Genomic DNA, 128,274 nt, shown 5'->3' with positions numbered 1-128,274 from the left:
AAACCAGAGTCACGCTTGACTCATCCTGCAGCCATACGTCAAAAAAAATATAGTCTGAATCATAGTTTGCACAGCCATTTTTAATTTTCCCAACCAAAACCATCCCATTTGTTTAAAACTGTGGCAAGATAATAAACAGTGCCTATCGTTTTTCCTATCGGTCTCAAATTTTGTTACCAAAGAGCGGAGTGCACTGGCGCTCCTGATGATGCCGGCTGACTGTGGTTTGGTCTAAATGATCTACCACGAGTGTGCGCGACCAGCAGCGCAGTTTGGCCAGCGTGCAACCTTTTACTGCTCCTCTGGGATCATGCTTAAATTTTCATATGGAACAGGAAGGAGAGTTAATGTTACACCATAAGAGCCGCGTGGCCAAAGCCGCTGCAAATTTAAACCAGGTGAGACGCACCAAAGCCAGTGCAGCTACTAGCGCTCTGACTCGCTCTACTGTGACTCTGTCACACGGAGACTTTTATAAAACCACTGGGTCTGCGATTTCAACACATCATTACACCAGGGCAGTTCCTAAACATAACGGGGACTGATCTGATCAATTATGGTGGATGTATGGAAGGAGAGTTGCTGTCTGTAATAATAAATAAATAATTTATAATTAAAAAGAAAAAATGAAAATCAGTGCAATAGATAGACTGTTGTCAATAAGCATTATATAGTCAAACAAATGAAACAATCATATGACTGAATGAACAAAAAAATTTATAATTTGTTTAAATATTACACTGAAAAAAGACTTTGAAACAATTTTCACTGTACACTTTACATATAATTGCAAAGAAACAGTAAACGTAAAATTGTTGAAGTAGACAGACTGAAGGGGTATTTTCTCGTACAATGTACTCCAGTAATCTTTTTTTTTTTTTTTTTTTTTTACTGCTTCAGAAAATTATTGAATGCATAGTCTACATTATATTCAACATATTTAATATTTAAACATTTTGATTTTGTGAACTCTTTAAATGCATTTCATGGACATGGGGCTAGAACGAAAGCTGGCAAGAAGCACTGTGTAGTATAGGTATATTGTTGTTTAACCAGAGGCTTTTAAAACTTGATGATTTACATGAGTTTTTGTTGTTGAAGAAACAAGAATATTGGACTTTAAGGTGAGAGAAGACAAGACAATGTGACACTGAAAACACTTAACATTCTTCACTCGTCGCTGGCCAAGATACAAAATACCCATCATTACTGCTGGTCACATGACTGTGGGAGATTAAATGGAGCAGTAATGACATTATCTTGCTCACTATCTGCCTCTGCCCTTGTGAATGAGCACTATAAATAGATCACTTAATCCATTTTCCCCGGTCCAGGACAAGACGAATCCTTACTGCCTTTAGGCTCTGTAGAAGCCAAGATCTTTCTGTTCTTTCGCCTTTTTTTCTCTGGTGTCTCTGCTGCCAGAAAATGACTTGTCAGGTGATCTTATTACACCTTTGGTTTCATCTGAAACTTCTGATGCAATTATTTTAGGTACCCTGGTTGTTTTCTCACTGATAACATAGTGGCGTTTTGGAAAATGGGGTTGTGTTCTAATTTTGTTTTGGTGACTTCATCTGTTGGAAATGTTGTTTTTTGTTTTATTTTATTTTTTTATTTTTCGTAATACATTCCAATAACTAAATGCATTCAATCATGTTTACATTATTTCAATCCCTAAATATAATCAAATAAGTTGCTTCAGCCCAGTAAGTGTTCATCTTAAAATACTACTAACAATGATAAAAGTTTTTCTTGCGTTTACTTTATTTGGAGGTTGGGGTCACGTGATCAGAGTGATGCGAGAAGACCGACATAATGATGACAAATCCAAGAAGCAGCTTTTGTTAATAAAACTTTTATTTCTTTGTTTAATATAAGTGAGTGTCTTTATTGTTGCTGGGTTTTCAATAAGAAAAAATAACAATTAACCACAGACTAAGCATTTGTTTTAAATAAGGGAAAAGACCTTATTTGGGTTACAACACAAGGTATATCAATCTTATTCATTTTATGCAAATTTGCCATTGTACTATTTTATTGTATAGCCTATGTTTTTTTTTTTTTTTTTTTTTTTTTTTTACAACGCGGGTACATCAGTCTTATTCGTTCTTTTCATAAAACTTTTATGTTTAATATAAGCGAGTCAGCGACTTGTAATTGTGGCATTGCTGATGTGTGTTTTTTCATTGAGTAATACTGAATCAACCTTAAGCATTAATTTTGTTTTTAAGAACAGGAAATACCTAACGTCAAAGATAAAAATACAAATGTGAGAATGCAAGATTTGTTGCTGCACTCTTTCTCTGCTGTCTCTTATGTCTGTAGAAATGGTCGTTAATTCTTAATTTGGGTACGGCACAGACATATTACAGGTAATAATATAATAAAAAAATCACGTCAGTTTAATAAATTGAGACGACTTTCAGAGTCAATTTGATTCAACTTAAAAGCATAGTTCACCCAAAAATGAAAATTCTGTCATTAATTACTCACCTTCATGTCATTCCAAACCCGTAAGACCTCTGTTCATCTTTAAAACACAAATCAAGATATGTTTGTTGGAATCTGAGAGCTCTCTGACCCTCCCATAGACACCAAGGGTGCTTACACGATCAATGCACAGAAACATAGCAAGGAGATCAGAAAAATAATCCACTAGAATACTTGTGCGCAAAAGAATAAAAATAACAAACATAAACAGCGTATACTGTTGTGTCAGTTGCGCCAAGCAGATACGTTGAATTGTTGACGAATTGCTGAATAAAGTTTTTTTCTTTTTTTTTCTTTTGTGGACAAAAGTATTCTCGTAACTTTGTCAAATTATGGTTGAACCCCTGATGTCACATGGATTATTTTACCGATCTCCTTGCTACATTTCTGTGCGTTGATCATGTAAGGATCCTTGCTGTCTATGGAGGTTCAGAGAGCTCACGGGATGCATCAAAAATATCTTAAATTGTTCTCTGAAGATGAACAGAGGTCTTACGGGTTTGGAACGACATGATGGTGAGAAATTAATGATAGAATTTGTCATGTTGTTGCTTCTAGTTGGCTTAGGCTACTTTTTTCAATGAATTTTAATAAAAATATAAAGTAATAAAATTAATTTATTCTTTGTTACAGTACAAATTATTCATTAATTTATTTTTAACACTGCACCCCATTTTTTCCATGGGCTACACACCAGGAGGTGCTGCAGTACCCTCTGCACCCCTACTTCCCCGGTAATGGACACATGTACAAATGACCTGAAGGTGGACGCTTTTACAACTACACTAAAAGGTCTTTTGCTTGCTGTAAAAGTAAAGACTATCAGTCAGAAGACAGAAGCATGCAGTGGATTGTGAACAACAGTTTTTTCAGTAAAGTTTTAACTGAGCAGCCTCATAACACTGAAGGGATTCACTTGGAAGCCTGAGTGATATTACCCATGAATCATTTGCTCCTGACGGAAATTATGTTAATCTAAACAGGACTACAGTCTAGTCTGTGTCTCTCCATCCAACACAGTCTGATAACAATCAACTGAAGGGCTGCTAATTGTGTTATAAAGCACAACCGAGACTTCAGAGAGATGATTTCATCTGTCAAGCACAAGAGGTAGATGTCAAGAGGTCTACGTTTCTGACTGAACTTCAGACAGTGTGAAGTAAACCGTCATGTGCTATTTAGCATTACCTTGGCAAATCCAGTGTGTTTGCAGTCCACAGTCCACGTTAACATTTAATGTAATTCAATTTATACTGTCCTAGCTCAATTCACATTTAGTTCCCCCTCTTTTATAGTTTTGTTCCTTTTAGATTCAGTGTTTTACAGTATAAAACAATGTACAGTCGTACAAAAAGTTACACCCTGAGTTTGTCTTTCTAATCTTTTATCAGAATTTAACTTCGTCTTCTTCTGAAACAACTTTCTTTTTTAATTGACATTGCCAAGACCTCTTAGTTTCAACCAGTTCCCTCCAACCACCATTAAATGGCAAAGGCTGCAACAGGTTTAGGCTGCTGCCACTTTAAGACTGAATGCACAGATCTAATACATTGACAAGCATTTTCCCTGCTGTTCATGTTGTTCACGTAAGACATAACTGAGTGTGTCTTTTGCCACTCAGTACATTTTAAAACACTTTTTTAGTATTGAGCACATCCGGCAGGGGACTGTATACTTATGATCGTCATTATACACGATTTAAATGATTTGGACTATGCTGGATGTCACTGACCCTCAGTTCTGGAAATGGGCCAGTCACCTGAGCTGTAAATGACATCATGACAGAGCTGATTGGCTGATGGCTACACAAGAACTCCCACAGTCACAAAGCTTCTCGTGAGGAAGATTTTAGACAGGAGAGACTTTCCCCCAAAATGAAAATGTTCTCACTAATTTTTACATCCACACAATAAAACTCAGTGGAGTCCTATATATATATTTTTGGACCCCATTGACTTTCACTGAATGGACAGAACTGCCGTCTGATGGCCGCTGGTAAAAACATCCAGCGGGCATCTCATTAAGAATCTGTCACTGGAATGAAATCTGTCAGTAGCAGCAGTGGTGGTGCCAACCGCAGCGTCAGTGAGTGAAATCTGATAGTGTGTAATGATTGAACCATCAACAAAAACACATTCATTTTCCCTCCTGTACTCGCCAGACTTCTGGATCCATGGTGCATTGCTCATGAAGACCTTGGTACTAAAGGAATTTGACGAGACCGATCTGGAATGAATATTATTTCCCGAAAATTTTAAAGCATAGAAAGGAACCAGTCAAAACAATAAATTAAGCCCAAGTCTTCAACCAAGACCAAGGTTAAACTCTAAAAAGGAAACCTCAAAAATATTTTACTTCGGACTGAACGACATTTTGCATTGAATTACACCCTGGATGGTTGTTATCTAACCTTGCAGTCTGCGACTGTAATAATATTTCCATTTAAGGCCTGCCTGAATGTATACTATGGAAGACTATGGGGACAAGGAAAAACCCTGAACTTTAAATTATTAACCAATGAAGCAATCTTAACTCTTCAACATGGACTGAACTTTGTCATCATCTCACCTGACACATAAACATAAACATCAGAGTCGCTTTCATGGATTATTCATTAGATTCTATTATTAAACCTCCCAAATGTTGGATACTCTGGAGTTATGATGAAGCTCCTCATGTCTGAGACCGTTCAAGAGGCCACGTTTGGGCGGCGTGCAAGACTGCCGGGGAGGAAACGGGCTGGTCTGCTTCTTATTTTCATACCTTTCTGAAAAACATGTCTGTGTGCTGCCTCAGAGGAGATGTTTGAAGCACAGTCACATTAATCCACATCTTGAACGCTGACATTTTCTTCATAGCTTTGCCAAAGAAAGAAATGGTGTTGTTTGGCGGGACGGTGTCACCAACATTGGATTCTCACACAAACTCAGCAGACAATTATTTTGACAGTGAGAGCTTCTGTAGAAGTTAGTTCAAAGAGATAGTTCACCTAAAAATCTAAAGTTAGTTACCCTCATGTCATTCCAAATCTGCATGGGTTTCTTTCTTTTTTTTCTCTTTGTGTTCTGATTATTTTGACCTGGAGAGGATTTTCTTTTTTCTTTTTCCAAAAATGCTAGCTAATATTATCGCATTGGACAAAGCTTACTGCCTTTGGGCAACAACTTCCCACAATTTATTTGATAATTCATGTACTTTTCTGGGATTTTCCCTCACCCCTTAACCATGGTTTTTCTGCAAATAAAACCGAAAAACATGGTAACTATAGTTAAACCATAGTACCACTAATTAGCCGTTGTTTTGATACACTATTTATAGTTTAACCATGGTATTTATAGTAAAACTGTGGTTATACAAATGGTAATCAATGCACAACAACAACAAAAACCAGTGGTTACTTCACTTTAACTATAATAAAACCATGGTAATTTTTCATAAGGGACCTTGTTAAGCTTGTGGTGAACTTGTGGGCTATAAAAATTGCTTATAAATTTCCTGTTAATGCTATGTTTTTGGATTCAAGCTTTTCTTTTATCAGTTTCAAATTAACACAGGTTGCATATTTATTTTTGGAACTGATTGATTGTAGGTCTCATTGACCTGAGATTATTATGCACCTCAGTTTTTGAGTGTTTTGCCAAAATTGTCTACAAATAATGTCTTTTGTTTGTTAATTAATGAAATCATTCATTCATTCGTTCATTTATTCATGTGCATAAGCTCTGATCAATAAACAACCAGTAAACCTAAAAAAAGAAATACAAAATTGAAAGAAAGAAAGCCGAGTAGAAGATTGAGTCCAAGATTTGGTGATAATATAGCATAATGAGAGATTTACAAGCAAGTTTTAAAAGGCTGGTCATTTTTGACTAGGACCACCAAATGTGCTAAAGGATTTAAGCAAGGTTTAAATGGGATTCAATCAGTGTTTTTTGGACCATATTGACTTTGATTACCTGGACAGAATCAGCTGAAACATTGTTCATTTCTTGTTTTGTGTTCCACAGAGGAAAGTAAGATATACATTGACAATATCTTGACATTGATGCTCTGATGCCCAGATTACCCAAAATAAACATCTGCACCCTCACTGGTGCTTGTATAAGTACTGGACTCTAGATGTCTCCATAAGCCATCTTTCCCTTGTGCGCTAGGGTCAATCATTAAAAACAAGTATACCTCTTACTGTAGCCTTTTTGTTTTTTGTTTCTCCATACTGCAGTTTGGTAGGAATGGAATATTGTTTGCTTATTCAGAGCTAACTACCTTTGTGTAATGCTGTGCATGAGCTGTTTTTCAGCTGTTCTCTTGCTGTGTTATTGTCATCAGGTTGAGATGAGGTCAACACGAATGTTTCACTAGGATACCATGGACACATAGCTCAAAACGACTGTGTCTGGATCGGAGGCTACTGAAAGGTGTGCATCCTTTATTGGAATCAAAATTCAGTAAAATATCTTCTCTCGCATCATGTTACTTAAATGTCATTGTTTTCCTTTTTAATAGATTTTTATAGAGAGCATAACATTGAATTTAAGAACAAAAGTACTGTATTTTTCCAGTACTTCGGTCCTAATCAAACTAACCAGCTCTGAGATGAATCGCGTCACATTTATTTTGAAGAAGTATTATGAATGTGACTGTATACTAAAGCATTGTATCATTTGACATATTGATTTTTTTATTTTAGATTTAGTAATTTTACATGTTTTTGAAATGTATTTTTATTTCTATTTAGCTTTAATTGATTTCAATTAATTAAATTAATTTATTTCAGTGTTATTTTAAATAATTTTAGTACTCCTTTAGTGATTTTTTTCTGATTGGTGTCAAGGCTAAATTTAAGTTTACAAATTAAAGTTTTAATTTTATTTCAATTTAATTTCAATTAATTTATTTATTTTAGCTCTTGCATTTGTATTTATAACAACATTGATCCCATATACGGGAGCATTGCAAATCACAAACTGTTTCAGATGTCAGTAAAGCATAAAAAGCATTATTTTAGAAGTTTATTGCAAAATATTCTCTATACGTTATATGGGAGTGGGCAGTCAAAACTAAGGTTACACATTTCCAGGGTAAACATGTTATGAAGTGATTCTGTGATTTGTGGACGTCTCTTCAGGATAAAGAGTGCCTGGAATTGGTCTATTTAGTATAATTTAACATAATTTTTAGCTAGTAAATTTGAAATCACACTGACAGAAATGGACTAGGATTTGACTTCTGAAATCGTGTGAGGGTCTCTGTCAGAGGGTTTCAAGCCCCTTTCTGAACCGTCTGCCTCTGTGGTTCTTTAAGGCAGATTAGCCCCAGCTGTGTGTAACCTGGATGACCTGTGTGCAGTGGACCGAGCCCTGGGTCAAAGGATAAAAAAAGGCTGATGACCAGGAAACAAGTGGCTGCTTATCTGCTATTGGCTTTCAAGGAAACACCATAATTTGTACACTTCCAGCTCCTCTCCACACATTTTTGTTCACGTTCACTCAGGCACATCCAGCCCCCTGCAGTGCTTTTCAGCTGTCCTCTCCGGTCCATTATCATTGTTTACCCTAAAGATGGGTGCCATCACTCAACAGCACTTTAGTTCCTCAGCAACTTTTATTAGTAAAGGAAAATCAATTAGTTTTGTAGTTGTTTTGCAAACTAATACACTATATTGATAATGTGGTCAAAATGTGTGGCCGAAGTTCAGGTTAGAGTTCTTTTGTTCAGACTTTATTGACTTTTCACAGTATATTTAGCAATTGACTAATCTTACAGTTTGCTGTAAGCTGTTAGTGTTTGATTCATTAAAAAAGAACTAAATAACTGGGTGTTTGCAGTGTGGGTTTGTTCCAACATTTTTTAGTGGCATCTTTTAGTTCCTGTGTTATTTTTTTTAAAACAGAACAGGCTCTGAATAAGATATTTTTAGTAGATTATGATGATTCTCTACCAGAGTTAGCCGACTTTGTTGCTAGAGACCTGAATAATAGAGTGCTTACTCTGGTTCCCTCAACAAAAATAGAGATTTATAGAGAAGTAGAGCGACAAAACTTAGATATTTAAGATAATATTAACAAATTATGAATTTTAAATCCTAAATACAGTCAGCAAAAGTAAAAAAAAAAAAAAAAAAGTTAGGATGTAAACGAAGTACATCACGGTAGTAAGACTTCAGTATCACCAGCATTAAGCTTTTGAGAAAATTCAAAAAAAAAAAAAAAAAACAAAAAACAAAAAACCAATTTAAAAAAACAAAACAAAAACAAAAAACAGATTTTCACAGGAAACTCTATCGCCCCCTTGAGTACTGGAGTGTGTTACTGTCACAGTAATACAATAAGGACAAAGAGATTGTGCAGCAGCAAAACACTGGCCATCTGCATTTGTGTTCTTTCATGCATGTGTTTCTGGCTGTAGGGTTGGAGTTAGGAAATGAGTGGCAAATGCTTCTTTTCATTGCTCTAGGATTGAAAATAAAGAGTGTAGGAATGTCACATGTGAGAATTTTTCCAAAGGAGGTTTACTTCTAGCCACAAAAGCGATATGGAGGTGAGATCGACAGGGTAATGGAAGAGCAGACAGTATCAATACAGATGAGTTGACCAGAATCCGTATCTGCCAACATGCTTTAGCTCCCATAATGCCAGATCTGTTTTACTTTTTCCTCTCTACTGAACCCTGAAATCAACCTAACAGTAAGACATACAGAATAGTATAGGGTAGTCTAAATGTTTCTCAGAAAACCCTAGTCTGCTTTTCGAGAGTCAGAATAATAGTGCAAAGGCATTTAGAGGGTGCAGGACAGCAGGTCCTCTTCATTTCATACCGTCCCCGTCTATTCCATTAGCAACATGTGCTTAGAGTGGAAGACATTACACTCCCTCAGCCTCTCCTTTCTTTTTTACCGCTGTCTTTTAGCCTAAGTGATTGGTTATTGATTTGCAGTAAAGTTAATCTACTTACCTGCACTCTTCTCAAAGTCAGTAAAACATTAAAAATGAGACATCAAGGTGACCTTGGACTTGGACTTGTACACTGCTTGCAGTGCATTTTTGATCTGGCCATACTAAAGGAATAGCTGTGTCATCATCTCATCCTCATGCCACAAATGAACACAAAATGTTACCAAATGTTACCAATCAAATTAAATTAGTGTTGACAATATTAATTTTTGCACTGCAAGTGTAGTATTTAAGTATATTTACACAGGCTGATTAATGCAGCTCAGAGGTGGCATGAATGCATTTACATTGTATTTACACCTTATGTTTCAATATAACATTCTGAATATAGAAATAATTCAGGAACAATGCAAGTGACTGCCTTCATGAATGCGCATTGAATCATTCACTCAACTGATTTTCAGATTCATTTAACAAGAAAACACCAATGCTCACCAATGTTCAGAGACATGTGCTTCTGCTCTGGCTTTGTTTGAAACTATTTTTGTTGCCAAAACAGCAAAAACCAGAACAATATTGACTATATTTGTCTAAAATGTTTTTTTAATGGTTGTGTAAAATCAGAATCATATTTGCAATCAAGCTTTTTTTTTTTTTGATATTGCTTAACTATATCATATGTGATGAATATAAAACAAGGACTCGTACATATTTTGAACTGAGGGTCATTTATGTCCATTTTAGATGTATTTTTGCCAAAAGGCTCCATTAGTTTCAGACCCTTTAATCCATCCATATTTGCACCATTTAAAGCGGCATATTTAGTATAAGATCTCTGGCTCATTCAAACCAAGGATGATAAAAAGATAACTTTAACGACAACTATAGTATCATTCATGATAATTTTCTGTTTCTGATAAGCACGCTGCATTTACCACTTTAAATGCTTGAGATCTTAGTCTGGTGTGTTCTGATCAGCAGTCAATGTATTTATCATTTATCAGTTGGAAAAGTTATTCTGAAAGTGATTCTAATGATTGTGTTCCACTGTTTCAATACTGGAATAACTGTGGTGTGGACTTCCTTTGTCCTTGGTGTGAATGGGCCTTTTTCATGAATAATTATTCACGTTATATCTCATACAGACTAAATTTATGGGGCATTTTGTTCTTTTCAGAGCTTAACATTAACAATGAATTCTCTTTTTTGTGTTTAAGATAAAAACAGCATACTAGTTTGAAACAACATGAAGGAATAAATGATGACTGAATTTTCATTTTTAGGTGAGCTATCCTTTTACCACAATGCTGAGATTTTTTTCCCACATGTGAAATAGTTTCCCAGTGTATTTTGAGAAAGCTCTACCCACTTACTCTTCCTAAAGGTAAGAGCATGCTCTGTTAATGTGAAGCAAGACTGATGCTGTCCAGCTTGTCGGCCCAGTAGCCATTTGGCTTTGATCTTCTCTAAAGTACTGCAATATGGAAGTCAGCTGTGGGAAAGAAGCTGGGATCCGAACCCGGGAGAGCCTCTGGAAGGAGCTCAGCAGATAGCAGTGGATGATGACATGACCCTCCAACCTCAGGGCAACATTCCTCCGTGTCATTCCTCCAGTATGAGTGCAGTGTCTCCAGCAACACCATCTGGGCTGTTGGCGGAAGCTTGTTTGTTCAAACCAAATTCTGTTGGAACACTTGAGATGCTCGCAGTGGGGCTGGGAAAAGCGGGTGACGATTCTTGATCTTGGCGAAGAGCTGTTTTTCATTTGACCGTTATTTCTCACACCTCATCATATCAGCTTCTTGTGCATCTGATTCATTAACAGCCGAAGCCTTGTAGATCATGAAGCTGTGGTCTGGGATTTTCCTGCTGCATATCTGCTCCTGTATCTTTACAGAAGGAGACTATGGGAGCACGGGGCTTTTCAGTTGCCACAGATCAAAACCAGCCATGTGTGATTTATCTAGAAAGCAGTTGCTCAAGTAGAGCCAAAATTCTTTGAAGCACATCATGAATTCTCTAAAAGGTTCCCAGACATGTTCCTGTGTGCCATTTAGTACTTACAAGTGCACGTGACCCCATGTGGATCTGGATTAGTGGAAGTTACAGAGCTGTTTGAAGAGATTTATCTTTCTTGATTGGCATCACCTGAATACAGTACCAGCATGATGCACATGGCGTCAGTCGAGCTGAAGTAAAATAAGACAAGAGAATATAAGGGGATAGTTCACCTAAAAATTCAGTCATTTACTCACACACAAGACTTTTAACTATTTTTGTCCATACAAAGAACAGGTCCATAACTAAATAGTTGTACCCAATTGACTTTCATTGATGGTACTGACAAAAGGACAGTTTTTAAAATGTCTTCTTTTGTGTTCTGCAAATGAAAATGATAGAATTCAAAATAACTCCACGCTAAGAAAACTACTAACAACTGATGAGTAAATGATGACACCGTTTCAATTTTGGGTGAGCTACCTTGCAGTCATGCATTTTATGTCCCCGCTATGAAAACTACTAACATCTGTTATCAGTCTCTATAATTAACTGTCTATTTAAAGAAGAATGCTCTTTGAGTTGGTACATTCTGGTTCTCATCCCTTTCACACCTTTTTATCAAAACCACCTCTGATGTGCTAATGAGTTCCCACCCCGGTGAAGCCCCCTTGTCTTGGAAAGCACTTGTGCTGATATTTTCCCTCTGCCTTTAATGGGTTACAAAGCCTGATCAGTATCAGAATCAAAGAATTTAAGTGTATATCCTTGTTCCAAAACCCATGGAGCTGCCTTAGCTACTCCCTATATAGAAATGCATCAAAAATAGATATGTAGATAGGAGCACAATGGAAATGAACAGAAGCCATAATCCATCATATTAGTTTATAAAATTGACTTAATGGAACTAGTAACCATTTACTTCTTCCATATGGTGAAATACATCCAAGTGAAATGGATTAGAAAACAGTGTAGGGTAGGACTTGGTTTTATCCATCAATGCAGATTAGAAGGAGGCAACTCCTCCAGTGCAGGTTTACAGTCGATTATAAGAAAGGGGCGGGGTTTATGCAGACTAAATGATTGGTGAGATTCTGCATACATCACCATAATAACTTTAAAGATTGTGACACACCACGCCGACAGCTGGACAATGTCAGGCCATTGAGTGTCTGTCAGACCAGTGTGTTCCACACCTTTGACATTAGTTTTGGTTGATGAATACAGATTGCCACTACAGTTCTACCACCTGCAGTTATTTTCTCTCATATAGGTGCAGAACATACATGCTAGCTGGCTGAAGTGTGTTCAAATGCAACATATTTGCTTTTTTATTTTGATGGTAGAGTTGAATAACAAAAGGCAGCTAAGTGGGAGTGAGAGTTGGGGCAGGATCAGGAAAGGTCCACGAGCCGGGATTTGAACTTGGGACACCCGTAGTGCAACAGCACTATATGTCGCCGTATATAAAAAATCCAGACATAGGTGATGCGTGGCGACAAAATAACCTGTTTTCGTCACTCATAGTTCTTTGATGTTGGCTTGGTGTATCATAACTTAAACCTCACTTTTAACTGAACAAGTGTTCAGGAATGCAAGCGAAATGAAACTTCATAAATGACACTGCCAGCGACTCTGGGTGTCAAGTTATTTCAACAGAATTAACATGTTGCTAAGTTAACAACACGTACACAAAAATTTGCAGCACACACAAATATTGTGTAAAATAATCAATTTATACTAAGGTGACCATACGTGCCACTTCCCCGGGACAGGTTCTGCAGTACTTTGATGTCATACAACGATCGATTGGTGCAGTCAGCACCAATCACCAACACCTGGTTACATTAGGCAATTTAGAAATCCTGGTCAGAATGTGTCTCTGGGAGTGGCACGTCTGGTCACCTTAATTTATAATAAAATTGAACTATTTTATCAATACCTTTTGGTTTTGAACAACACATACAGTATAAAACCAGTATGTCTGCCATCTTGTTTTTTCCACTATAATCCAATTGCAATGCATTCTGGGATTTCCTTATGTTAGGTAAAAGAAGGTATCTTAGTATTTACTTTTGGACCAGCCGAGAACACAACTTAAATGCTGTTTATTTAGGGAGCTCACTAGGTTTTGGAACAGAGCTATTGTTATTTGTCATTGTTATAGTCTTCCGCACATGAGCCATTGTCTCGAAAGCTTGTTTATTCTGCCTAATCTGTTATAAACCCAATGTGCAAATATTTTAAGTGTGAGACAGACGGATGGTTTTGTGTTTGAGCTCGAAACTGTCATGCTTAGCATGTTAGGGAAGAAGACCACATCACCGGCTAGTCTACATTAGGGTAAGACCACATAGGGACAGCATTAAACCAGACCCCCTGAGGTCAGGAACTTTCAGGCAAAATGCTCAGCCACATACTCCCAAGTAAACAAAGCCTTTGTTCCTCTCTGAGAACCTTTAAAGATAAACATCTGTTTTGGGTAAGTACAAAATGCAAGTGCAATCTTGCCATCAGCATGTCTTTGATCACCATTGCCTTATGCACATCCCCCTTACGCTAACAATGAGAACACTCGGCTCTTGGGGGCGCAAAACCAAATGCCATTCACAACATGTTCCCATCGACAGAAATGTGTTGATGTTCATTCATGCAGTTGTAACATAATGGCTTTAAACTAGCCATTTTTTGGCTTCCATGCATACATAGGGCTGCCTTGTTATGCTATATCATTATTTCGTTTGACATCTCAGTCTGTCTCTTTAGTTTACAAAGAGATAAAGAATGGAATTGTTTCTTGGCAAGTGTCTCCGCTGTCTTGCTTCGTCTTTGTTGTGGCTATGCTGAGAGTCGACATGTAAACAGCAGAATTGTAGCTGACAGTTGCAGCCAGCTGCTAAGACCTTCTTAATCTTCTCTCGGTCTCCGTTTCAATCGCTCTCTGTCTTTTTCCAAGTAAACGAGACAGAAGCCCAAGCAGTCTTTCAGGTATTCAAAAGCAGTTGCTTTAGATAAAACAGAGCAACTAGTACCTGTAGTCTGTAATTCATTAGCATTAGCATCACGCCAAATAGGGCATATGTGTTCAAATAGAACAACTGGAGGTTTTTTGAAAAGTAAAAATTAATTCATTTTGGCCATAGACCTTAATCAGAGTAGCAAATTTTGACAGGAATGGAAACAAGGCTGTGAGGACAAGAGGAATAATTTGCATTATTGCAAATTATTAATAAAGAATTATTTTACCTGTTATGTGGCTACCCACAAAATAAGTAAATACACTGACACGAAATGTTATCAGTTATTTTATAATAATATCTTAAAGCTTCAACCTGAACAAAACAAGATGAAGACTGCAAGAATACTGCAGTAATATAAATACTGAAGTCCTCTGAGGTTATTTTCACTGCGGTTGTTAAAGGATTAGTTCACTTTCAGAATAAAAATTTAAAATGTGATCAAAGATGCCCATGTCTTTCTTTCTTCATTTCGAAAAGAAATTAAGGTTTTAGAGGAAAACATTCCAGAATCTTTCTCCAAATACTGGACTTCAGTGGTGGCCAGTGGGTTGCAAGTCCAAATTGCAGTTTCAGTGCAGCTTCAAATGGCTCTTCACGATATCAGCCAAGGAATAAGGGTCTTATCTAGCAAAGGTTCTGCCATTTTCTAAAACAATTATATACTCTTTAACTACAAATGCTTGTCTTGCACTAACTCAACCTCATGCATTACGTAATCACACACATGTGATATAGGTCAGAAGAAACGACCCAGTGTTTATAAAGCGAGCGTGAAAAGAAAGTCAAAAACCCAAATTCAAACTGTCGGACAATTTTGAAGTTGGAGGAAAAATTAGATGTTCTTCATCCTACCCTACTTTTTTGAACTGAAGTACACAGATGATGAACTAACAAAGCATGACTTTTTCAACGTGATTACGCAATGCGTGAAGACACTCATGTGCGTCACAGAACTAGTGCAAGATGAGCATTTGAGGTTGAAATGTGTATACATTTTAATTATTTTTTAGAAAATGACCAATTGCTTCGCTAGATAAGATCCTTATTCCTCGGCTAGGATCGTGTAGAGCCCTTTGAAGCTGCACTGAAACTTGCATTAAAATTGGACCTTTAACCCATTGGCCACCATAGAAGTCCATTATATATAAAATATATTATATATAAAATTTTATTATATATAAAAATCCTGGAATGTTTTACTCAATTTACTCAACTGAAGAAAGAAAAAAAGACATAAACATCTTAGATGACATGGGGGTAAGTACATTACAAGGACATTTTTATTCTGGAAGTGAACTAATCTTTTAAATGAGATGCAAAACGTTAGCAATTACAATTGTACTGTATGAAACAAATGAAATGTCTATGAAATGATAGAAGAGACATGAAAGTAGCAGCAGTTTCAGTTACAGAGGCGATAGGTCTGACGTACAGCGCTACCATGGACAATAGTGAATATTATATAATATTTGTTTCTAGAGTGTCCTGTTTGATGGGCAAATTCCCAGTGAGGACTACACTACCCATAATACCAATCAGAGAAATTGTTGGGAGCAGAAACCGCACCAAATTGTTCAGCAGCAAAAGCCTAATTGATCTTTCACAATGACCTGCCCCCCATAGTTTATGTTGCTACGTCCAACAAGCCATGCCTCTCTCACACCACACATCATGTTCTCACGCAATGAAAATCCTTACGGAGCAACGAGGAAGCTGACAATGCGCCCACAGACAAGACAGAGCAGGTTACTTTTGGTATGAAACAAAGTCTCAGCATTTTTCAATAAATTCAAACAATAAATAGCATTTTGTGGCTCCTTAAAGGGGTCATATGATGCGATTTCAAGTTTTCCTTTCTCTTTGGAGAGTTACAAGCTGTTTGTGAATAGATAAGATCCCTAAAGTTGCAAAGACTAAAGTCTCAAAACCCAAAGAGATATTCTTTACAAAAGTTAAGACTGGTCCACACCCTCCTAAAATGCCTTGTTTAAACACACCCCCACATCTACATCACGATGTGGGAAGATTTGCATAACGCCACCCAAAATGTTCACGCAAAAGAAAGAAGGCATAACTTTATTGTTGCTGCCACTGCAGCCGCCATGTTGTGAAGACGCTGTGTGTTTCGTTGCGATAGTGAAAATACTGTTTGGCCTTCCAAAAGAGGACACAACTAGAAATCAGTGGTTAAGTTCCGGAACTGTTCAACCCAAATATTCAGATGTGTCCAGTACATTTTATGCAGGACTGTTTCCTGATCCTGGGAGAGCAGACTACAAGAAAGATGAAAGAAAGCAAGTCTTTTGGGTTTAGAATTAAACAACCCGTTGTTCTCAGGCAGTAAACTTATTTATATATATTTATATATTTATTAAATTATATATTTATTTATATATATATATAATTTAGATATGTATAACTTATATATATATATATATATTATATATATATATAAAAATATATATATATATATATATATATATATATATATATAGGCCACAGAATATATTTATTTATATATATATATAATTTAGATATACATCTCCCATTTGTGGTAGGCCACAGAAAAGAACATCTAAGCAAACACAACCCCTTTAAAGTCATTTTATTCAGGATCCATTACATATTGTTGGATTCACCAAGGGTACAAGCCAAAGGACTGAGAATGTTAAAGTTACTATGGGAATATTTTTGTCCTTACCCTTTGACACCATTTACTGTTATTTATTATTATTTTTTTTGTGAGCACTGGCCCTCGAGAAACAGTGCAGTAATATCATATCAACAAACACACACTCAAACGCACCGAGTCACACAAAAGCATTCTGACGTAGTTTTAAGAGCACTCTAGTAGCAAATAAGACACATTCAAACTCACATTTTACCAAGACTAAAACAAGATTGTGAAGGGTGTTATTCCACTGCATCAATTTCACTAGGCTAGATTTCAGTTTGCATGCAGTGAAACATACATAAGACAAGTGACACATGGCAATAAATTAGCATATAATTTACAAAAAAAAAAAAAAAAAGAAATAAGTGTACCAACATTAATAATACTGAATATAAAATGTAAGCAACTATTCACAAAAAAAAAAAATAAAAAATGCAAAACTCTCTTCTATAGGTACAGGTTAAACGATGTGACATTCAAAGACACAAGTTCACAGCGATCAGTACCAGTTTCATTGAGTGTCTTTTTTTTGAGTGTCTTTTTTTATTGAGAGTCCATGTCCCAAAGCCAGTAAACTTGTACTTCAAGCCTTAGGATTTTACAGGATGCTCAGCATGTTGGGCCTACAATTCCACTGTTCAATGTTCACTGTTGAATAATCCCAGTATAAACATTTTATAATACATAATCGATTAATATTGTATTTGTGGCTACAAAAAAGTAGCAGCAGCAAAAGTAGAATGGTTGTATGATTAAAAAACATAAAAATGTCCCATAACTTCTCAATTTTAATAATCTATTGTGTCCTGTAATGAAGGTAAGATCTAAAATTGATGCTCTATCACTTGACGTTCCCTTGGCTAAGAGAGAGCAGGGTTAAGTCACTCAGTCATGGAGTTGATGGAAAGTTTACAAACATAAACCAATGTGAAGTAAAAGGGCAGAAAGAAAGACGGACAAAAGCTTTGTTCCAAAACCTAGCAAGCTGCTTTTCTTTGTGTGGCTTAGTCAGCTGCTTTCCATGTCAAGAAACATGACTTAGGCAAGTATGCTAACATGCGGTCCTGTTGAACATACTTAACATGTGTCAATGCTAAGAATGTGACGTGGTCCAACATGTTTGTGTAGAGTATATTTCAGGCCTAAAGCAGCATCGTAATGGGATTTCAAACACTATGTAGGCAACAACCCCACATGCCACACAAATAGCATTTGTTATGTGCGCAGTAAACATGATGCACAATTGATTTCAGTAGCTAAGCTAATGACACAAAAGTCCAACAAGCATAAAAATGCATAGCAAATATTTTTCACTTTGTCCGACACTGAGCAATGCATTCTGGGATTGCCTTTACAAAATAAATGTGATTCCGTTTTTAAATGTGTTAAAAAAAAGGGTCTCATAAAAAGGAACAGCCTACTTTTTGGAATGACCGTTGCACCAGAAAGACCTATGATGCCTTAAAAAGATGGTCTAGGTAGGGAGCTCACTAGGATTTGGAACAGAGCTAAAGTATTCTTGGTTTTCTGTCAGACCGCATACCCAGAATGCATCAAGGTCTTATAGCACCATGGGGCCAGAAGAGCTGCCCACTCAAAAGATGAACGGAAGAAGGGCAGTGGAACAAACAGTCCTCCACTGAGGAAAGAAAAGCACCATTGAGTGTGGAGGGTTTAAGAGTGTGGGCTGGAAGCACTGTGATCTCAGGGAAGGAGGAAGAGGGGGTGTTTTGGAGGTAGTCGATGGCAGACCGGATCTGCGGGGTCTGGCAGGTTACCCAGGCACTGGCCCTTCACTTAACTTTACTAATGCATCAGCATCACAGACCTGGAGATCTCCAAGCAAGTCATCCCCATGCTGATGGATTGTCTGTGTATTCTGCTGATAATGTGGCGGAGTGTGGCTGCAGCACGCATTTTGTGTGAAAATTATTGCGTCTGGAACATGCCGGTCCCCGGAACAGACGCATAGATGTCAGAACCCTAGAATTTAAAGCAGAATATGGATCCATAAAGCAGAATCACGTCAGAATCTCAATTAATGTCTCTCTGGAGTCCACAATAATTCTAGAGACACAATAGTAGAAACGTCCCTTTGGAACTGATCTGATTTTCAGGCCTTGTTCGAGTGTCAGACAATGGTGCAATTCTTTGGCCTGTGGTCATGTGATTCAGCTCAGTAAAACAGGTGGCTAACTCAACGGAACATCTGGACACTGAAGCTCTAATTGAGATTTCTTCTGCACAAATTCTGCACCAAAGCACCCAATCACACTACCCTGTTTGTCTTTGGCCATTGGGTTCCTATCTGACTTTCAAAAGTTATTGTCAAAACAACTTTAGTTTAGAAGTTTAAAAGTTCCTCAAATGGTAGAGCCTGGCTCAAACCATGCCAAGGTCAAGGGTTGTAAACTATGAATGCAATGGAAGTTGCTCTGGTAAAAAGCATTTGCCAAGTGATTAAATGTACATAGAAGTTCCAAGTTACGGATTTAAATTAAACCACATGCATATCTAGTACGATCTCAATCTAACCGCAAAAAGAAACAGGTCAGGCAGAACAACATTGCCTTACCATCTAGGGGTGTCCAATCCTGCTCCAGGAGGGCCACTGTCCTACACTGGCTGTGATGAGAGAATTTGCAAGAGTCTGGAATTCAGTAAACGAACGCACGCACACTCAACAAAGCTGATGAGTTTCAGCGATGACTCATCTGAACGCCTCTGATTAGCCACTGCATTCCTAAGCTCAACAGAATCGTGTGGGCTTGGTTATAATGCACAAAAACTGTAAAAATGCCTAAAATGCAATACGATGCAACACAGTGTTGCCAAGTCTGCGATTTTCCCGTGGAATTGGGCTACTTTAACTCTGTTGCCGCGGTTTGTTTTTCATGTCCGCAGGTTGAAGCGACCCCAATAACGGGATATTTAGACCCTGGAATGCGAATATTACTAGATGATCCCCACCGAAAAACGTGTATTTTACCCCAGGAATGTGATTTTTACCATGAAGGGAACCCCCCTCGAAACGTGATTGGGCTAGTTTTGAGTAGCAGTTGGGCATTTTTTGTTGCAAAAACCTGTCAACCCCGGTGCAACATGAGCAGATCTTAATCTAATGCCACAATCAACACTTTCTATTAATTTTCACATTGTTAGCAACAGACGCAATATATTTAATTTGTTAGTGCAGGAGCATTTTTGTCCAATTTAGTGGCATTTTTGCCATAAGACTAAGGGCTAAACCTTCCCAAGCCTTACACACGCTCAGCCTATGCCTTACAGGAGTAGGACTGGACACACCTGATCTGTACTTTTAATCAAAAACCAAAAGTCAATTCAATCTATACCAACCCTGCTCATGGAAGGCTACCATCCTGCAGAGTTTAGTTAAAATAACAGGCAGATGTGTTGGAGCAGCTTGGAACTGAAGTCTGCAGTTCTCCAGGAGCAGGATTTGGTTACCCCTGATCTATACTACTTTGTTTTTAGGAGTGAAAAATATCATTTGGATTGTTATTTTTCCCTTAAGCCTAATGCATGTTGTAGTCACCAAGTTTCAGTACTATAGATGTTTGGAAAAGTTGCTATCAGACTGCTGTATTGGATGCCGGATCACATGAATGACAGTGTCTGCACTCCGGTTGTTGGTTACGGTACTATGTCACACCATAAACAGTCTCTGACACTCATGTTGCCTCAAATCGCCAACTCCTATTCAAAACAAATGACTTCCAATCAATCTGATGCTGCCAGTGTGAGCAATCATTGTCGGTTTGAATGCTCCTGAATGCAGTGTTGCCAACAGAACCATGTTAGGAGTGTGTTTGCAGGTCCCAGGGTTACTACAATGTCCCAAACTCCCTTATGTGGGTGCTTTGGAGTAAACCTCTGCCGTGCTACTTCTGTGAGTGTTGTGTCCAGCACTTTGGATTCTAACAACAGAAAGACATTGATAATAATAATAACCAATAGCAATTATTATTATTATTATTATAAAAATAACAACAATAATGATCATTTTATACATTCCCACTTCACAGAAGTGAAAATAAAACAGGTGTCAGCGCAGTGCTGAGCAGTGGTTTGGATTCCACAGGGCTAAAAGCAGTTGTGTGTGTGTTGATTAGGGAGAGACAGGCTTCCTTCTTCTGTGCCCAGCGTTGACTTTTCTCTCTGCCAGTTTTCTCTTGCTTTCCTCGTTGCAGCATCTGTCTCTGCTTCTCTCCACGGGGTCAGTGTCCTTGGCACGTCTTGCAGCACATCTGTCTGAAGTACGCACGGCTGCAGAACTTGAACTTCAGCACCAATGGGCAATATGCCACCTTATTTACGTCTTTGCACTCTAGGGGAAGAGAAAAAAGGTGGAATGAGAAAGGATACGTGAAGGAGTGAGTAAGTGGTTGATACTGGGGAACCACAAAGGGGAAACGTGAAAGCTTGTTAAAGAGATAGTTCACCCTGAAATGAAAAGTCTGCCATCAGTTATTCACCCTCATTTGACTTTTTTTGTTGCTCTAGTGGAACAAAAGATTAATTTGCATTGGGACTGTCAAGCTCTGAAATCAGAATAAAGGTATCATCAAGAAAAATGAGTCAGATGAGTTTAGAATGACATGAAGGCAAGTAAATCATGACAGTCTTTTAGTTTTGGTTGAACTATCCAATTATATGATAGGCAAGTCTGTGTGGAACAGTGACTCAGGACTTTGATCAGAACCCAGAGACTGCTGGATCTACAACTGGCCCCAGCTCTCTCTCTTAAATCTCTCATGAGCTCTTCATTGGAATAAACACCAGCTACTTTGAAACCGAACAATCTTAAAGTAATTAAACTAGTCTTTTAAAGTTTCTATATTGACTACATTGAAGAATGTTTTACTCATATCCCTCATCGTTGTTAATGAAAAGCATGTTTGGAGGACCATCTTTTGGGTTCTTAGAATGTGAGTCATATTTCAGATGTCTGTGTGAATCTAGGTAGTAATCAGTGCATGGGTGAGCGGCTCAAATTTTCATATGCTAGTGAAAGGAAGCAGTAATGGAAAGATTTAAAATATGTCAACTTCACTGTATGGATGATAGCGGCCCATATAAATCTCACTGTCCTGTCATGCTTGTAATGACACTGAATGTTGGTACAGTGTCAGGTGGATGTTTTACAACCTGGCCTGTGCTAATGTTTATTTCCTGTCTGTCCCAACCTTGTTACATGTTGTCCTAATCAGATGCAACATGACAAATTTCTACTAATAATTTTTGTTGTTTAAGAGTCTATCCCTATTTCAGTATCGTCTTCTTGTTAATCCAGTTATTAGCCTTTCCAGTAATCCTTTTGTAGCAGAGGTAGCTACAAATATTAAATAGCACAAATAAGTAGTAGTAGTGTAGTAAATTGCAGTCATGCTAAGCTAGAAGGATAATTAGAATGATAAATATGCTAATCCTTACAGAAGTTAACCACGGTTTTACTACAAATAAAACTAAAAAAACATGGTTAATGTAGTTACCCTGTTGAAAAACAGCATATGCTGCTTAGGTATGCTTTGAAGCATGGCTGCTGGTTTGAACTGGTTTAAGCTGGTTCTTAGCTGGTCATGAGCTGGTCCTAAACAACTAGCTCCTGCTCATGACCAGCTAAGGACCAACCAAAACAAGCAGAAGCATGCTTCAAAACATGCCTAACCAGCATATGCTGGATTTTACAATAGGGTAGATCATGGTAACCACAAATTAGCCATGGTTTTGCTACACTAAAAATAGTTTAACCATGATAATTGTAGTAAAACAATCAAATTTCGAGAGGGAAGGTAGCAGGCTAGCTGGAGAGCTTTTGGAGAGTACACCAGAATGTAGTCAACGTGCGCTGTCTACTGAACGTAAACTTGAAAATTCACGTCAGACATGCAGAACATGCAGGATTTGTATTTAAACTGTATTTTTGCAGCTTAATATTCACAGACACTAGTATATATCACGTTTTAATTTAAGTGTACTGACCTACTTTTGGTTCATACAAAATTTGGCAAATTCCGTGACATTCCACGTTTTACCATTTTTATGACTCGATTCCGTGATTCCGTCCATGTTTTCCGCATCGCAATAATCATAGGGCCCTTCATTTGAGTGAATATGATGGACAGTTGAAAAGGTTATTCTGTGGGATTTCTAAACAGGCACTGAATAGAGTACCAATTAAAAGTTGTTTTCGGGTCCAAGGGGGATTCTGTAGGACAGGGACAGAATCTTGCGTGACCCTGCAGCACTGAAAAGCTAATAGACTTCCTTTGTGTCAAAGCCAAAACTCTTGAGTTCTCCTTCAAAAGAGGCCATGACTCGGGGCCTGGACACAAGCCTCTTATGGTAATTACAGCATCTAAGCGTAAAAAGAGAACGACCTGATTCACGGCACGGGCAGACGGCCATCTGCATTAGTGTGACAGTGTGCTGATGGTGCTAACTGGCCCTACCTCAATTAATATGTTTTCCTTATTAGACTCTTTAAACTGCCATGGCTGACGACAATGAAAGTAGACATTCTGTCACTGCTGTTGATCAGGATACAACTAATCCTATTAGGGTCCATTAGGAGAGATAATCTAACGCTGCTTCCCCAGTGAAGGAATCTGAATAGGGATCCATCTCGCGAGGGTCATGGAACTTTTATTGAATCCAGGATCCAGGCCTAAATAGTGTCTCGATTCCAAACTGAGGTAGTTAATAACAGGCAAGAACAGAACAATATAATCCTTTGTTAATTCAAAATTGAACGCAGAGGCCACAAACTTTGTAAATGTCAACACTGTGATCAAAGCCAGATGCAGCTCATACGAAATGCTCATAAATCATGGGATTAGCGGAAGGGTGATTGACTTACCGTCGCCACCGGAGATGGGTGTAGCGTCACATTTGCTTTCACACTGCTGCATGGTGTTTGGCCGTAGTGACTCTGGACATTCGGTGGAGGGCTGTCCCGTATATGACAGACACTGAACCGTCCGCATCTGCTGCCCTAGTCCACACTGAGCAGAGCACTGCAAAAACACATGGCGAGCCTTTAGTACAGCCTCTTATACAGTACATATGTCATAACTGGGGATGCAGAGATATTACAACAGATACTGATATTAACATTCTACATCTCTTCCTAATTCTATTAATAAATTATATTAATAAATAAAATCAGTTGTTTGCCACAATGAGCCAATTAAGTTGGACTTCACCTTGTCTACTTTGCAACCTATTCTAGCCAAGAACCATTGACTTTAACAGGAAGAGATTACCAACAACAGTTGGTTTGATTTACAGAGTATTTAGGGGCAAGCTAATCTGAAATCAAATTCAATTCTGAAATAAAGTTGAATATTAAGCTGTGCTCCAGGATATCTCTTACTTTCTACCAAGTATCGCAAACAAAACTCTCTCTCTCTTGAACTCTCAATGCCAGAACCGCAGGGAAATTTAGCAACTGGTTATTTCTTATAATCATAAAAACATGTTGACTTCTATAAATGCACTCTGTAGATGATTGCTTCCGCATTTAGTGGCACTCAGTGGTCACCGCAGCTTCCAGTGCAGTGCAGTGAATGGAAAATGTGAGAAAAAATAAGCGCAAAATTAAATCTTGATGAAGTTAGAAGACAAAGCAATACTGATATGATCTACCTTCACACTTAAAAGTATTTAAAGTTGTAAAACTCATTACTAAAATGTTGCATATACTACAGTTGCTCATACAGTGTGTGTATATACACACACACACACACACAGATACACACACAGACACACACACACATATATATACGATATAATTAGTTGTGAACGACAGTTATTAGAAATATGACAGAAAGAGTTTGCTACTACCAGATGGGTTCTATGGGGGAATTCTGTATCGGAAACTCGTTTGGCGCTGAGATTGTAGTGTGCATAGAGTCCATTGTGTAGAAGCCAAACCAATCAGACTGGTATAAGTGATTTTAGTCTGCACTTGGCATGTTTGTGTACAGTGTGTATCAGTCGGTCTATGGCAAGCTTGTGAATTCTGGCCCAAAATCAATGCTCCAAAACTAAAGAGCGAGAGCTACTTGCGGAATGTCATTGTAATAGTTTAATTGAATCTCTGACTACTGTCAGCTGTTCTACATTAGAGGTCTCGACGTTGCTGGAGGGAGTAAATTGCGTCTGTCTGAAATGAAACTGAGATGTATTCCAGTAGTCTCCTACCATGATGTAGCTCAGTGATTCAATGGAAAAACCAAAGAGTTGCCTAGCAACCCAATACAATACACAAATTTCGCTCATTAGTCACTCTTCTGTAGCGCCTAGTGTGAATGCCACAGAAACGCTGACGTCGCATGCCAAGACAAGGATCTGATGTGGATTTAGTCATAAACACGTGTAAGACCCACAGTGAAGGACCCCTCACGGGACTGGGAGCGCAGACATCTCAGATGAGTTTCCAGCAGCCTTCCCATTTCATCCCCTTCAAATTAAACAGACTTTATTAGAGTGCGAGCCCCTGACAGACGGCATATGTCAGTGAGGGCCTTAAGTGGGATTTGAACCAGTGACCTTTTGGCCCACAGCTCCATTCAACAGCCTCTCCATTATGAGAGTCCCAGATCAATGCAGGAATCATGGGATGGTGAAATTTGTACAACAGTAGTTGTAGCTTCATTCAGGTAGATGGAAAAATCTGGACTTTTGTTAGTTTAATATATTTTTCAGATCATAAATTTATTGTTGATTTTGTAACCTTCATTATCACTTGTAAGTGGTGTAGAATTTTACATGAAGCCAATATTGATGGTTTATATTATGTTATGTTATGTTATGTTATGTTATGTTATGTTATATTATATTATATACAACAGTACCTTCCGGTCCTTGAATCTGATTGGCTGAGAGGAGTGTTATATTCTAGTGATAACAGTGCTCCAACCGATGTTTGCTGATAGTATTTAATCTTTAAAATTTAGTTGTTTAAGATCATCACAATGACTAAAACGTGTCATAAACAGTTGTTTGGGCACATATCATATTTTCTGCAATGAATCCAAAAGCCAACAAATATATATATATATATATATATATATATATATATAGAAATCAATTCCTGAAGGATATTGTTTTTATTGTCGAGGGAACCAAAGAAAAATGCAAAAATACATCACAGAAATCAATTCCTGAAGGATACATTTTTATTATGTAGGATACAGCCCTACATTTTTTTTCTCTATATTGAATACTACCTGTCTATCTTTTGTTTGTGGTATTTTTAAAAAGATTTACTATAAGTCACCACAGTTATTATGATCGTAACATTATTTTAAAAAGAGAAACCACAGGATCTGTCGGAGAGTGATGTGTTTTGTCTTTTTGAAAACATATTCTTGGCATTGACAGAAAACCTTGTCTACTGCAGAGATAAACTTCAAACAATCTGGATGATATTACTACCACTTCCACACTCTTGGGCTGTTATACTCGCTGTCACTCACGGAAACACACGTCACTGGCTTTCCAGAGACACTAGTTTATCATGCGAGTGTAAATTCTGTTGACGTCAACTAAACACATGGTCTTTTTCACGCTGTATTAAAACAGGCTTTACTCAGCCTTTGCATTTTCAGACAAGACAAAACTGTTTCCTTTTGTTTTTTACATTCAAAATTATGCAAAAAACTGCTGGTGGGGTGTAAAAATTCATAAATCGGTGCTCTTTGGACATAGGATTCTTTTGTAAATCCAATGCACTTGAGTAGTGTGAAAAAATTAAAAAGCCAAAATTAAAATGGTTTTTTATTTTTTTCACACTACACGAGTGCCTTAGATTTATAAGTATTTTGTTTCCTTTATTTTTTCTAAATTGTCCTAAAATTTATTTTCCAGTGTGAATTTGATTGCATTTTACAGACAATTTGAAACTGTATTCACAATCAATTTTAAATGAAGCAATATTCATTCAGAGAAAACTTGATTCTAAAAGAGCGCAACAGTCGGGTTCTGGAGGCTCTGCCTCTTTAATCGCTGATGATAAAGTGCCCTTTCAGTCTGATCTCGGTGCCCCTGGACCACGATTTCATCTGAGGGAGATCTTGTATGTGCATGAGTAAATGAATGACTCAATGTTTTTGGTCCAGAGTTTCCCAGAAAAGCTAGACTGTATATAGATAAGACTACTAGCATACAGATGAACTCAAAGTGAACAGAAACAGACCAAAAGCAACCTGGAACCTTTTAAGCTGTCTGCAAGTTCTGGTTCTGTTAAACTCTCCTCATCAGGATGAATAAAACTGTGGATGAGTAAACTTGTATTACCTGTCCCCATTCCCCAGGGATCCAGCGTGGCGGCGGACAGCGACCAAGGCTGCAGCGAATACGGACTGGAGGTTTGTTGTGGTCAGAACAGAGGGCTGGCGGGAAGGTTTTGGTCAGGTCGCTGCTTTTACATAGAACTATGCGGTGCTTGAAGCCAGGGCCACACTTTGGGGTACACTATAAACAAAAACACAACAATATTAAAACAAGAAGATTACCAGGCATTCTAGAGGAAATACAAATACATAAAAACACATCAAGTCACCTCAGACCAGTCCAGCGTCACCCACTGGGGCGGACAGGACTGATTGTTGCAGGACTCTTGTTCTATTGGCCGATGGGTCAGACAGTGGCTGTCCTCCAGGGTTTCTTCCTCGGCGGGTCCGATTTTACGGATACACAAAACAGTGCGTGTTCGGACGCCTCCGTCACAGGTCTTCCCACATTCTGACCAGTCACCGATAAACCACCTGAAACACAAATATACGGGGTCCAAAATGTACTTTTTGATGCAAAAATGGAAATTCTCCATCCATAAATGATTCTTAACAACTACAGAACTGTATTCTGCATTATAAAATATTCCTTTGGTGAAATATGATCAAGATCTTGATTTTTATTTTTATATATTATTTTCAAGGGCTTAACGCAAATAATGTCTCGCCACATGGCAGTCTGGAATTACCGGGAAAACAAACTTCTGGCATAAATGGCCTGAAATGCCATTTTATTTACTTGCCAAAACCATACTTGCACTCTCATTTAGTTTTTGGACCCTGCAAATACACATTGTTAATGTTCAACAGGTTGTGAACTCCACACAATGGCAACAACAATTCCAAATTTGCGTTCAATTTGTCTTCATTTTTGGCTAAATGAGTTCTACACTTTTAGCTGGGCTGTGGAATACAGGCATTTTTATATAAATGTCTGACTTTTTATCATTTGTTACGGCTGAATTAAGTTTCGTGCGGTTTGTTTGCATTCTCTTGGCGATGCTCTGATAAAGCAACGGACGATGTGTCTTTTGAAACACTACAAGTAAAATAAAATTAAAGTTGGACATCAATTTTTAATGAAATAAAATCTGTCATTATCTGCAAGTTCATTAGAGAGAATGACCTCCCTGAAAACAACAGGGTGTTCTCGGATGACCATCATGACCCTTTCTGGGCCAGAGACTGCATTCCTCTGACATCAGGTGGAGATGGAAATAGATTGTAGATGATGTTATTAGCGATGCCCATCTTGGGGTTCAGGTTCACTAAACCCTCCTCTGGCAAGATGGAGGAGCGCAGAGGCCAAAACCATTTAATTCCTCCTTCCAATTTAAGATTTGCAGACACAAGTGAACTTTGCTCAGCTGCTCGCCCCATTGAAAATGAGCGCTAAGTGCGTCTGGCCGCCGCACACACGCATACTCCACACGTTTATGGATATTGTCCCTTGAGGGTTCATAAACTCTGCTAGCCAATACAATTAAACCCAGGTGATCACTCATACTTTTTTTGGACGCCTTTAAGATTTTGGCACCAAAGTCCAAATGAAAATAGGCAACATATGAAGAAATAAATCATGTTGCTTAGTTTTTAAGTTGTCTTCAAAGAGGCTCTTTATGGCCGGGGTGCTATGAAGACAAATTAAACATTACGGGTTGTGGCCCTTTGCGCTTTTTATTGCCGGGCAGCTATGTGCTATTTTGATAAGGCTCATCAAAACAGAATAAAATTTCTGTATTTTTTCATCCTAGGCTGGCAAAGAGAGCAAAACCTTGAGTATAAGCCACATGTTTAGGAAATTAGATATATTTCACCTCACTATTCAAGGAAAATTATATATATATATATATATATATATAAATGATTTTGTATGAAATAAATAAAAAAAAGCTTGTTTTTATAACCATTAAGATTTTTTTCTACACTGTGACATTCATTTCTTGACAGTTAAACCCTATTTCTCAGTAGCATACTGTAACAGAGTCTCGTGATGTGATGCAATACATCTTTTTCATTAAAATCTAAGTCTCGTAACCAGCTGTGACCATGACCAAGAGACAGGAAATTTTGACAGCTATTTGATTTAATTACTTTGGCGTCACGCTGGGTAGCCCTGCTTCTTGTGAAATATAATTTGTTCATAATCACACTACTCATAACTGTACATCAAATATCTTCTGATTGGTTGAAATATTGTCATGTTGTTCAGGATTATTTTCTCTTTCAATGTGGACAGAACTGCAAGGAGCAACGCATGCTTGTTCTACATCAGTAGCAGCACGCTCATGCATTGTGGTACTCTCCATAATGGTGGAGAACAGGGACGTGGAAGAGAATTGTTGAATAAAGTAATTTATTTGTGTTTTCTTTGTGGACAAGACGTATTCTTGTAGCTTTGAAAAATTACAGTTGATCCATTGATGTCGCATGGACTATTTTAACAATGTCCTTACTATGTTTCTGGTTCTGGGAATATTTCTGTTGCATTGCTGTTTATGGAGGGTCAGAAAGCTCTCAGATTTCATCAAAAATATCTTAATTTGTGTTCTGAAGATGAACAAAGGCCTTACAGATTTGGAACGACATGAGGGTGGGTAATTAATTAATGACAGAATTTTCATTTTTGGGTGAACTATCCCTTTAAAGTACAATTTTAAGAAAGTATGATAATAAGTTTTCATTATACTGAATGTAATTGATACTAGTATAATAATAAAAATGGTCAACGTCCAGATTATTTTTCATACATCATTACCGAAATGAGAATGACTGAAAGAGAATGAGAATTGAGAATTTTTTTTTTTCAAATTACAGTAATTTTGAAGAAAATTTACATTTAGAAAATGTGAAAATTGTCAAAAAAATGTCTTATTATTTTTTTATTTTAATCATATTTTCACTTTGTTTTTCAGTAGTGGCAATGGTTATAAATAGTCTGTACTTTAATTATTTAATATAATCATTTTTTGCTTTTTTCCTGATATAAATCACAAATTTTCAGATTAAGATTCAAATTACATCTCAAATTTGCTATACTCACTCCGGAGGACACGGCTCGGTGTTGCAAGGTCGCTGGTTCCCTGGCGGTTTGCCGTCTGGGTCGCAGTAGCTGTTTTGAACCACAGAACTGTCGTCCAGTCTTTTACAAACCACCTCCTGCTTCTGTGAGCCTGCAAAAAGACAATAAAGCATCACTTCATTCATCTGCCTGGCGCTCTCGGCTGGGAGATCTTTTCGACACTTCAGCAGCTCATGCGCAAGGCACTGTGTGGTCGGCATCGATCCTTGAGGTAAAACTACTTCTCTGTCTCTTCTCTAGGGGTCCACTTGCTGACAGAGCACTCTGTGTGGATGGAGGCACGGAGGTGATATTGTTTTTCCCTCAGTATTATATCTAGGTGTGTAAATGCCTCGGTTGAAGTGAGTGTCTTAGTGAATGACTTTTACAGAGAAGCCAATCTTTTCTTTGGCTCTTGGTTGTGAAAAGTGAGCCTTACCACAGTAATGGCAGAATAGTGTGCTACGCTATATACTCAGCGCTAGGAGCCATTGGTGCAGGGGCTCTTTGGGGCCCATAAGGAAAGACATTAGCCTCCAGTTAAGCCGGTTTATGCCAAGCTTGGCTAATGCGCAAGGCCACCTTGTGAGGTGGATCTAATAGCTGCCAATACGGCATTCTTGACTGGGTAACCGAAATAATGAAATACTCCAGTGGGAGTGCGATGACCCCTTTCGAGAAAAGAGATTTGATTCGCTGAACCCAAACTAGGGGGTAAATGTAAAATCTCATGACATCAGTTCATGATGTAAGACCGTTATCAGTGTTGTTGTCCATAACGATCAAAATAATAAGACGGCAACATTGAAATTTAATGGGAGTTTGTAGAAAAGCAGGAATCAAGTCCAAGCATCTGTAGCGGTGTGAATCAAGAATCATATTTAAAAGAATATTGCAGAATTTTTATGGCAGTTCACTCTGTGTTTAAATGCTCCCTGTGTGGCTTGCCAACAGAACAGCCGCGAGTTGTATTAATAACACAAAATTTCACAAATGACATAAGTGTTGCTCTGGGGTATTTCCATATAAACTAAAATGTGTTCAAATGAATTGAGCAACAAATGAGGTCGAGTTCACTGAGCCCGGAGAAAACCCTCCATGGACTAGCCTGCGATGTTTGCATATTTTGGTGAAATATAACAAGTATTTTGAATGTTTTCAATGGCCACACTTTAAAAAAAGCAGAGAGGAAAACTATTTATTGTTGTAAGAAAGCCATTTATTTCGGGGCAGCCTGAACAGTCTGGTCATATTTGAGGTGTGGGCTCACATTTACATGTGGTTACGACATTCAGATGTTGAAATAAGAGGCAGCCTTTCTGTTCACTGCATAACTTGTACATTAGCAGTTCAAATTGATGGACCATATAGTCATATGTCAGATAAAATACACATTTTATCATTCTGTTGGATTTTATTACTAATAAAAAAAGATGACTCGGCTGAAAACACCAGAATGAATTTCCAGTCCAATACAGTTCACAAAAAACACATAGCAAAGCAAAATGGAGCTTTTCTGATTCAAAAAGAACATAAAATTATTAAAGTAGTCCAAACCAAAATTTCAGTTGGTATTCGCTGATAATTATGAAGCAGATCTGTTCAATTCATAATGAATAATCAATTATAATCAATTCAAATTCAAAATGGTTTTGTGAACTGGATAAACTGATTAATTTAAAAGACCAATTATTCAAGAATCAGACTTTGCTGCTTCTCTCATGTACTCTCATTTTTCAAGCTCAAAAGCTCAGTTCTTGTTCACTGTAACTGAATAGAAAATTATTCAAAATGTACACTTTTGTGTTGGACTCCCTGTTGACAGAATTTTTTAGTTTTGGTGAACTATCCCTTTTAGCTAGTTTAGCCTGGCAGGGACACTATCAAGAACATATTTTTGTCTGTCCACTTATTTTTCACATTTTCATCTATTTTTATGTAAATGTTGGTATATCACATAAAAACACTTGATGGAACCCCAGGATGCTTATACATTTAAAAAATGTGCATAAAAAACTTGCGCTCAATTGCGTCTGATCTTTGTTTACCATGTGACTAAACTACAATGGGAACACATTTACTAAATAAAAAAATTGATCTGCATCAAAAAAAAGTCATGTGACTTTGCCTCAACAGATGATGTGATTGGTTAACTGGATAACTAATCAAACACCATCTCAAATGTTAGATCATTAATAATTTTTAAATGCCTGAGCCAAAATCCGCCATCAAAATTATTTAGTATAATCACCTCCTATAACTAGACTGCATTCCCAAACATCAGGCATCCTGATTTATTATGTAGGCCTAGTGAAAAAGAGCCACAGGATGCGGCAACTTTCAATGTTATTATCAATACTTTGCACCTGTTTCCAAGGAAGTGAAAATTTTGTTCTCTTGAACGCATGGGATGGAAACTTTGCACATAAGTTAATTTCACAACTTTGGATGGAAACATGGCTAATGATCAATAGGTACAACAAATTTTCTTAGTAAGGATGAGAATGATTGATTGTCTTACCTCCTGCGCATGTTGCTGAGCACTCAGACCAGGGCAGATGGTGCCAGGAGAAGCCCACTTCATTGTCCCCACTTCCTGTACGCTGGATCGGCACATTGAACTTGTAGTGGATGCCAAAGTTTTGTTCCTGAAGTAGCACCTGAAAGATTAAATTTTTTTTATTTCTGTTGCTAGTATACTGCCTTAATGAAGATTTCATGGTCTGCCTGGTTAAATTTTTTTCTAAATTGTGGCAATTAGCAGACTGACGGACACAAAATTTCAGTATATTACTAGTAGATGGAATTTTAGAGTAGTTCATAGCGGGGCGGTGCACATTCTTTGGTGGCATCAGCCAGTCAGTGTTGTTGTGATGTCATTTCCCTGCCTGACTGGCTAAAAGTTGAACAATTGAATGTGTCCATGAGCAAAGATGGATGCAGGCAATGTATGTCCGAGGCTGGATGCGCCAACCAAGCAACTGTCATTGAGATGAATGAGAATTTCTCCAGGTATTATAGACCTCCATGGGCTTTTGCCCCAAGGATTTTGGCAAAGGAAGTTGGTATTGGATGGGTGACAGAAAGACAAATACTGAGGTCTTAAAAATGCATGAAACAGAGCAATCAAATCATTAAGAAGCGGAGATTTTTTTGGATGAGCCCAACTTCAGTTCAGCTTGAATGAGCAGATACTTAGCATATCACATCAGCTTGTAATTGTGTGTGTGTTATAAATTGGAAAGCCATGTTAACCAGTGTGGGGCACAATGGAATGGCTTGCGGTGCACTGGCCACTTGAATGTTTTCCAGCGGTACTGCGACCAGGCCTGGTATTTCCAGCACTTTTGTCCAGGCGAAAGCCATTGTGGTTGCCGAGACGGGGATTTTCAGAATGAACACACACACGCGTGCTAAAGCATGTGCAAATGAGCACTCTCATTTGGCCAGACAGAGGTTTTTAGTGCAAACATATATAACGGTTAACTCTGAAACCGCTAGCCAGAGTTCATTTGAGGTTTGTACACAGATGTGGACCTTATTTAGAATGAGCCAAGCAATTTCAAACTGCACATTCAGAACACAAGCCTCTACAGTATCACTACTGTGACTTTACTATAAGACAACTTGACTATGTTAGTTTGATAGTCTGACAATAATTCAACGATACCCGAATAGTTGTGTAAAAGCCTACTGCAATATGAAATTGTATTTAACTATACTTAATGACTAAATTTTTGAATAAACTATTTTTATGTTGCAGCTAGAATGTACTGTAAATTGTCCAATTATGTAAAACATTTTAATTTAATTTAATTTAATTTTTTAACATAATTAAAAACTGTCACACACAACATTGCATTCTGTACTTGTAAATGATGTTATGTATTTAAAAAATTTCCATAGCATGTAAAAATTTTACAGAGACACATTAAACTTGTATTAAACATACAAATGTTGTCATGTTAGATGTTTGAATATTGCATATGAAACAACTCATAAAATGTGTTTTATGTAAAACCTTCTTAAACAAATATGATTATGTACAGTACTTAAATGATTTTACATATTTTTAAAACTTTAGCCAAAATGTACAAATTTAAAACTCTAGATTACTAATAACTAATTAAACAACTGCATTATGTGCTTTCAAACAACTTTAACTAAACAAACACTGTCACAAATAATTTCGCTATGTAGATTTAAGTAATAACTGATCAAACCAACAATTTTTAAATACTTATGTTAATTACAAACTTTGTGTTTTAAAACACTAACCATTATGTAAAAAATATATATATTTTACAAAAAAACTTTAAAACTTTAGAAAAAACTAATAATTACAGCAATTAACTTTGCATATTTTAACAACTAATAACTGATTAAATCAAACATTGCTGGATATTTACGTGATGTACTTTCAAACAACTTTTGTGTTGTAACACCAGCCGTAATGTAAAAAATACAATTTTACTAAAACATTAAAACTGTAGATAACTAATAAGTACAAAAACATTGTCAAATAACTGCTAAAGTATATACACTTTCAAAAACTTTACATTTTAACATGTAATAATTGATTAAACAAAAATGTTGCATAATTACGCTATGAACTTTCAAACAACTTTACATGTTTTAAAACACTAGCCATTATATGTTTTATAAAAATTTTAACAAACAAGCAAAATTGTCATACAAATTCAGTAACTGTGCAATAAATGTATTTGTAAAACACTAGCCATGAAATAAAATGTTTTTTTACATAAAAATTTAATGAGGTCACTAATTACTTTTGTTACTTTTACTGAAAGGAAAGTGGAGAAGTGGCAGGGGGGAAAAAAAAACAGGTAGAAGAGAGAAAAGGGAAATACACTACACACTACTACATGCAAACTCAGTTTTCCTACATAAGTGTGCATCCTACATAGTGCTGAGCATGTGAACGACCTGCCAGGCCAAATATCCAACATATACTTCTAAAACACTAGCACTAAAAACACTACTGTATCCTTCAGAGTAAATAAAGTTCGACTCACCATAACCACCAACTTTTCAATGGTGGCCCCTAAAGCTTCCAGCGACTCGGGTTCATCAGTCGGCCTCTTGTAGTGGAAGGCTGTTCCTGCAATGTCAAATTTGCGGGGCCAGTCGATGGTCCAGGCTCCGTTGATGTAATAGTCATCCCCCTCTGATTTCAAAGCTGTGACAAGCGAGAGCTCCAGTTAATAACCCGACACGAGCGAGATGCTGCCAAGCAGAGAGAGTGATGTCATCGCTGTCATTCATCAACATGATGAGCTTCGTCTTACAGAGGAGCTCAGGCTTCCTGATGTCATGGGCAATTTTCACTCTCGCTTTCAGACGCTGTGCAGCTTGTAGATCTAGCTTACCAAGTTCAGGTGAAAGTCTGCTTTCCTTACAAATAACGTAACTGCTCAGTTGTCAAAACAAAGATCTCATCTTAAAGCATAACACACCTCAAAATATTCACTCTTGTCTTGATTCAGATGGGGCTAAATTGTAGAAGAACAACCTAGATGTGTTTTACTCACTCCAGCTCAAAAGAGCACCATTTATTTTTCTTAAACGTACACAAAGTATTTTTCAAACAAAGAAATTAATGGTACTTTTAATAAATCTTTCAAATGGAAACACTAACATTGAAGATTAGGATGTTTTATTACACACTGGGCAGCTCCAAATAGCCAAATATTATCTTGGTACTAATATTTGGCTAAAGTTTTAAAATCGATAACACACTATCATTTGTGAATTAAATAAAAAGAAAATGACGAGCATGAATTCCTTTTTCCCATAGAACAATAAAGAAGACGTTTGGCAGAATGTTTAAACTGATCTTTTCCATGCCTGAAAGTAGTGACTAGCTCTAAATGGGACAAAAAAGCAATATAAAAACAGTATGATTTGTACATGTGTGACTGAAAAGACAAATTTAAGTCAAATTTCAAAATTCACATTTTAAAACATAGTGTGTCAAGGTGTGTCATAACGGTAAGATATCGATGGTACCAAATGGCAATTGGTTCTTGCAAATCTTTTAACTAAAAGTGACATTGCATGTTTTGATATTCACCATACTTGAAAGGGTCCTTCAAAACCTTTTCTTTGAACTGAAATAACTGAAAATAATGAAATTGTATGCCCTCAAACTATCAGTTATATGACACGTTGGGCAAAACCATCCAAAGATAAGAAGACAGTTGTTTCAGTTAGAAATGAAAAGAACTGACTGATGTTAAACATCAAATGAACCAATTCTGCAAGCTTGCTTTCATTATTAGCCAAATATTTGTCAGACATTAAGGATCTCAAGGCCATTTCAAAAGATTCTCACTTTAAACAGGGCCATGTGTTTATATTTGACAAATGTGGCATGCATGTGAACGTCTGAAGGAGACAAAATGTGTTTTACAATTTTCTTAAAAACGTTGCTCACAAGCACTTTGGCGCTAACGTTGGCCACCGCTATGCTAGAACATCAGACAACTTATCTTCCTTTCAAACGGCCTCTTCATCAACATGATAGACAACAAAACCCAACAAGCTGTCATACACACTAGCTATATTTATGTTTGCACTCAAAACAACTTAATTGGACCCGCTTGTTTGATTGTTTTAATTAGTTACATGGCTGAGAACCATGATGGTTTTACTCAGCTTGCGGTTGGGAAAAGACAAAAGGCAAAATCAAGACAATGAACAAATATAAGACATGAGAGCCAGGATGGCTGTCAGATTGATCCAGATTTACACCCACAACAAAGCCTAAAACAAACCATTTCACCACTTTTGTACCCAGTGTGGCTTCATGAACAAAGCTTCCAAGAAGATAAATACAAACACTCACCGATGTAGTTCTTTGACACGGCCACTTCCCTGATTTCAATATGAACCGATCCTTTTGGTATCTGGACAACCTCCATATAACCTACAAAATGCACAGTTTGGTTTAGAAAATGAAGCAAACGTTGAATTTTGCTCGTATAACAGCACAATTTGTAGTTGTCTGTAAATGTACATACATGTACGTTTTGTTTTAGCAGCATGTTTTTAGCATCATGAGTGCCACAAACCACAATGCCAGGTCATGATGGTCGCCTAATCAACTAGTCAGCCCAAGATATGTATTTAGTTGTTATATTTTTTAGTCTCACTTAAATTAGCATGCTGTGCTTCAATTAGCATTAGCAATCTGTGAGAGTAAAGTTCCTAAACTACATCATGCACATTCAGTGTCTTACACTGTTTTTTTAAGTATCTAACCACAAGATTTGAAAACATTTTTTATTTAATTTGTGTAGTTTCCTAATCATAACTCATAAGAAAAACAAACGTTTTGTTTGAAACTTTTTCATGCATTTTTACTTCCGAGAACATCTTCATTTGTAACCCATCTTTAAACCTTAATGACTAATTCTTTTTAGTTGCATCTAGTGTTTCTTGTAAACTATTCAGACAAGGAGAATTTGAACAGAATCCAAGCATGTTCAAAGAAAATCTAACTAACTTAGCAACAGCAAATTCATTACAAGGGAAGAATCTACACCGTACCCTTAACTCCCCCTTAAAGTTTCAGATGATTTACCAGCTATACCTTAAAAGGAGAAAACAGTCCCTTACTACAGAGAGTACTTTTGGATGTGGCCCGACAACGTGTGCAATATTACAGGTTTTATTGATTCTCTCACTGGATGCAATTAATACTCATATATTGTGTTACCACTTCTATTTTGACAACTTGTTTCTTGACCCAAAAACAAAAGCTTTATCATTGGTTGTCTGATGAAAAAAACCCACTGCATTTCCATGAAAAATGTCAAGCTTGGCCAAAGCACCCCGTTGGCCCCCTGACAGGAGCCACTGCCAAAAAGACAATGCGTTCCTCCGCTCGCTTGTGCTGTGCTTTCTTCAAGTGGGATTTCTCTAGTGGAAAGCGATTAAAAACTTGTCGCGTTTGGCAAGCGTGCCGCGCTCTCTGGAATGGGATTCTGAAGGGAGAGATCGGTCGTGGTGCTCCTCTTCTTTCATACAGCTCAGCAGTGGCTTGAGGATTTCGCCACATTTTATTTTACGTTTTTGAACAGCTTCAGAAATGTCAGATACTAACTGTAAGGACAGTTGCTCTAGATATATGCTTGAAGCCCAGTGGTGATGGAACTTCTTAAGACCCCTGATTTTCTTTTGTTCTTCACTTAGGCGTAAAAAGAAGTTTGCAATTAACATAAGCAGCAGTTTACAGTTAGTGAACACCCTGATGCCAAAATATGTAAATGTGTGCAGCCAGTGTTGAGGAAAATGGTTACACTTTATTTTAAGGTCCAATTCTTGCTATTAACAAACTATTACCTACAACTTTTGCCTCAGTAAAATCCTAAATTCCTGCTTATTAATAGTTAGTAACGTAGTTGTTAAATTTAGGTATTGGGTAGGATTAGGGATGCAGAATATGTGCTTTATAAGTACTAATAACCAGCCAATATGTTAATAATAGACAATAAAAAAATAAACAATAAAAAAATTAGAATTGGTCCCTATACTAAAGTGTTACCGGAAAAGTTAGTTTTAAAAGTAATGCATTGCAATATTGAATTACTCCACAAAAAGTAACTAAATGCATTAGTTACTCTTTATAGAAAGTAATGCATTAAGTCACCTGGGCTGGGCTCGCTTATTTGTTTTTAAATAACCCAAAAGTTATATTTTTGGGAACTGTAAAGGTGTAACGGCCAAACGATGTATTTTGCATGCATCACGTTTTAGTGCGGTGTGCCCTTTAAGAGACTGATCACTTCACTTGTAACGTACGCTATGTGGTGATGACGTAGAAGGACTACATGACTGCGTAATGAGAACCACTATGGATGATAAGTACGCTGCCTTCCTCTCGTTATAGTTTCTCTTTACTTTATTTGTAGCGCCAAGAAAGAGTTAATCTCTCATGTATGAGAGGAGCGCGTTGCCGTGTACCAGCCATTAAATGTGTGGAACACCAACTCCGCGTTTTCTATCTCTGTCATTTAATGCATTTAACGAGTTATACAAACCAAAAATGTAAAGGCCATTTCACACCAAAAGTGAAATTAATTCGCTTCAGGCCAAAGGAAGTGGCTCTACACCTAACTCCCAATTTCTTTTACAAAAAATGGGAAGCAAAGTAACTTGCACTACTTATTTGAAAAAGTAACTCAGATGTCTAGTTGTAAATTTAAAAATAATATGTTACTTCACTAGTTACTTGAAAAAAAAGTAATCTGATTACGTAACTTGCATTACTTATGCAAGTCTGTTCTGTGCACTTTGTTGTCAATCACAAAATATACACACAACAAAAAACACAGGGGTGAGAAACAGCAGTTAAGAAAGCACCTGATCTTTGTGATGTGAATGTTTGCACATCACATTTATTTATACAGCACATTATACAATACATTGCTTTAAAGCAGCATGACCATATGTATTTTTTCCCCCAGACATGCCCTGGCCAGGATTTGTAAATGACCTGAAATGTCCAGGGTTTTCAAATGTTTTCATGCTTGCTGAAAAGCAGTCTGACTGATAGCGTGCAGGCATTGTATATAATCAACCAATCATGGCATGCAAGAATGTGGGATCTACAGAGATTTGTCATACCAATGCAAATACATGTACATATAACGTCTGAGGACAGTAGATGAACAATGTCAGAAACAAAGCTAAAAACCTGGCATTCCACGTCAAGGTGGGTCACACCTACCTATAGCATAACTGCTATGGATCAATGGTAGTTCAAACGTGTTAACCAGCTGGAGCAAACTTTTCTGGAAAGTTTGCTTTGGGAAGCTGTTTCCAAGTACAGAAACAAACTCCAAGCGAATTTCGGTTTGGTCTGATTTTGCTCGAATGACATCACACCAATTCATTCTTTGATTTCGCGTGAGGGGGCCTTTAGTAACTCTCCAGTTCATGGTTCAATTTGGCCTATGATCAAACCTTCCAATATTTGTTTTACACTGCACCGGGACAAGACCAAAGGAACCAGATGAGTCCTCTGCACAATCTGATTTTGCTGCAGCCTGAAATTGAACTGCTGGTTTTGTCTGGTCAGAGGAGAACTGGCCCCTGACTGAACCTGGTTTCTCCCAAGGTTTTTTCTCCATTCTGTCACCGATGGAGTTTTGGTTCCTTGCAGCTGTCGCCTCTGGCTTGATTAGTTGGGGACACTTAATATCCAGCGATATCGTCGACTTGATTGCACAGATATTATTTAAACTGAACTGAGCTGGATGATGACATCAATGAATTCAATGATGAACTGCCTTTAACTGAAAATTTAGTTTACTACTGTCATTCTGCATTATTGACACACTATTTTCCTAATTAATACTGCTTAAAAGTGCTATATAAATAAAGGTGACTTGACTTGACTACAGTACTTACCTAGTAGGCTGTCTAACACATTCTCATGGCAATGCGTAATAGCTCATATGAAATGGTGAAATGGTAAAATATTGCATATGTGTTATTGACGATGAGTGTACAATCAGTGACCTCCTGACCTCCTCTGGGCAGCGAATCGTTGAACAGTCCTTCGGTGACCTCACACGTGCTGCCGTCGCCTCCGCACACACGGCATCTGTCCTCCTTGGCATCTGAGCCCAGAATGTTATCACAGCCAACATGCTGGAAAGACACACAGGCAGGGTGTTTCAGTGCAGGGGAACACGGTCGAAGCGTTCTCAGACCATGACTGTCTGATTCAAAGAAAAACATGTCATTCACACACAGCTGTATTGAGTCAGAGTATGACATGAAAAGATGAATGGTTCTGGTTTTGCTTCAGGACCGTGATTTTACACTGGACATCAACACAGTAACAAAATTATTTACAGCACTGTACAAAATTAAATAAAAATGTCCTTTAAATCAAACATTGAAATTTGTTGATATGACAGGCTGATTATGAAAATTGACATTTTTGTAAGTGCATAAACAATAGCAGAAGCATGAGTAACAGTATTTATATTTCTAGTGTTTTGTTTCTAAATGTCAATTGAATTTTGTTGGTTTTATGCTCTCGGCAGCCAATAATTCACCACACAAAACACATTGTGGTCGGCACAAACCATGTTTATCCATGTTGTGTCAAATTTTCTTTCATCTTGCATGGTTTTGTTCATGAGGGCATGTCACGCAACCTGTCCATGTTGGCAAACTTGACAACCTTCAAACAAATCAAACAAAAAACATGTGAAAAAATACCAAAAAACCATACAGCACGACACAACACACAACCTTTGATGTACAAAAATGGCAATATGCACTAAATTAGTACCATACTGGTTTACCGCCGATATTGTGGATATCTATATGTACTGTATTTTAATTATTAGTATCAGTTGATATGGTATAATTACTTGTGCATGCTTTAGTTACCTTCATCCAATGCTTATAAAAAAAAAAAAAAACTGGTAATTTAAATGTCATCTTTAGCAAATATGATTATTTTTGAACTATGCATTTTTGAAATAATTTTTGAAGATTTTTCACATTGCACATTATAATGTTGTGATCCCTTGATTCATTTATTCAAATGATTGATTTAAGTGCTCATGCAGAAATTCTTCAGTGTGTTTTTGTAATTATTTGTTAAATATAGAACCTGTTTCAAAGGACAATAAATCCTACACAATTTTTTCCCATTTATAGACAATTATATGCCCTAGTAAAAATAATATATTTAAAATACATTTATTTTATACTAAGTATAGTCCTATAATATAATATAGTTCTATAGAAATCTATTATCATATTTACTGACAAATCGCTCAAGACTTACTGATATAAAAATGATAGTTAAACTTTATTTGTTGAGTATCAATGAGCACAATAATTTCTTAATATTAAGCCTAAAATGTGTTTAAATGTCACTATGAATAAGGATTTTATGGTCTTTGAATAATATCGGTCTTTAAATGCAAGATATTATAAAGTGTACCTGAAGTATACTTGCAATAGTTCCACTTTAGCACAATCAAATATACTTCAGTGTATCTTTAGTTGGACTTCAGCAATACTTTCACACAATTAAAGTGCATTAAGCACAACATTAATTTTAGTATAGTTTTAGTATAGTTTAATATACTTAAAGTACAAATGCAGGGTATTTTTAATAAGTACATAAATATGTAAATATATGTTGTAGTACACTTAGCATGAAATAAATGTATTTCAAATACATTTTACTATATTTATTTTTCACTAGGGTGGTTAGTTGCATTTTATTATCTGAATTTAACATTGTTTTCTCCCTGCTCAAAAAAAGACAGGTGACCCATTTTTGGGTTCTGACTGACCAGCTGTGAATCACTGGACTAGACATAAGATTGATTACTGTTTTGGATATTCCCTCTGCAACCCCTGTGCATGCCTTTACTTGCATTATTATTAAACGGTAAGAATCTCGTCCAAAACGCAATGAGAGGTTGTTGGGTGCAGCACAGATCGATTCCTTTGAGTTTAAAAGAACATTGTGTGCACTTCATCGCTCCAGATCAGATCAAAGAGGAAACCTTGGGGATCAATTAAAATAGTATCTTAAACCACATAAATCAAGGATGCGGACAACAATGTGTGAGACTAACTGTAGACAAAATCTTTTCTACACAGAGTTCAAAATCCATTTTAACCCTAAAATAAACAAAGCGTAGAACTATTACATCAATTTGGTTTGTTATACAAATGATATTGTAAGTGAATTAAATATTACTCTCCAGCGGCTCATCCGCCTTTTTAACTAACTTGGGAAAACACAATTCGATTCCAAACTGTACTGTCCTGATAAGAGGTTCAGCCCCTTCAACACCAGCCTTTATTTAGGCTTCATTGTTCTGTGTAAGTGATTGGCTACGTTCTGTAGACTGTCCATCTGAGACCGTTAGTGTCTGATAAACAAAGATAATGCAACATTTTAGACCACAAGGGCCACATAAAAACAGAAATCTATGAAATATTGTAGAAACAAGCCACTCTGCACATTTTTACATTACATTTATGGATTTGGCAGATGCTTTTATACCAAATCACTTATCAGTTATTCACTGGGAATCAAACTTATGACATTGTTAGTGCTTATGCTACCAAGAATGCTTGTTTTTAGTTTCTAAAAGCCAAGTAAATAAAGTAAATAAAATGTCATTCGACAACAATGTAGAGCACTACTTCTTGAAATATTTCTCTTGGGAACATGTTCTATTTCACATATTATCTTTTAAGGCACTATAGATGAATACGGTGACATTTTTTGAGAGATATCACCATATTTTCCCAGTTAATCACAGTACATGAAGACAACTGTTTTGTATTACAAAGTTTAAATATTCAAATCAGACATTAACTAATATCTAAAGATGCACTAATTTACATACGTTTCCAGAATACTTGAAAAAGCCAAAATTCTTCTTTCAGTCTGTTGTCGTATTAGAGTTACAATTTTTACAAGGAGATTTTGGATTTCTCTTTTTATCACAAAGAAAATACTGTGAACAGCCAGAAAAAAAGTACATTTTCACCATATTTTCAGGCATAAAATGTTATAAATCAGGCAAAAGAAAAATAAACAAACTCCTTGAAAAACCCTTCAGAATAAAGATACGTTTGGTGCTTGTAAGTGCTGCTGAAGTGGATATTTCTGGCTCAGTGCACGGAAAATACTCACTTTAAGAAAATTACATAAATAATTTTATGATGCAAATACACTGTAATACAATAAATGCCATTTTAGAGAACATTTTAGATGACTTCATTCCACGTTATGGAAGCAAAAAACACAAAATCTCAAAATAGACCTGTGCATGATAAAACAATGTTTTGTGTCCTGCCTTAAATAGTAGCATTCAGTGTATAACGCACAGTATGCAGTACGCTAGAACTTCTGAACTCAACCATAGTGTGTTGAAAACAGTATGCAAAAGGTGGCCTGATAATATAATACTTGTGGCAAAACCATTGCATGCTTTTGTCTCCAATCTCCATTAATTTTTTTTTAGTTGTTAAAAAAATGCTGTGGTACAAAAGGCCAAACCTACCACAAATTTCATTTTTGGGTTTTTAGGTGACGATATACAAGAACTTTAGCTAGATGCTAATGCTAACATGCCAAACAGTATATAACAAGGGACATCAAGATGTAATTTACATTTCAGAACTACTGTAAGTTACCTCACTCGTGTCTTGAGTGAGTTGAATGCATATGGGAATTGAGATGTGGCTTTTAAGAACTATAAAATGGCATGGTAATGTTACTTACTAGGGATGCATCGATCCGATACTCGGGATCGGTATCGGCTCCGATACTGGCATTTTCTGCTGATCGGGTGTCGGTCAGACGAGACCGATCCAAATCCGATATTGTGCGTACACTATTCTGTGTTATTGTTGAGCCCCACGGAAGGCACAAAAACATTAAAAAGCACCAAAACGTTTTCGAGAACATATTTCAAGTGTTCTGAAGCTGTTCCATGTGAGGCAATCAAACTGCGTGTCGTGTTCAGTTACTACAGTCAAAACGATGAAACTCTCTTCAAGAGCGCACAGTAACTGAGGTTTAAAACTGTTCAAATAAAAGGCTCAATAAACTAACACACTGATTTAATACACTACGTATCAATATCTCTTCCTTTTGTACAAGTGATGTCCGGTTCGCGAACGAATCGTTTGATTTAACCGGTTCTTCTAAGTGAACCAGTTCACCAGATCGGACTGAATCGTTTAAACCGGTTCGCGTCTCCAGTAAACATTAATCCACAAATTATTTACTTTTTTAACGTGGCCAACACTCAATCTGAGTCGAAATAAACCAATATCCCGGAGTAATTCACTTACTCAAACAGTAAACTGACTGAACTGCTGTGAAGATGAACACGAGCCGAGCAGCTTGTGTGTTGTACTAACTGTTCTATGTGGACTCGGAGGGCTGCGCAGCCTGTGCACTGTGACTCCGTGTTGTTTCAAGCTCATCATTCTGAGCACGGGATGCGCATAAGCGCTCTGTGCCGCTCTGCATTGGTGCCTTTAGTATTATAATACTTTTCTGCGCAATCAAAGATTATTAATAGTCTTTCTTGTTCTGTCCTATCTATCACACGTTGCTGCCTTTAGTACTGTCCTATACATTTAAAAGAAACGTCTTTTAGGTTTCTATAAAAATGTACATACTTGTCATTAAAATAACTTACAACAAAAAAATCAATATCAAACATTAAAACATAACCAAAACTTATACACATTCACTTTTAAATAAAAATAAAATATTTCACTAGATTTTATAAAATTATTGTGCACCTGTGATTTTTCTAGAATCTAGAGTATCTTTTGCTGCCGAATTATCTACTAACCTAGTTTATAACTTGTTGTTTATATGTAGTAGATTGTGTTTAACACACAAAAGAGTGATGATCATGTCAACACAGAGAGGAAATTCTACATTGATTAAAAAAAAAAAAAGACTGTGCTGTTTTCGGATTGGATCGGTATCGGCAGATACTCAGAATTTTCAGTATCGGATCGGTTCGGTTCGGTTCTGAAAAATGGTATCGTTGCATCCCTAGTATTACTACAGTACATTGTCAGATTTTCTTCAGGCACTGCAGGTGTAGACTCACCTTGCACTCTCCATTGATGCATATGTCCAGCGAGTCGGCCTGGCAGCGCGTGCCGTCGATGACGGCGGGTGAACGTTCGGTGTAGAAGTTGTAGCCCTCAGCCAGACAGTTCAACGCACACGGTTTCACTCCACCTGACAAACACAGCGAGTTTATCGTCAAACAACTGATGTCACTCTCTCAAACACCACTGGGACCTTTTATCAGGTTATTGATGGGCCCCAAGGTCCTCAAGAACTCCTTCACGGCCCTGCATTGTCAAAGAGGCCGCCACAATTTATGTCATACGATAAATTGAAAATCTGTACGCATTAACCGAGTCAATCTCTCGCCACACCAGTGCATTGATAAGTGATTCGCAGACTGCTTTTCTTGCAACTGTCTCGAGCCAGGGCTCTCAGACGGGGCCCACGGTTTTCTTTTATGCCTTTGTTGATATTAACAATCCAGTCAAAGCACTCGAGCACAAGAGAGGCATTACTCATAGTGGAATCTGAACGTTTTGCCTGACATCATTACTGCAAAGACACGGGGAGAGATTAACAGAGCTGCCAACAAAAATCATGGAGACATCCACAAAGGTTATCGCAGACTTTACAAGTGAAGTTCACCTCCAAAATGAGTTTAAAGAGCCAAACAATTGGTAATGATCATGCTTATTACAGGGCAGCGAGATAAGGAGATGATTGAGGCGACTGTGAACTTCCTGTCAGAATGTTTTGGAAATGCCTCTTGCAGTTTTTCTTTGTTTATTGGGTTTGGGCCATTTTGTTGTAAACAAGAAATGCACCCTTCCCTCTGGCTTTCCGACTGCACTTTTTTTGTTAAAGCAGTCTGAAAATGCAACAAAAAAAGGTTAAAATGTTGGGAGGTAGTGGTGGTGTTTGATTATCACTGTTATTAATTAAATTAAATTATATGCCGATGAAGTAAATGAATCACAATAATATTCTGAGAAAAGTTCCCAAGTGAAGATCATCTGTAAACATTACATAGAGCAGATGAAAGCATTGAATCAACAATTTAAAAAAGTCATCCATTTATTGCTTGTTTTTTTTTTTTATTAACTTACTATTACTATTTTTATGAAATGAAATAATAAATATAAAAAGCAAATACTAATAAAAATAAATATTAAATAATAAATATAAAAAGGTAAATATTCATTAATCATGCTGTCATATATATATACACACACATTTGTATAAACATTAAACAATATTACACTCTTGTTTGTGTTAAATTACTAATATAATTTTGTTTTATATTTACTATTTTTAAGTTATTTTTAATAAGTATTAAGTTGCAATAAAAGAATGTTCACAAAAACCAGTGACTTTCTTTCTTTCTTCTTTTTCTTTCTTTCTTTCTTTCTTTCTTTCTTTCTTTCTTTCTTTCTTTCTTTCTTTCTTTCTTTCTTTCTTTCTTTCTTTCTTTCTTTCTTTCTTTCTTTCTTTCTTTCTTTCTTCTTCTTTCTTTTTCTTTCTTTCTGTTTTGGTCCATACAGTGAAGTCAATGGGGTCCAAACCAACATTAGACTCCATTGACTTTTGCTGTATTGCAATCAATCAATCAATCAATCAATCAATCAATCAATCAATCAATCAATCATGCATACATACATACATACATAGATATATAAAGTAAGTAAGTACCAAATAACATCCCAAATAACAACGTTTATGTGCCACAGAAGAAAGTCTTACAGGTTTGGAATGACATGACAGTGAGTAAAGATGACAGAATTGTCATTTTTGGGTGGACTATTGCATTACATTGACAGGCCTAATTGTCACACTTTAATTTGTAGATCTGATCTCTCTAAGAAACCTGTGTACATATACAGTCATACACACACACACTCACACAGACTAGCGATACATGGTGTTCTAGCTGGAATCTGAAGAATTTTCAGCCCATCAAAGAGACGTTCACAGTGTTGGTGTTAGCAGGGTACACAAAGCAAGCCAGTATGTATACTGTGACTGAAGCCCAGACTTTGGGAAGGCTGTGGGAGAGAGCGGCTCCCTCTGTAGCCCATCGCTCTGGGTGCTGGGCTGGGAACCTACCTCCAGTGTAAGGCTTCCAGTTGTAGTACTTCCCACGGAAAGACATGTTGTCAAAATCGGCGCACTGCTTCTCCCTAAAGTCACGTGATCCTGCTGGACAAGCCTGCGATCAAACAATCAAATATTTGGTGGTGAATGAACCGTTGAGGCCTTTCAGATGGTACTCTCATTTATATTAAATTAACTTATAGAGTATATACTGTATAATACTTTCATTTTATCCTACACTGAACAATATTAAATAGTGTCACAGATTCCCAGCCTTCAGATGAAACATTTTGGGTTCCACAAAGAACCTTCCAGTGAACAGTTCTTTTTTCTACTCTAAAGAACCTTTTGTAGAATTTAAAGATTCCAAAGATGTTAAAGGTTCTTCATGGAACCACAGATGCCAATTAGGAGTCTTTATTTTTAAGAGTGTAGGTAATGTAGGGGATGTTTTTTGAGGTGGCCAGTCTTATTTGGGCACTAGAGTCAGACATATTATATTTAATTTTGGCTAAAAACTCTGATGGTCTCATTTCACCACATGATATTTTTCTCCATTGGTTGATATAATACTCCCTGGCAAACTCCAGACATGGTTGCACAAGGTTCATTTTAAGTAATGGTTATTTTTGTACCACAATCCCACACAGGTCGATGTTGTGCAGAGCTCATGATTTGGTTGACCGGTGCACTTCTACTCCATTCTCAGCTACTTAACTCCTTCAAACTTCTCATTGTCTTCTGCGTGACGTCTCTCACAGGTTTTGATCTTCTGAGTTTTAATAAACAATACATCCATAAACCAAATGTGCCCACATATTCATTAAAACACTTGAAAACATAAAACAACTAAACACACTTATTCAATCAAAAAACACTTGATTGCTTACACTTGGATAACAAGTTTTTACATATACATGTAATATTTTATTAAAAAAGTAATATATATATAAATATATATTTATATATAATATATAATAATGTTTTTTTAATATATAATATATATATTTTTTTTTTTTTCAAAGGTTATGTCTGTAAACACTTGTAAAAATATATATCTAAATCTATATTTGGATTTTATTATAAGAAGTTAAAGAAAAAAAGGAAATGGGTAAAAAAAAGTAAAATGTTAATTTAAAAAAGTACTTTTGACGGAATTGACTCATTTGTGAATACAAATGATCACAGCCTTTTGTTATAAAAAAAATCCCTTCTCTGAAAAATTGATGTAAAACATGATGAGCATTGTGTAATGAACTGTCAATGTTATTTAAACATTATTGCCCTAAATCCAATTAAACTTTAATATGCGACTCGACTTGGCCTCTTTCCATGGCAGCATTGTTATTAACCCTAGTCACCATGTAAACTGGCGGATCATGGAGTCAGCAGTGAGCGAAGGGGTGCGGATTAGCTCATTGTTTTGAGAAGTAAAACAAATGATAGCAGACCTTTGCTTGGTACTGAACAATGGCCGTGGCTGGAACCAGAGCCACAGGGGGGCCATATCCTCAATGACTTAATAATTTCAAAGCCACAGCCATAATAAATCCAGACGCTGGAATGCCCCACATAAACACGCCAGAGAGTGGTCCTCAACCCTTGGTTGTCCCCTTCAAAAGCTTCGTTTGGATTCCAGGAGGTCAAAAAACTAATTACGTTATATCTGTGATGGGGTCTTTGTTTAATAAGCACCGAACCAGTGCCGAGCTGCTGTCGAAAGCTTCTAGAATCTGATCGGATGTCACCAATAGTGCATATCCACAACACGTTTGTGTTGGACAACACACGTTCATTTCTAGTGCTTGGGGGTGCTGTTTGTTTTCCAAAGTACACATTCGCTGCTTGTGCTTAACTGTTATTTTTAAGATTTGTGGTAGAAAGGCTGCCTAACAAGCTCAATTTTCACCTTAAAGACCTTATAAAGGTCTTTCCTTTGAAACAGGAAGCCACGTGACACTAAAGACTGGAGTAAATTACATTTTAAAATAAATTTAAAACAATTATTTTAAAGTGCAATAATAGAGCTGAAACAACTAATCGATTTAATCGATTAAAATCGATTATTAAAATAGTTGTCAACTAATTTAGTAATCGATTCGTTGCTAAATAATTTTTATTTGCCGTAAGCGGCTCATTTCGTGCATATTTTAAATCTGCGGTGAACAAAGTGTGGCAAGTAATGAGCCACCGGAGGTTTTACCTCAGCCCAGTACAGCAGGAGAAGCAGCGAATAGCCAATAGCTGGCCTCGTTTTATGCGCCACGTGCTTCCCGCCACAGCGTCTCTCTGCTGCATTCAGCGTGATGGGTGAGGCAGGCGGCGGTGGAGTAAGCTCGAGTAAGAAAAAGAAAAAAGCGGACGATAAAACTAATCGGACGAAGTCATCCAAAGTGTGGGAGCAAAAAGAGAGCAAGCCTACCTGTTAAGCCCTGAACATTTGGACATGTTGACCTTTTTGCACTGCAATGCAAAGTTTTTCTCAAATAATAAGTGAATAGTGTTCTGCATCATTTCCCACAGGTAGTCGAATTCCTGTCAGTTCATGCATAAGCTGTTTTGTTAACATTTTATCGCTTTATTACATTTTTGAATTTTGCACTGTTATAAGGACCACTACATATTTAAATCCGATGAAAATCACAGTGTGCAAAGACTTTTATTTGTGCAGATTCTGCAGTACAATGTTGTTTGCAAATGTTTAGTCGTAAAAGCTGATAACATTGCTTTTTAACAATTAACCTTTAAAGCTTTGTCGTTTACCCAGTTCATAATTCAGTTATCCAGCATAATTATGACTGACTGAGAGAGGTTAATGTTTAAATGTATTTGAAATGCACTTTTTTCTAAGTATTCACTGCTCTTTTCACACAGCAGGTTTTTTGTGTGTCCAATTTTTTTTTTGGACAACCTTCTGATGGATTTTACTTTAAATTTTACTTTAAAATGTGAGTTCCATTCAGGTTTCATGCCATTGGCACTTTATTGGAAGGATTGTTTACAATTTCACAGCATAAGCTATAAAGCTGTTTCCCAGTTATAAGCTGTGTGTTTACAGGAAAAAAATATAAAATGCAATTTACCGCAATTTTAATTCTGTTTTATTCTTATTCTTCGTGATAATATGTTCTGAAAGATTCCTTAATAAGCTTTGTTCGGGGTGTTAAACTACTTTAGGAGCCCTAAGGACTGCCATGGTGAAAACATTATTTGAAATCTCCTTGTGAAATTTGCTAGAGTATCTATGGGTCAGTGTTTTGATTGCAGAAGAGTTCGACAAAGGATAACTAACATAATAAAACACAACTCCAGGTATGTTTTTGATGAGGATATGACAATGCAAAATGGTTAAAATCTCTAAAAAGTCTATGTTGAATGATAAAGACCCTTTGTTAATAATTTACTTGGGGGAAAAAATGAGCAAAACTAAAATATAAGTACATAAACCGATTCATCGATTAATCGTAGAAAAAAACTACCTAAAAATCCAATAACAAAAACATCACAAAGTTTATAAAAAAATAGAAATATATATTGTATAGAAAACAATTATTTTAAAGTGCAATAATATAAACAATACTAGGTGTTTTAAATGTTAAACAATACATCAAAATAATTCTTCTGACAAAGAAAAACTAAGAGCTGTAACTCACGTCAGTGTTACATGATCTGTAGCGCTTCCTCTCTCCGAGGCAGTACTTCCCTCCGCCTGTCGGCCTGAAAAAATAGGAATAAAAAAGGCTCATGAGGTACCATCATGAGAAAGAGGGAATCGAAGTAAAAATGCATCAACACGCCATTCCAGTCAACACCGGCCAGCATCTGTACTGCATTTGCTTTAGCAGAGCAGGGCAAACGGTCCAGTAAGCTCAACCTCAACACGCAAACACATACTTCCAGGTCGTCTGCAGAAGTTTAGTGTTCAAAAGATCAGATCAGGTCATCAGATCACACAAACACAGCCATCTTTTCAGATCTGGGTTGACTTTGCTCTTCTGTTCTGATCTCTGATCAGTTTAAAGCTAATGTGTGTTAAAAAAAGAAAAAACTTATTAAAAAACCCTAACATTTTCCCAACACTGTCTGAACCAATGATGTGAGATTGGGGCGGGGCTTTCTGAAATATATGAACGCTAAATTCTCACCCTTCTGACTTTTTTCTTGCAATTCTGGGATAATAGCTCACAATTCTGTATTTTTTTTTCTTCTAGTAATTCTAAGAAAAAAGTCAGAATGGTGAGACAAACTCATTGCGATGAGATTGCAGATACGAGTTAACGTCACAATTTCTTATCAGAATTGTGTTTTTTCAGAATCTCTCGCAATTCTAGAAAAGTAAAAAAAAAAAAAAAAAGTGCATGTGATTTGCATTTAGTCAATAGCATGCTAAAACAAAATGCTATTACAGGTCCTACTCCTATTACGTTTATGCACTTAAATGCATGCTCTCATGAATTTGTTTTTCTAGAGCATGGCATCACTGCTTGCAGCTATATTTATGTTTGCAATTCTGCTATATGCCAGCAGGAGCACAAAAAGCACATCACCTTTAAATAAACGCAATCCAGACGCTATCATTTAAGAAGCGAAAAATCTCTGCAATGTAGAATCACCAAAAGTACCTTTCAGCTAAAATCAATGTGTAATTTCAGCCTTACATGGAGTTCCATTGTTCAAGAGCAAGATGTCCCTCAGGCCAGTGATTTCCAATTGTATAAACAATAATCCCCATTATTAATAACCGGGCCCCTAATAAGCCCCTCGAGTATCCACGTGGTCTATCAAGGTTGACTTCAGTCCCATAAATGGACATTCAGAAAACTCCTCAAGCCACAAGCAAATATGAAAAGCAGTTTCCATTTGTGTTTGTTTGACAGAGAGCTCCAGATCTCCAGTGTCTGTTCAGGTTGTTATGACCAGCAGGTCAGTGTGCACTGTTTCTCATTGTCTTATAAATACTTGATGTATGCATGGTCCAGGTCTCTCTCAGTGAACGGCTGAGCATTTCTCCGCAGGTTATTTTGACCCAGGAGGGCAGTGTAATGAGGTTTGCCAAGGCTTAGGTGATTCTGGGCGTCTGGCACCGAGAGCGGCTGGTTGTGCTGTTTTCTCAGGGCCCGTTCTTAATGAATGCTTTCCAGGGCAGCTTGGCTTGAAGTGCTTGGGTTTCCTTTCTCTCGGGTAGCCAGGTTTTAAGGGCCGATCATCTTACACAGGTGTTACATATTACACCGGCCACACTCCCGCCACTGTCTACAGCGAGAGCATGAGGATAGACATTTCTGCAGCCACCAGGAATGAAACCTAAACTCCATCTACATCCAAACCTATTTTGAGCTCCTGTGGCTACCTAGGAAATCTTTGGAGAAACTGGCAAGATCAACAAATATCTATTATGTTGGCATGACAAACCTGAGTTTAGGTTTTCATAGTGCACCCAAAAATGACACTTCTGTCATCATTTACTCACCCTCGTGTTGTTCCAAACTTGTATGAGTTTCTCTCTTCTGTTGAACACAAAAGAAGATATTTTGAAGAATGTTGGTAACCAAACAGTTGCTGGTAGCCATTGACTGCCACAGTATGGAACAAAATACCATGGAAATCAAAGGCTACCAGCAACTTCTTTTGTGTTCAATAGATGAAAGTAATTAATACTGTTTTGGAACAACATGAGGGTGAGTAAATGATGACAATTTTCATTTTTGGGTATCTACTGCACAACCATTAAAACATTTTTAATACAGTGCCTGGGATTGCTAAGCCTTTGTGTTTTCTCATCATCTCAACATTTTATATTTTAGTTAAAATATTACAAATATTTTTAATGCAGTGCCATGTTTTTTTTTTCTGCAGTTAAAAGTTTGGAATAATAAGGATTTAAAAATTCACCAAGGCTAATATTTTCAAAAATTATAACAATTTGAAATAATTGTTTTGTATTTGAATATTTTTTTAATTTATTTAAATGTATTTATTTATTTACTCCATTTATTTCTGTGAAGGCATAGCCGAATTTTCTCCTTTTCCTATCAAATTATTGTTGATGCTCAATGATTATTAATTGTTCTTATAGAGTCTATTTTAAAATATATTCAAATAAAAAAACATTTCTTTTAAATTGAAATAATATTTCACTAATATTTTTTTCTGTACTTTTGATCAAATATCCAGCTTTGGTAAGCATAAGAGACTTCTTTCAGAAACAATAAAGATCATAATTATTTCAAACTTTGACTGGTAGTGTACCTAAGCCTGCAACATTTGGGTTGATGCATACTAATTTGCAAGTGAACCCTAACAATGCAAACACATTTGCAAAGGTTTGTGGGTAAAAAAGGTTCATTGTCTACTGTTAATAACTTGATTTAGGAAGCAATTCACACAGAACCACGAGGGTTTCTGTTGGCCAACAGTGAATGCACATGACTAACTTGAAGCCATTACTAAATTTGGAAATATTTCTCACACCTCACAGGAAATTCCAGATTGCACGAAGTCCTATTAAAATGACTGGATTTTGCTCACAAAAAAGTAAACAAACAAAATCGCTGAACACCAGTAAATGCTACTGCACCTAAATAGTATGTCATAACTGAAGTTGTGATATCAGTCCAGTCTTGATTTGTGCATAGAAAGTGTGAGCTGTAGTGAGATGGACTAAATAGGGACCCATTCAGTTTGGTTCTGGCTTACTTTGCCTACTTACGCTGGGCTGTCACAGTGTCGCATGGAAGAGGAGACGCCGCCGCCGCAGGTACGACTGCACTCGCCCCATGAGGTCCAAGGTCCCCAGCTCCCATCTACGCTCTGCGGCCACGTCCCAAACGCCACACATTCACCCTGATAGCACCACTGATACACAGATATCCAGAAAATTATTATAAAATCATCTTATCTGCTGTAGGATTGCATTTGCATTTCTATATTAAAACTGGTACATCATGAATGCTATGGACCTTTTTTATTTTTTTTATTTCCAGTGTTCTCAGTTGGGAAAAATTCTACAGTAGTGAATAAAAAACAAAAACACATATAGCACATTTGCCCTTTTTCCATTTCATTTTTCCAAAAGAGGAAAAAAACACAGAGACTGATTACATTTATTAGAAGAGAGAAGGATGTCAAATAGTATGTAGTGTTCACTAGTTTTCTGTAATTTAATGTCATAGCAATAAAACACAAAGTGGAGATTTATAAATGGACAAAAATAAATGATAAATGATTCCTTGTTACATGTGAAATTGGTTGTTCATCATGTGTTTTTTAAATACAATAGACTTTCTACAGGTAAGTTTTAATGTTTTATAACTGGTTTGTGAGGTGCATTACAAGACATAGTTGATAAATAAAATACTTTTAAAAAGCATTATATATACAGGCGGTAACACTTTATTTAAAGGTGTCCTTGTTACACGCTTCATGTACTTACTAATATAATAACAATTAATAATGCATAACTGCATGCAAGAAACAGTAAAAACAAACCCTAAAAAAAAAAATAACCATAAATAAAGTACAACCAAATAAAAAATATTACTCAGTACTTAAATGTATAATTACACTGTAAAAAAGGACACCTTAAAGTGTAACCATACAAGTTTCAAGTAAAGTGTTACTGAACATTCTCTTGCTCAACCTTACAGTAATCGGTATGTCCACCAAAGTAAAGCGCAGCTCTCATTTGAGAGATGTCTCTAGGCTAAATCTTGTTTTGTGTAAACAGTGTCTTTACCTACTGTCCCTAATCTGAATTCACTCCAGAATAAAAACAGACTCAAGGCTTTGTAATGTCTCAGGACCGCATGGACTCTTCTCAAGGCAAGATCTCATAATCCATCCAGCCCAGGGGACGCGAAGACAGGGATTGGAGACACTGGAAACTGTCGTCACTGTGCAACTGTGTCAGTAGGTTAAGTTCTGGCTCTTTCTCACTCTCTCCATCTGTCTGGAGGGATCTGGATGGTTTGTTCTTGTTCTCAGACTCTGTTTCTTTCTCTCGTCCACAGACAGAGAACTTGGCAAGGGAAAGGCTGTGTCCTCAGCTACCAGTGTCAGAAATCAGGGTAGTGTGCTAAGACACTAGCAGGCAGGTCCAAAATAACCTCTTAAAGAATGTCTTATCTAACAGACGCGCTGCTGTAAAGCCTAGTGAGCGGCCTCCGTAAGCATCATTTTAAGGTAGTATATAATATGCATGCGTTGAAGGCTGTTTAAAAAGTAGGCAGGATGATTATTCTGCTCCCTAATAAAATGTACTTTGTTTTTTAACAACACTCCAAAGGCAGCATCACATACTGCATTGTGACATACTCGGTGAAAGCTTGACAATGAAAGTAAAACTTCATTTTTTTAAGGATTTTTTAATAAATAACAGAAACAAGTGACATAAATAATGTAAAATACATATACATATTAATTAATAATTCATTATATATTGTATAGTTTAGAAATAAGCAAGTGATGTATGGTTACTTTAGAGAAAGGTCAAAAATTGTTTACTTTGTGATAATTATTGCTAAATGATTTGTTGATATATTACTGGATTAATGGATGATTCCATTGCTGATAACTTATAGATACATAATAGCATAAGTGCCTGATATAATGCTGATAAAAACAATTTATAACGTATATAATATAATATAATATACATACAAATGCTTAAATGAACACTTAACGAATACATAAAAATCTTTTTATTCATATTCACTATTTTAATTTTAATTTTAATTTAATTTTCTAAATTCATTTTAAAAAGTAATATAGAAATTGTTATCTTTTACAAGACTTTCAGCAGATTATGGACTTTTAAAATATTCTGAAAAACGTTATTGCATTTTACATTTTTATTAATCTTATAAATAACAATAATAATTAATCATCTGAATAATAATATCTCAACAATCTTATTTAATCTTACATTTTATTTTATAAGTATTTCAAATTCATTAAAATTTCAAATATACATAAATAGTTGATTACCATTTGACAAGAGTGCCAGCAGATTATGGAACTGAAAATGAATTTTTCGTAATTTGTCCAGTGTTGGCCAATGCAGATACAGTAAATTGGCTAGTATATCACTAAAAGTACATTATATATCACTATTACTGTCACTATTATTATAAAACACTGATAAATCAGTGCATTTATTGAGAAAGTAAATAGAGTCCATTTTAATTTCATGTTGTCACATCACATTTAAAGAAAGAGTGGAAGAATGTCTTCAGCGACAGATTAGGAATAATCTCTGCCTTGAAACTGGTGGCTTTCTGGCATTGTGCTTCCTGGAGTTTTCGACAGTCATTCTTTACGACGTGACAAATTCATTATCAGTGGCGTTGGTGATAGCATATTCAGTCGCATGTGTGGTCACCCCGTTTTCTCTTTCCATTCCTCATCTTTCTGGAGCTGGCAGGGCCTCCACTCCATTACACGCTGGGTGAGAAATGGCTGACATTCGTATTCCTTTGATGCGGACCCAGCCAGGGGCAAACATAAGTACGCCACCCGCTAAAAAAAAAACAGTGGCTCAACCTGGGGCTCGCTGCTTGTCCAAGACAACGCACAAGAGCTTGGCAGTAAATAGATCCAGTGAGCGAATGGTAACAAAGACTGACAGCTCCTGGTCCTCGTCCATTCTTCCTCTAGAGCCATCCTACGAACGAGGACAATGGCCACTCTAATCTTTGTTAGTACTGTCTCTCTAACCTGGACTGGCAGAAATGTGAACTGATGACCCAAACGCTGTGTGCATGAGTGAACACTGGGAATAGGCTTTCTTATTCCCATATGGTACAATGAGAGCAGGGACAAACGCCACACCCGGAGCCATTCTCTTCTCTCATCTGTCAGGAGACCGTTTCCCACTACCTGCCATTTCATAACTTTTCACATTGCATAAATCTTTCTGATGTTGGCACGCTGACTTACCCCCTTTTCAATGGTGCTGGTCTGGCACAGGGTTCCTTCTGCTGCGGGGATACTGTTGGTGACACAGCGGTTACTTTTGCTAAGGCACCAGAGCTCTCTACACACTTCCTAGGAAAGAAGGCAAAAGCAAGTTGGTCAGAATAGATTAATTCTCAAGGGACAGAAAAAATAGACACGAGACCAGAATACTGTGGTGGACCGGTTTCCCCACCAGACTTTTTACAAGGCCGCATGAAATTGCTTCATTTCTGCATTGAAACAAGATGTTTGGGCGATGCATACTGAAAGGACCTGTACCTTTTTAATAGAAAATAGGCAATATCTAAACCAATTAATAAAACACAACTCCAATATCTTCACAACACTTGGATTCAAAATAACACAAAAATGTTTGCAATTCTTAATGTATTAACCGGTGAAGTATGGTTGCGGCATCTTTCAGCTACGAGTGAAATGCGAGGCGGTGGTCTGAGGTTTGCAGTTACCCCACGAACAGCGGCCCTTCACTGGCTCAGATTTCGCCGCCACGAGAATTAGCACAATTTCGGTCAAAAGCGATTACAGAGAAGGGTTGATTACACTTAAATTAAAATGCTACTTTTAAATGTAACATTTTTTTGTGTCTAAAATGCTTGTCAAATGAGTTAAAATGTATGTAATATTGTAAACTATGCTGTGCATTCACCCAAATAAATTCAATTTGTCTTGTATTTTTGTACATGTGTTCTTGCTTAATCATAAATGTTCATCTTTTGATTATTGCTGTTGCCTCTAGTAATTCTATGTGGGATTTTTAATTTCCAGACCATTTTAAACCCGCAATATAATAATTTTTAAACAACAGTTTACTTAAATAAAACTACCCAGCATGTTGGGTAAAAACATTTAACCCAAGCAGCTGGGTCAAAATAACCCAGCACGTGTTCTGTCCAATATTTTCCCAGCACTGGGTTGCTAAATAACCCAAGTTGGGTTGTGTTTAACCCAGCAATTTTTAGAGTGTAGCGAAACTTTGGCTAAATTGTGCAAGGTCACGTCTAAACCAAGCAGCTTAATATTGGTAAACACAGTGAATTTTTGGGTTAGACGTTCAACAAACTTGAATCCATGTGAAATCTGTGTATCTCGTGAAATTCCTAATCACATGGAGTCCTATTATGACTGCATTTCACCTGTGTATTTTAGCAGTACAAAGGTAAATCTCACCTTAGCACATACATTTTACCAGATAGTTACCACACCTGTTGCAATATAACCACCATTTTTTTTTTCAAATGAAGCAATAGTCATATGGGATGCATTGTGGGTAAAAGCAAGTAAAAAATCATTTCTGACTGTGTAGTGTGACCACACCTTAAGTATATAAGCTTTATTTAGGGCTGCCCACCTTATAGTCGACAAGAAAATGCTAAAGTTGACCACATTTTTTTTAGTCGCAGAAAAAAAAAATCCACAGGAAGTGGCGAAGTCATGCATTCTGCGACGAAAGATTGTTAACAGCTGCTCTATGTGATAATATACAGTACATCGGCCAGGGCATCCAAACACTCGCCTATCATTCATCGACCACAAATATGGATTATCAGCTGAAACGTAAGTAGTAGCAACTTCACATGGCCGCTCACTCTAACGTTAACCTATAAAATGTGCGCTATTTCAGTGTTTGTGCGGAATGATTAGCAAGTTAACATTTTTTGGTCATACAAATAATAACTATAAGTTAACATTTTTTGGTCATACAAATAGGAGTTATACATATTTGTAAGCTTGAAAACTGTTCTTTTATTTGTGTGCAGTCACAATAACAAAAAAAACTTTTGATTTTGTAAATTAATGAAAGCAAACAGGGCGTGCGTGTGCGTTCTGCCATCTCATAACGGTCTTTGAACTTGATCACGTCAAATAATAAAACGAAACTCCGTGTATACTTGCCTCAGGCATAAAAAATATAGGCCTAACTACAGAAAGCAAAATGTCTTTTAAATGAATTAATTCAGATGGAAAACAACTATTCTCAGGTGATGTGATCTGTATGAAAAATTAATATAGGGGCAGCACTGAGGAGATTGTCAGTTCATCACTGCAGCCGAAAATACAGCACACATGGTTGATCAACAAATTATTAAAATGTTAAGGCAGTATCCTTGCTTTTTCCTGATGCATTCCTAATCATTACTTATGCCAGTGTGCTGTGTGGGAAACTACATAGGCAATTAAACACTCATTACTGTGATTTACGGTTTATTAATATAAACGTGCAATTAGTCTACAAACCGCTTAACAGAAACGACTACTGGTCGACCAGAAAAATCTTTAGTTGAGGGCAGCCCTAGCTTTATTACATGACATTTTGTTGCTAATGTAGATTTGTCTGAGAATCAGTAGGATTTCTGATTCCCTAAAATTTACATCACTTCATAAGGTCAGTATAGAAGTTGAAATTGTCAGTTTACATTTTTTAGAGCTGCCTTATAAGTATTTGACAAATGCACCAAAGAACTAACTTCCATATGCTCTAAAGGAACCATGCTGGGGTTTGAAGTTTGAGCATAGGAAGACATAAGGCTTTCCGCACATTACAAGTGTAGCTTTGTAGAACCCCGCATTAGATTTCCCATTAAAGTGCACCAGCTCCCTTTAAAGCCTGAACTTCACAGGATTTACAGGACAGAGAAGTGCCCCCATGAAAAAGACTTACGATAGGGAGCACCGCCGCTGACCCCAGGTCAGTAAATAAGACTCAGCTGCCCAGCCCATCCAGATTAAATAAAGCGGTAAACTGCCACTCTCAGGTTGCAAAAGCTCCACCTCTGCGGCTGGTTTTAATAAGGTTTCCTGCTGGCCCATTCAAGATGCCCATGCTGAGAAGGTCAGAGGGGTAGGCTTGACCAGCGAGACCCCAGCACTGACGGCTTTAAGATGGGAGTGCAGGTTAAAAATGGGCTGAATTCACTAAGACCAAAGTAATTACTGCTATTGAACAGTTTTAAAATTTTAGTTTTAATGTTATGGGGCACTAAGTGGCTGGAATAAGAAATTCAATATGAAAAAAACATATAAAGGATCTTTAGATTTGTGGCTATCTGTGCTAATTTTTACAAAGTGTTCCATTTCAGTCATAGCTTTGGGCTTCTGATGGAAATATACTCTAAATATATTCAATAACTCTTTCTATGTAACACTTTTGTTTAGTTTTAGTTTCATGTTTTCATTGTGTTTTGGTTATGTCTTTCTTGTTCTGTCATCTGACCTATTTTCTCTGTCTGTTTAATTACTCACCTACTCAACTTTCTGTTCACCTGTCATTTAGTTAATTATTTCATTAGTTCCAGTTTCTTTAATCCTTTGTCTGGTATTGTCGTGTTGTGTTTTACACACTGTTTCTTTTGTGTTTCTTCTCTACTGGATTCACTTTGATTAATCTAATAGATTTCTTTTGAATTATTTTGTCTACCTTTGTCATTCTTTGACCTAAACGTGACTGAATAAGGGACCCACTGATAAAGAGGAAGTTTGCCTCGATTAATTTTGGCCTGATGGGGAACCCCTTTGACCCCAATGGGGCGAAAGTATTTTTTTTCCAAGGAGGAAGGAACCTGGAGGCATATTGTGGAGGAGTTCATTGTTGCCAGCCACCTCGTCATCTGCAGTGACAATTAGCTTACAGATGGATATTGGGTTGGACTGGATGACAAGATCAGCCTGGTGATGCTTCGGGGAAACTCTTGCTGGATGCTGGCCGGGTACATCAACTTCACCTTGTGGGTCGTCAGATCTTGTTTTACTGTGGGTGATGTAGTGGAGGATCCCGCTGCCAGCTTCTAACCCCACTTACCATCCCTCACATCATCCCAGAGCCAGGACCCACTGCCCAAGTCCACAGTGGACAAAGAGCCAGAGCCCACTGCAGAGAGACCCTGCTCATCCCTGCCATGGAGATCTAGACTGAGATGGAGCCAGCAACCACATTCTTCCTGGAGGAGGAGAAACTAAGCTAGTGCTTCCCACCCTGCCCACCCATGAACCTTCTTCCTGTATAAGTGTATCATCATCTCTGATCCCACTGAGCTCAGAGTCTTCATCATTGTTGATCCCACATAGTTCAGAGTCTTCATTGGCAACAGTCACATCCAGTATGGAGTCTTCATTGTTACTGATCTCACTGCTCAGAGTCTTCATCGCCACCAGTCTTGTCCAGCACAGAAAGTTCTTCATCATCACTAGTTCATTCCTGCACAGATGGTTCTTCCTCACTACCAGCTCTGTCCATCACTGAGCTGACTCAATCACCCTGTCTTCCACTCCTGCATGCTCCCCTGAAGTCCCTCTTCCCTTCTTGCTTGCCTCCCACTCCTCAGCTCCACCATGCCCTCCATTCCGCCTTTAGGATTTTGTGGCTCCACCACAGACCAAATAGCCCCTCATACCACCTCTGCCCATAACCAACCATCCACCAACCCACCCCATCTGCTCCCCGGCTCTACCATGTCGCCTCTTCTCCAGGCTCCTTGTCCCGCACCGTCCCCACCTGGTCCCATCTAACCAATCTGGCTCCTCCATCCCTCTGGTTACACCTCGGTCCCCACTTGCTCCATCTTCACCATAATTCTCTGGTGCCCTGGATCCTCCTCGTCCACTCGTCGCTAGGACTATGCCTTGGCCTCCTGGTCCTTCATCGTTGCCTGGGCCTCCTCATTGCACAGTGTCACTTCAGCCAGTCAGGCTCAAGTTTCCACCTTGGCTCCTCCCTCCATTGGATCCACCAGGGATCGCCTCCATCATGGCCATCTCCTGGGCTGCCGTTCTATCATTCTATCATTTAATTATCTTATCTATCATTCTGTCTCTTCGAATTATAAATATTGTTTAGTTTTGCACTTTTGTCAAATAAATTATTATTTAATTATCATTAATTAAATAGTTTTGTGCAGATGAAAGAAAATGTTTATGTTGTGTATATATTTAATTAATCTTATATCTATGTATATGATGTGTTTGAGTAAGTTGATTAATGATACAGTCTTCGAGTGAGTCTTAAGACATCATATGCAAAACATTGACAAACTCAGCAGACCTCTATGCTGAGTTTGTCCATGTTTTGCATATGATGTCACAAATTCACTCATACAAATAACTCATAAGTAAAAATACCTTAATATCTGAAAAGTCCAGCCTCAAAATGATCCAGTCACAGTGAAACTGTTGAGACCACCTTACCATACTAGGTGCTCTCCACTGCCACTAAATATTTTCCTGTATGATGTTCCCATGTTCCATGGTGATAATCTCCTCATACACACTGCTGATTAATTGGTGGTTTAATAAACAGCAGGATGAAGTGTAATGCCTCCCACATCCTCTATAGTCACTAGATCTAAACCACTGATCTGAAGCAGAATAGATTTAGAAATAGATTTCCACTGGCTTTGTCCTAAAGACCCCCAGGCTCAATTTTTCTTGAAGAATGGGGTAAACCCACACCGTTCAGGAAATGTATGACAGCATTCCAGGAAGAATCAAAGGCAAAAGGTGGTCGTACTCCTTATTAGGTCTTTGATGTCAATATATTTTTAGGTTTCAAATTTTTTGTCTACCACCCGGGTGTGTGTTTATCTCTCCGTAACAGTTTTTCCAAACCAAATTCAAACCTCTGGTCCAATGGTGTGGTTATAATTCTCCAAAGGCATGTATTAAACAGATGGTTGGCAGAAAAAAATAAGATTGTCAGAATCCACTAACACTACACGCTGTATTAAACTTGAGCCAAGGGAATGCAAGACATTTTTCTTTACATGACCGTCTTCCATGCTGATCTATACCACAGTTATGAGCTTAAGAGAGAAATTACAGGGTTCTCTTTTTGGCATGCATTCATCCACTGTCGGATATATCTCTCAATGAAACAAAAGAACTCTGTAATCTTGGGTAATTTAATTCTTTTCTGGTGTAGAAAGCAAAGCCGCATATTTGTACTAAGCAGAGCACCATCTCTTATTGATCATTAATTTTCCTGGCTTCATTCAAGCTCTTTTTTTCCTCCCTGTGTCAGTTTATTTGCTTAAGTTTGTTATTCTTTGGGTAAAATCATTATCATTTCCAAAAGTCTGGGGATTCGACAGGAAAAGAAACAAACCTCAAATATGGGTTTTCTCTGAAAGATATGTGGCCCGACTTCAAACATGCTCGATGAAGCTCGTTTCAGGTGCTGATAAAACAACGATCTTTAATTTCGACAACATTTATGGCATCATGTGACCAACTACAAGAGAGTATCGACTTGGCAGCCTCACTTCTAGCCCTCAAAGGAAGTGAAAATAATCTCAGCTGATTGCTATCACCTGTGTTTCTCAAAGCGTCCAAAAGTTCTCCGCAATCAGGGCAAGTGTTACAAAAACTTAAATTCGATATATTCTTTACAAGTCCAAATGAGACACCACAGCACTCACTCATAGCACATTTTTCCCCCCTCACTGCTCTGTACATCAGAGAGCTCTTCTTGTAATGTTGCCTGCTGAACAAATCATGTCCTTTGGCTAGTCTCCTCTGGGTCAGTGGTAAAAATAACTGCTTGACCTCCGGCATCATGTCTCCTCAGAGTTCTTTAAGTAGCGGTCTTGCTCTCTATGTCCAGACCGCCTTCTGAATCAAAATCAGCTTTTGGATTTCAGTACATATACAACAGGTTTTAACGTCACAGTCATCAATAATGTAGCAAATATCTGATCACACTTGATGTGTTCGCGAAGTTTCTGGCATTTTCTTGCAAAGCATGTTTGACTAGGACCAAAATTCATGTTTTCATTGAAGATTTTGTGATTTTTGCTTCATTGCATTGGTTATAACAAGGTAACATCTCAGTAATATTTTTAAAATGGTTTTCCTTAAATAGACTCAAAATGTCAAAATAATATGTTTTTACAACAAAACAAAACCATTCCAAAAACCAGCTTTAAAAAATAACATAATTCGTACATTTGAATGAAGCATTTAAATGACAACCACTGTATTGTTGGCCCATTGTAACCAGCATTGGCAACTTAGTGACTTTGTCGCTCAATTTTGTGACTTTTAAAACCCCTTTTGGAACTTTTTCAAAACATTTACCTAGCAACAACTGTAGTCGCTAGGCGAGATTGTACCAATATATACCAATATAAATGATATACCTATATACCATCGCATCTATAAAACTAGATATGGTTTATCCTAGTTTCCAAGACTCGCTGGTACAGTATATTGCCATCTAGCGACATTTAGTGAGCAGACTTTACCTACTTTCCATTTAAAGTAGTTGGCAACAGTGATTTTAACAACATTTCTGCAATGTCCAACATCTACCATTGTTATGTTTTACATGATCAACTTTCTCATGACTTTTAATCATCCACAGAATAGTTGTGCTTGTTGAGATGGAAGTTAATTTTTGCTTCTTGGTTTGTGTGAGGTTGTTGTTTGAGTCTGACACAGCAGCAGTGGCTCAACCAATAGCATGAGTTTGGGAAACCTGTTAGAAAACAGGTATTATTTTTGCTATACCGTTTGCTAACAATAGTGGCAAAGATTTTACGCAATTAACTTTTAAAGGTTGTAATTTTTACTTTTAATGAGCACTTTATGATACTGCTTTTTAAAAAATTATCATGGTTGAAGCAGAACTGTCCCATTCTCTCACAAAAATGCCAAAAATGTTTGGTGTCTGAGCCAACAAATTTCACTATGTGAGCCATTCCCAGAGCATGATGGTGTCTTGCAGCCTTCTTACCCCATATTTGCACTGACGGGAGGAGGCACCGTACTGGAAACGACACTGCTCATCTGCATCGTACACCTGCCCTGGAGCCACAGTGGGGTACAGGAAGTCTCGTTTCAGAGGCTCATTGTCCAGACATGTTCCCCGACCTGAGCTGTCAAAAAAACAAACCTTCAATGGGATTGGCTTCTCTACAGAGGTTTCACCTGTGTCCAACAAGAGAAAAAAAGTCTTGTGATAAAATCTCACATGAAAGGGAAAGGAAAGGCATATTGTTAATGGGAATTAGCAAGCAAGGTACCTGGAAAATACAGAAGACAAAATGAGGGAAGCGTGAATGACAAACAGTGGCCATAAAACGCAGAGATTTGGACTTATATGGTACTGCGGTGTGCCTATGGAATCCTTTGAAGAGCCAATAAAATGACGAAAGAGACTGAACGAGCAAAAAAATGCAGAAGGTACTGGAGGTCATGCGTCCAGTCAAAGTTGTGTTTAGTCTGTTTAGTCAGCTAGAAATATGAACGCTCCCAAGAAACCCTCAAAAAAGGGCCACAGCTCTGTCTGCAGTGAACAAAGTGAAAAAATAGAGCCAAAGCAGAGGCCAGGCGGTGCATGTTTTGTTGGGCTGTATTTATTCTGGGTTCAGAAGTGGATCTTGTTTTATTCTCGGCGTCCCCTTTACGGATGCTTCCCCCCCTCCCTGGCGTGCGCAAGCGGCTGAGAGACGTGTCCGCCCCACGCCGCTGCTGTCCGCCGGAATAAAACAGCCAATTATTATCCCGCTGGCTTTTCCAGCAGCATGCCGCGGAATACGCTCTCCTTCTCTCTGAGGGAATAGTGGGCTCGCTAACAACATAAACGTTAACATTTCATACTGCTGGAGAGCAGGCGGCTCTATTCTAGGTTCTGTCTGGCATTCGCATGATTGCTGCAACTGAACGCGCAACCTAAAGCATGTTAACCAACCACCCCACCGTGCGCTGCTAAAAGCAACAGTGCCTCTAAAGAGAGTGAGTTTACATTGCATCAGCCAAGACACACTAACCCTCTGACGGTATGCCATTACATTTTCAGACACTTTCTACAAGGGATATGTGTCTAACTCACACATTTATTGGTCTGAAGACGGAAAAATGGGAAGGCGTGACTTTAAAACTTAAATGACAACTATTTGTTTATATACTGTATATTGGAGGCCACTGGAGCTTTAACTCGTTGAAATCACATAGTTCTTAAATTAGAATAATTTGTAGTTTTATAATACTAAATCATTTGTTTTAGCCTTCAAACTAAAATTCCAACATCATTGCATTACAAATTTTAAATATGTATAAATATATTATTTTATATACTATATTTAATATTGTAAAATATTAAACATGTACACATAAAACACTGTCCTGAGAAAAAAATAATGAATAAATGCAAATGTAATATTCACAAGAGTAAACAGTTTGACAATCAGCTCTGGTTTTCCCTAAATGAGCTAAATGTGGTTGATAAAATCTTACATTAATTTAACAAAAGGGTATTCAAAAATATATTTAGATGTCTAAAAAAAAAGCATCCCATGGATCTGGTTTCTGTAGTGCGTTCAAGAGGAAGCATTAGGTGAAACAGGGATCTCTGGCTTCCCACCACAATACTGGAAGTCTAATCTAATTAAAAACTAAACCAAATACATTGGAAAGGAAAGAAACACATAAGCTCTAGCCCGGGGGGTAACCAGTGTTGTATTTGGTTTCATCCATTTAGTTTTCTATTTTTTCCCATCTGTTTTGGTAGAATAATCCCCTCGCCGGGGAGAAAGACGAATCTGAATATGTGCCCTTGTATTGGAATACACAAACAAAGACTGTTTATTTCTTTAGAGAAAGATGGTCTCTTTAAAAATGGACATGTTTATTTGACTTCCTTGGGTAAACTCATTACAGCGAGCAGATATGTCAGCAATGAAAAGAAACTTAGTGACTATTTATAATATTTCAGCACAAAAACAAATATCTAAATAGGAAATTGCAAAAAAAATTACAGCTTGTCCTTAGCAATCGTCTAACCTTGTGTCCTATCAATAATAATTTTTATAGAACAGTTATTTTTTAAATCTAATTAGACAAGCCATGTGCTGGTATTTAGTATAAAACACATAGATGCTTGTATTTCTCAGTTTGACTGTGATTGTGTCAGACTTTCTGTTTCAACGAAAAAAATAAATATATATTGAAACTGACACAATTAATTGTCAATTGGTCAAAAGGCACATTATCTCAAAATTTGCATGCATATCTGCCAATTAATTAGCCTGTATAATGAGTTTGACAGTAATAATGACTGCTGGAAACAGAAACCTACATTTTTCCAAAAGCCACTTTCTTTACTAAAGGTTCCTACTGTACATGTACAAACAAGCACACTAAAATAAGTCCAAATCTACAGCCAAACACCGGTTTCTGGCGAGGAAAGATCCATCCACACATCCAGAATCTAGATGGGGATGTTGCGGTAATAGACTAGCATTATCATAGCAGAGCTGTTTTACTGCCAAAGATTACATCAACCTGAGATTTCAGAGAAAGTCCATTATTGATGAATTGCTAGGCACTAAGCAAATCCAAAAAAGGAAGGTTAGTATTCAGCCTCAATCCGAAATGGTCACAGATGACACGGTGTGATTATACAACAGGGAGTTCATCCCAAACCAACAGAGCAGCGTTTCTTTGTGTTTGTGTGGGAAGTTGGCACACGATGATAAAGCTTCTGATGCCAGCGATGGCTGTGATGTTAATCTTCTTCCATGAGGTCATTCACCAGGAAAACTTTTTGACAGCCATGGCAACCGCTATTATTTTCTTTCGTCTTACGTTAGGCTAACAATTCACAGACTTGCCTATGACTGCCTACTACAGATCAACTTCCACACTCTCTTCTAGCCATGAACAGACTCTTTTTCAAATCCAGCACATTTGTGTGGTTATAAAAAATAAAGCCAATTGTTAAGTGGCATTATGTATCAGTAATAAAATAGAGAGTAAAACCATAAATGCAAACCTCTAACTGCACACTAGCCATTTAATCAAGTTAGTTAAAATTTTACATTTGGCAATTTAGGTTTTAGAAGGGTGCTCACAGACATCCTCTTTCTCAAAGTGCTAAGGGCCTCATTTGGGACAAGGCCAATCTGCCTGGACTGCTGCTACAAACCATTTTTGAGTCATGGTGCACAGGTTTTTATCAATCCATTTGGAAGAAAAGTTACAATGAGTACTTTCGTGGAAAAATTTGCCACTTGATTTGCCAATGTTTTGATAATCTTTGAATCTTTGAAAGATAATGAGAGTGGATTGTTAATGGACAGCTATAATCAAGCTGCAGCAGTTTTTTTTTTTTTTTTTGGGGTAGTTGATTTGCAGTCTTCAGTATTTATCTGTCTGTCTAAAGGTGGGGCCACATTAGTGAAATGTTGGCAAAATTTTGTGTGCAAAAAAGGTCCATTGTCTATTGTCAATAGTGTAGCAATTTAATCCTGACACAGAAGTCATTTTCAAACCAAGCAACTTTCTGTTCATTAATACAATGTACCCACATGACCAATCTGAACTCGATGTGAAATCTGCAATGGAAACTTTTCGTCCTGCTTCAATATTCCCAATTGTATAGATTCCTTAAATAATTGTATATTGCCTGCAAAAATCCGCCAAATAAATCCAAATGTAGTATCATCAAACACCATACACATTAGACAAAAAATATCTACAAAACTTAAAAAAAAAAATCTGTGTCCAGTTGTAGTCTGATTAACTTGCATGCACGTTAGACAAATCTGATCTACATTCCTTATTAAGGGCTTTTAATGTGCCTTTGCAAAAAAAAGTTTTATTCTGACCTAAATCAAACATTTAAAGCTCCTGTAAACTTGCTAACTTAAATAGTAGAATGTGCGATTTCAAAATTTCAGAATTGCCCGACCTTAAATGTTATATAAATGTAATAGTTGTGGTTACACTTAATTTCGACAGTCCACTTTAGACATTCTATTTACTATAAGTAACTTATGTTAACTAAAGCCCAAAGTATATTTCACTTTATATACAACGGTCCATATACTGTGTGCGTGATAAAGATTTCATCACCAGAATAATACGCGCATACTGTACACGCACCACACAATTGGTAAGTGCAGGTCGCACATGCACACTGAATTTGTTTTGCACTAATCAGTTGTTCCACAAGGTGGCAACACTGGCCCGGGCCATTGCTCCGCAGTAGAAAATGAAACTAAAAAGACGGATCAACAACAAGATACTGCAACAACAAACACCTATACTAAAGAGCACTTTTTTTGAGAGGGTTATGAGATAGTCACAACTTTATTTCAAAAGATTGTAAAGATATTTTTATCAGTCATAACTTCTGGAGAAAAATAGAGCAGACACTGGACAAAGATGAAACTTTCTAGAGCACATGTGTCAACTGCTTGCGTTCAAGCATGCTATCAAATGGACACTTTTGACTGAAAGGCTATGCATTCGACTGTAGTCATACTCTAGCGTACCTGTAAAAAATGAAGTATACTTACTTAGACTTCCCACTGAGTTAGAGATAAGGTTATGGTTAGTAGAATAAGTTGACATGGACAAGAAAACTTGTCCAGAGTTTTACATTATCAACCCATACTTAGAATAAGTTGACATGGACAAGAAAACTTGTCCAGAGTTTTACATTATCAACCCATACTCGTTCACTGCAAGCTACATTACACGCGGGGCTTTCATAAAAAGTATATGAATGGTGGCAATAGCGGCGTATTTAAGAAGAATAGTTTAAGCAGCACTACAAACCCAAATAAAAACAGCGGTGCAACCAGTGTTTATCATAGCAAAGACAACATATCATATACATTCTGTGAGTGGGGTATGGGAGACATCTCTAGCTTTAATTCTGATCATGGCTTGTTTTGAAAAACGAAGACAGTTTGATGTTCGTCATAGGAGAAGTCACACTGCAAGACTGTGCGCCAAATCTTCTGACACTGCCAGAATTTCGTCAGAGGTAAAATTTGATCTCAGCGGCCATTAATCGGCTGTCGGTGAACATGTCAAACCAGCGATCAAAGACTACAGATTTTAGCCTAGAATTAAAGGAATCTTTTAGGATTTTCCAAATTTGTCTCAGACGACCGAATCGTAGAGTGTGAGCTGGGCTTTAGACCAGCAAATAAGATGGAATAATGGATTACATTATACTGTATATGATTGCATTAGGGCAAGCATTCTTCAAATGCTCTTTTCACTTACTCCAAAAAGCTGGTGATATAGTCCTTGCTGCAGGCTGACCAGGAGAAGGGGTTGGTGTTGGCTGTGATATGGGCCGCCATCAGCTTGGCTGTCTCGTGACCTTTGGTCCCGCAGGAGTTCCCGATCCCATCGTGGTTCATGCCGAAACTGTGAGACAAGCAGCAGATCGTGAACTTTGATGGATCACGTCAATCACGTCGCCCACACAAGCAAACAAGCTCGGGCAGCTCTGAAAGCTCAGGAGCGGAGGACATCTCCTTCAGCTAAGCTGTAAAGAGAGGCTCTCTCTGGCTCGGTAACAGCTGTGAGAAGGGGACAGATGGGTCAAAGGCCAGAGGCTGTCTGGAGCTCTGAAAGAACGTGAAAGTTGTAATCACCACCCTGATCCAGGCCTGTCAATCAATAATTACACGTTTGAGCAGACCTCAATCAGGCAGTCATCTCTTAATGAACCTGGCCTGTCTTTCCCCCTTCCTCCAAGCTGCTTTCATCTGCTCATCGGTGTACAAGACTGCTGAAGCATTCAGCCACATTCCTTGCCGGCAACTCCACAAATACATCATTTGAGCCGTGCAAATTTTGCTCCCTTATATATCTGTCTGGATGTTGTATGAAAAAATCAGATCACCTTACGGCGAGACCTCTGAGTTTTCGTTGTCGGCCGGGGTCTATCCAAAAGCCGAAGTCAGCCTCTAATGCATATAACACACCCCCCACCACATCACACAATTCCTCTGTGTTTTTTTAAGGCGCACATTTATGACATTTCACTCTACTCTCAATATAAATCAGCGCGGGAGAAACCTTCCCCACAAGAAGCAGGGGCTATTTTTACAACTGCTCCACAACAGAAGCAGACGCAAGACATAATAGAGGAAATTGCCATCTCGCTGAACTTAGCCGAAAAGCTACATAGACCAATAGATCATGGTTATTTTTCTAAGCTTTCGGGATAGGGTTCATTTGTCCAGACTGTCATTTGCATAAAGATGTGTGTGCAGGCAGTTCACGCTTTGCATTTTGGCTGGAGGATTATAAATAGTAATGACCGCAATAAAACCAATCCAGACACAAATACATTATGAGATGTGAAAGCGTCACATGTAGAATACTAAGCAATTTTTCAACCACAAGGGCTTTAATAAAGTCCTGACCATCTCATTACACATTCAGGGGTGAATTCACTGAACAGTTGCATTACTGTTGTGTGCTGTATTTCACTTGCTACCCGCAATCCAGTTTAATTAGATACTAAATGCTCGAAAACAGGTGTCAAATAAGATCAAGAAAAGAAAAGAAAAAAAGAAAAAATTTAGAAAATTTTGGAAAACTGGAAAATTTTCATTAAAAATGTAGTTTAGAACTTGAAAAGTTCTGTAAAAAAGGAATGTCGTTTGTTCCTTCATTTATTTATTCAGTTTTTTTTTGTTTTGAGGAGCTACACCATGTGACAGCCTGAACTAAACTTGTCTTGTTATTAAAATGTTGAATTTTCTGATATTTTAACGATTTGAGTTGGTTGAACCACATAACAGATATAGGTTTTTCGAATTTACAGTTTTGTTAAAATAAGATTTTCTTGAGCAATAATAGCAAAAGAGGGGTTTTCTTCGTTATGTTATCAAAACATTGAGTCATGGTGCTCATACAAGAAAAGTGAGTTCAAATCTGGCTTGCAACATTCTTGTTTCCTTTCTTTCCCAAATATTTTCCCATAAAAGTGGCAGAAAGTGTATAAACTCACTGTAAACAATAAACAATAAACAAAATTTATACTTTCTGACTTCACTGACATCATACCCACCCACCTTTTTTTGGCGGGTGTACTCCCCCATAACCCCCACAAATTTTAAAAATTATGCCTCCTAACTAAAAAAAAACACCACTAATTAACTGCAATTAACATATTACAATCTATATGCATAAGACTGTTCACATTTATTCATTCAGACAGAAACACAAAGACAAATAGAGAGAGAAAATAGACTTACTTGTGTCCAATCTCATGTGCAATAGTGAAGGCTGAACCAAGGCCTATATCTTCATTAATACTACAACTCCTCTCTGGCTCACACATTCCGGCTACGGACGCCAAACCTGACCGCACACACACACACACACAAAAACACACACACACACACACACACACAAGGTCAGGTCAAGGTGTAGAAGTGCTCCACTGAGTCACCATCATAAAATGAGATTCTTCACATTAACCTCGACACCACTGAATTTGAAGCTGTTGAAAAGTTTATGCGAACGTTTTTTTAAATCACCAGGGGGTGGGTCAACACTGAAGGCTAGATGATTAAATAAAAAAACAACTGATGTTGTAGCTGGAAAATGTCTAGACATGGGGGTTAGATTTATAAATTCTACATCTGGTAACAAGGGACCACCTAGTAATTTAAGCCAGAGCTCGGAATTCAAGAAAACACATCACTTTGTGCCCCTAAAATATAGATGTTTTTATTATTCAAGGTTTCATAGTTGCAAAAAGAGTGAAATAAATCATTGTTTTTTTTAATCCTGTTATGTTTGTTTTCTTCCAAATAAGATTTAGTTGACAATTTTTGGGTATTAACATAAAACCCGCATAAGTTGAAATTTACTACTGACAGTGTTTTGGTCCCCAGCCTACAGGGACTTGGCTTTCTGAGAGGTTTGTACTTTTTTAAGCTTTATGTTGCACTGTCATTTTCCTTGCCATAAATAAACAGGCCTGTTATTTAATTGGTATGGAATGAAGGAAACATTAAATCTACTCTCTGTTTTTATGTAGCAACTTTTGAAGCAAGCCACCTCAGTGTGGCAGCACTGACATAGAGCACTTGGATCTCACAAAACTTCCACAAATCTTTCTGTACACTGCCTACATATGCAGCTTGATGACTGGAATATAACATAAGAACTGACTCATTTAGAACAACACATTAATCAACAGCAAACAAAGTCATGTGAACAACACTCAACATTATGCAAAGTACACTGGAGAATCAACTCACAACTGAGGTTTGGCTAGAGGTTGATAACCTAACAACATGTTACCCCAATAAGCATAAAAATACACACAAGAAGCACATTTTCTGGATAAAATTTAAGCTATATAAATATGAGTTATTGAAAATAAAAAAATCATAAGAGCTACCATTTAAAAAAATACTAAAAAACACTTTTCTGGGATTGCCTTTGCATTTTTGTTAAATTAATGATTTGATACATTAAACTTTCTTCTGCGGAAGAAAAAAAATAGGAATTGGTTGCTATTTTCCTTGCAATTACAATAAATGGGGCTTTTAAGCATCAAAAAGGATGCAGAAGGAGCAGAAAAGTATCAGAACAGTAGTCCATACACTGTAAAAGAAACAAATAAATAGAAAATTAACTATTAATTTTATGGACAATTCTGTTAACCATAAAACACAATGTAATGAAGTGCAAAATTCATAATACAGGCTAAACACCTTTAACAAAATCCGAAATCCCTTCATTTTAATACAGTACATTGTGCCCTATTTTACAGGGTTTTTTTTGTTTTACAGTACACTTGTACACTATATTCCATGTTTTCTGAAGCAAAAAGATAGCTAACAAACCAACATTTAACAACTTATGCTTTTAATACTCCTAAAAAAACGATTCATTTCATGTCTTACAAAAATATAAGATGTTTCTTCTTGACAAAATGAAGATGGAGCAAAGATTGAGTCTTCACAGTCTCAAAGCCAGCTGCTTCTGTTAAGGGGAGGGGGTTCCCTTGAAGCTATGAAGTGGGGAAAATGGCTTTTGCAAAATCCAGGTGTCTCTTAGTTCTTTTTTCCCTTCTATCCAGCCTGGGAGAGCAGAACGATTCTCACCAGATTACATCTGTTGATGATTGGTGGGAGCAAAACACAAAACCCTAAAGCTAGATGCATGGAGGACCATCCTAGATCCAGCCTGCTCTAGTCTCTGGTTGGATCAGACACATGGTGGGTAGTTTATCTTTGCAAACTCAAATGCACAAAGGAAACCTCAGCCTTTAATTTAAAGTCCATAATTAAACAATTGAGTCTTGGATAAGTTATCTGTTGTGGTGGGGGTGGGGGGTTTCTGCACAAGAACAAGTAAATTTAAATATTTTGAAGAATGTTTGTATTCGCTGGTATGCCACATTTAATTACAAGACATGTAAGAACCAATGGAGAGTTGGTGTCATCAACATTAAACCTAGTGTAACGTGTCTTCATGCGAGGATGAACATGCACTTGCCGCTTTCCTCATATATGACTCAGCATATATACCATACGTTTTATGGTCTCAGTTCATTATACTCTTATGGTGCTTTTTGTGTCATAAATTTAAAGACTATGTTTTCATTGTATATGGAAAATAGCAGCTTGGTGATTTTTGGTGGATCAATTAATTATTCATTCATAAATATCATTAATTTTGTGGAGTTGCACCATCTGACATTTTAAAAGCTTAACTAACCTTGCCTTAAATAATGAATTATAAAAAGGTAAAACGGTCTGATGTTTTAAGAGTCTGCAGGGAACGATTTTTATGTTATTGTTTTCTGCATATCAGTTGCACCACATGACATTGTTGGTCACACCACACTGTGTTTTTACAAATATTAACAGGCAGGGTTTTTTTTCCCTAAGAAACAAAAATAAAATATCACTTCAGTCTACTTAAGAATTTAATTATTTTAATTCTTTTCTGCATGTTGGTTGCACCACATGACATTGTTGGTCACACCACAATGTGTTTTTCCAAATATTAATAGGCAGTTTTTTTCCCTAAGGAACAACAATAAAAGATTATTTCAGACTACTTAAGAATTTAATTCTTTTAATGAGGCTTTCTCTGCAGGGAGGTCAGGTTTATTATTTTCCAATATTCTTTTGTTATATTATCAACTTTAAAGCAGTAGTTCAGCCTCATAGCATTTCTAATCTGTATTACTGTGGTTTCCATGGATCAAGGGTCAGTGACATGATTATATTTCTTTTGTGCTTGTTTGTTTGTTTGTTCTGTCTATTTTTTAAGAGTCTGCAGGGGATGTTTTTATGTTATTGTTTTCTGCATATCAGTTGCACCACATGACATTGTTGGTCACACCACACTGTGTTTTTACAAATATTAATAGGCAGGGTTTTTTTTTTCCTAAGAAACAACAATAAAATATCACTTCAGTCTACTTAAGAATTTAATTATTTTAATTCTTTTCTGCATGTTGGTTGCACCACATGATATTGTTGGTCACACCACAATGTGTTTTTCCAAATATTAATAGGCAGTTTTTCCCCCCTAAGGAACAACAATAAAAGATTATTTCAGACTACTAAAGAATTTAATTCTTTTAAAGAGGCTTTATCCCTTCTTTTTAATATTAGAACTATCACCTTGACATTTTCGACTTTACGCCTCTCCAGAAATATAAAAATAATTTTAATTCAGAAATTAAAATGCTGCTCATTTTTACAGGGATATATTGATTGCTTTTTGAAAAGAAAAAAAAAACAGACAGAACAAACAGACAAACAAGCACAAAAGAAATATAATCACTGACCCTTGATCCATGGAAACCACAGTAATACAGATTTGAAATGCTATGAGGCTGAACTACTGCTTTAAAGTTGATAATATAACAAAAGAATATTGGAAAGGTATAAACCTGACCTCCCTGTGGGCAAAATAATATTAAAGATATTGCACAAGAATATGGAATACCGAGAGAAGCTTGTGTCTGCTTAGGAACCATCGCTCCAAAAAGCACTTCTGGCCTCTTTATCTTCCTTATCCAGAGGCCCAAACAAGAGCCGACATGCAAATCAAAGGCTAATAAGACACCGACTGGAGACAAGAAGGGTAAAAAAGGAAAGAGATACAGGATGGAAAAGGGCTAGTGGGCCCAGGCTGAGTCGAAAGCTCATTGGTGGGGCTTGTTTTCCTAAGCCAAGGGTCGCGTTGGTATTATCCCCACTCCGCGATTACCCGGTGACCCCCAGAGGGCAACACGCTGACCCGAGATCATGATGGTGCCTCTAGGTGAGTGGGGGGTGTTGAAGGGGAGATGGAGGTGGAGAAAGAGGAGGGGGGCAGCAAGGAAGCAGAGCAGATGCCAGGGCAATTAAAGGGACCCGGGGAATGTGACGAATGCGGTCAATCTGTCAAACCACCCCTGGAGTCACAATATTACTTCTAAGATATACGGTTGAGCCCTGGAGGGGGCTGGTTCAGATAAGACGAGGCTTTGACACTGCCTGCAGACCATTTAAGGGGGGAAAACACCAGTGTTTGCTTTCTCCTCAGTTATCCCGACTACTTTAAACATATTAATTCTTCTTTTATCTGTTGTTCTCTGTTATATATTGTATAGTCTAATTTTCCTCACTAATTTTCTTTTTTGGCTTGCCCAGGGGAGGGGTAAACACCTCCGTCCCGTAGCAGACAGGAGTGGGAATGTTTGGAAATGAAACAAGAGACAGCCCATAGAGGCTTTGAGCCATGTTTGAGCTCAACATGAGCCAAACAGTTCTATAAAGACGGGGCAAAATTATTTGTTTAATGAAGCATGTAGCATTTGCCATTCAGTGGCATACGTTTGAAAGGTTAGTTCACTCTAAAATGAAAATTGTGTCATCATTTACTCACCCTCATGCCGTTCCAGAAGTTCCAGAAATTCGTACATTTTCAGATCCAATTCAATTCAAATTTGATTATGGAAGCTGAAGCATACTTGCCTGATCCACAAGAGCCAATGAGGTTCATTCTTGTGTGTCACACCATCAGTTTACGCTTCCACAAGAACCACTGAGGTTTGTTCTTGTGTGTCAAGCAAGCATGGTTGAGTTTTCTGATCAATAAATATTCCTTAGTAAAAATTGTATATATTTAAAATACATTTATTTCATTCTAGTTAAAATCTACTAACATATTTACTGCCATATTGCTCAAGACTATGCACATTTTTTTTAATATTAAGCATAAAATGTGTTTTAATGTCACTATTTATGAGGATTGAATGATCTTTCCATAATAGCGGTCTTTAAATGCAAATGCAAGTCATTAAGAACAAAATTAGTTGTTCAAATTTATTAGACTTTAAGTATACCAGTTTAGTATACCAAAAGTACAATTGCAGGTTATTTTTTTAAGTACATAAATATGTAAATGCATCTGTAGTATGCATTTTAGTATATTTATTTTTCACTAAGATTTATATGTGACTAAAAGCCTAAATTATATGTTCATCATATAAAGTGATTGTGACTATTTAGCCACTGTATTCATATACATTTACTTTACAACCTCTTTTTGAATATTTTGAAGCATCAACATTTTGGGTGAATAGACTTTCAATGGAGGGACAGAAACTTCTCAGAATTTGATTAATATCTTGATTTGTGTTCTGTGGTTTTGGACCAACATGAGGTTGAATAAATGATGACAGAATTTTCATTTTGGGACTAACCCTTTAAATCAAAATCGATTTTGTTTTAGGATACATTACAGGTACTTACCAAGAGTACCGCAGGGTTTGTTCTTATAGGTGCAGATGTCATACCTAAAAGAGAAAAGAAACCGAAAGTAAGGTCTTTGTATGACAGAAATTCATCAGAACTCCATGCGTTACTTATAAAGAAAGCGTTAATGCCTTTGCAAAACTCGTTCGAATGGGGTTACTAATGTGTTCTGGGTGGCTGCTTAATGTCTAGAGCCACACTTTATTTTGATATTCCACTTTAGACATTCTGCTAACTTCAACTTCACAATTACATGTCAATTAGCAGTCATTAGTATATTTGTAGACTGTCAGCTTAATATCTGCTAACACTTTATTTTGATGGTCCCCCAACAGACATTGTAATGACTGCAAGTAATTTTGCAAGTACATGTGAACTTACTCTACTAATCCTAACCTAACAATCTATTAATGCGATGAGAGTTAGTTGACATGTAGTTGCAAAGTTACTCAGTAGTTAGTAAAATGCCTAAAGTGGACTATTGAAATATATAGTGTAACCAAAAGGATCCAACTATGAAACAGTATGGCTCACGTCCTTCCTTTTATGCAAGTCCACTTATTTTTTCACCTATTTTATCATCGGACATTACCATTAACAAGGTCCACATTTAGATTTGATCTGTTCTTGCTTTCAACATGTTTGAGCTGCAAGAAAGTCACGTCTTGAAGTTGACTAATTATTAGACTGCTACTTTTAGGTCTTTTAAAAAAGTTTAAAACGTCAGACTAATACAATGTAATCAAAATCTATGACACACATTTTATTGACAGCATCCACTATAACTTACTGTCAGTTTGTGCAACCCGCCTCAGTTTTCTTTTTATTTAGTTTTATTGTTGTTTATTTTGTAACCCAAACTCTTTCTTTTTCCCCACTGGGACTTGTCGCTAGTCGGCGGACATTTTTGACAGCAGGCCTATATGAAAGAATGCCAAATATTTTCTTATTCCCCAAACGGGGCATTTAACACCTCCTGAAAAATATCACAAGCAGTTTGGGCTGCTGAGTCTGGCCAAAGGCAGGCAGCCAGGCTTTGTTTGACATTGTCTTCAGCACAGAGAAAAGACACGGTGCCTGATCTGAATCATATTAAACTCTCTCAGAAGCTTTGTGGTTTGCGTCAGGGGCTTGAGGGGAACAGACGTTATGCACGTATTCAGTCAAAACTGGTAGTTGAAAAAAAAAAATTCCTATCGGCCTTCTATTTTGGTGTCGATCTGAAGATATCCATGTGCTCTGTTTACTGTGGCAGCTGAAAAGGGTCAAAAGAGCCAAAAGATCTTTGAATCTGGAAAACCATACTGGAATTTTGCAGCCAAAAAAGAAATAATCAAAACAAGCGTCTCTTTGTGCTCTTTTGCACAGTTTTTATACAAATGTGAAAAAATGTAAACTCATTGTGAGATCGCACTCATGTAAAACATTCTTAGGACAATGTGAGCAGTGCCTGCCCATGCAAGTGAGTTGATATGCTATTAGTAGGGCGTTTTGTGTAGCTGTGCAGTTGCTAGGGCGTTGCTAGATGGTTAGTAAGAATTTTTTTATTTACCATCATAAGTTATTTAACAAGCTATGTGATTTGGGGTATAATGTCCGTAGCACAAATTACCTGTCAAATTTCTAAATAATATTCAAGGTCCAATACCAGTTAAGCTCAATCTACAGCACTTGTGGCATAATGTTGATTACCATGAAAATTATTCATATTATTATGATATTATTATAGATTTGTGAGGCACTGACAAAAGAAGAGAATGGAGCCATCTGGTAAGTGTTAAAATACTCACTGCTTCAAGAGAATAGCCACAATTATTAAAGGGGGCCTATTATGCCATTTTACAAAGTCTTGATTTGGTTTTTGGCGTGTACTAGAATAGGCTTTCATTCTTGTTTGTTCCAAAAACTCATTGTTTTTCACATATTTTACATGATAGCAGCACCTCTCTTACCAGTCTGTCTTAAACACTCTGTTTAGTTCCTTTTTCAGTGAAGCCCCTCCTTTCGGAATATGAAATGTGCTCTGATTGGTTAGCTGGCCCAGTGCGCTGTGATTGGTGAACTGCTTTGAGTGTGTTCCAGAGATGCCACACCCCTTACCATACCCGCAAGCTTCAGCTACTCAGTTATCAATATTAATGATGGTGTCAATTTTGCACAATTAAGACCCTGAGAAGGTTTAGAAACAAGAGGAAAGGTGAAAAAGTGTAATAGGACCCCTTTAAATCTCTTTTTAAAGTTTTCTGTTTACATTTTGTATCTAAATGATATCCAACAACGTTGCCACTGTAATGTAATACCTAAAACCTTAAAGAGATAGTTCACCCAAAAATGAAAATTCATGTTGATCAAAACCTAAATGACTTTCTTTCTTCTGCAGATCACAAAAACATATTAATATATTCAAATATTCAAATAAGTCATTTTGGTTAGCCTCTGCTTTTACTGAATGAATATAAATACCACTGAGACATTTCTCAAATGATCTTTCTTATGTTCCAAAAAGAAAAAAGTTTGAAGGTTTGGAACAACATGAAGGTGAGTAAATAATTCTCAGGTCAGCTATCTCTTAAAAATGATTGTAAAATTGACAAGATAAACTTTACAGCATAAACAATACACAAGTTTTAACAAAAGAATTAATGTAAATAAATGTATATAATAATAAGCTTTACATTTCTGCAGACCCTCCATAAATTTAAACCCCCAATAAATCCTCTGTAAGTGCCTCAATAAAAAATTAAACCTCAAAATTAAAAAAAAAAATAAAAATAAATGGGGGACACTAAAAAAAAAATTTCATTAAGAATCAACATTATGCCACAAATTCTGTTGATCAAGTTTGTACCAAACTGGAATATTTCTTAAATCATTAGTTTAACAGGCTTTGAAAAAAAAACAATAATTAATATTGCCTTAAGCAACCACAACTAATAATAACTACATAACATTGCTTAATCTGTATGTATAACAAAATTACATATTAAACTTTAGAGTAAATTATAATGAAGATCCTATATACATATGTTTGTGTGTGTGTGTGCAACTGACTCACTGTTTCCCTTGATGTCTAATTGATGTATGTACTGTACTGGTAATTCAATAATAATAAAAAGAGAAAGGCATACACGCGGAATGATGAACAAGGTCTGCCTTGAGGACGGGCTTTTAATGTATTAGAAAACCAAGGACAATGCAAATTCAATTTCAGTTCACTCCCTCCTCGTCCCACGACTCCCCAAGCAGAGCAAACCCACCAGCATTAGGCACTGTCTCATGAACTTGTGTCGAGAAGCTGACCTCATTTGGACATCGATTTATTTTGATTTAGTTACTTTAATTTCCCCCAGCTCTCACAATGGATCGTGTTCCAAACAAGCAATATTGCATCCCCCCGTCATGCTCCGGCCAAAAGTCTAGGACTGGAAAAACATTGCTGAAGAGGTCAGGATGGACCGTCCGTCAGGGTGATGTGTCTGCATCACACAGTCTTTATCCCACTAATGTTTCTTTCTCTTGTACCAGCAGAGATACCGCAGCAAATGCCATCACCTGAGAGCTTCTGTCTAAATGTTTACATCTCTGAGCCACCCAATGAGAGGGACAGCTGCTGAAGTGAAAGTAATTTAACAACAGATACATGGATCTATAATAATTTCTACTGTGAGAGTGATGTCCTTTTTCTGTTACACCTCTAAATTTAAAATCACACAACTATATCTATTTAAGTAAACTACAAAAAGTACAAAGATCACAGTTTTACTACATTTCGTAAATGACTGCAATTATTGCAATTTTAGTAAAGTTTATACATTTTATAAATTATTAATATGAACACTTTTGGTCATTTAAGTAAACCACAAAAACTACATTTCACAACATTAACAAAAATTACATTTTTAGAAACTTTGAAAAATACTTATCACAAAGTCCGAGTGATGCTGTACAATGCTACAATTGTGAAAGTTGTCATAGTTTACAAATTTGATTAAAATTGCTGCAACAGTCACAAATTTGACTACAATTTCAAACGCTGAAATAGTTTACAACATTTTTTTTAATTTTCATAGTTACAATAGTTTTTGAAGTTTACTGTAAGCTTTTTGCATTCATTAAAATTTACTTAAAGAGAAACTGAAAACTGAAACTTAGATCATTTTAACAATGTACAGTTACTAAAATTTAAATAGTTGCAAAATTTTCAAAGTTTACTTAAATTGCGATGGTTGTGGTTGTTTCCAGAATTACATTTTAGTTAAATATATTATAGTAAACTTAATAAACTATTGTAAAAATCACATTGTAAACTACAGCAACTTTCACCATTTTAGTAACATTAGGGCTGCACGATTATGACAAAAATCTTAATTGACAATTATTCCCTTGAAATTGTAATTGAGATTATTAATTACGATTATCACAATTTACATTGAATGATTTTTATACCATTGTTTGATGCAACTGCATGCCGTATTTTTATATGAAAATAAACAAGCTGAAAACACTCTAACTGAAAAACTTTAAGTGCTTTTCAATAGTATTAAGCCTCAAATGTCAACTATACATTGGATTGGTTTCTTCTTTAAATTATAAAAATATGAATCGTATTATAGTGTTATACTAAAACTAAAATTAAAACAATGGAAAAACCCTTAAGATATCATGCAGAAAGAAAAAAAAAAACATTTTGCCGCTTTGAATGTTTTGTAATTGTGGCATCCATAATTGTAATTGCGATAAGAAATTCGATGAATTGTGCAGTCCTAAGTAACATTATAAATATTTCAACGTTTGATATTGTAGTAACCACTGTACAGTAAATTGCAACAATAATACATTCAGTAAAATTCATAAGCCATATTTACTTTGCAGCAAACTACTATCAATATGACAATTTTAGCTTACACTTTATGTTAGTGTCCTTTGTACAGTGTAATAACATGTATTGAGTAATAATAATTAACATCATGTAATTACTATAGCGTTAGGGTAAAGATTTGGGTTAGCTGCATTTTAAATTATGCATATGTGCATAACAACTTTTGTAATGAGAATCAAGGACACTGCATAAAAAAAGTGTTACCAATTTAGTAAAAGTCAATGTGTGATGTCAAACAACCATCACAAACCAAAAACAATCAAAAGCACGACTGATTAGCACTGATTTCTATCAAAATAAGCAAATAATCATAATTAGCTAGAAAGCTAATGAGTAAAGACATTAGATTGTATGGTATGCTGGTGAGTTTACTTGAACGGGCTTTCAAGGAAACATCACTCTGATTGTTAAGCTCTCCTTCAGGCTATCATTAGTCATATATGAAATCACCTCACATAAATGTCTCCAAACTAAGCACTGCTAGTATAAATGGTCATAAAATCGCAGCGCTGCAGGGGCACCTTCCTCCTGCAGTACTCAACAAAACACTAATCAGCATATTAGCCTTCATGTAAATAAGGCTTTGTCCATGCTGCACATGAATCAAATATGATTTTCAAATCTAATCTAGTACTGACTGACAACACTGTCATTTTACCACTGATGAAATCTGATCTGTTCTTTAATACAGTGTAGCTGATGTATGTAAAATGACTTTCTCACAATGTGGAAAGAGAGGACAGAAAACTGAAATATTGCCTTTGCTCATGTCTATCATGACATTTCGCTCAGAAGCATGAATATACTATACTCCTTTGTCCTAAATAACTGCCCCAGTGACTCATTCAGTACATAAATAGTGTAAGTAAATGCCACATAAATGTCATAAAAGTAAATGTCACATAGTCGACTGTATGAAGAATGAGTCCAGAGTGATGAGAAATACTTTAGTTAAAATAAATACATTTAATTATTTCTTTCTTTAAAGAAATTCAATATGAACTTTTCAAACTAACTGCAAGTTTGTAAACATGTGGTTTTTCCGTTCACACTCCAAAACCTAAATAAATTTGATTTGGACACGCCAAAAAATCTGCATGTCTCTATATACAGGTTCCACACGCTGCCTTAAGATCTAATGAACACTTCTGGCTATCCAGCGTTTGACTATTGTTCGTTTCTTGAGTAAAGCCTCAAACAATCAGAACGGATCTCTTAAAACATCAGCTGTGGATCCAAAGAATACAATATGAGCTTTGGAGTCATTTATATTTAACTGAAATATGAAATGGCAATTCCTCCAACAAATTTAGCATTACATAAAGGTTTTCCTCTCTTTCTGAAAGGAAAATTTTCTGACTAGAGTTTAAAGCTGCACTTAATTCAGAATGAAATCCATTTATAGCGGCAAACTAGCGGGGGTTTGTTTGCCAGACTCAAAACCAGTCTGCCAGAAATTAGCAGGACAACGGCTAGTTGTTTACCGCCTGGCTTACTTTGGCAGATTTGTGTCTGTTCAGAATAAATAAACTTTCTGTAGACTAGCGTCAGACGCACCGCCCATTTCAGTCAATTCGAAAAGTTGTTTGGGCTCCACATGTTTAGCAAAACACTACGAAGTTAAACAAATTCTATGTGTATAAACAGAAATATCCAATAACCTCTGCTCAAGGAGTGACGTCTACAGTATCGGCTGACGGTGTCAAGGCTCGCACCTGTCCAAACCACACAGCCATGCCTCAGTGAACACCAATTAACAATGACATTAATAACCAGTTTAGTCTCAGTTGTAAACGACCCACCCAATATATGCTTCCAGTACAAACTGTCAAACCTTAAATGCCAAAATGTCAACCAACCCTAAAACAAGCCTTTCTTCTCTAATTCGAGCTAAATTGAGGAAGTTAGTAAAAAATGTTAAATCACAGAGCTGTCTGCAGTTTAGCGGATTGATCGCCCACAAACTAATCACTGAAACAACTACTGTAAGACGTTTTGAGCTCCTGGATAAATTTAATGAATTAAGGCAGGGATTCCAGAAGGGTATGTATTTAACAAACACAGACTGACCCAAAGAAAAAATCAGCTTAGGAAATTAAAAAAATGACCTCAAGTCAATAAAAACTATTTTTAACAAGACACATTTAGTTCGCTGGGTTAGGCAGTCAAAAAATCAAAAATATTAGAGAAACTGTAACAATTTAAGGTGATGTTGGTAGTTTAAACAGAGGCTTTATTTTAAGTCCCGTTCTCACTATTAAATAACTATTAACTACAACTTTTGTCTCAATGAACTCCTAATTTGCTGCTTATTAATGTTACTAAGGTAGTTGTTAAGTTTAGGCATGGGGTAGGATTGGGGATCTAAAATATGGTCATGCAGAATAAGGCATTAATATGCTTTATAAGTACTAATAAAAACCCAGTGTGCTAGTGATATGCATGCTAGTTAATAGTGAGAACTGGTCCTTTAAGTAAAGTTTAGTTGTCGTCAATCATGATTTTGAACAAATGAAGTGTTGGTGACCAAGTGGGATGTGTTCCTGAATCAACATCTTGGCCCTGAAACAACATTCCTTTCAAATAAACCCAATCCTAACCATATCCCCAACCTCGACCACGAAGCACTCCAGAAATCAGATGGAAATAATAGTAACCGACCTTGTGATGAGAACAGCGTTGTCGTGATGGGCGATCCCGTTCTCTGGGATACTGTTTCCATCTCCCTGATGAGAAAGAATGGATTTCTGCCATTTACAGAAGCTGTCTAGAGATTTGTCTGCATGGTGGTTTATCTCCAAGTTGGGCTGCAACATAAAAAAAAAAAACAATGCAACGTATCAATGCAACAAAATCTGATGCACAGCAAGTTGACAAGTCAAAATATGACAAAGGACAATTCTGCGTTTTAAGTGTATATATTTTATTTAATATATGATATATTATTTGGCTGGTATAATGTGAATTGTAGCTCTTATTGCATCCTCTTAGAGCTAGGTGGATCTTTTGGTTGGTTTCCCAGTCTGAGAAGAGTTATATGACTCTTCCAAGAACAAAAAAAACACATTGACAAACGCCCTGGCTCTCTCATTAAAGACATTAATGTAAAATCTTTTACAAAGTTTCCCTCAGGGACAATGTCTAGGCATATCTGTTCGAATAACTTTTATCTTTAAAAGTGGTCAGACGATTCATGATTCCATCTGTCTTTTTCAGGGCAATAAAACAGCAGACTACCGTGAGGTGTGCTTCTAAGCTTCTAAAAATACTCTGAGCTCACGCTCATTTTATGCTAATGCAGATGAAAGACAAGAACGATGAATAGCGTGCATGTGCGTGAGACGAGGGAAAAATATCACACCAGTCTAGTCTTAAGAAGTACTACTGAAATACATTGACCTTTAGCAAAACCAAAATGCAGCTGTACACTATAAACTGTTTATTCTTGAAGAATTACACCATTAAAGGGATAGTTCATCCAAAAATGAAAACTCTTCATTGTTTACTCATCCTCATGCTATTCTAAATGTGTATGACTTTTTGTCTTCTGTGGAACACAATAATGAAGTCTCATTGTTTTTTCAACCTTACAGTAAAAGCTAATGGGGTCCAAAAGACCATGAACATTCTTCAAAATATCTTCTTTTGTGTTTCAAAGAAGAAATAATGTAAACAAATTATCCAAAACAAGCAATGAAACAATTTGGGTCAACGATCGACTTCTGCAACACTCACCTGATCTTCTGTCAGAACAATCAGTCGGGTTACAATAATGTTCACAACGTTTCCAAGACTGGCATCACGGTAAAGTTTGGCAACCTGACCTCCAGAAAAGAAGAAAAGACACAAAGTCAGCCAAATGCTGTTCGAGTTATTCTCACGTAGCCTTGAAAAGGAATAAAATGCATGTCGGAGACAAATACACATGAGAAAAGCAGGACCAAACTTACAATATTCATTACGGACAGGATGTAGTGCTCGATGTCTTTGCGACCGTGGTAGCCAACCATCATTTTGTCCGCCACCACTAGGGTCTCCACAAAGCGTTCAGAGCTGACAGAGCGCCGCTGGCGGTGGCCACCCATCGAGCTGTCGCCATCCGTGGCTGGGTAAGGTGTGTTTGCTTCAGTATTGGTATTGTAGCTGGGTGTCCTGTTTATTATGAGGTCTAGGGAAAACAAAAATGGTTCACATTTTCATCAAAAAGTGATTCAATAGCAGTTCAATTGATAGTAAAATGAGGTTTAGCTGAAGTAGATCTTAACTCAATGTTTATGCCGAAGCTGTTTGCAGAGACTTTCAGCCAAACCTGAACCACTGACCATCATTTCCTAAACTGCTATCTATAGCTGTTTATGTCACAGTGTGGCCAAACGGAGGTTTACCAACCTGAAACACCACAGCTGAACTCCTCGCTCGGCTCTTGCAGAGAAGGAATGGAAGTCTTTTTATAAATAACATGTGGTTGTCCATCGTGGTTGACGTCACTGAAATTTCTGGATATATTTTTTAATGGCTCTATTAAATATTGCTCGTCCTCTGTGGTTATGACACCATGCTTGATAAGAAAAGAGAAAATGATAGGTTACACAAAAAGCACATTGGAAAAACAAGAAAATATGTCCATTGACAAGGTTTGAAATATTCCATTTGCAATGTCAAGGACAAGGTTGTAAATTCATGCATTTTAATGGCTGTATCACATGCTTATCATCTCTACAAATATATTCATGCTGTCAAAAATACATACCAGAATGCTGATAACTATTACTAAGTAATTCATATCATTCAGCATTGCAAGCAAATGCAAAAACACGCCACAATACAAATCAATGAGATAAATCACTCAAAAACCACCAATTACATAAAGAACAACACTGTAATTACTGGGACAGGAACCAAAGCACACAGACCTGCGCCCTTGAACACCCCCAATTTAACATAAATTCAAAAAGAGCCTCAGAAATGTGTTTATAGAAAAAGAAGAGGAAAAAATGCTGGCATGTTCTCCAAGTCTGTAAAACTCCACAATGAGACCAATTAAATCTTTACAAAGAAATAGCCAACGCTGTGCACGCAAAACAAAAGCGCAGTTGATATAAGCCGTATGCTGTGTGATGCACGGCGAAAACTGCTGAGGCATTCAAAGGACTGTTTTTCCATTTTTGGTTTCAATAAAATGACTGAAGCAACGCAGAGATCTCAATTTATGAAGTATGGTGAGCCAGTACCTTTGGCCACAACAATCATAATATAACATTTTAGCATCATTACAACTGTCTCGTTCTTCATTCTGACTAAAGGAGGATTGTGGAGAAAAGCCTGATATTACAGACCTGATAAATCAGAGCTGTTTGAAATTTCTTGTGGACTACAGCTTAAAGCTTTTGTGTTGGTAATCGGGTTGGTTTTATGGCAGAGGTGGAACATTATGTTTGTAAAAGCCTTGCTTTTACTTTCATTTGAGCCCAGCCATTGGGACAGATCAAACTTGATGATATCAGATATCAAACCTTACGAAAAATTAACCATGGTTTTACTATAAATGTGACCCTGGACCACAAAACCAGTCTTAAGTGTACATTTTTCGAAATTGAGATTTTTACATCATCTGAATAAATAAAGCTGAATAAATAAGCATTGATGTATGGTTTGTTAGGATAGGACAATATTTGGCCGAGATACAACTATTTGAAAATCAAAATACTGAGAAAATCGCCTTTATAGTTGAAGCTTAATGAATTATTAGCAATGCATATTACTAATCAAAAATTAAGTTTTGATATATTTATGGTAGGAAATTTACAAAATATCTTCATGGAACATGATCTTTACTTAATATCCTAATGATTTTTGGCATAAAAGAAAAATCGATAATTTTGACCTATTCAAGGTTTTTTTTGTTGTTGTTTTTTTGGCTATTGCGTAAAATATACCCCAGCGACTTAAGACTGGTTTTGTGGTCCAGGGTCACAAATGAAGCCACAAAAACCATGATTACTATAGTTAATCCATGGTAACCACAAATTAACCATGGTTTTTCTAAACTAACCATAGTTTAACCATAGCATTTGAAGTAAAACTATGGTTATACAAATGGTAATCAATACAGCAAAACATAATTTAAAAACACTATGTGTCCTAAATCATGTGAAATGATAAGAGAGATGCCTGATCTGAGGTCTTACAGCAATCTCAAGTAAGCTTTTTTGAAACCATTATTTGTGGCAGAAAAGAATTCACGCTTTACATCCCTTAGTTTGTAAAACCTCAACATTATGTTTACACTTACTGAGTGTTAACATAAGATTTGTGTAAAAATTTTCGACCTTTACTGACAAAAGGAAAAGACCACCACAATAAAATGACAAAGAATTAGAAAATTTCTGAGAAAATTCCATAGTAAGTCCAGTACTGTAAATACAATTTTTGCTTGTTAGTTGATGCTGTTAGGCAAAAAGCCTCCTTCTCCATTGGCAACTTCAATATAGATGTACATTCCGACAAAATATTGATTTCATTATATTATACAAACCTATAAAGCCAAAATGCAGTAACTACACATAGTGAAACATAGAAAACCCCCTTTTTCGTCAATTTCTTGCGAACTGAGTGTTATTTAGTGTTTAGTTTACCCTGAGACGATAACTTATTATTTTCAAAAACTTGCACTTTTAAACCCATTTTCAAAAATTTGCACTAAAACACTGTTGTCATGTAAAATGACCAAAATGCATAAGGTTTTATGGTTTTGGTTGAAAACGTTTTAATGATCATGTTAAACTGCATAATAGTTACTGATAATCACAATTATTTATCCTAAAAAATTCTACCCGCAATTATGTCATTTGAGAAATTTCATCATAATTACTGCATTTCACCTATAAGCACAAATCAACACGTGTAAAATAAAATTAAAATTTCAGATTTTTGACAACTGAATTTTTGAAGTAATTAAAAAGATTTATTATACGAGACGAGAGAGCACAGTGTAAATAACCTTGTTGAACTGATTTATTATATTATCATATAAAATACGTTCTCGACATTCTGAAAACTGGCAAAATTCAAAAGCTTCTCACAAACACTAAAATGATTAAATTCCTAATATTAACCACGTAGGTCATGTGCCAGCCAAACAACTGCCATTGAGATGGTTCTTACAAATGAAGGAACAAGAAATATTTACCGTAGTAATCAACACCATGTCACAAATGCTGCTGAGTGAGCCTAAGTGTATTGAAAATTCTTTAAATCATCATTGCGTCATCTCTTGCAATATCCAACTGAGGAGTCAGGTAAAGATCTCTACAGGCTTGCTGTATACTGAACTCCTGAAACTATAGGTCTGCACGGCGGTTTAGAGGGAAGGTTTTGCGTTTGCACGCAGACACTGTGGCTGCAGGAAATGCCTCAGGACCAGCAGAGCCACTCTAAATTCTCAGATTTATGCGAGGGTGCTGTTGATACCAGGGTGGAATCCAATATCAAGGCCTGTCCTCCCACATGAACACCCCAGTTTAAGGTAATTGCACAGGGCCTGATCTCTTGGGAATTTTCCTCTCAGTCTCTCGTCAAGGTAAAGACACAACATGCACGGCTGCAGTCTAGCTTCCAGTGATGGGGAATGGGGCTGCTACTCTAAAACTGAATCTTGCCAAGATACAAGCTACTCATAGTTTAAAGTACTTAAACTATCAAGCATTTGGAAAAGTAGTTAAATGTAACTACGCTAAAGCTATTTCAAGGGAATAGTTCACAATTTAGTCATGTTGTTCCAAACCTGTATGCCTGTTTCTTCTGGGGTATTTTGAAAAATGTCTCATATATATATATATAATAAAAACATATCACAAACCAATTTTCAACAAAAAAATACACAAAAAAATACTCCAAAACCTCAAAAAAAACAACAAAACAATTAATCAATAAATTCACAAAAAAAATTACACAAGTAAATTTCTGCAGTAAAGTTACAGAAGTCAGTTGTCAAGGAAATTTGCAGGGTCACACTAGTTTATACTAGCCAGAGTCGTGATCTAACATTTCGATAATCGCATTGCATTACAGGAAGCCACGTTTCACAGCAACCGTGTGGAGTGCGGTTTAGTTCAGCAATATCAAAGTCCCCACCAGATGAAATGCTCAGCATGAGATAGGAATCAGCTGGCAAAGGGCTTGCAGGTGCAGGAGGGATTCGAGCCCAATGCGGAGAGACAGCTAAGCTAATATTTTGCTGTCACTCAGCAGTCACTTTAACAGTGAGCAGAAGCAGTCGTGTACACAGAGACAGGGACAGAGATAAGAACTCTGGCAGCAAAACAGACGAGGCGTTTTAAGCTCTCTCTCCCTCTCTTGTGTTAGTCACACATGAGGCATAAGTTTCTTGTAGCTGCCTAAGCTTTATTAATGTGATGTAGACATGCTGACTCATTGGCCTGAAGCTCTGCTGTTAAACTGCTGAGCAAGACATTGATATTGACACTCTTCATGGTTAAAATCCTTTCACCTATCTGAGCTTATGCACAGACAACTATAAGGACGACAACATTTGGTTGAATTTCTCAAAAAGTGTAAACAATTTGGTGTTATCAAAACATTGCTCTGCTTGTTTGAGCTTCCCAGCATAGCAACACTGATTCAACCAATAGCGTGTTTTGAGGACAGGACTATCTGTTTGTCCAACCAATAGAGTGTTCAGGCCACCTGAACTTTTTGAATTCTGTTTGGTGATGGTAGTTGTGCAGAACTTGCACACTTCAGCTATAACTAGTTTTTTGATATGCATTTATTGAGGTATTTTGCTATGTATTGTAAAAAGTGCTCTTAAAATTAGCATGTTAATGCAGACGATTCATTTTTCCAGTTTAACGGCATTAAAAATATTTAATGCATGTAACGCAGGGGCGGAGCAAGGGTTGGCCACCACACTAACAACTGCAGCTTCTGTCTCTTTTTTCTTGACAAGAATTGTGTTTATTTAGACGCAGAATGTCTTTATGACCACATCAAACGGGAGACTTTTCAGACGCGCACTCCACTTCCCCTCAGCATTAGGCACTAGTCAATTGCACCCAGAAATGGTACAGGTGAAGAGGATCTATAGAACAGCATCAATAAAATACTTTCACATGACATAATTCAATAAAATAAAACTCAAAAATCAAATTTTCCTGTCCTGTCCTGTCCTGTTATACTGTGGTCGTAGCGCATGCTCTTCAATTGCATGCACAGATACGGTGGTGCACACTGTAGCCTGTATCATTTCATATTAAAGCGTGAATGAAACTATGAGCATGTGTGTCAGATCCACATCACGTTCACCAGTGGCAGCTCTTAAAGTAATAGCAGCCAAATAACCTAATAACCCAGCTTCTCCGATGTCTGTTAATCAAAGAACAAAAGGAAAAGGAGGAAATCAATAACTTTGGTAGCTTTAAGGATTCATATACATTTAATTTAGAATTTAGTGTTTGATAACTTTATTCAATTTCTATGTATTTCCTACTTGCTGAAGGGCACAGGTAAATATTACATTTATTATAACAGGTTTATGTGATTGTTTTAAGTTAACTTAAATTAGAAGTTGTTATTTTTTAACAACTTGCCTTCTTCACCTATTTCTTTGCCAGGTGAAGCTTAAAAGTTTGATTGCTAAAAGTAATAGCACATCTCCGGAACAATGCACGTGGATTAGAAAATCATCCACAGTACGGACAGCGTATCAGTCACATCAAGAAGGCTAAGTCAGCAAGTATGTGGCCCTTTGAGGAAGTAAACACTTCAGCTGAAGATCTTTAGATATGTGGGCAATAAAATGCAATGCATATTCCACATGTCTTTGGCCAGCATGCTTTCATATCCCTGCCTGAACGTGCAATTTCCAATCTGTTCTTTTAAGCAGAAAACAGTGTGCTTTTTCTTGAGGTATTTTGGAGAAAAACAGCTTGCTACAAATATTACAAATTCCGGACAAATCAGAAGGCTCTTTTAGTACATCTAAAGATAGCAAATGTTACTTACCCTCTCATACACCCAAAAGCATGACGATTTTCAATGTACTCACCAAGCCTTTGCAGTTGCTCAATGCCACTTTTGTAGTGCTATATTGATCCAGTAGGTATCCAACATAGTGGCAGTTATCGACCACTGAATGCTGCCAGTCTAGTCCGTCTTTGCCCCAGTACTCTACCGTGAAATGTTTAGAAACCAGGTTGGGGTTGAGTGTCAGGTTCAGGTGAAAGTGCTTGCCGTAGGCTGAGAGTTTGTAAAAAAGCCTGGTCTCAGTGTGGTCCAGCTCAGCCTGGTCCAGTCCACGTCGCCGCCGTCCAGGCCTGTAATGCTTCACAGTGTAACTCATGAACTGGCCCCTCTCATTCACCCGCACTGGTACTGTTAGCTGATAGTGCTCCAGCGTGGACAGGAATTCCGCTTTGTGTTTTGGGGAATAAAGTGAAGCAGATAACAGTGAGGAAAACAAAGGAGAGGGTAATCATGGGAAACCAAAAATCAGCAATGTAAGTAGCAGGTGTGCTCAGAGGAAAGATCAATTGCTCAGAGACTGCTCTTTCACGGCTTAGAAGAGTTTCAGTTACATTTAATCCTGTAGAAACATTGTTTCCGATGTTTCTCCTAAAAATCCTTTGGAGAAATAAAAATAACACAAATAAATGTGGAGAGGTTAGCTCTCCAATGTCTCTGTTGTTTCTCCTTCACAGCAATACATTTTTTAGTCTCCAATGCTCTCCAATGTCTTTCTCTCCCAGTTGTTTCTCCTTGTTGGCAAACCTGAGTGAAGTTTGAGACATTGTTGAGATCTCTTCCTCAATACTTAGTTGGCAAACCTGAGTGAAGTTTGAGACATTGTTGAGATCTCTTTTGGAATCCGGTGGAAACACACAAGATCATTTTTTTTTCCTCAAGGAGAAAAATCAGAAGCAGAAGACACAATTTTCCTCTCTATTTAGTCTCACTAATGTCTAGGAGAAACAAATGAGATATTAAAGGGATCTTTTGCAATCTTTTTTCTTTAGTAAAGATCTCTTTAATGTCTCAATTGTTTCTCCTAGGCGTTTCAGTAAAGATCTCAAAAACATCTCACACTGTGCTCAAGTCTGCCAGAGAAAAGCCAGAGATCTCAAAATGAACTCAAGCGTTCGTTTCTCATCAATTTTTTCCAAAATCAAATCATCTGAGTTATGCTACCCACATTTATTTTATAGCTCTGTACTCTTGCTGTATGTCAATAATTCTCTCATTTGTTCATCTGTTTATTTCTCCTAAGAAGAAGCATCTGAGATGAGCTTGGCACTTACATGAAACACAACTGAGCAATAAAAAGTTTCCTCTGGGTATAGCTGAAAGTGTCTTAATGACATAACTGTTAGCAGAAATTAATTATGGCTTGCTGCTGGTGAGTTTTCAGAGCTGCTATGACATCAGCTGTTAGCTACAGTCATCACTATATGTTCTTGTCCACATGTTATTAAACCTACCTTGAGAGTTGTATGAAAGGATCTGAGCTTCAGCAGCGGCCAAGACCAGGCTAAATATCCAAGTCAGCGTCTTCCAAAAAATTTCCATAATTTAGGGAAGATCTGACATGGGGTGGGGTAGGGGGGTTGGGGAGGCTACAAGTGGATTAAAGTGATACGATCAATCCAGCTTTGCACCATAACATATCCGTGACTAGCATCCTCGACACATTTGAATCTCAGTCCACGCTTAATCCCAGGTTTAAGGGTCTTCCTAAAGGTGACTGGATCCTGCACCTTTGTCAGCCATGAGCAGGGCAAGAATCCATATGAATTCTCTTCATGTTATTCCAAAGCAGCAGATCTATATTAGGAGCTTGTCCCAAACGATCCATTTGTTCGCCTGGAAATAAATGAAAGTTGGGGGAAAAACTTGTCAGGGGAAAATTGCCAGTTTGTGATCTTAAAATGGATTTTGACTGAACATAGCTCCTTAACTGCAAATACTAAGCATGCTTTGTCAGATTGCAATTCCATAGCTGTAACATCTGGACTTGAACCGGTTTGATCACACACGCACACACATAACGCTGAGCTCATAGGTGTTGAGCGGGATGCCGTAACTTCAGGTTATCATTTTCACACCTGCACTTGACTATTAGCTGCCCTGCCTGTTTCCGACTCAAGGCATGAAACCGTGCTGCAAAAACCTGTTGCAAATAGCTTGACTGGTGGCTGATCAGACTGAAGCTTCACCAGCCAATTACAACTTTTCCAGATTCTTCATGTGTGAATGAAATCAACAAGCATTTATTTCATGAACAAAGCATGAAATCGAGTGTCATTTGCACTCAAATGCTACCGTAGCTCCTCTCAGAACAAACAAAACTTCTCTAAACCATTCTTTTGCAGTTACAACTTTGCATTTGTAGTTTTGCAGCATTACCAGCTGGTCTCTAGATGGTTTTTGGTGGATGTGTGAAGTCAGTTCTCCTCAAGTTCACACAGGTGTCCTATCAGAGTAACACAGGTGCAGAACTTAATCCACTAACATTTGACATCAAAATGTATTTTTGTCTTCATTTTGAACAGTATTTTTAATATATTTGTTATATAAACACACACAACATGGATAGTTAAATGGATAGTTCACACAAAAACAACACTTCTGTCATCGCGTACGAACTCATCTGTGTGCATTTCTCAAAAGAAGAAAACTGGTAACTAACAAAAAATGCATGGACAAAAAAAATAACCAGTGATACATTTCCCAAAACTTCATCTTTTATCTTGCACAGAAGAAAGTTACACAATTTTGAAGCAACATGAGGCTTATCTGTCTGTCAGTCTGCCTATCTATCTATCTATCTATCTATCTATCTGCAAAGCAGGACTGGGTTACAGTACTGTTGCTAGACTCAATGTATAGAGCTCTATGTGACAGTAAAAGCAACTCCAGAAGTAACTCACCGGATGAACATCAAATCAAATGCCCAGAAGAGTCGTCCAGTTCCGACAGATATATCCTATATGTCATGGGTTTCTTACTATCGCAGCAGAAGCTGAAGAGGTAACTGTACAGACGAACATTCATAAGTTTAATAAAAGGCTTCTTCCAGACAGCAGCTCGAGTCTAAAACGTGTCTGACCCAGACAGCTGGCAGCTGCCCAACACTATTACACTGACCGCTGAAATAAAAACACACCAGACCAGCGAGAAGACTACAAATGTGCACCAAGGGACTCTTTTTCTTTTTTTTATTTACTATCTTTCATTAATGTTGTCGTCTGAGATAAAGCCGTCACAAAGGATTACTATTAAAAACAGACTCCGTTATATTGACATGCATTGAAATCTTCTGTGCAAACTCCACTGGGAATGCCCAGACTATCCTTCCTGTCTGAAAGACCGTAAGAAATGATAGTTACCGTCTTCATCTTTTATTGCAGAACACATGCAGACAGTAGAAATCTTCATTTGATTCCCCTTCAGTGCATTCTTCAGCAAATCTCTCGTTTCGCTTCAAGCCATTCTCATGCCAACAAATGTAGTTGTGTCCTTGTACAGGAACCAAAAAAAAAGCTCTCCATGAACTCACTTCATCAGCAATGCAGGGGGGAAGACTCCAAAATATGAAAAAGTTGTTGAATAAGTTTGTGTAATCAGCTCATGTTTAACTGTTTAAGTTTCCAGCGTGTGTGATGGCTTATTGTTTGGTCTCGTGCTCTTTGATTCACCAGAGATGAACAGTAACAGTAACGCGCATCGGTGCGCTTGCAGGACAGCAGCGCTGATCAGAGACTTGCAGCCTTTAATACTGAAGCCGGATTTGAGGCAGCACTCAAACTCAAACACCGCCGGGGAGGTTCGCCATGACGTCATTGCAGATGTGCCTGATCGTGCGCGTGCGTCTGATCGTCAGGTGAAGCAGGTAACAACACAAACCTTCGATAAACGAGTAACACACATCTCTGTGCTTAACATTCAGATTGTCCGAGGCATGTAGCAAGTTAAAGTCCTGTTTAGAGTCAAATGTGATTGAAAATAAATTCAACAACACAATATAAAATAAGAGTTTGTAAATGTCATTATCTATCAAATAAAAATAGAAGAGTGTCGATTAGTTACAGTAAATCATTCAATTTTTTGGCCAACGTTGAATATAAAATAAGAGTTTGTAAAAGCGCAGGTGTCTTTTTATGAAAGTGGTAAACAGTAAATCAACAACAGAATAGAAAATAAGAGTTTGTAAATGTCATTATCTATCAAATAAAAATAGAATGTAGTATAAAAATAAATATCGTCCAGAGTTATGAAAGTGGTATTTCATATGCACGTCGCCCCGCTAGACGTCTGTTCGCTGATTGAGGATTATCGCTTAGTTCGGAGCGACACCCTGAGGTGACTATGTGACAGTGCACTGATTCACTGCGACTGATCAAATACAAAACTAATACAAAACTGAAAAAGAAACCCTCTTTATTTTAAGGTGTCCTTGTTACACGTTCCATGTAGGCTACTTATTAAAATAATACATTATGCATAATTACTTGCAAGTAACCCTAAGCCAAACCCTAACCCTAACCCTAACCATATAGTAGGCTAAGTATATGTAGTTAATTAATATTACTCAGTACTTAAATGTATAAGTACACTCTAACAAGGACACCTTAAAATAAAGTGTATATATATATATATATTCTCATAATCATTCTTTGTATGTTGATAGTTTATATGTTAATAAGTTAAATATCATATCACACAAATAATAATAATGAAGTACTTTGCAAATGCAAAAGAAAGCAATTCCATATTGCCAGGTATGAATATAATTTAAGAATTGATGAGTTGTGCATATAGTTGCAGAAACACAATAATGTTTGGAACTAATAAACTGTGAACGCTCACATGGAAAGTTGTTGAGGGTTATGAGTCCAGAAATGGTTGTAGATCCATTTCCAAGTTATTAAATTCTAGTGTATGTACAAATTATCAAGAAACGCAGAGGGTTTCAGACCACTGACAGTCTATCTAAATATGTTGTAGTAATTTGAAATGTAAGAAATGTAAAATTAATGAGCAATGATATATAAAAACAGAAAAAAAAAAAAAAAAAAAAAAAAATATTAACCTTAGGGTAATCAAGTAAATATGCTAAGTGCATAATGTCGTATGCATTTAAAATTAAAGTTAAAATTGTTATTAAAATTTAATTTATAATGTAGGATTCTTTTCTATGGACGGTCTTTGCATTTGTCTACTAACATGACGTATTTTCTGCATTTGTCCCAAGTTTTCAAGACTGCAAGTATGTGTAGAACTTTGATTAACTGATGAGACAGACTTAGGCATGCTGTAAAAGAGATTTACACATTTTAATTTTCAAAATTCAAAACTTTGCACTTTATACATAAACTTCTATAGGCCTATGTGCGTTCATTTGTCAGCCTACATCACTCAAAAATGTCCTGTGGAACAACATACATATACCACTCAACAAATTAACAGAGTTAAATATAACAGGATTACCAAAGCACTTTCTGTTGTACAGTATGACAAGAATTTATCATTACAACTGTAAATGCAGAAAATAATGTTAGATGTGGCGTTTCGAGGAGAATGCTCTTTATTTAGATCGAGTGCCTGCTAACTGAAGTTCATCTCCCATCCTGTAGTCGGCGGTGTGTGGAAGGAGAGCCGTTGGTTACCTTAAAACCACCAGCGAAGAAGAAATATGAACTTTATTTGAACATGGCGACCGACGTGAGCCGTGATGGTTCTGAAAATAAACGCAAACTAGATGAAGATGAGGATGAAGACGAAGGCGGATGGGTCGGGCCGCTGCCTAATGAGGCCACACAAACAAAAAAGAAGAAAGGTGACGTTACGTTAACTTGATTTATGCTTCAAAAACCCGGAAGAGTCTATGACTGTCTCTAAACCTAGTGAGCTGCCTAACTAGAGCTTTCGAGACACAGTTAGCCGTTTCTGTCAAATACTGCATGTCTTCTGTGTTCGTGGCAGTGTGCTGTTTGGTTCAGACTGAGATGTGTTTATTAATGTTCTGCTGCAGTTCTAGAGTTTGAGAGACTGTACCTGGACAATTTACCCTCGGCCTCCATGTATGAGAGAAGCTACATGCACAGGGATGTCATAACACACATTGTTTGCTCCAAGTAAGTTCCCTTCAGTTTGCCACCTCAGAATATTAATAATATATGAATACTGTTTTTATTGCATGCCTGGTCAGGCCAGTAGTTTTCGTTAACCCCACCATGAAAAAACCCTCTCTCAGTCTGTATACATATATAATTAGTAATGTTGTAATGCATTATATTATTATATCTTGAAATTCTATTGTAAGTCCGCTGGAGACTCCAAATCCAAAAATCATCGTCAGCCAGCTAGATAAATTTACCTGATTGACAAGTTTAAAATATAAAATATAACAGAAAAATAAATGCATGTATTTGCAAACATATAAATATTAATATATATTATATATACTTCTTCAATTTAAACATGTATGCATGTGTATTTATATACAGTACATATGCATACATTATGTATACACAAACTTTTATTTTGAAAGCGATTAATCGATTTTACAGCCCTAAGACGAGTGCATTTGTTTGACTTGATTGTGATTTTAATTTCTTTTTACCATCCCAGAACTGATTTTATCATAACAGCGAGTCAAGATGGGCATGTGAAATTCTGGAAGAAGAAAGAGGATGAAGGAGTGGAGTTTGTCAAGCACTTCCGCAGCCATTTGGGTAGGTGTCCTGTTTTTACATCTGGTGAGCAACCGTCTAGAAGAAGAGAGCAACACCACACCAACCGCTTCTCAGCAACCTACAACAAGACTAGCACTGTGGTAGTGGCTTTTTCTGTCAGAAAATATAAAAAAAAAATATTATTTGTACATAATTTGTCTGTGTTTGTTTGTGGCATGCAGGAGTGATGGAGTGTATCTCGGTCAGTGCGGAGGGAGCTCTTTTCTGCTCTGTGGGTGATGACAAGGCCATGAAAGTGTTTGATGTTGTTAACTTCGACATGATCAACATGCTCAAACTCGGGTAAAACCTTGCTCTGCTCTGTGTACATTTGCTCGGTTTTTTTTTTTTTTTTTTCATCCATGTTTTGCTTTATTTTAACCCTGTGATATTCCTAATTTTTAAATTAAATTAATGTAACCTTATTTATTTTTAAAATAAAATATATTCTTTAATATTCTGTATTAAATATTTCATGATCATAGACCATATAATATGATATAAAATAATCAAAATATTTAAGAAAAAATATTGGGCAGTTTGTTGTCACCTGGTGGGAGAATTTTTTTTTTTTTTTTTTTTTTTTTGTACGTGTGACTTTTTTTTTAAGACCATTCCGCTTTCAACAATCATCAGTTTAAAATTACCTGTGTGTGTGTGTTTGTATAGCAATGCCACAAAAGTCACAAAGATTTTTTTACTATTCTTATAACGTAAAACAAATTCAAAACATAATTTTTTTCAGTTTAAAGTGGCCAGAGACCATCTGAGGATTAAGCAAGTTTCTTTTTCCCCAGTTTTCATCCAGGCCAGTGCGAGTGGATCTATAATCCGGGAGACGCCATCTCCACCGTAGCCTGTTCGGAGAAATCGACTGGGAAGATTTTTGTATACGACGGACGGGGAAGTAATGAGCCCCTGCACACGTTTGAAAAGATGCACACCACGCCACTGTCTCAGATCCGCCTGAATCCGAGGTATCGCGTCATAGTGTCGGCTGATAAAGCGGGAATGTTGGAGTACTGGACGGGGCTCCCGAGCGAATTCAGATTTCCACGGCAGGTGGAGTGGCAGTTCAAGACCGACACGGACTTGTATGAGTTTGCCAAATGCAGAACGTATCCCACCAGCCTGGCGTTCTCCCAAGACGGCAAGAAAATGGCCACCATCGCCACCGACCGCAAAGTCAGGATTTTCCGCTTCCTCACTGGGAAGCTGAAAATGGTCAAATACAAATCCTTAACGGTAAGTCAGGGACTTATAATTTTAATAACTAAAAAATAACATATTCCAAAAACACTCAAATGCACATTTTAACAAATCAACAGAATATTAGTCTCTGTGCACTCGATGGCAGATGTTCACGGAGCTCCAGCAGATGAGGCAGCAGCTGCCTGATATGGAGTTCGGCCGCAGGATGGCGGTGGAGCGAGAGCTGGAGAAGGTGGACGGCATCCGCCTGACCAACATCATCTTCGATGAGACCGGACACTTTGTGCTTTACGGCACCATGCTGGGCATTAAAGTCATAAACGTGGAGACTAACAGGTGAGAATACACATCACACAGTAATCACACCTCTTCTGTGATGAAGATGTTTGTCATTCCGAAATAAAAATTTGTAGGGAGCATAAAGTGAAATCTGTCAAGGTGACACAACTCTTCAAATATCTTCATAAAGAAAATCCTCATTTAAAAGAATAATGTTTCACACAAGAAGCTTAGTTTGTTTGGCATCACTATTATTATTATTCCTTATAAAACATCATAAAACCAATAGTTCCGGTGCTTGATTCTGATTGGTTGAGCTGCGTTCAAAGCTGTTGTAGATTATTCTATAAACATACACCTTTGTTTACTTCTGTGTGTTGCTCGGCAACCACTTTGTTGGAACCACAAATGTTTCTGAGGAACTACATTGTTTGGTGAAAGAATACTGTTTTTATTTATATCATTACACTTTATTTGCTCTGTTTTATTCTGTGAAACCTAACTACGTATATGGAACAACCGTTTTATAAAAGCAATAAGCCCCAAGAAGCCGTGGTTTACAGTGAATTTATAACAGTTAAAGGAGCTTCGCGTCATGCCTAACAACGCCCCTTAGCTGTTATAATTCACTGTAAACCACGGCTTCTTGGGGCTTATTGCTTTATTTTAATATGATTATTAATATGTCAAATTAAATATCATATTGAGGACCTCTGCCTACACTCATGATTGTCAATAGGGCTAATCTCTTAAAATATCAGATGTTTTGACTAACATGCCAAAATCAGTTCATGTTGTAAATTATGTTATACAGCTTCTCAGAAACAATATTTGAATACATATATTTTTTTTCCTTAATAGTTGCATGTTAACTGTTCTTCGTGGAACCACAGATTGTAAATAAAGAACCTTTATTTTTAAGAGTTAATGTGTAAGGGAAATGTTACTACTTTATAGTCTATGGTTACTCCACATGAGTCATTGCATTGAATGTTTTCAGCCGTTCTGAACGTGCCTCTTTTTGTTTTTACTGTGTGTCTGAACTGTTTTTGCTGTAAAGGTGTGTGCGGATCCTGGGCAAACAAGAGAACATCCGTGTGGTGCAGCTGAGTCTGTTTCAAGGAGTAGCGAAGGCCATGCAGGCCGCTCCCACCATCGAGATGAAGGCCTCTGACAACCCAGCGCTGCAGAGCTCTGATCCAGACCCCACCATCTTCTGCACCGCCTTCAAGAAGAACCGCTTCTACATGGTGCGCTTCCAGACACCCGCAGCGTTTCCAGTGCTAACTTGAAACCTTGATTTTAATATTTTTTTTTCTGTTAATATCCAGAAGATTCTGACACACTTTAGACTCTAGAACGATGATAATGTTCTGTTGATTATAAGTGGGAGCTGTATTTATGTTAAAATTATTGAAAAATCATTTTGAAAGTGAATTTTTTTAAAGGAGCAGATCACCCCAAAAAAAGCGATTTGCTAAAAACTTACTCTGCTTCAGGCCATCAAAGATGTAGATGCGTTTATTTCTTCATGGGAACAGATTTGAGGAAATGTAGCATTACAACATTTGCTCACCAGTGGATGCTCTGCAGTGAATGGGTGCCGTCAGAATGAGAGTCCAAACAGCACAATAATTCACATTTGTAAGAAACAAATCCATAATTTAAGTTGTTTTAAACCATCATTGCTAAAATTTGAACCCATAATAAACCAAAAAAAAAAAACGTCCATCACCATATCATAATATAAATGGTGCTTGATGTGTGCCAAGCAACAGTTTAATAAAATCACAGATTTCCAAAAAAAAAAAAGCTAATCAATTCACAAGACACTAATTATTTGTACTCTCATTCATAATTGTAGTGTTCACATCAGTGTTTTGGACTCTCATTCTGACGGCACCCATTCACTGCAGAGGATCCATTGCTGATCAAGTGATGCAATGCTACATTTCTTCAAATCTCTTCAGATGAAGAAACAAACGCATTTACTTTAACTTTACAGTTATTGTTTTTGCTGTGAATGGGCTTTTATAATATATGTTTATTTTGAACAGTTCACAAAGAGAGAGCCAGAGGACACCAAGAGTGCTGATTCTGACCGTGACATCTTTAATGAGAAGCCGTCTAAAGAGGAAGTGATGGCAGCCACACAAGCAGAAGGGCCGAAAAGAGTGTCAGACAGCGCCATCATTCACACCACAATGGGCGACATCCATATCAAGCTCTTTCCTGTGGAGTGTGTTTTGTTTTATCGTTTAATAGCAGTTTGGCCTGAGAAGACAGTGTGCTTGTTTATTAATTTATTAATTTATTTTTTTAGATGCCCCAAAACTGTGGAGAACTTCTGCGTCCACAGTAGGAACGGTTATTACAACAGCCACATATTTCATCGTGTCATCAAGGTATGAGCTCCTGCCGAGCGTTTAGACGTGTGCCTCCGGATTGGTGGATGTTTGTGGATGTGAGCTGAACAGGTGATGTCTCGTGTGTAGGGCTTCATGATCCAGACCGGAGACCCCACGGGCACAGGGATGGGTGGAGAGAGCATCTGGGGGGGAGAGTTTGAGGACGAGTTTCATGCCACACTGAGACACGACAGACCCTACACCCTCAGCATGGCCAACGCAGGCCCAGGAACCAACGGATCGCAGTTTTTCATCACCGTCGTCCCAACTGTAAGTCGTCCAGACTGCTTTGTTTTTGTGGTTATGGTCAGTATGATTTTTTTATTTTATTTTATGTTTTTGAAAGGTCTCTTATCACCAAGGTTGAAATCGGTGTTGAAAATAGTTAAAACTTGTTTTTTTTTTCAGGATTTTTTATTTTAATAGAAAGTCTTTTGATCAATTTAATGCTTCCCTGCTTTAAATTTCTTTAATAAATAAATCAAAATCTTACTGACCCCAAACTTTTGAATTGTACATGTATTATTATATATTTTAGGTCATTCCTTTTTTGTTTCGTTAATAGGGATTGATATCAATGCACATTTCCTGAGTGATTTTAATTAAATCATTTGGGGGTGTTTCAGCTACAGTGTCCATTTTGCTTATGAAAAATTCATATTAACTCTTTTAACTATTAACTATTGCTGTAAATTCATAGAGAACAAAATTTTGAAACTATATATTCTTTCTATATACAGTATTTAACACACAAGATACTAATACTAAAGAATAACATGTTAACTGTTGTAACAATGTCTAAAATTATTACAGAATTACACTCAAGAGAAATGTATCATATACTTCAATGCTTATATCCACTTTTTAACGTATTCTATTAAAATATTCCATTGAGTAATGTTAATTGGAGTTGATTCAGTAACCGCTGTGACAGTTATGTTAATTTATTGAAGGATCTATCGTACTGATTCAGATGAGCTCATGAATCTTTTTGATTGATTCGGTAGAGTTTCTGGAATCATACACTGAATATGCAGTATTTTTTCACTTAAAACATGTAAATCAGACTATACTGCTCATGCTCTATGTATTGTGTGACCTGTGATGACTTTTGCTTATTGGGCTCTAGTTTCAGCAGAAGAGGCAGGAAACACCAAGTCAATAATAAAAATTGCCCTGATTACACAATTAGGTCGTTCTGTTAATGTGTAGTCATTAAAGAAATGTCACACCATTGTCACTTTGTGAATGTTTTGTAGTTACCATGAATCTGGGAAAATTACCAAGTTATTCACTTTGAGCTGACATCAGCGGTTGAGCAGAGTTAATTCAATTAACTTTTTATCTAATTTTCTCTCCAATTAGCCCTGGCTGGACAACAAGCACACAGTCTTTGGGAGGACCACTAAAGGTATGGAGGTGGTCCAGAGGATCTCCAACCTGAAAGTCAACCCCAAAACCGACAAACCGTATGAAGACATCAGCATCATAAACATCACCGTCAAATAGATGTGCCGTCTGAGCTGTTCACTTCTGATTTTGTAAAATAAAGCATATTTTTTGTTGTTTTTTTTAAATACTGAGTTTCATTATTGATGCTTCATTCAAAGTGTGTTTTCAGCATTGTTTTTAATAGCTTAACATTATGAATGGTTATACAAAAAGCCATCATCAATTCAACAACAAACGTGGATGTGCACTGTGCTTCTTGAGAAGCTTCCAAAACTCACATTAACAACAAAGCCTTTCGCAACATGAGATCCTCCTGCGATAGGGGACAAGGAAAGGCTTCACACATGCGTTTCACTTAAGTACAGTTAGTCAACATTACATAGCAATGAGGATCAATGTTTCAAACCAAAGGATGGTTCCTAAATCCAACTAATGCAGATAATCTGTCAAATAATGGAGCGTTTACATACAGCCACATCTGTGTTCTAGCTGAAGTTACACCGATGAACCAATATTCATATAATGTAACGGTGTTTGCTTTAGTTAAGATGCTAAGAAACACTTGCTCTAATAAATGAGATAGCCAGATATTAATAAGCAGTGGACCATTGAACTGGGAGCGAGTTTATACATTTTATGACAACTACAATCCTCCTTTAAAATATAAATATCAGTAACATTATTATTTGCCACAGACACATCCATCTCTCCATACAAGGTGAAAATACACCTACAACCATGCACCAGTCTTAAGACCACAATGTACATTTCAATAAATATTTATAGGCTCATTTAAAGCCAAAAATTCACAACAGCCATAAAAATGGTATGCCTTTGGGTGTATCTCACAAAAATGCATGTGGGTCACATTTTCCCCCCAAAATAATTGTAATTTTGCATAACTGAAAAGAGAGGGAAAAAAAACTATGCTGCTTATTTTTCTTACATTATAAATTGTTAGCTTCGTCATTTTCATAACAATTAAGCACATTATACTCAATACAATTGTGTTGAAATTCTTATTCCCAGTTATAATTTTCATTACTGTACTGATTTATTTTAATACAAATCCATAAAGGCAATACTACCATGTGTAGCATTTCACATAAATGAGATTTTTTTTTTTTTACATTACAGTAATTAGAATATGAGGGTAAAATGTGCTTGATTGTAATGAAAATTCTTAACGCTCCTAAAACTTTTTTTTTTTTTTTATATATATATATATTAATGGAAAGCATGACCTATTCATGTTATTGTCAGGTTTTGTGAAATTCACCCCATTACTTACATGTAACTTTTGAACAATGGCAATGAATTTGATCATAAGAATGTCCGGTAACACTTTAGAATAAGGTTCCATTAGTTAATGTTAGTTAACTACCTTAGTTAACATAAACTAAGCAAGAACAATCCTTCTACAGCATTTATTAATCTTAATGTTCATTCAACATTTACTAATGCATTATTCAAATCAAAAGTTGTGCTTGTTAACATTATATAATGCACTGTGAATTAGCATCAACTAACAATGAATACCTGTATTTTCATTAACTAACATTAACAAAGATTAAAAATGCAGTAATAAATGTATTGTTCATTGTTTGTTAATGTTAATTAATACATTAACTAACATTAACTAATGGAACCTTATTCTAAAGTGTTACCGAATGTCCTTTCTTACTATTTCAGTAGCTAATCTGACACATTAACAGGCACTTCACATTGCAGAAACCATGAATCTGGTGATTAATGCCTAGTTTTCTCCTTACCTAAGGGGCCTTGCCTATGATTAAAACATTAATATATCTATTTAAACCTTGTGCTGTTTGCACACAACACTATTGGGATTTCATGAGGGTGTCTGTACAGAAATGACCAGTATATTTTGCTAAAGCACATCTACTATACATGTGCAAAATAGCTCTAGGCATTAGTTACTGTTACACAAATGACCAAAATTAGTAAAGTGACCATGAAAAGATGAGTATCATAAACTACATGTTAAGGAATAGTTCAGCCAAAAGTGAAAAAAATAAAATAAAATGCTGAAAATGTACTCAATATGGAGATTAGTTTGTTTCTTAACAGATTTGGAGAAATGTAGCATTACATCACTTGTTCACCAGTTGATCCTCTGCAGTGAATGGGTGCCGTCAGAATGAGAGTTTAAAAAGCTGATAAAAACATCACAATAATCCACACCACTCCAGTCCATCAATTAACATTTTGTGAAGCGAAAATCTGTTTGCAAAAAATTAATTCATCAAGACAAGCTAAAATACGAGTCCATGTTTCCTCCAGTGAAAACTGAGGCCTTGTCTGAATCAGGAGAGAAATATGCACAGATCAAAAACTATTACAAGCCATAACAGCTCTAAACAAATATGTCAGTGGATTTTGATTACAGACACACAGCTTTTTGATTCACAAGACTTTAAAATTGATGAAGTGGTGTGGATTATTGTGATGTTTTTATCAGCTGTTTAGATTCATTCTGACGGCACCCATTCACTGCAGAGGATCCACTGGTGGGCAACTGATGTAATGCTACATTTCTGTAAGTCTGCTTCCATGAAGAAACAAACTCATCTACATCTTGGATGGCTTAAGAGTGAGTACATTTTCAGCAAATTTGACTCTTGTGATAAAGTTTAGTTCGTAATGTCCATCAACTTGTTTTTAAAGGAATAGTCCAGGTTAAATACACATTAATGAACAGCATCTGCAAATGGTTTTGATTACACTCTCTGTGATATGGACCCAAGCAGGGACTATCCAACAACAAAAAAAAAACAAAACATTTTTACAGTAAAGCATGTACAATGGAAGTCTACAGGGCAACCAAAGCAACTGCCACAGCTGAGTTGAAATGATGTTTGATGGTAACCGGCAGCATGCTGCCTTGTATTTAACTAGAAGTCCTTGCTTTAATCACTCCTATTTAAGCTCCACTTATGAACACCATTGAGCCACGAGCGCACACAGCAGCAAGTCTACTAATGTCTGATGGTATGACGTGGTACTGTGGGTAAACATGAGCAGGGTGACTGTGCAAATGGCATGGACCAGCTTGAGTTTTAAGTCTATTAAGTGTGGTTAAGCGTCCCTCAGGCCACATCCAGAACTCCTGCGGCCACCAGCTGGCGTGAGAGCCAGTCTAACCCCTCGTGTAGACCCATGCCACTGCGGGCGTCACAGCCCTGGATGTGCCAGCTGCGGCCACAGCACAGTTTGTGTAAGCTCAGGAGCTCCGTCATCTCCTCCACAGACACCGCACCGGGAACGTCCTACAGAGAGACAAATCTTGTTTATGAGTTTAAGACCAAGGATTTGATTCACAAAGAACACGGATATTGGCAAAATGCAATAATCTGACAAATACATAATATATACCACATGCATAATTATAAGGCATGTTGAATTTCTGATTATATTTTATTTCCAAGCACATTTTACCAATTCCAAACCACATCAATCTTAAGTACTATTGATTTTGCATTTTATAATTTATGAGTGATATATAATTGTCCATGAAGACTGGAAGTGAAAAACTCCTTGTATTCAGGTGTGCAGAATTATTATGCATGTTTTCTTTTACTGATAAAATGAGCCAAAAAAAGAGGTTTAACTCAGACTGAGATGTCAAAAATGATTAAATTCCCATGAGAAATATTAAAAACTAATGCAATAAAGAAATTGCAAAGTTGAGACTTGACCATTGCTTACTGGGTCAGTGAGGTCAGAAAAAACAGGTGGAGAAGAAAAGACATGTTAACTGCAAAAGACTTAAGAATTAATGTGGAGTATTAGGTGTGAAACCATCAAGAACCATTTAGTCTCCAGCACCACCATTTTCCAGAACTGTAACCTTCCTGGAGTCTCCAGAAGAGCAAGGTGTGAGGTTCACAGAGACTTTGCTTGGGTAAAAAAATCCTCACTCAATAAGAATAACATGCTGAAGTATTGTGAAATACATTAAGACTAATACTTTATAGGCTTTATGGACAGATAAGTTGTGAGTGACTCTTGAAGGACCAGCATCTTTTTCCATACATACGCATATAAGGCACATTAATGAGATGCGTTTGTACGAATGTCCGTCCACTCAGAATTTCTAATTAAAATAAACATTTGTCAAATCTCTCACCTGTTTGTTGGCGAAGATGAGCAGCAGAGCATCTCTGAGCTCCTTCTCTGTCAGCAGTTTGGCCAGTTCACTGTGAGACTCCATCAGCCGGTCTCTGTGACAGCTGTCAATCACAAACACCACCGCTGGGAGAAAACAGAAGACCAGTTTCAGTCATATTCACTTATGCAAGTAATGTGACTGTGTGAGTTCCAACACCACAGTAAAGTGAACTGTTACCTTGTGTGTTCAGATAGTAGTGTTTCCACAGGGGACGGAGCTTGTGTTTGCCACCAACATCCCAAATGGTGAATTTCAGGTTTTTGTACTCAACAGTTTCTACATTAAAACCTAAAACAGAAAGAAAACCTCTGATCATCTATAAAAAGAGGCATGTTTGGATTTGCGTACATGTATTGCAGTTTCATGTAGATACCTATGGTGGGTATGGGCTGCATAAACTCATCTTGCTTCAGTTTGAAGAGAATGGTAGTTTTGCCAGCTCCATCTAAACCCAAAGTCACAACCCGGATCTCCATTTTTGGACCAATGTGCACACGGTTGTCCTGGGGAAAAGATGGACTCGTCAGTTTAATTGGGATTACCATACGTCCTCTTTTTTTTTTTTTTTTCCAGAATGGGATTCCTAAATTGCCTTAAAAGGCTTTGTTTTTCTATTGGTATGCATTTGTCAAACTACTTTTCAGTTATTACCTTCAGCAAGTATGAAAATAATAGGAAAACAAACCGAAAAAAAAACATTAATCAAATTAAAAATAGAAATACAATAACAATAAGAAAAAACAAAAAGAAAAGAAAAATACTTATTTTTTTTAATCATGAACTACTGCATCACACAACATTTTACAAGCTGAACTAACCTTTCTATGACACAAAAAGGTCAAATTACCTTAGTGAAAGTAACAGGGATGCCTGCATCCAGCTGAATGTGGTCGGCCAGCTCTGTAAACTGCTGCTGCTGTTTCTGCAGTGTTTCTAGTAGTCGGTTGATCTCCTGTTTCGCCAAAACCACCCTGCAATCATCCTAGTGGAAAAACACAACCACAAAGCAACTCAAATGCCTGAAGTGCTTATGATCCCACTGACTGTGTCAGGTGATCGAGTCTGTACCTGCTGCAGTGTTTTCTCGCAGTGCAGACAGGCAGTGGACACCTGGGACAGCAGTATGGTCATGTCCTCCTGCTGCTGTCGAAGCCAGATCAGCCTCTCTCGGACGTGTGCGTCCACCACGCTCAGAGCCATCTCCTCCTGACGGCACAGCGTCTCGTGCAGATCCGCAAAATAGGCACGCACGCAAGACCGGGCGCTTTCAGCTGCTCCTGGTACCTGAGTGGAAACCAAGGAAGAGTTCAGTGGAAGCTTATTTAGATTGCAAATGCACTATGAACACCCAAAATACACTCATACATGTTCAGTGTGAGCCATGCCCATGCTGTCCTCCACGATCTGCTCTCCTCCTTCAATCTGCTGCACGATGCCCACTAGTTTCCTGGAGTACTCCGACACTTCCTCTGTGAATGTACGGATGCAGTGTGCCATATCCAGGATGGATGCTCGGATCTGGTTGGCTTCAGCCTCTAGTACAGTGTGCTGGTGAAATATTTTCATGAAAAAAGAATGAAAATGTGAATCGGGCTGGGTACAAAATATCCTATTTGCAATAAAACAGAAATATGTGAATGTTTGATTGAATTGTTTGATTAGCAGTAAACAGATCTGATTCTCCAATGATTAACTGGCATTGTATTTGATTTGTTTTTATGTTGTGTGTGTGTATAGTCATATATATACACACACACATATAACACCTGCAATATATAATACATATATATACATACACACATATATACACATATATGTATACAATAACTTACAACATAAAAATTAAATATATAAATTTGTACAATAATATATATACATTTTAATTTTAGTTTAAGTTTAGGCTTTTGTTGTGTTTGATTATAAATTATATTTATTTTATCAACCATTATTTCAATTTTAGTTTAAGTTTAGGCTTTTGTTGTGTTTGATTATAAATTATATTTATTTATCAACCATTATTTCAGTTTTTTATATTATAACACATATAAAAATAAAAAAAAAAAAAAAAAATACCAAAACCCCAAAAAAAATATCAAAAATATTTATATATATATCTATAAAAATTTATTATTTTTATTTCAAGTAAAACAAAAAATATTTGATCATAAGGTTTATTATAAGTAAAATGTTTTATGCTTTTAGTTTAACAATAATAATCCTACTATTTTATGTTATTATGTTAATACTATGTTTTTGCACCAGAAACAACATCAATGCAAATGATTATTTAAGCCATATTTCAGGATATTTCTTAAATATTTCAACACATTCAAAAAAAAACTAAAAAAAACACATAAAAAAAAAAACCACATTTACACACCCCAAAAATAAAAAAAAAATCAAAAAATACAACAAAAAAAATCAATAAATTAAAAAAAATAAATAAAAAGTGTGTATGAGAAGTAAACTGAATCAAGAAATTCAAGTCAATATTCGAAGCCTAAAGACTAACAAGTGGTTTTGAATTATGCTGCATTGAAGTTCTGCACCTTATGTCCTTGGTGCTTCCCGTACTCCTTGCACACGCAGCACATGAGCGGCCCCGGCTGGCAGCCGTCTTCAAGGCAGACAAACTCAATGGCGTGCACCTGGTGCTGTGGACAGAGCATCTTCTCATGGGGCTTGTCTGCCAGCGGCACACGCCGGTGTTTGGCCAGTGTCCGGGTGGAGTGTGTGAGCTGGGAGCACTCGGCACACAGGTGTGTGGCACAAACCGTGCAGTACATGGAAGCAGTGTGAGTCTCATCCTCATCACAGCGGATTATGCACTAATGGAGACGTGGCATAAAATAAAGCCCAATATGATCCAACCATGATACACAACCTAATTTAATGCGTTCATAAAAGTTACCATAACAATATATAGCACACCCAAATCAACTGTAGGTGTGCTATATCAAAATACAAAAAAAATCTAAAAAAAAAAAAATCCCATAAACAACACACAATTCAATCAACACAAATCACACTTACAAAAAATTTAGTCAAAAAACCCACCTCACAACCAGCTTACAAAAAAAACAAAAGCTCATCTGAAAAATGTTAATAATAAATCACTTTCTAATAGAAAGAAAAAAAATCTTCACATTTCATAAAATCAAGACTTAAAATTTTGTATCAAATTACCCCCATCAAGTGACATTAATTGATTTTACTCTCTTTCAAATGATGTGTTGTCAAATGTGCTCATACTTTTGCATGTTTAGTAACTTTGAGGAAGGTCCCTTGACCAAAACATTGCTCAATAAAATGAATCATGATGCAAACTTCACTACTGTGCAGGATATATATAGTTTATAAAGGGAGCCACAGCAATAAAACAATTATTGTATAATACAACTAAATGTAGTAATAAAACATCAAAAATTATAAAAAAATATATTATTAGTATTACTATTATTCTTATTAACAACATTATTATTTTTATCATTGTTACTATTATAAAGAACAAAAAATACCCATTTTATAGTTAAGAAAAAAAAAAAAAGTAGATCTCTAACCTCGCCCATTTCTCGAAGCACATCCTCAGACATGCCTGACTGATTGCTGGCCCCATTCTGCAGCCGTTCAAGCAGTTCTAGCAGAGCAAAGTTCTTCTTCAGACCCCACACACCCGAGTCCCCTGGAGTGTCAAATCAGATGGAGTGAGACTACGTACATAAATCCTAAATTTAGGATTATACTGTTAAAATAAAGAATAAATAGTACATGTTAAACTCACCCAGCTCCGTGGCCTGTCTGTCAAAGGGGCAGCGAACTGCCCTGCCGTGAAGAGGCAGACGGGTCAAGCAGTCGTGACACACCGTGTGTCCACACAGCAGCAGCCGCGGCACCTTGTCCCCTTGCAGTGAAAACACATCCTCGCAAACACCGCACTCCAACACCTTGAGAATAGCACAAACATATGTATAAAATGTTTTGCTTGAAAGGTGTGTGCTTGTGCAGTCTGTCTTTAAAATTACTCACATGGTTTGATTTTTGTTGTCGAATTAAATAATATTTACATATGTTTACATATGCCTTGCGTGTCTAAATGCTTTTTGGAATTAAACAAAATATTAATATTTTAAAAAATATTGAATAGACATTTAAGTAACGAAAATTTAAATTAACATATACAAATTAGCACTAATTAAACATCCAATTATCGTTTGGCATGAAGAGTGATATATATTTCAATAAACTACAATCAAATCCAGCCAATGTTATTATGCAGCAACATACATGTCTGTTAAACATGAACACGCATTGAGCACCACTTATTTATCCATAATTTCATAACAACAGCTTTACAGTTTCTCAGATAAGTCTAATTTGAGCCTAAATGTGCACCTTCGGTTTTTAGACACAGCCTTCAGTTCATCATTTAGCTAACCAGCTAATCAGTTAGTGCTATTGCTTTCAAAGCTGTACATTTATCAATACAACACAATATTTCATAACAAATTAATGTTTAAAGTGTCACGATGAGGTTATAAATGAGTGTATAGCAGTGTTTAACATAAAGAACGCAGTGACAGTTTTGAATGTTGCTATCATTAGCGTGCTAACACCCTGCAGCAGCTCACTGAACTCCGGCAGGACCAAAATAACACCCACCACCTGATTTTATGAGCTTAACCTCTAGTGTAGTGGTTATTTATGTAACATGAGTCATACCTTCACCGCATTAGCGGCTGTACCGCGGCTGTGTCTCACACACGCGTCCATCGCCGCTGCGCTCGTCTGTTTATTTACCCCGACAGCAGCGGCCATCCTCGGACTGAACCATCTGATGACACGTCGGTGTGAACCTCACACACTTAGGTTGGACACGCTTAAGCGGTCAAATAGCAAATGAAAAATATCAGAAGGATAAAATCTTCTGCTAACATTTTCCTCACACAAAGTTGTATCACGGGTATTTATTGTACGACTGAATGAACTTAAACCAATCGTTCTCATAGTTACCCCTATAATGACAGTGGATCAGTCCGTCAGCTGTTTCCGGTGTCTGTTGATGCCGTCCACAATCAAAACAAAACATTTTACAACCCATAACATTAAAACACATTCACTTGCTTTTTATCAATTTTCCATTGTTTTCTTTCATTTTCAAGTCTTTTTAAATATTTTTGGTTTTGGCCCCAATTTTATTAATGCAAGTCAAACGTTGTATTATTATAATGGAAATGCTTCAATCAAATTACAACATGGTACTGCCCATAGGTTTAAAACAGAGGCATCAATCAAGGCTGCCCTATTATATATATTTTTCTGCTTCCTATGCAATTATTAGCCATCCACTTTGAAAATAGTAATTTAAAGTAACAGATAACTGTAAAGCAGAACTCAGTTGTGAAGATTAGTTAGTGATAATTGACATTCTGAAATCCCCTGAGCTCGCACAACTGGACAACAGCTATGAACATGACAGTAAGTTGGCAGCTCTCGTTGCTGGACTGAGTGATGTTGTCAATATTGCTATAGAGAACTCAGAACTCACAGAGATGAAAGAGTTCAAGTTCATTTATTTATAAAGCACATGTAAAAACAGCCACAAGACTGACCAAAGTGCTGTACAGTAAAATCAAACCATAAATCAGAAAGAATACAACAAATTTAAAACCAAAGGAATGACAGATAATCAAGACCATAATACAATGTAATTAGAATGGGATATTAATAGGCCAGATCAAACAAGTGTGTTTTTAAAAGAGACTTAAAAATGGATAGGGAAGGTGCCACTCTAATCTCAAGCGGCAGATTGTTGCATAACTGAGGCCCAACCACAGAAATAGCTCGATCCCCTCTACGTTTTAGTCTGGACCGAGGAACTAAAAGGAGATTCTGATCACTGGATCTTAGACTTCTAGTGGGAGTATAAAAATGCAACAGCTCTGAGAGATAACTAGGGCTTGGTTATGTAAAGATTTATACACCACAAAGAGAACTTTAAAATCGATTCCAAATTGAATAGGCAGCCAATGGAGGGCCCACAGTATGGGGGTGATGTGCTCACATTTGCAACTATTTTGAAGAAATCTAGCAGCGGCATTTTGGACCAGTTGTAGGTGAGTAATAACTTACAAAAAATAAAAACAATATAATGACTTGCAGTAATCTAATCGTGAAGTAATAAAAGCATGGACAGCTATCTCTAACGTTGTAGCATTTAAAAGGAAGTAATTTTACAGATCATTGTTCATGCCTTCCTCGCGATGAAGGAGATAGAAACACACGTGTTTGTTTGTATTAGGGGTGCTCCGATCAGGATTTTTGAGGCCGATCGCCAATCACAGATAGCAGTATCTGGTGCTACGATCACTGATACTGATCTTTTTAAAGCCTTCTTTTTATCATATAAAATTATTTATAGTGTTACTCCAATCAGAAATTTTAGTCATTTATTCAGGGCCTGAATTTCATTTTTGAAAAGGAATTCCCTTCTTAGGTGACTCTGTGAGGGGGATTTTTTTAATTCGGAGTGTCTATTTACACCAACTCCGCTCACCAATGTGTGAATGGGATAGTGAACACTGAAAAAAGACGTTATCAAACACTATTTTCAGTGGCGTCGGTGGTAACGTTGTGTGCTTTTTAATGCGATCGACCCCAATTTCAAACCCACCTTTTGCCTAACTGTGTTTTTTCTCCTCACTCTCTTTTCAAATCTCATATCACATCGGAAAGGCATTTATTTTCAATAAAAATTAAGGAAATAATCAAAAAGTTTACAATAAAGTATTGGGTAGGGTTAGGGTAGATGTAGGGAGGGCTTTATTTATCCCAATAAGATGGCATCCATTTAATAATTTGAATTAAAATGATAATTTACACTCAATACATTATTATTGCGTACTGTTTTATAATGTACTAAAATACTGACTATCAGCAAAATGCTACTATTTGTAATAATATATAAATAGCAGAAAATATTGCTGATTTAACACAGTGTAAATAGAACCTATAGCTATTTGCACTTAGTGTAAATAGTAGCCTATCTATCGCTAAGAAAATATGCTTTTTTACAGTTGTGCAATTGTTGCACAATATAGCCTACACACAGTGCAAGCCTGATTTTGTGAGCTGTATGTAAGGCTCCTTTTACACCAGGTTTACACATACTCCGTTTGCAATGTGCAAGCAGTCCATGTGTGGTACGTAAGCAGTGCAGAAGCAGCAGGTGCACATTGCGCTTCTACAAAATAGCACCACCTATCTCTGTCTACCAAAAACAAAAAAAACATCCATCAATTATTTTGATTTCAAATCCAAACATTGTTACTGAAAATGCTTTTTCAGCACTGTGATTTTTTTTTACACAGTACAGTAATACAATCGTTCATAGACACGTTTAAACGCAATAAGCAATACATTATTCAGTGCTTTTTGCATTTGCATTAACTTCTAGATAAGTTGCTCAAGTGGCAAAACATTATACTTTTCTTATGTTATTACACACATTCTAAATAAAAACTTACCATTGACAGAAACAGTCAGCTCCGCCTTTTCTTTTGCATTTAAATCTTTATTACATGTAATATTGCAGTTCATAAAGATCTTCAAATATATCTCCAGAACTTTGTTTTCCTACCTCCACGAGTGCCATCTATTATTGCCTTATCTAAAAGTGCTAATTTCCTCTGGCCAAAAATCCATAGCCTATGTATGTTGACTGTGAAACACAGTAGACTTTAATTATATGCATTTATGGTGTAATTACTACATTTTCTGTGTCAATCCATGTTCATATTTACAGCAAACAATGTGCTGTTACTTTAATTCAGCGAGTGCAGTGGAAACGATCTCTGTCTGCACTGCTGCAGACGCACCTCTACTGGAATGCACTGCCATGTGCAGTGTGGATGCTTTAACATGAGCGCAGAAATATACCCACCATATATGCACTGCAGACGGAGTAATGTGAACCTGGCATTCAGTAACTCCCCCAAAATCTTAACCCACCCGAATCAACACGACCACCCAATAGTAAAAAAACTAAGAGGAAAATAAAATAGGCATTATGTGTGCGTGCTGCGGGTGTGCATAAGCACTCAGTCTCCAGGAGAGCACGCGAGCGCCAAATGGTTTAAACACTAGCAAGAAATTAAAAGAAATGCTATTTATAAACGTTAGTGATGATGCAACACTGCCTCGATTGTGCAAGTGATAATTCCTGTGTCACCTATGCAGCTCACTTATAGTGCAGACGCGATTTGAATTGATTTAAAGCCATTTGTGCATTTTGAGAGAGAAAATCGAGAGCCTGCGCGGTGATTCACTCACGCAGTTTAAGAAATAATTTCTCACAGAAATAAGTTATTTAATAAAGAAATATGAACTGCACCTTTAGCATTATAATAATTATTTATAGTGTTTACTCCAATCAGAAATTTTAGTCATTTATTCAGGGCCTGAATTTCATTTTTGAAAAAGGAATTCCCTTCTTAGGTGACTCTCCTGTGGAGGGGGATTTTTTTAATTCGGAGTGTCTATTTACACCAACTCCGCTCACCAATGTGTGAATGGGATAGTGAACACTGAAAAAAGACGTTATCAAACACTATTTTCAGTGGCGTCGGTGGTAAGGTGTGTGCTTTTTAATGCTATCGACCCAAATTCAAACCCACCTTTTGCCAAACTGTTTTTTCTCCCTTTTCAAATCTCATATCACATCGGAAAGGCATTTATTTTCAATAAAAATTAAGGAAATAATCAAAAAGTTTACAATAAAGTATTGGGTAGGGTTAGGGTAGATGTAGGGAGGGCTTTATTTATCCCAAAAAGATGGCATCCATTTAATAATTTGAATTAAAATGATAATTTACACTCAATACATTATTATTGCGTACTGTTTTATAATGTACTAAAATACTGAGGTGCAGCTAATTGCTACTATTTGTAATAATATATAAATAGCAGAAAATATTGCTGATTTAACACAGTGTAAATAGAACCTATAGCTATTTGCACTTAGTGTAAATAGTAGCCTATCTATCGCTAAGAAAATATGCTTTTTTACAGTTGTGCAATTGTTGCACAATATAGCCTACACACAGTGCAAGCCTGATTTTGTGAGCTGTATGTGAGGCTCCTTTTACACCAGGTTTACACATACTCCGTTTGCAATGCGCAAGCAGTCCATGTGTGGTATGTAAGCAGTGCAGAAGCAGCAGGTGCTCATTGCGCTTTTACATAGGAGCCCGATCTGTGGCTGTTTACCACAAACACAACATTTAGCCATTATTTTGATTTCAAATCCAAACATTGTTACTGAAAATGCTTTTTCAGCACTGTGATTTTTTTTTACACAGTACAGTAATACAATCGTTCATAGACATGCTTTAAACGCAATAAGCAATACATTATTCAGTGCTTTTTGCATTTGCATTAACTTTCTAGATAAGTTGCTCAAGTGGCAAAACATTATACTTTTTCTTATGGTTATTACACACATTCTAAATAAAAACACTTACCATTGACAGAAAAACAGTCAGCTCCGCCTTTCTTTTGCATTTAAATCTTTATTACATGTAATATTGCAGTTCATACAGATCTTCAATATATTCTCCAGAACTTTGTTTTCCTACTCCACCTCCACGAGTGCCACTACATTTTCTGTGTCAATCCATGTTCATATTTACAATTGCCAAAAAGCCATAGCCTATGTATTGACTGAAACACAGTAGACTTTAATTATATGCATTTATGGTGTAATTACTACATTTTCTGTGTCAATCCATGTTCATATTTACAACAAACAATGTGCTGTTACTTTAAATCACAGAGTAAACCATAAACGACCTCCCTCCTCCCTACTCAACACTAAACAAAACCACAGCCGGGTGCAGTGTGGATGCTTTAACATGAGCGCAGAAATATACCCACCATATATGCACTGCAGACGGAGTTTCGGAGTAATGTGGCCCCTTCTGGCCACCCCATGGCATTTCTGTGGGCTTGCTTATGTGCGGCTGTGCATAAGCACTCAGTCTCCAGGAGAGCACGCGAGCGCCAAATGGTTTAAACACTAGCAAGAAATTAAAAGAAATGCTATTTATAAACGTTAGTGACGATGCAACACTGCCTCGATTGTGCGAGTGATAATTCCTGTGTCATCTGTGCAGCTCACTTATAGTGCAGACGCAATTTGATTTGATTTAAAGCCATTTGTGCATTTTGAGAGAGAAAATCGAGAGCGTGCGCGGTGATTCACTCACGCAGTTTAAGAAATAATTTCTCACAGAAAGTTTTCAATTTACTTTATAAGTTATTTAATAAAGAAATATGAACTGCACCTTTAGCATTATAATTAATTCACCCCCGCCAGACAGATACTAAGACGGTGCAGCTGCATGTCACGCCAAACCACTCACGGCAGATGCTCATCAGCTTGAAATCAGTTTTATGAAGATAGGCTAGGACTTTTTAGAGACCGCCGATCAATCATCCCAAAGCAATTATCGGCCGATAGTGATCGGAAACAGATTAATCAGAGCACCCCTAGTTTGTACACCAGAATGTAGCATATGTCTCAGCTCATGATTCAAACATGAGAGACCATTTTGGATGAAATGACACAAGCTGCAACCAAAATGGAGAACAAGATGGAGTTCAAGAAATTTACAGATGTCATGAATTATGACACTGAAACGGGTGACCACTGCATCCCTGGATTGTGGCAAGGAATCATTTGTGCATTTCAGTGAGTGAAATAAGTATTTGATCCCCTACCAATCAGCAAAAATTCTGGCTCCCACAGACTGGTTATGTGCTCATGAAACACAGATTGGTCCTGCCACTTTTAAGAAGTTACTCCTAATGTCAGCTCGTTTATATAAAATCGTATAAAAGTAAAAGTGTATAAAAGACACCGGTCCACACAATCTGTATCTTCTATTCCAACCTCTCCCACCACCATGGGCAAGACCGAAGAGCTGTCAAAGGATGTCAGAGACAAGATTGTAGATCTGCACAAGGCTTGAATGGGCTACAAGACCATCAGCAAGCAACTTGGTCAGAAGGAGACAACTGTTGGCGTTATTATTCGGAAATGGAAGAAATACAAAACAACCATAAATCAGCCTCAGTCTGAAGCTCCATGCAAGATCTCGCCTCATGGGGTAAGGATGATCATGAAAAAGGTGAGGGATCAGCCCCGAACTACACAAGATCACCCTGCTAAAGAAGTTAAGGCAGTTGGGACCACAGTCACCAAGCAAAACATTGGTAACACTACGCCGCAATGAACTGAAATCCTGAAGCGGGACCCGCAAGGTCCCCCTGCTCAAGAAGGCACATGTGTAGGCCCATTTAAAAAATTTGCCAAAGAACATCTAAATGATTCAGAGAAGGCTTGGGAGAAAGTGCTGTGGTCAGATGAGACCAAAATTTAGCTCTTTGGCATTAACTTGAATTGCTGTGTTTGGAGGGAGAGAAATGCTGACTATGACCCCAAGATCTATAGAGGCAAGCATGGTGCTGGAAACATTATGCTTTTGTGCTGTTTTTCTGCTAAGGGTTCCTCAACGGGGCCATGTACAGTACTGTAAAATATTGGATGAGAACCTCCTTTCCTCACATCCTTTCCTCAGCCAGAACAACAAATAATGGTCAATAAACTGTAACACTGCAACAATAAACCAATAACTAAGTTGTAATAAAGAGTCAACAGAGTGAGGATCCATTTGCAGCTTTAAATGAAAGTTAACAGTCATACAGGTAATGGTTGATAAACTGTAACAGGGTTATCAGAGATGAGACAAAGGCAGAGTAACAAGACTCTGCAGAGTAACAAGCAAATGATCAGGGCTGGCAACAAGCAGAGTAAACAACAGTCCAAAAAACAGGGAAAGAGAGTCAAAAAGGAAGAATCCAAAAACGAGAGAAACAGTCCAGAGTCAAACACAGTAATCCACAAGAGATGATAATGCTCAGAAATGTCAGCCAGGGCAAAGCAAGACTTCACAAAGAGTGAGTGTGAGGCATAGGCTTAAGTAGTCCCATAAACAAGCATCAGGTGAGCTCATAATCAAAGTCAGGTACGGGTTGATGGGAAATGAAACCAAAGAGGCCAGATTTGTTACTCAAGTCATGTTTTTGCTTAAGGATCAAATACAAACATCACTCAACAAAATACAAAACAACTACTAAAAATTAAATACCATAACCTCAAACCTTCTGGTTACAAGTCCAGTTCTCTAACCATTAGGCCACAGCTTACATAAGTACTATGTAAAATTAATGCTGATGTCTTCCATTGTAACACGCGGTTGTTAAGTGTTTTCAGTCGCAAGATGGCGCCAGTCAGTTATGGCGCCTACACAGCCACGTACCCAATAATGCTATTGAGCTAGCCAGACGCTACAAGCTCCAGGCAGATAGGACAGCAGATGACTCCGGCAAGACCAGAGGTGGCGGATTGTGCATTTATGTTAACAAAGCTTGGTGTACGAACACTGTCATTTTTGGGAGACACTGCTCAGCTAACCTAGAGTTTCTCATGGTTAAATGTAGACCTTTTAATCTGCCGCGGGAGTTCACTTCCACCATTATAAGTGCAGTCTATATTCCACCGGATGCTAATGCCAAGCTTGCTATGAACGAACTGCATGCGGCCATTAGTAAACAACAGACTACTCACCCGGAGGCTGCTTTTATTGTCGCTGGTGACCCTCTGGAGTCTAACTTAAAGACAGTGCTCCCCAAATTCCATCAACTTGTTTCCTGCCACACTAGAGGAGACAAAATTTTTGATCATGTTTACACAAACATCGATGGAGCTTACATCGCGACCCCCCTCCCCCACCTGGGACAGTCTGAGCACCTTTCTTTGTTTCTCACCCCTAAGTATTCACCCCTCATCAACCGTGTGAAGCCATCAGTGAGGACCATCAAAGTGTGGCCAACTGGACCAGACTCTTCACTTCAGGACAGATTTCAATACACGGACTGGAGTATGTTTGCTTCTTAGGCTGCCTGTGGCTCTCACACGGACATTGATATCTATACCTCCTCTGTACTGGATTACATCAACACCACCATTGACAGTGTTACAACAGAAAAACAGATCACAACATACCAGAAGCCATGGATGAACAAGGAGGTGTGACTCCTGCTGAAAGCCTGCAACACTGCCTTCAGATCAGATGACGCTCAGGCCTACAGCAAACCCAGGGATAACCTGAGGAGGGGCATCAAAAAGGCCAAGTACTGCTACAAGCTAAAGGTAGAGGAACACTTTTCCAACTCTGACTCCTGACGCATGTTGCAGGGCATCCAGGTCATCAGTGACTACAAGCCAAGCAACTTCACTCCAACGGTCACAGACGTGTCCTTCCTTAACAAGCTAAATGACTTTTATGCTCACTTCAACAGTGACAACAAGGAGACGACCACCAAGATCACACTCTCAGCAGACCACCAACCCCTCAAACTCACCTCCACAGATGTCTACACTGCATTGAGCCGGATCAATGCACGCAAGGCTTCTGGCCCGGATGGCATTCCTGGACGTGTGCTTAGGGCATGTGCAGAGCAGTTTGCATAGGTCTTCACAGACATTTTCAACCTGTCCCTCACCCAAGCAACTGTGCCAACATGCTTTAAGTCCACATCCACTGTGCCAGTGCCAAAACACTCCTCCCCGATATGCCTGAATGACTAGCACCCCCCGTAGCACTCACACCTATTGTTATAAAGTGCTTTGAGTGACTGGTCCTAGCACACCTCAAGGACTGCCTCCCACCTACACTGGACCCACACCAATTTGCCTAGCGTAGCAATAGGAGCACAGAGGATGCAGTATGCACAGTGCTGCACTCGGTACTCACACACTTGGACAATAACAACACATATGTACAGAAGTTGTTTGTTGACTTTCAGCTCAGCATTTAACACTGTCCTTCCCTCCAAGCTCTGGGAGGCACTTCAGGAGCCTCAGGACAAGGACCAGCAGACTCAGGAACAGCTATTTCCCTACAGCTGTCTCCTTACTGAATTCTGCCCTCTGACACCCCCCCCCCACCCCCATTACCAAACACACACATTCCTCACTCCTTCGCAACACTACATCTGGTTTACAAACAAACAAAAAACAGTTCACTTGTTATTACTTGCACTACTGTCTGTTCATCCAGAATACTGAAAGATCCATTTGCACACTGACATATTTTTCTATACACTTTTTTACTGTCCATTGCACTAGTGTAAATGATGTTCATAGTTTCTGCTTATAATGTACATACACTCATAATTACATAATCCATCTGTATAGTATGTTCTAGGGGTGCACAATAAATATCGGCCGATAATTAATGTGCATCTTGTCAGTAAAGCCGGTTCTCTAATCAGCGGTAAATTCCATCACATGCGTGATTTAGAGAACCGGCTTTACTGACGAGATGCGCATTAATTATCTGCCAATATTTATCGTGCATCCCTAGTATGTTCATAGTACACCTACCTTTATATCATGCTGATAGTATTTAAAAATCTGTAAATCATGTCCATAGTACTTCCTTATCTGTATATTTATTGTACATTTGTAACATATTGTAGACACAAGTATTCCACAGAGCCGTGTAATAAATAAACATATAAATATGATATAAACCAATATCATATAAAATCACAGACATAAAAAAATCACATTAAAACAATTAATTATTTTGATAATTTGTTTGTCAGGACTATCTTGAGATTTTGTGAAAATCAGAGAAGTGGCCTATTGGAAAAAAGAAAACATTTGAAATGTAGAATTTATTTATTTATTTAAAATGCAGAAATGTATAAGTATACGAACAAGTGATTTAAACACCCGAAATTCAGATGAAAGATTAATTTGTATTTTATCACACCATAAGAGTGCCTTTACAACCTTCACAATACTCAAATATTTTGGTTTTATTTTCCCATTCGCTTTATGTCATGTCATAAATAGTAGACACTCAAATACTATAGAAACATATTAGCTGAGCTCCCACACATTTTTTTTTAGATAATTATGGGCCATTATTCGAAGCATAAACCATAATTCAATTCAATACAATTCAAGTTTATTTTTATATGGCTTTTTACGATACAAATCATCGCAAAGCAACTTTACAGAAAATTAAGTTTCTACAATATTTAGTAGTAGCTTACTAATGATTACTGACAGTCAATTTATATATATAAGAAATAAACGTAAAAAAAAATCAATTAAAGACGTAATCAAACAGACGATGAATAGTATTAACAGCAATTATTACATGATGCAATCGAACTTTGCAAGCAAAATTTGGTAGTTCTGTATGTTGTTTCAGGGTTGGCATCATCTGAGGTCCTCTGAGGGGTTGGCATCATCTCTTCTCAGTTGTTCTGGATCCAGACTGAAGCTTGTATAAATCCTAGTTACCATGGGATGTCAATGTCAAAACAGAGAAACAAATAGAGACATAATTAGCGTAGCTACTGTTCCAACCACGCAATTCCACATAATTCTAAAAACTTCCAAGTTAGTTTTTCTCCATTTGCGCTCAAGACTACGAGTTTCTTTCTTGAGAGAGTGGGTATTACTGTTGTACCATGGCACAGTATGGTTTTCTCTAACCTTTTTCAATTTAATGGGAGCAACAGCTTCTAATGTATTAGAGAAGATAGTGCCCATGTTGCCAGTCATTTCGTCTAGTTCATGTGTATTTATGGGTACACCGAGCAGTTGAGATAAATCAGGCTGGTTATTTTCCGAATCTGTCTTTGGTGGCTGGAACAATAGTTCTGCCGGGATGATAACACGGAGCCATATAGTTAATATCAGTAATACGCAGAATGCACGATACAAGGAAATGGTCAGTAACATCACCACTTTGAGGTACGATATCTATATCAGTGTGATAGCCACAGCCATGGCCTCACAACCAGTTCAAGAGCGGTAACCTCATGCACTTATATTTTTCTTGAGTTTATGCTGTTTTTCTTTAGGATTAGTTTATATACTTTTTTTCATACACATTTGTTGCAAATATTTATTTAGTTACAAATAACTCACAGGACACGTAGTTCATTTCACATACATTATACTTTATTTAGTTGACCATACAGAAGTATACTTTTGGATTGTCATTCTGTTTGTATAATTATTTGTTTATGAGCTTACCAGTGTTGGATTCCACACCCGGGAAAGATCCAGGAAGTTGGCTGGCTTAAAGGGGTAGTGTTTGGAGCAGGAGCACTTTTATAGGGGAGGTGGCCTAAATGGACACTACCATTGTTTGTTATGTCCGGGGGGTGGGGGGGTAGCTCATTGGATATTTTGGGGTTTAGATTTATATTATATTGAGTACTTTTGTTGAGTTAAGGTTAAGTAAAAGTATATTCCTTTTGGAATAAGTTTTAGGTAGATTTTGCTGTTATTTGTAGCTTATGTAGTAGTGTTGTTGTTAGTTTTCCCCTGTCTGTTAAAATTGGTCTGATCAGCCAATATATAAGTCCCCGTTGTTTCTTTTGTAGGAGGTCAGTTGTATTTTTGAATCTTTTATGTTTAGTGCTTTAGTTACCGTTTGTTTATTTGACCTTTGTTTTTGGGCCCAAACCTTTATTTTTATTTTGTTGTCATGATTGTTGGGAAACAAAATTCCCATATAATAATTGAATCTAGTGTATGATTAAAATGATGTGTGAGCCCGGTGAGCCCGGTGACATTTTGCTTGACTCCAAAAGAGTTTATTAGGTCAGTAAACGCAAGTCCTAATCCATCATTTGTATTATCAACGTGAATGTTAAAATATCAGACAATTACTGCTTTATCAACGGTAACCAATATGTCTGAGAGGAAATCTGCAAATTCTTTTAGGAAATCTGTATATGGTCCTGGTGGTCTATACACAGTAGCCAGAGCAAGACATACAATACATTTCTTTTGCATATCTGACAGTGTAACATTAAGCACGAATGAGTTAAACCTGTATCCCATTTTCTGGGTAACATTGAGAATGTCACTATATATTGTTATATCACTATATGGCTGCTCTGTCAATTCTTCATCATCAGTTAGGAACGTTAGATGTGCTATTTGATAGCAATCTTTCCTTAGAAAGCCACGTTTCTAGCATTTGTAAAACTGCATTTTTCCATTTAAAAAATATATCTAAATTACAGCCTTTGCTCTCAATGTCAAATGCAGAAATGTTAATCCGTGCATTTCTGACCTCAAGGTTAGATTATTGTAATGCTTTATTGGGTGGTTGTTCTGCCAGCTTAGTAAACAAACTCCAGTTAGTCCAAAATGCAGCAGCTAGAGTTCTTACTAGAACCAGGAAGTATGATCATATTAGCCCGGTCCTGTCAACACTGCACTGGCTCCCTATCAAACATCATATAGATTTTAAAATCTTGCTTATTACTTATAAAGCCCTGAAATGGTTTAGCACCTCTCAGTATTTGAATTAGCTCTTGTTACATTATAGTCTTCCACGTCCGCTGTGTTCTCAAAACTTTGGTAATTTGATAATACCTAGAATACCAAAGTCAACTGCGGGCGGCAGATCCTTTTCCTACAGTATTTAGTGCCTAAACTCTGGAATAACCTACCTAACATTGTTCGGGAGGCAGACACACTCTTGCAGTTTAAATCTAGATTAAAGATCTCTTTAACCTGGCTTAGACATAACACACTAATATGCTTCTAATATCCAAATCCGTTAAAGGAATTTTAGACTGCATTAATTAGGTAAACCGGAACTGGGAACACTTCCCATAACACCTGATGTACTTGCTACAACATTAGAAGGATGGCATCTACGCTAATATTAGTCTGTTTCTCTCTTATTCCTAGGTCACCGGAGCCACCAGATCCAGTCTGTATCCAAGTCAGAGGTCACTGCAGTCACCCGGATCCAGTATGTATCCAGCCCAGATGGTGGATCAGCACCTAGAAAGGACCTCTACAGCCCTGAAAGACAGCGGAGAACAGGACAAGTAGAGCCCCAGAGACAGATCCCCTGTAAAGACCTTGTCTCAGACGACCACTGGAACAAGACCACTGGAAAAGATTGTTTCTTCTGCACAATCTGACTTTGCTGCAGCCTGGAATTGAACTGTTGGTTTCATCTGGTCAGAGGAGAACTGGCCCCCTGACTGAGCCTGGTTTCTCCCAAGGTTTTTTCTTCATTCTGTCACCGATGGACTTTTGGTTCCTTGCCGCTGTCGCCTCTGGCTTGCTTAGTTGGGGACACTTCATTTACAGCAATATCGTTGACTTGATTGCAAACTATTGCACAGATACGATTTAAACTGAACTAAGCTGCATGATGACATCACTGAATTCAATGATGAACTGCCTTTAACTGTCATTTTGCATTATTGACACACTGTTTTCCTAATTAATGTTGTTCAGTTGCTTTGATGC

At 37.2% G+C, this 128,274-nt stretch overlaps 3 protein-coding genes across 4 annotated transcripts; 1 reads left to right on the top strand and 2 right to left on the bottom strand.

The window, feature by feature from the left end:
• Positions 1–16,994: 16,994 nt before the first annotated feature.
• On the bottom strand, positions 16,995–97,383 carry adamts6 (ADAM metallopeptidase with thrombospondin type 1 motif, 6). Of its 2 annotated transcripts, XM_042732217.1 has the most exons (26): positions 96,954–97,383; positions 96,495–96,598; positions 95,046–95,427; positions 93,617–93,981; positions 87,940–88,108; positions 87,501–87,718; positions 87,286–87,369; positions 86,212–86,357; positions 78,669–78,712; positions 73,149–73,254; positions 71,158–71,304; positions 65,873–66,014; positions 58,111–58,218; positions 54,884–55,029; positions 51,828–51,891; positions 48,187–48,289; positions 46,118–46,251; positions 41,015–41,138; positions 37,327–37,407; positions 35,495–35,658; positions 32,980–33,118; positions 30,441–30,570; positions 27,667–27,871; positions 27,402–27,578; positions 23,959–24,115; positions 16,995–21,426 (listed from the first exon to the last, which is right to left on the bottom strand). In XM_042732217.1, the coding sequence occupies exons 3-26, from the start codon at positions 95,131–95,133 to the stop codon at positions 21,317–21,319; spliced, it is 3,351 nt and encodes a 1,116-aa protein (XP_042588151.1). In that variant the 5' UTR covers positions 95,134–95,427; positions 96,495–96,598; positions 96,954–97,383; the 3' UTR covers positions 16,995–21,316. The 2 variants fall into 2 exon arrangements, with proteins under 2 accessions (XP_042588151.1, XP_042588150.1); XM_042732216.1 differs by lacking the exon at positions 96,495–96,598.
• A 1,849-nt stretch (positions 97,384–99,232) lies between these two features.
• On the top strand, positions 99,233–106,476 carry LOC109097591 (peptidylprolyl isomerase domain and WD repeat-containing protein 1-like). The gene is made up of 11 exons (XM_042732215.1): positions 99,233–99,403; positions 99,599–99,701; positions 100,198–100,301; positions 100,484–100,604; positions 101,099–101,546; positions 101,659–101,849; positions 102,853–103,042; positions 103,850–104,031; positions 104,116–104,197; positions 104,288–104,470; positions 105,566–106,476. Exons 1-11 carry the CDS (start codon positions 99,277–99,279, stop codon positions 105,707–105,709), a joined length of 1,875 nt encoding a protein of 624 aa, XP_042588149.1. The 5' UTR covers positions 99,233–99,276; the 3' UTR covers positions 105,710–106,476.
• Positions 106,477–108,164: 1,688 nt separating this feature from the next.
• Positions 108,165–114,774, bottom strand: trim23 (tripartite motif containing 23). Its single transcript, XM_042732214.1, has 11 exons — positions 114,564–114,774; positions 113,626–113,788; positions 113,405–113,526; positions 112,394–112,672; positions 111,210–111,392; positions 110,913–111,128; positions 110,692–110,826; positions 110,218–110,347; positions 110,022–110,132; positions 109,803–109,927; positions 108,165–108,942 (listed from the first exon to the last, which is right to left on the bottom strand). The coding sequence occupies exons 1-11, from the start codon at positions 114,657–114,659 to the stop codon at positions 108,763–108,765; spliced, it is 1,740 nt and encodes a 579-aa protein (XP_042588148.1). The 5' UTR covers positions 114,660–114,774; the 3' UTR covers positions 108,165–108,762.
• Positions 114,775–128,274: the final 13,500 nt, after the last annotated feature.

The sequence above is a fragment of the Cyprinus carpio genome, chromosome B10 (genome assembly GCF_018340385.1).
Source record: "Cyprinus carpio isolate SPL01 chromosome B10, ASM1834038v1, whole genome shotgun sequence".
Taxonomy (NCBI): domain Eukaryota; kingdom Metazoa; phylum Chordata; class Actinopteri; order Cypriniformes; family Cyprinidae; genus Cyprinus; species Cyprinus carpio.
This window is presented reverse-complemented; position numbering and strand designations above follow the sequence as displayed.

Coding starts and splice junctions, on each gene's coding strand:
- LOC109097591 (XM_042732215.1), top strand. CDS start 99,277: ATGGCGACCGACGTGAGCCGTGATGGTTCTGAAAATAAACGCAAACTA. Junction 99,702..100,197: donor ACACACATTGTTTGCTCCAA/GTAAGTTCCCTT, acceptor TTACCATCCCAG/AACTGATTTTATCATAACAG. Junction 101,547..101,658: donor TCAAATACAAATCCTTAACG/GTAAGTCAGGGA, acceptor ACTCGATGGCAG/ATGTTCACGGAGCTCCAGCA.
- trim23 (XM_042732214.1), bottom strand. CDS start 114,659: ATGGCCGCTGCTGTCGGGGTAAATAAACAGACGAGCGCAGCGGCGATG. Junction 111,393..112,393: donor GGAAGCACCAAGGACATAAG/GTGCAGAACTTC, acceptor ATATTTCACCAG/CACACTGTACTAGAGGCTGA. Junction 110,133..110,217: donor GCAGCCCATACCCACCATAG/GTATCTACATGA, acceptor TTTCTGTTTTAG/GTTTTAATGTAGAAACTGTT.
- adamts6 (XM_042732217.1), bottom strand. CDS start 95,133: ATGGAAATTTTTTGGAAGACGCTGACTTGGATATTTAGCCTGGTCTTG. Junction 88,109..93,616: donor TGAGCAACTGCAAAGGCTTG/GTGAGTACATTG, acceptor TTTCTTATCAAG/CATGGTGTCATAACCACAGA. Junction 78,713..86,211: donor AACGCTGTTCTCATCACAAG/GTCGGTTACTAT, acceptor TTTCTCTTTTAG/GTATGACATCTGCACCTATA.